This window comes from Mytilus edulis, chromosome 5 (assembly GCF_963676685.1).
Source record: "Mytilus edulis chromosome 5, xbMytEdul2.2, whole genome shotgun sequence".
Taxonomy (NCBI): Eukaryota; Metazoa; Mollusca; class Bivalvia; order Mytilida; family Mytilidae; genus Mytilus; species Mytilus edulis.
In genome coordinates, this window is record NC_092348.1 from 48,542,330 (window position 1) to 48,652,462 (window position 110,133).

General features: G+C 31.5%; 3 protein-coding genes, 1 long non-coding RNA gene and 1 pseudogene across 4 annotated transcripts in view; 1 reads left to right on the forward strand and 4 right to left on the reverse strand.

Annotated features, from left to right (window-relative positions):
* The window catches only part of LOC139523836 (uncharacterized), a 14,569-nt gene extending 4,202 nt beyond the window's left edge, over window positions 1-10,367 (reverse strand). Inside the window, exons 1-6 of the mRNA XM_071318165.1 lie at window positions 10,214-10,367; window positions 7,008-7,331; window positions 6,364-6,633; window positions 5,908-6,168; window positions 2,475-2,807; window positions 1,507-1,614 (exon numbers count right to left, since the gene is read on the reverse strand). Coding sequence (XP_071174266.1) covers window positions 1,507-1,614; window positions 2,475-2,807; window positions 5,908-6,168; window positions 6,364-6,633; window positions 7,008-7,331; window positions 10,214-10,268 — 1,351 coding nt within the window. The 5' untranslated portion in view covers window positions 10,269-10,367. The remainder of the gene's footprint in view (window positions 1-1,506; window positions 1,615-2,474; window positions 2,808-5,907; window positions 6,169-6,363; window positions 6,634-7,007; window positions 7,332-10,213) is intronic.
* A 47,856-nt stretch (window positions 10,368-58,223) lies between these two features.
* LOC139522445 (uncharacterized) lies at window positions 58,224-60,958 on the reverse strand. Its single transcript, XR_011664433.1, has 3 exons — window positions 60,848-60,958; window positions 59,254-59,374; window positions 58,224-58,505 (listed from the first exon to the last, which is right to left on the reverse strand). It is a non-coding gene; the product is annotated as an uncharacterized lncRNA (long non-coding RNA).
* A 1,693-nt stretch (window positions 60,959-62,651) lies between these two features.
* Window positions 62,652-67,654, reverse strand: LOC139525137 (uncharacterized). Its single transcript, XM_071320321.1, has 5 exons — window positions 67,581-67,654; window positions 64,898-65,209; window positions 64,299-64,420; window positions 62,863-63,037; window positions 62,652-62,671 (listed from the first exon to the last, which is right to left on the reverse strand). Exons 1-5 carry the CDS (start codon window positions 67,639-67,641, stop codon window positions 62,652-62,654), a joined length of 690 nt encoding a protein of 229 aa, XP_071176422.1. The 5' UTR covers window positions 67,642-67,654.
* Window positions 67,655-84,676: 17,022 nt separating this feature from the next.
* Window positions 84,677-87,784, reverse strand: LOC139523837 (uncharacterized protein KIAA1958-like; annotated as a pseudogene).
* A 10,513-nt stretch (window positions 87,785-98,297) lies between these two features.
* LOC139525138 (uncharacterized) lies at window positions 98,298-106,024 on the forward strand. Its single transcript, XM_071320322.1, has 3 exons — window positions 98,298-98,418; window positions 101,168-102,469; window positions 104,718-106,024. Exons 1-3 carry the CDS (start codon window positions 98,298-98,300, stop codon window positions 106,022-106,024), a joined length of 2,730 nt encoding a protein of 909 aa, XP_071176423.1.
* The last annotated feature ends 4,109 nt before the right edge of the window (window positions 106,025-110,133 follow it).

A 110,133-nucleotide genomic window follows, 5' to 3' on the forward strand; every position in this document is an offset into this window, starting at 1 on the left:
ACTGATTTTACTTGAATAATCATATTAGACTTATAACATTCTAAAACGTATATAAAAAAATCTAAAATAAACAATTTGCGATGCATGAACTCAAAATTAGCATTTTGTGAGTATTTTAGTCTAGACTTCAACTCATGAACCATCGAAGGGACCTCCCAAAGACAACTATATAACCCGTTGTAAACATAAACATAGATACGAATAGATAGCAAACTCGAGCAATTTGATTTTTTTAAGTCGGTCAATAAAATCGTTCACCCTTGTTTCACTTTCAATGGTGACATGTCAAATTATTCACTTGCAAGTGAATCATTCATTAGTGATGCTTTTTTTTTAGACCAAATTGAATGAAATCAGCTGCTAAAAGCGAATTTTTATTTCACTTTCATTAATAATTGAACTAAACAGTCCAATTTCCTTTCTTTCCTTATCTCATAACTTGTGTCCCTTTGAAATGTACCTTCAGTCTGCTTTTAGTCATATGCCTTTTTCAGGATGTGGCACGCTGTTCATACGTTAAAGTAGTTATCAAAAGTACCAGGATTATGATTTAGTACGCCAGACGCGTGTTTCGTCTAAATAAGACTCATCAGTGACGCTCATATCAAAATATTTATAAAGCCAAACAAGTACAAAGTTGAAGAGAATTGAGGATCCAGAATTCCAAAAAGTTTTGTTATCAGGAAATTTATAAAAATGACCACATTAAAGAACCATTATAACAGCTGCTTGGATGCTTCTTAAGTTGTAACATTTGTATTTGTCATTCATTTTTTCTAAAGGCAATGTCAAATCTGCCATTCACCACATTCCATCCACTTTTCTGATGTTATCTCTTTAACTAATTGTTAATTGGCGTTAGCCTGAATATGTGCATAAAATATTTGCCCCTGTGGCTACGCAAACAAAAATAAACTGTTTGATTTGATTTTATACATCTTACGGTATTATTAAGTAAAGTTCCGGTATGTCGATGTTTTTAATGTTTAAATAATTCACCAGTGTAATATACTTTCTGCCCTGATTTTTATATTACGATTGGCGAATGTATTGATCGAGATTGACAAGAAATAGATCCAATGACCAAACAATCTATGTATACTTACTCCTGCAGCTTTCATAAGTTCGGTACCCTGTCAGTGATTGTATTTGGTCATACATAAATATTGTTGTCCTTACAAAACAATGTTTTATACAAGAGATTTTTGATAGTCTTTTTATCATTGATAGTTTTGTTGATTCGTGTTATTTACGGAATAAAATATCAAATAGGAGGGTGTTGGGGGTTTTAATTACAAATGATTCCTTCTATGTGGCTTTTTGTTATAGTTTGCAGCTGTTTTGTCTCTTTAGATTAGTAGATAGAGAAAACGAAGTCAAAACCTAATGAATAAAACAGCCAGATATTTAGATAACTATGACTGATTGGGTTAAATTAAGATTAGAATCTTACAGTCGCAGCTAAATGTATCGCTTCAATGGTCACTTTTCATATGACAGATTTACCTCTTTTCCATATTACAGATGCAACAATCATTCCAACTCCAAGAACAGATAAAACTCCTAATGCTGTAAGCACTTTTTCTACGTCTAGGTATTTACTTCTAGTATTTTCTACATGAAGTAAAAATTAATAGTTTATTGGTATAAAATTTTGTTACACACGTATGTATTGACAACTATCACTTTTTCTATAAAAAAAAAGCTCTTAAAAGTATAACTTATTAAAGACTCAAAAGTAAAACTTATAAGAGAATTTCAGCCTAGATTTGTCTTCATATATCGATGTTCTTTTTGAGAAAATATGATATACGATTAGAATATCTTACTTAACAAAGGCCTGCCTTGTCTTGTGTTGAAGACCTTATGTTCTCTTTATGTGTTGCTATGATTTGTTTTTGTATGGGTATTGTTTTCTGTTTGTTTATTTGTTTTCATTCGGATGTTGTCTCATTGGTGTATACTTTTCATTTCTGTTTGCATTCATATCCATGGCATCTTCATGATGTTGTTAGATATTTTTCGTTTTCATGCGATAATACTCTATACGTATCTTTAAAACAATCTCTTTCAATACTTTTTTAAGATGATTGTAAAATTCTTTGCAATATAGATTGTGTATAGATGGAAGACAAATATTCTGTCGAATAATCATGTGAAGATGTAAAAATACAGTGGTGTGAGTAAACTGGTACACATTATTGTGTAAGGGTCAGCTGAAGTCCGCCTTCGTGTGTGGGTTTCTAGTTGCGTTGAAGACCCATTGGTGACTTGGCTGTGTTCTGCTCTTTGGTATGGTTGTTATCTGTATGACTTATTTCCTATTTCCATTCTCTATACTATTTTGCTAGTACTATTGTTTATTCTTCTGATAACCAATATTACTTAACATACTTAAATAATCATACAATTGACAAAATTAATGTTAATGACACACAAATCATCTACATGTACCGACATACTCAAAAGCATACCGTGAAGTTTGGAGTTGTCCATTCGTATATCCACTTTGATATCTCTGCATCCATATGAGTTGCAGACTGTAAGAATGTAGACTTTAAATTCTTTCCGTGTCATCAGATCTACTTGAAAATATACTTCGGAAGCGTTCAGTGTCATATTTGACCCATGTAAAATCCTCCATACTTTAACCCATCTGATTTCGATTTTTTTTATTACATTCATTCTCGATTCGATAGAAGCATTAATGTGTGTGTCATGTATATCGAAAAATACAGCTGAAATGCTTATAACTTTACCAATTTTTGCATATCGAATAATATCATCACCAATGAATACAGGTGCATCTACAATATAAATGCTGCATTTGTAGACCTGTGACGTTTGGATTGACTAGAATATGTAATAGGACATGAAAACAATATTTTATAATTTTATGCGATCTGACCAAAAAGACCTGATAAAACAACTTTATCCATCTAAGATCTGGTTTTCCTGATAGAGTGAAACCTTAGCCTCTATTTAATTGTTTTTAAATTATCAAAGGCCAAATGTGTCCTGCATATGTAGAACAATTAACTGTAAATCTAATAAGTAGGTCCTGTACAAGAGGACTTTCGGAAGAAAAGTCAGGACATTAAGACTGCCACTGAAAATGTGCGTATATTGGATATGGACAGACATTTTGCCATGCAACAGGCCACGTCCAAACCCTTCAAAGACCTGTTGCAAGGGTTCTCAACATTCAATGAGCGTAGAACTTATTCTATACACCGGTTTTGCCCGAACGTAGCTCCGTACTTTAACATTCCACAAATCCAAACATCGTCCAATGGCAAGAGTTGTTGTTGAAAAATGTTAAGCGGAAGTTTGTCATAAGATTTATTTTTTTCCCGAAAAAGTAAACGGACGTAAAATAAAAAAAAATAGATTCGTTATGTTGGTGTAATCAGTGGTGTACGGAATGCTACACCGGTGTTGTAAATACACACAACCTTTAGATGTTCCTCAGGGTGTACAAATTTTCAACACCAGTGTAAAATTATGTACACTCCTGATTACGTTTAGATACATAATACATGTATTTACGAATGCAAATGAATGACGACTTCTTATGAAATATACGTGTTAATACAGCATTATCAAACTGGTTTCCTGCATTGTTTCGTGCTTTGTGAAGTATTGTTTTTCAAATTTTGCATTGAATTTTAAACGTAACACATGCCTTTTAAGCAATAGATAAACAAAAATCAATTCACTCCATACTACCCGGGCTGCTTTAAAAAAAAAACATAGAAGTAACTCTCAAAATGTCCTTTTAAATGCAAAAATAAGAAATTTTTAAATTGTTTGTATATCTAACTTTATCGCTATTTTGTGCATCTTTCTTTTGATCTTTTGTTATGATAATTTACATATCATGCTTCTCGCTTGAGATGGAAAAAATTATCGCTAGAAACTAAGGAGGCCACGTGGCGTTGCTAACGAAATTGACATTGAAATTGACAACGTCGTCATAGGTAAAATAGCGATAAACAGATTATCATTGGTCATCTCAACTCATGATCATGATCAACGATAATTTATAAATACATAGATTCCATGTGCACATTTCCGTTGACATTTGCATTGGTATGTGTCTAAATATGGCGTTCATCTATCTCTGGAATAATGTATTGTTAGGCTAGATAAACGTTTTTAAAACGTAATATTTTTTTTTAAATTAAATCATTTCTAAAAGTCGCTGTAGAAATATTTGAAAAATACTGTTAAGAGGCCGAGGATCAAAACCTGCTCTTTTTTAACAGGATTCAACTGGGTTCGTTGATGTTGTATGTACAGTCCGATACTTCATCATTGGTTTAACAAAATATTTAGCGTTTAAACTGTTAAACGCATGTTTAGCTGAAAAATATTATAAAGAAATCAATTATATTGAAATGAAAACAAAGGAGTATTTCATTAGTTTAAAGTTTTTTGTGTGATTTTTTTAATATGTGCATGTAAGAAAGGTAACCACTTTCTCATAGTTTTTAACAAAAATAAGATCACAGAAAAATTTTGAACTGGAAACAAAAGCCATTTAAGAAAAAGATGTGGTTTTTTTATGGCCGGTATTTGTTAGTTTGGTAGTTATCTATACAGATAGTAATCTATCTATTTCCAGGACAATGCACCAATAAAATACTAGATAAACAGACCTGTCAGTAACTGCTATTAGTCCTTTGATAATTTATGTACTATTGTCATTTTGTTCATGTTGTTTAGTTTCTTTTATTACCTATTCTGACATCGGACTCGGACTTCTCTTAAACTGGGTTTTACTGTACGTATTGTTGTGTGTTTGTTTTTTCTACATTGGCTAGAGGTATAGGGTAGGTTTTTTTTGCGCCTGTCTGGAGCCTCTGGCCTTTGTTAGTCCTGTGTGATTTTTTATTTGAGTTTGTTGTGTATATCTCGGAGTTTATCATGACGTCCATTATCACTGAACTAGTATACAAATTTGTTTAGGAGCCAGATGAAGGACTCCTCAAATTACGGGAGTTTCTCGCTGCATTAAAGACCCATTGGCGGCCTTCGGCTGTTGTCTGCTCTATGATCGGGTTGTTGTCTTTTTGACACATTCCCCATTTCCATTCTCAATTTTAAAGAGAAGTATTCTACGTTTACAACTTCATTGAGTTTCATTGAAAGGAACGTGGAGTAGGTTTTGCATCTTAAAAGTGGATCATTCAATTGAATACTCACCAAGAGAACTCAAAGTAACTAACAATACATGCTATTCCAGCAAGAATCATGTTATCACCGGTTTATTACCCTTGTGAAAAAAAAACACCTCAACTTTGTTAGATTTTTCATTTTTCACATTCCAGTATAACGAAGGGTAAAGGAACGCTGACCCCAGGGTGTATGCACTTTCCACATTGGTGTTAAATTCTGGACACTCTTGATTAAAGCCAGATAACTACATATAATATTATAAAACAATACTCCTGCAGTTATTTAGTCAATTTCGTAGGTGTAAATAATTACACCAACCCGGTTCATCCGGGTTTAAAAAAATAGAATTCAAAAAACAAAACAAAAAACATGTACTTTTTTTTGGCAGAGTTCAAAGTATTTTTTTAGAAAATCAGAAGTCAACAATTTTTTATTTCCCAATTCCCAAAAATAAAGAAAACTTTAAAATATATATTAATTGACAACACCTTAATGTTGTAGTTGAAGTCCTTCATAAACATTCTTTTGCAACCCCGGAATGAATGTGAGTACATGTACATGAACGCTTTATAGGAAATGAAGTCGTTATCTCGGCGTAATCAGGTGCGTTAGGATTTTACGAAGTGGTGTATTTATTTTACATACTGCTGTTAAATTCTGTAAACACTTGATGACACCAAATAAATAAATACACTCATGATAAGTACAAGTATAAAATTTACTTACAAACAACTTGGACCATCATTGTTACATTAAAGGAGCCTAAATAATTTTCAGCAAGGAAACCATAAAGTCCATCATGTGTCCGGTTAATATGAGACCAAACCAGACAACTCCTGTTTGTTTCATGAGGTCGTAGAATTTTTTCACTAGCCATAGTCCATGTAAAATTCGATGCTGGGTTACTTTCAACTACACAACATAATTGTGCATGCCTATCTTCTATCGGCTGTTTGGGTTCTAGTGTACAAACACTAGTTGGTTTAACTAAAATATAAAAGTTGTCCCCTTTTTTATGCAGCTTTTTTATATCAAAAGTACATAATAAGATTTAATCTCTGTATTATAATCAAGCTTTTTTGATAACTGTTAAAAAAAACTAAAACAATAATTACTCAATTGACAACATATCCATTTATTTTATTGTCACTTAATTAAATAAAATACGTTCAACAAACTTACAATGAACATTTAATAGAGTTTTTTTCACCAGAGGAAACTCCATTATTTTACTATTCGCTTCACATATAACCGACGCATTGTTGTCGGACTTTTGAGGAGTAAACGTATATCTTGATCCATTTCCCCTTATCTTGTTATTTATAATCAATTTAACTTTTTCTGTTGGCCTTCCACTGTGAACCTGGCACAATATACTGATATTTTGTCCTTCGACAACTGTCAAATTTCGATTCTCATTGTCAGTGGCGATTGTCAAATTGGATGGTAATCCTGTATATTAGAAATAAAAATGTCATGTTTTTTAGTATAGCAGATATGTTTATCTTAATTTAGTTTGTTTGTTTTCGCATATTAGACATGAGCAAATAATTGTTTGTTTAATGACTTTAAGATTTATTTTTAATGTTTTCTTTTCTTGAATATGATAACATTGATGATAAATGTACTTTTCTGATAACTTAACGAAATCGCTCAAGTTATTTACATCAAGAAAAATTAACGATTTTCCATTTGATTTGATTCTGCAGTATAGTTTTAATAGCGGAGTACAAAACATTTGTAATTGCTATAATATTAAATTCAGTTCTTGTTTGTACAACTGTTATTTTTCCTATTTATACAAATGATAAAACATTGGTACTTACTTTTTATGAAAACGTTAAAAACGTGATCTTTTAACTTGACGCTCTGACATTTGTATGTACCTTCGTCAATTATAGAGAAATTATTTATTTCTAAGGAACATTTGTTAGTAATATTGCTACGAATAACGTTTATGTTTGTTTCAGTCAACTGAGGATTCAAATCACATCCATCTGTAAATGGCATTGGGTCATCTTTTCCTTTTTCGGAAGAAGTGGAATATCGATTTGGACCAACCCAAGATCCACTGTCAACCCCTATATAGGAACAATTCAAAATGACAGAGCTTCCTTCGTCTAGAAACAAATCTGTATCGATATATTCCCCTGCAAGTAAAACTCGTGGAAGATTAAATTCATATGTTCAAAGGACAAATGAGAAAATCAGTTTGTACTTTCTTTTCATCTACTTTTGATACATACAATATTATAGAAATTACACGGTACGAATTTTAATAGCCCATAACACAATATTCCAAACAAACATCAACCACCCATAGTTGAAAATTGTCTAGGAATTTAGCTGCTGTTCTAATTGGGTCACATAAGACAATGCCTTTTTAATTTTTAAAATACTCTGAGACTTACTGTGAAAGGAAGTGCTTTTCTGCTCTTATTCTCCTATTGCTTCAATCCTTAATTCTCATTTAATTTGTTAAGAAAGTAATGAAAGTATGGTAAGCAATATGTAGTATATTTTTAAGGGAACAAAGGAGCATCTATACCGCTTCCGAAAACCTGAGAAGTTTTAAAGTTTGATAACCCAACATTTGAGAAAACATAAAAACACAAAATATATTTTTAAACATTTCAAACCTCTCAAACTGTCTAAAACAACAAGATCAACCATATAAACAGTTTAAAGAGTGTCGTGAAGGAGGCTCGCGGGTATAAGATTTTCAGTAAAAAATTAAACATTTATTTTTCATTACAAATTTTATTTATCGCCTTTAGTAGTTGTTACTTTATCTTATGGTACAAAAATCATTCCCAAAAATCAATTCGTGTTGGCCCCATGTGACTTTTTAAATGAAGACACCATTTAAAAAGCTCCAAATTATCTCCCTTGGTACAAAAATTACATTTTTTTGCATTTAAATTGAAATATCTTTTTAAACTCTTCGATGATCTATATTTTTTATTGTTGTTTCCCATAAGCTGTACGTAAACCAAAGAATTGTAAAATTTAAGCGATATCTGTAATTTGCTTCTTTTTTATTTCGATATTACTGCTTTTTCTCCTATTAGTTCAACAGAAAAAAAGGAAATTAACAAAAATGTATGCTTCTTTCGAATGCAGATTGTGAGCGTAAATGAACGGTGACCCCATTTTTTATTTCATTTTTCTATTAAGTATAAGATAAAGTTAATTTATAGAAAAATATAGCGAAATCTTATACTAAATTTTAAAAAAAAATATTTAGACCCGCGAGCCTCCTTAAATGAGTGTACTGTTTTGGATTAAACAACAATATCTGAATATAAATGATAATATCATTTGTCGTTGTCGTTTATTACTGTTGATCATAAAAAAAAAACGATTGTTGTATGTTGGTTCTCTTGTTTGGATTATTTAACATTTTTTCAGGTAAAGACATTTTAAAGCTTGTTAATTCATTATCATCAGCTGATGACAAGTGCTTAAAATTCTTATCGTAATTTCCTTGATAGAGGGTTGCTGCTGAGTATTTGAAAAATGGGTGAATTCTAAATAAAACAATGAATTGTATTCAGATAAGAAAATTCGAATTGGAGTTATCTTCCTTTGTTCGTAATTGTACATAACATCATTAGTTGGACCTAATTTTTAATAATAGATTTATACGACAAATCTTTCTTGTGTAATTTTTAAATCAAAGTGGAAAATGTCAATACACATCATGTTTTAACTCTCTCATTGAACCTTTTCCCCCTGGCCATCTGTCATATTTTAATGTCTTCCTTATCTATACACTGCACATTTTTTGCATGTAAACGTATTTATGTTTTTCTATTGTATTGTTTATTTCCTCAACATATGTACCTTTTTAATATTGTATAAAGTTTATGTTCTTCTGTGTACCTTTGTATTTACAGCGGTTTTCAGAATAATATATATATAACTAATATATCTGATCAATATATATTGACATTGAATGGATAGGATTTAAAAGAATGATAACTGACTATTTTGTTAGAAATATATCAAGAGTATCGATGAACTTTGAAAAACATAGATTACAATTCAGTACCATAAGGGTTTTAATCGCATTTTATGCATTGTTTACCTGTCGATAAAACGACGAAAGGACAAACAACAACACCCAAAAAATTACGAACTAAAGGTTGATCTTCCTAATAAATTAATCAGATGTTGTATGTGTACTAATTGACATTTAAGTTTTTAGGTTTTTTATCAGGTGTTATTGGCTTTGAACTAGCTGTGTTTAGCTGCAAATATTTTCAAATCAGTGCTTTGTGTCGTTATTGTTGTGCAGGTGTATAAATACCGTGATTTTCTGCTTTGATGAATTAGGTCCTTAAATTCAATTGATGTCTGTAGGTTGTTCATATGTTTTGTTGTTTTACCAGTCCCAGGTTAGGGGATCGCTGTAGCCTTCGAAAACTTGTTCGACCTAACACTCTGTATGTGCCTGTTCTAAGTCAGGGACCTGTATTTCAGTGGTTGTAGTTTGTTTCTGTATGGCATATATGTTTTACGTTCAATTTTTTTATATGAATCAGACCTTTAGTTTTTCTTGTTTGAATCGTTATATATATGTATGGGCCTTCTAAAGATGAGACATTGGGTTTGCTAAATTTTAAATGCTGTACGGTGACCTTTTTAATTAGCTGTCATCTTCTATGTCATTTGATCTCTTATGAAGATTTGTCTCATTGGTAATCATAACCCATCATTTTTATTATATCTTTGCATACATAAATCCAGTGTTTATAAAATTTGGTGGATAATTTGTCTAATTGGCAATCATACCACATCTCCTGATTTTTATATATTCATAAAGATCAAATTTTTACATCAATTACCCTTTGTTTTGTCTAAATATTAATTGTCTGGGTTTGTTTTTTCTTTTTTTTTTTCTTTTGTGTTTTGAATTCCATGCACTTCCTACAGATTTTACTTGATAACAAGATTTATATCATCTTAATCGATTTATGGAATCTGAACATCGGTAAACTACTATTGCCTAAATAAATGATATGTTTACCTAATTGATGTCCTGAAACTACAGCGATTGTCAAAACCCAGCTCCAGTGTTTCATTTTGAACACTAATGGTCAGCATAATACCAATAACATACCCACACTGTATGCTTTATATTTATCCTGTCTGGTTTCTATAAAATACGACAAACTTTTTTCAAAGATAGCAGAAAATACTGCGTTTTTTTTTGTTGTTGTAAATAACGGTCAGTGGGATATATGTTCTCCTTCAAATGTTAAATGGAAATAGTTTTAGATCAATAATTAAAAAAAAGTTACCAATTATATCTTTATTTTACTTCTATTGTTTTTATATAAAATACTTGATGGAGTAAGTTTAAATAGTGTAACAGCCTTTCATTTAAAACAAAAACACGAGACATGTGATTATAACCTGTTTCATTTTACCATGTGACTTTTTTAATTGTCACTCTGACCAGCAACAAACTTGCACTACGTTTAAGTTTTATGACATGTGATTACTAAACTTCCTGTATACACGATTTAGCATTTTTCATTGTTCAGTTACTATGAGTAACCGTAGTAATATTTTCCACTGGACGTTACTTGTATTACACTTCTAATAATTACAAAGTAGTTTAATGCAAGATTCATAAAACAGTTTTAAAACATTGTTGAAACGAATAATACAAAGCATAGTTTTTTTTTATAGCTTCATATATTTTTGAAAAGTTTTATCTTTTTATTGATTTAGATTACTATTAGAAAAAAGCAAATTCAAAGTAGTCACATCAAATGCACTATCATCTCCATCAATTGAATTATTATTCTCATCGTCACTTTCAATTTCAATTTCAGAATCTGATTCAATATTAATATTATTTTTAGAACTTCATTATGAATAGCATTAATTTGCAAATGTCTAGATTCAATTTTGTTTTTAATATGAATTCTTGTTTTCTTTTAAATATATATAAAAAAAAAGTCCATCTTTTCATCAATCAAAGGTCTTTATTGTTATATTTTATCTAATTTCATTTTCATATCTAAAAGTCATAAGCTAAGATTCTTTTTCAAATGTATTCTGTAACAACTTAATGGTCAACAAAATAAGAGCCTCTCAATTTTGTTAATACTGTCATCATGCTTTAAGCCGGAAAAGCCTGCTTATATTATTTAAATAGATATATCTGAATATATAATCAATTAGAGTAACAAAAGTTCAGATTAGGTAAGGAATGAAAACAAAATAAAACATCTGATTTATAGTTACTCTATTCATTCTTACTCCATCAAGATTTTATATAACAAAAAATAGACCTAATTCTATTGATTATTAATCCAAAATTAGGATAATCATAGTACGAGTTCGTATGTATCATACATCAAGAAAAATATGTTTATTTGTAAAATGAATTTTTAAGAATTGTTTTCTGAAGATGGATAAAAGAAAACGGGCTTTTATAATATTCATAATAATGAAGATATTCACTCAAATTTTCAACACCATTGCAGTGACACTGTAACACTACAAACATTGAATAGAAATTAAAATTAAATTGAAAGACGCTGAACATATTTTTTCAAGTATGATAATGCTGCCAATCAAAATAACGACAACGTTTTACCAACTTTCATCATGACAATATCACTTATAACCAAAAAAAATATTACATCTCTCCGATAGAAAGAGATTTCTTATGAGCATGATTTAAAACACCTGATGCAATATACGCGTTATTTTAGAAACTGGACGGAAAATAAACAAAAACGGATGTTAGTTCACTTACCGACAAAAGAAATACATATATTTTACTGGTATTGTGTTTTACAAACTTGATTTAGAATAACTTGGTGATTATTTCGGAAAATACAAACGGATGATGTAAATTGTGTTTCCATACATGAAGTTTTATATTAAATAATCAATAAATAAAACACGGCAAAACAATTGGGTTCTGCAAAAAAAAAACGTAAGAGGATTACAGGTTGTGCTTGAGTGGAAGTAACAAGACTGATTATTTGCCCAAATCTGCAAATTTGGAGACAGATCTGCAATTTATTGGTTAGACTGTTTTATTATAGAAAGAAAACTTGATGATTTATTGTATGAACAAATTAATTAAACAAAATCTTTTTTGGTGTTAATAGATCTTTTTTTTCAAATAAACTCTTTTCGTAAAACATATAAACTGGGCTGATTGGAAAAAACTTAATTTTTAATTGTAGCAAGAAATTTTTTTTTCACCATTTTTTATTTTTATTTTTCTTAAAACATATTGTAAAACCTATCTTCCCACAATTTAGTTCTAACTTCTATCTTATAGTGGCTTTTTTGTGCACACAAATGTGTTTTTTCATGAACATTCTCACCAAATTAGGGCAACTTTCAACGACTCATAGCTTAGATATAAAGATATAATTTCACAATCCCTCACGCCTTCATGATGTCCTGAATCATATCCGATCCCCTCACGCATGAAATAATGAAAATTTGTAGTTTTTAGATTTATTAAGACGTCTATCAACTTCGAACATCGTACACGCCGCCCAAAACGACATTCATACTCATTGTTCGAAACAAAAACTTAATTTAAACTTGTAGATCTGTTGATAGAACCATTTCAAAATATAAATATCATTTTTTTCGGCATTTTCTCGTGGGGCAACTGATATAGGAGTTTAACTTAATGTACAACAGTAAATGATACATGTATCTCTTCGTTAAAGTATTCACCACAGCATAGCATTCTCCGATTTGCAATATTTTGATCAGTTGAATAAGAAAGTTGCGATTTAGAAATGTACATACCTTTTGCAGCGTTGACAATTACTCCACTCAAGCACAACCAGCAAATCCTCTCACGGTTTTCATTGTAGAAAGAATTGGTCTGCGTGTGGAGATTACCAGCCGTGTAAAGTATTTTAAAATACAAATGATATACCTTATTGCATGTTAGAGACTCCGAAGTTTCATTTGAAATGTCATGCTTAAAATTCAACTCTATCTATGAGGAAATAGCCTAGAATGACAAAAGGGTTCAATTCCGAATCATATTTTAATCATTTCTATAGATTATAATGAATTCTCGGGGGGGGGGGGTTGTTAATTGTTTTTATCAGACATAAAACAATTCGATTTCAAGAACTTCCGGAGTGAGGAAATGACGTGGTGTAATGTTTTGATAGCGTACTCCCGCAATTGAACACAAACAATTTGGGTAATCCAAAATGACATATGCAATAAATCGGATGTTGTCACAAAGCAAGATTTTTTTTATACAAATTATTGCACAAAGTACCTCCATACATATCATATGTGTTGTCCAGGAATATCTACTTTCAATGAAATATCAATTCCTCTAATGCCAACAAAATAAATTGAAAAGATATTGTTTAAGTGAATGGATTTTGTTTTAAATCAAAATTTAATTATTAGGGATAAACAAATGTTAAGGAATAAATAATTTGAAGCATAAAAATATCTTTTTTTTCGATAAAAATACAGATGGGAATGCAATTGAAAATACGAAAAAAGTATAAACGCTTAAAATTAAGAACATTAAACTTAATCAAATAAATAAAATCAGTTGATTTTATTTAGAGATGTTTTTAAAATTCCCGAAATTGACTGTTATATTTCTAAAGTAAGAATTTAAAATTTATATTTGCCCATATGTTACATGTACCGTTTTTTCTTTATCTCTATGTATATATCTATGTGTTTTTAACTGATTATTTGGAGAGAAATTCGTTATAACCAAAAGGGGGTCTGCTGTGTCACAACTCATTTGCAATAATTTTGTTTGAACTGACTATTTGACCTAAAATTGGTGCAGATTTGGGTCATAATAGCACATAGTTTCTGTATATGTGATTTTTTTTATTTTATTTTATTATTTATGTTACCCTTGTTCAAAGGAAATCTTAACCGTCATTGCATACGTGTATACAAAATGATTATTTGAACGACTTGTGGCTGTTGGACTAATGAATCAACGACGAAATACACATTTTCAAATGATTGGGAACAGACAGAAACACCAAAAAGAAAGGAAAATAGACAATAGAGACTATTATATTGATTGCCATTAATTATATTTGTTATTTATGAATTGTGAAGAGTCACAATAATATAGACACTTGTAATGGTATAAATACTTGTTTGTTTGTTTATTTTCGTATGCTAGATTGTAAATCTCGTTTCTTTTTTATGTTTTTGAGGACAGTTGTTATTATAGTTATCAAATGTACCAGGATTATAATTTAATACGCCAGACGCACGTTTCGTCTACGTAGGCTCATCAGTGACGTTCAGATAAAAAAGCTGTAACGCCAACCAAGTACAAAGTTGAAGAGCATTGAGCATCCAAAATTCAAAAAAAGTGCCAAATACGGCTAAGGTATTTTATGCCTGGGATAAGAAAATTCTTAGTTTTTTTTTTTTTTTTATTTTTATTATTTATAACTTCCAATTTACAACATAATATACACAAATATAATAGCAATATATAATATATAAATCTATAGATATTATCTAATCAATACATCTTTCTATTAGGAAGCAATTTTTTTTTTTTTAAATATACAAATATAAGATAAAGAGTAAAGCAGTTTGAACACCGGAGAGAGAGAGATAGAAAGAGAAAGAGAGTGAGAGAGAATAGTGTGGTGAGTTTTCAATATAATTCATCTAGAAATTGAATTCTATTTTAGTATAGTAAATACAGCATTTTCATTTATAACATGTATATACATTTTTGTACTTAACTAAGCATGCTAAGTAATATATCAAAAGCATTCCATTCTCTGAGAAACTGATGTTCACATTTGTTTTTCATAGCAATATTTTTGTCCATTGCATACACATATTTTATCTTTTCTTTTACTGAGTTTATTGTCAGTTTTTTTTTAAAACATCTGGAATTATAAATATATTGCTTTATGGTAAGAAAAAGAGTATTTTCTGCATTGCCTTTTGATATTTTTGCAGTGTTACCAAACAAAAAAACTTCTTTTGTAAAAAGTACACTAATTCCATTGGTTAGAAACCAATTTTCAATCTGTTCTAATAATAATTGTGTATGTTCACATTCCCAAAATAAATGTTCTAATGTTTCAATTTCTCTATTACAAAATGTACAATTTGGATTATCATTAATCTTAATTTTATGAAGAAATTTGTTTGTAGCTAAGATTCGATGATTGAATCTAAACTGTAGCCACTGTAACTTAGTATTATTTGTGACAACAAATGGCAGTTTATAAATTTTTTTCCAATGATTTTGATCAAAGCCAAAAATTTCAGTCCATCTTAACTGACTAGTGGGAACACTTCCATTTTTATTCAAAACAATATACATATCTTTAGATCCTTTTGAACTTTTAACAAGTCTTTTAATAGCAGATGGAATTAAAGGTAGTTCTAATTTGTGATTTTTTCCCACAAATGATTTTGATGCTTGATGTATAGCAGATATAATACTATTATATCTCATGAAATTCACATTTATCTGATACATTTCTTCTATCTTTTGATGAGAGAAAAAGGTCCCATCTTCATTTACAATATCATTTATAAATCTTATACCATTTTCAAACCAATCTTTATAAAAAATAGGTTTATTTGCTACCTTTATATTATTGTTAAGCCAGATTGGACTAGCAAGAAAGCATTCCCAACTGTCATATTCATCTTTTTCTCTAAGAAGTTGCCATGCTTTCAGAACATCTTGCCAAAATTTATTTTTGATATGTTGCTGTAATTTTTGGATATAAACACTTCCACAACCATAAAATTTTTCAAGTTCTACATGAACATTTGACAAAAAACATTCTGCCATTTGTTGTCTGTTTTAAATAATCTCCTTATCCATGTACACTTCAGTGCTAAAATAAATGCACTAAGATTTATCATTTTGAGTCCACCATCTTCAATATCATTTTGTAAAACATCTCTCTTAATTCTATCAATTGGTGAACTCCATATAAAATTGTACATAAGTTGAATAGCATTTTTTAAAATATCATCACTTGGATTTGGTAAGGATATAAACAAATGATTTAAAATAGGCAATATCAATGTCTTTACTACAGTAATTCTACCAATAACAGTAAGATTTCGTTTTGACCATTGTCTTATTACACATTTAATTTGTACAATTTTTTCATCATAATTAATTTTTACAATTCTATCAAGATTAACATCAAAGCTTATACCTAGTACCTTAAAACATGTTTCTCCCCATGTAAGGTTTCTATTTTGGCATAATACCTCATTACTATACTTTTTATTTCCTATCCAAATAACTTGTGTTTTAGAAAAATTAATATTTAAACCAGATATATTTCCAAACCAATCTAATTCATTTAATGCTTCATTCAGAGATTCTTCTTTACCATCTAAAATAAGAGATGTGTCATCAGCAAATTGTGAAAGTTTGTGCTCAACTTGCGTAATTGTAATACCATTTATCTTATCATTATTTCGTATTTTTAATGCTAATATCTCAGCACAGAGAATAAAAATATAAGGCGACAAGGGATCACCTTGTCTACAGCCTCGTTCTATAGAAAAAAATTCTGATAGATGTCCTCCCTGGTTTACAGCTGATTTGATATTGTTATAAAAAACTTTAACCCAATTAATTATTGATTCTCCAAAATTGAACAACTTCAAGACACTGGTTAAAAATTCCCAAGAAATCGAATCAAATGCCTTTTCGAAATCTATGAGCAGCAAAAGTCCTGGAATATCTTTTTCCTCAGTAAATTGCATAATATCATAAATTAAACGAAGGTTTTCTCCAATATATCTCCCACTAATAAATCCAGTTTGATCGAAATCTATCAGTTTATCTAAAACTGTTTTAAAGCGTTTTGCTATAACTCCAGAGCCAATTTTATATACTGTATTTAATAAAGATATAGGTCGCCAATTTTTTAAGAAATGTCTAGGCTTATTTCCCTTCGGCAGGCATGTAATGATTCCTTGTTTTTGCGTAACAGATAGTTCACCAATCTCAGTACTGTAGTTCAAGGAGTTTACAACAAAAATTTTCAAATCTTTCCAAAAAAATTTAAAGAACTCTGTGGAGAAACCATCAGATCCTGGTGTTTTATTATTTTTCATATTTTTCAATATCAAACCAGCTTCTTCAATTGTTATTTCACCTTCAAGATTTTTTTTCTCATCATCAGTTAGTTTTTTTAATTTTATATCTTTCAATCCTTCTTTAAGTTTACTGAATTTATCTCCCTTTGACTTGTCTTTATTCTTGTACAAATTTTCATAAAAAGATTTTACTTCTTTTAAAATATCTTTTTGTTTTGAAATTACAACTCCATTTTCTTTTTCTACTTTTGGTATTATCTTATTTGTAAAATTTTTTGATTCTAGCCCACAAAAATAGCTAGTAGGTTTTTCACCCTCTTCTACCCATTGTATTCTTGATCGAATTATCTTCCCTTTAATTTTTTCTTTTCTTGTATTTTCTAATTCACATTTTTCATTTTCCAAAATCTGTATTGAACCTTCATCTACCTTTTCTTCCAAAATAAGAATTTCATTTCTAAGATCTTTCTCTTGTTTTTCTTTTACCTTTTTCTTATAACTTGAATAAGATATAGTTTTACCTCTAATTTCCATCAACATTGTCTCAAGAAATAAGTGACTATTAATATTAAAATGGAGATCTTCATTATTCATGTCTTTAATTCTATCTATATCATAAATTACATATTGTTTTTTAACTTCTACTATTTTTTCTTTAACACTCTTTATATATTCTGGATCATACAATAATGAATTATTAAATTTCCACAATCCTCTACCTCGATCAAAAGGATTAAATTCTAGATTTAATACAACCATAGAATGATCAGAGCGATAGCTATGCTCGATATTACAATTTTTCAAACAGCATAGTAAATCTTCAGATAAAAGAAAAAAATCTAGCCTTGCTTGTTTAAAGGGGGTTCTTTTTCTCCATGTGAAACGCTTCAAATCTGGGTAAAGTTCACGGAAAGGGTCAATGAGACACCTTTCCTGAATGATTTCTAAAACTTTCTCCCGAGCATTTGGGTTATTTACATGTAAATAATTATAATAGTCTATATCAGGGTTGAGAACAAGATTAAAATCACCACATATCATATAGCTATCATTACCAAAATCATCTATAATTGACATAATTTGATCATAAAAAATAGGAGTATCTATATTTGGTCCATAAATAGTTACAAATGTAAAATGTAAAGTATCAACAACTAAGTCTAATACTAAATAATTACCACCAACATCTTTTTTTTCTTTTAGGACCTTAAACTCAAAGTTGTTATTAAACATAACTGCTACACCTCTTGAATTTGAGCTATAAGATGAAAAATAACTATCATATCCCCACATAGCTCTTATATTATTTTCATTTTCACATAAGAAATGAGTATCTTGTAAACAGTAAATATTGTAATTCTTTGTTCTTAAATAGTTGAAAACATCTCTTCTTTTAACACTATCTCCTAAACCTTGACAATTAACAGTTAATACCTTCAGGGCACACATGATATGATGTCAGTAAATACACTAGCACATAATATGACCTTAAAAAAAAATCTAACAGTAATATCTGATTATTCTCAATGTGTGTAAAAATACTAAAGAAAAACATTTCACCAACATAAAGATGCATAAAAATGATAAACAGGATAACTCACCATAAACTAAACCAAAACAAAATGTAATGGAATGATATTGCAGAAATGCAATAATTAATAAAAAGAATAAAGGACTGGAAAGAAAAAGAAAGAGATAAAAACAAGAATTTAGCATCAAAATGGCAGACATTTTTGATTGAATTAATGTCAAAAAAAAATTCTAGTTTTTTGCAGTATAATTGTTCTTTCAATTTTATATATCCTGTATATGATTTATCAGTTATGACATAGTCAACTATTTTACAAAGTGGAGACAACTTTTATAGTATTAAGATTTGTCCCATGAAAATAAGAATAGCACTTTTAACATGTTTAAAAAATAAATCAAAGTTCATCAAGACATAATATACATGTAACAATGAGAGTCAAGTACTCAGTTAACTACTTATTTCCTTTGTCTCAATCTAAGAAAAATGTCATCAAATATATTGAACTTCAGCTGTAGACCATCAGATATCCTTCCATATACACCACAGTTGAAGTACCATACGTCGCTGAACCATTCAGTCTCATTTAGTCTTTTCATCAGTTCAATGTTTCTTTTGGAAATGTCATCATAGAATCTTACATGGTCTTGTAAATTCTTAGTTTTTAGAAGAATTCAAAGTTTTGTAAACAGGAAATTTATGAAACGACCATATAATTGATATTCTTGTCAACACCGAAGTGCTGATGACTGGGCTGATGATATCCTCGTGAACGAAACGTCCACCAGCAGTGACATCGACCAAGTTGTGTTAATAGTTATCAAAGGTACCAGGATTATAATTTAAAACGCTAAACGCGCGTTTCGTCTACATAATACTCATCAGTGACGCTCAGATGAAAAAAGTTATAAAGCCAAACAAGTGAAAAGTTGAAGAGCATTGAGGAACCAAAATTCCAAAAAATTGTGCCAAATACGGCTAAGGTAATATATGCCTGGGATAAGAAATTTTTTTTTGTTTTCAAAAATTTTCAGGTTTGTAAACAGGAAATTTTAAAAAATGACCATACAGTTGATATTCATGTAACCCATTCCTGTCATGAGTTTGAGTTTTTGAATTAGGATTTAATTGCGGACTTTCCATTTGGAATTTCCAAGTAGTTCGGTTTTATTTCTTTTACTTTTTTAATATAGTTAAATATTAACAGAGAACTAAGATTGATTCATTAGATACTTAAATTGTTTTACAGCCATTGTTTATTTCAAACATGGTTGCAATTTTTGCTCTGTAAAAAAAGGAGTCTAGAAATAGCACACTTTTAGCACATGTTTATGGTTGTGTTGTAATCCTAAACATTCCAATGTTCAACGTGATATTCCTCTATCCTTGTTTAGTTTAACAACACATGATAATTAAAGTTGTACATAATTATCAGATTATAAACTTTCCATTTCTAAGTAGCAGCATTCCAGCAGCACCTGCATACGGGGTATATATCTCCCAATTGATACGCTTTTCCCGTGGTTGTATTATCTATCATGATTTTCTTGATAGAGGGTTGCTGCTCACAAAGAAGCTATTAAACCAAGAGTTCCAGATGGTGAAGTGGAAATCATCCCTTCGTAAATTTTACGAACGCCATCACGAGTAGGTTGACCGTTATTGAAAACCCGTTGCACAGATGATATCGGATATGTTCCCTACGTCATCACTTCAATCCCCTTCCCTCAACCAATCAATATCTTCCCGGCTTACAAATTAAAACTGTCTATATTATAAAAGAGCATGAAATAAAGCACATATTTAATTATAGTTCTTGTAATGAAGTATATGAAAATTGTAAACTAGTATATATTTAGAATCAATCAGACAGACAATGACAAGCGTGTGTCAACACTTTCTGTACAAGTAAAATTAAGGTATTTTATACATGACACTGTGCGGATTATTCAGGTTGCTAGAAACTTTTGCACACATACAGATGGTTCTTCGAATGTAATTTTAAAAGTAAAAATTTAAGGTAACGGTAAGTGGGTCATTGACTGAAAAAATGGCCCAAACCAAACGACAAATATTTACTTCAGGATGAGCGCATACTTAATGATGGAGACACAGAAATTTTACATGTTAAATATGAAGGAGGCTCAACATGTTTCAATTAATAACACAGTGGAGGGTAAACATTTTAAATGGTATTTTCTCCATTTTTATGGCTGTCTTTCTGATATTGTTTAACATCTAATCCTTCTGTTTTATTTGCTTAGTGTATTTTCAAGTGTTTTTGTAAATGTGTCCTTTGATTGCTTTTAGCCATTTCAATTGTTATTTTCAATGTGTCTTTTTATGTTGTGATGTTACACTATTGTTTCAGGTTGGATGAAGGTTGTCGCTTACTAAAACTGTTAAACCCGCTACATCTCTGTTTCGCCTGTTCAGAAACTTGATGTTCAGTGGTTATCGTTTGTTTAAGTGGTGTTTCTTGTTTTTCGCATTTATTTACATAGATTAGACCGTTGATTTTCCTGGTTTAATAGTTAACCACTAGTCATTCTGAGTCCCTTCATAGATTGCTGTTCGCTGTGTGCCACGGCTCTGTGATTATGCCGTACTTTGACCTATAATAATTAACTTTTAAAAATTGTGACTTTGATTGAGTGTTACCTGATTGGCACTTTCACCACATCTTCATATATATTTTAGGGAGGGATCACATAGATGTTTAACATGCTCTAGCAAGGTTAAACACGTTAAGAGTAGATTTTTTCCTAATTGAGCAAAGTTTTGATTATCTACACCTGAACTTTCCGTTATACGTACGCCATCAATTTCTAAGTGGTCAATAAGGAAAGCTTATGTCATCGATCTCCATAGATATATTCTTTTTACCGGGGCGGCAATTCCGTAAAATGTCCTTATTTATTCATATTTATCAGATGTAACATATCACCTGATAGTCACTGACAATGAGAACTAGACTGTGACACTTGTGTCTTGATGGTGTAGTTTTTTGTGTTTTTTTACGACTTTCCTTTGACTTTTTGTTTTAATTCACGTGATATTGTCTTTGCATTCTTCCTTAGTCTTATGGTTATTGATTTTCCCCATATTATATATTCTGCTTTTTTTCTTCATAAAAACGCCTCTTCATCAGCATGGTCATTACCAGTTTTTGTCTCTAGTTTGTTTTTAGATTTTTTGCCTGTAATAAAGAACATTTTGTGTTGACAAAAAAAAAGGGTTACCAGTCACATTTTGTTTTAACTATAAAAATCAGTTTAATTCTATTTTCCTTTGTTTTTTGCCCAATTCTAGTCCTTTAGCGAAATGTTTAGCTTAAATCATGCCTTTAACTATATGTATCAATTACAATCTACCTCATTATCACCATGATTTACTGCGGAGAGACAATACTTTAAATTTAACATGATTGTGCTTTAGTTCGAGCTTTAAGTTAATCTTTAGCCACATTTTGTTGAGGTTTTTTTTATCGAATGTAAGCAAATCATTTCATTGAACATATATAAATGGTCAAGTTCGCTTACCTTTAAAACTTGAAACCTTCCTATTTTTATGACATACGAACACCTATAAATTCTTATAAGTATTAAACAACTACAGGGAGATAACTATGTAAAATCAGCTAAACGTTTTGATAGCATTGTCTTGTAAAGGGAATATAAAGCTTGTCAATGATCAAAATTAGTGTTTGTCAAACTGTTTTATAACCAGTGTACTTTTTCTGATAAAATGGTTCGTTCAAATTTTTATATTTTTGTCAAAGATTAAAAGTAAATACTTGGCAAAACATTTTGGAATTTTGGTCCTCAATGCTCTTCAACTTCGTAGTTAACTTGACCTTTATATATATTTTTTTGGATTCGAACGAGCGTCACTGATGAGTCTTTTGTAGACGAAACGCGCGTCTTGCGTAAGTGAAAAATTAAATCCTGGTATCTATGATGATTTTTTTCATCGGTATATGACACCATGATCCTTAAACATGAAGTTGTGAGGCATCGCATTTTAGATATGATCCCTATCTTTATGTTATAGTTGAGTAGCTTACCACACAAATCATGCAAATGTTGATACAAGCATTAAACTTTGTTAGAACATGCATTTCAGTGTATTTAATCATATTTAGGGGATAGCCACGAAAAATATCTATTCGATCATGGCGGTCATTCTTTGATTTTCAAAATGGCCAGGTAAAACAAATCAAATTATTGTAATGGTATAACATAATGTTTTGAATGATAACTATGTTTATACTGGTTTTTAAATCTTTTGATCATATATACATATACATATACATATAGATATTCCAATGATGTTTAATGACTGCCATGTGCAAATACTGTTTTGAAGATTTATTCAAAAGTGCAATCAGAGAAGGCTATCAATATATGTTATATTTGCTTTGGATGAATAAAACTAATGAGGTGTTATTTTCAGGGGGTTTTTTTCACCAAAATATTACAACTACAAGAAATAAGTGTACGCAAAATTTCCTCTTAAGAAATAAAAAACTGTTTTTATACATATAAATCACGATATCATCTGCCCTTCATAAAAGACCCAGTAATGCTTATTTCTGGCAATGAAATTATATAATATTAAGTTCAGATCGACACAATTTACCTACTTTCTTGCAGTTTATTGTAGTGTACCAAACTAATTGCAGGGCATATATTTCAGTAAGGGGAAACAAATAGTGTATGTATTATTAACCGCTATTCAAGGATTGTTTATTAATTAATCATTGAACATGATGACAAAAATAGAAAAAAAATTGCAATAAATAAACGGCTGACAGTATTTTTAAAAACTTTTAATAGTTATCAAAGGTATCAGGATTATAATTTAGTACGCCAGACGCGCGTTAAAAGTTTAGACTTATTTTGTTTTATCAGTGCAATGCCAAGATACAGGCATCGACAGATTGTAGATCTATGAATGTTTATATGCATATAACAATAATATTTAGTTTACTTTTAATTTACTGACAGCAAACTCTATATTAATACCAATTAAAACAATATTCAATGATTAAATTACAGTGTTGAATTGGTAACCTTTTAGAACAATTTTATTTCAAGGATTCATAAGTTTAAATTTCCCGCCACGTAAAAATGAAGGATGTGCTATCCCATTTGAATTTAGTGTTCTGCTGGAACAAACAAAAACCAAATCTTTATATCTATGGAAGAATTAAGTAAAAGTTTTGAGTAATTTGTGGTAACAAATCAAATCAAATACTTTTTTATTGTCGTATAAACTTTACAGTTTGTGACGAACATATATTAACACAATGAACACAATAAACATATATACATACATATCAAACGTACACAATAAAAACAGCATCAAAATTAATAACAACAAACAAGCTGTTAAGAGTTCCCTGCCCTCAGTTCTAATGACTTTTTCAAGAAGGATCCTAACTTATTTGTTTGTAGAGGCGTTGATGGATTTAGTAAATAATGATTTTTTTTCTTCTTCAGTTAAATTATTATTGTTATTTTCAGTACTTATGTGTTGAACAAAGTTATTTCTTAGAGTTTAATTATAATCACAATAGAGTAAAAAATGTTTCTCATCCTCTTGTATTTTACATTTATGGCAAAGTCGTTCCTCTCTTGGGATTTTGAAATATCTCCCCTTTTCAATCAAGAGGGAGTGATCACTTATTCTAAATTTAGTGATTAATCTCCTTATCTGAAAATAAGATGTATTACGAAATCCCTGGCTTAATAATCTACCAGTAATAGAACGTAATGTTCGTTAAAATCAAAAACGTCACAACAGACAGGGGCGTAGCGAACTATTTGTGAAATATAAACACCGTAAGATGGTGCCAAATGAGCATCATCATCCAAAAAAGGAAAATTAACAATAAGGAACGATAAATCGTCCTTTCTGTCGTAAATTTTAGTGTGCAGTTTCCCGTGTAAAACCGACATATTCAAATCTAGGAAAGGTCAGTTATTATAGTTTAAATTTGATTTTTTTAAGTTCCTGTGAGTAAATTTCGGCAGTATATTTAGATTTATTTTTATTTTAACGGAAAAGTATCATCAAGATAACGGTAAATAGTTATCAAAGGTACCAGGCTTATAACATTATACGTAAGACGCGCGTTTTGTCAACACAAAACTCATCAGTGACGCTCATATCAAAATAATTTTAAAGCTAAACAAATACCAAGTTGAAGAGCATTGAGGACCCCAAAATCCAAAACGTTGTGCCAAATACGGCTAGGTAATCTATGTCTGGGATAAGAAAACAAATCATACTTTAGTAAACAGGGAAATGAATAAAAATGACCATATCATTGTTATTCATGGCAACACGGAAGTACTTACTACTGGGCTGGGTAAGTGTTGCTTAATTTATCACTTCTTACCGGAAAGGTGTCGGCGAGATAGAATTCGTATTGAAAAAAATATATATTAATAGCAGTACATTTTTGAAGATTTACATTCAAATACGTACAAATATAGACATATAAATATATAGAACGTTTTAATCTTCTTTTTTTTGTTACATTTTAAGGCTCTTATGAGTTCAATCAATTGGAAGAAATATAACTTGCCATTCTCATTGTACGTCAATAAAGGAACAAATTATGCTGAAGAGTATATATGATAAGTAGTGCATAAAAACGCCCTCAGTGTATAGTATTAAAGAACATTTAAAGAGACGACATCCACACTTTAGTTTAAGGCTGTCAGGATTACTATAATAAAATTCATGACAATTTCTACAAAAAATATTTAGTAAGGAAGCGACAGAAATTTTGACAAAAGGTTTGGACCCTAAGTTGTCATGGTTATGAAAGGAATTCAGCAAATATTTATATTACAAATGTTTTTCTTGAAGTTTGTGAACGGACAACAGTACATGAACTGCTGCTGGAATCGACAAGGGTGTACTTATACGCCGACATGTGGTACATATTTGTCCGGTAAGCATGCTATTATATTTTAGATTAGTGTATTAAAGAAAGCAACTATTATATATATATGTACAGATTGCTTTGCAAGCAAAATTTAATAAATAAAAAATGAACCATTTTTGTTTTGTTTGATTTGTGTATTAAGAAAAAAACAATTTCCGGTTTAACGCGTGTATCACATGAAACAATCTGTTTGATCCGAATAAAAATATTGACATAATATACTCAAATTGCTCCTAAAAAGAAGAAATCCTTACCAATCAGATATTTGTTTTATGTTTATCTGACCAAAACCAAAACTATAAACACTGTGAAGACACTATCCCCTTGTTATACATGTTATAAAGTCAACGAATTTGTCTTTTATGGTCACTATTTCCCCATTTATAACCTTTAAGCATAATGTAAAAAGTTAGCTTTATTTATTTTGGCTTACTAAAATACAAATTTTGTTGTAAAAAAACAGATCCAAGCAAACAAAAACAAAAAAAAATTTGAACATGCTTGGTTTTGTTTCTTAACAACACATTGTCACGTTTCGATGACGTGTTTTTGAACGAGCAATCCTATGTGAATTAACTGCGCTACCTCTTTTTACGACCTTAACATTCTTTTATTCATATTTAACTTTAGTTCAGGGTAATGGGAGTATGTTGAAATTATCAATCATATTGGGATAAAAACAAATGAAGGAAATCAAAGATGTAGTAAAGCCTGTAAGATACTTTGACTTACTTTAAGAAATTGACAATGAATATCGGTTGAGACAAAACATGATTTCAACTTACCTAATGTGAACTTTACATGCTTATGTTGTAATAAAAAAGCAGTCCCTGCATATTGAGTTTACATATTTCCCTATTCATACATAAGAGAGGAAATAGATACCAAAGGGAAATTCAATCTCACAAGTCGAAAAGAAACTGACAGCACCATTGGTCAATTAGAAAAGACCAACAGACAAACTAAAGTATACAAAACTCAACATTGAAAACAAAAGAAATGAGCCCCAACAAAAACTGTTGGAGTTCTCAGAGGCCCGTAGGGGACAACCATCATGATGCTCATATTAGTACAATTCCGGTAATAAGTCTATTTCGTTTAGTCATATTCGAGGAACGGGGCGGGACTGTAGTCCCGACATGTAAAACCAATATATTATAATTTTACAAAATATAATTTTTCCTTCCTTAAACAAGATACCAGTACTTTTTAGAAACAACGCAGGATCAATTCTTTCAATTTGGCTATTAGTTTGGAATGGGGCATACTTGTGTTCAGTGTAAGAAAAATGTTTTAAAACTTTTACAAGATGAAAGAGTCTTAGAATTGTATGTACTGTTAAAGATGCTTGGAATGTTTCAGAATCGGATTCACACCACCTGCAGAATAGGTAGATTAACCGTTATTTTAAAGCCAAGCTTTGCATGTAGACTATTTGTCTTTTTGTCATTGCTCGTTTTTTCTATGGCGTAGTCACTTTCTTTTCGACTTAGGACTTTTCACGGCATTTCCGCTTCATGTTTCCAGAATCATTCGAAAGCCAAATAATAAACGATGGTAAAAGAAGAACGAAACATACCTTAAGTCAACTGTCAAAAACTCGTTGGGAGTACTTGATAAACTGCATGCTTATATTGGTGATTTTGAATCTGTTCAAAGTTTTGATTTTTCTACCCTATATACCACATTGCCTCACATTCTCATTAAGAAAAAATTCACACACCTAATCAAATGGGCATTTAAAAAGTCAGAATGTGAATATATATATATTTTCAAACTCTTTTAGGTCATTTTTAAGTAGCAATAAACAAAAAAAACTATGTCAATTGGACATGCTTTGATACTATATCTGCCCTTGAATTTTTACTAGATAACATTTTTGTTCGCTTTGGAGATTCCGTATATCGTCAAGTTATCGAAATTCCAATGGGGACCAACTGTACACCACTTATTGCGGACCTGTTTTTGTATTGCCATGAGTTACAATTCATGACAAAAATCAGCAAAGACTCATCGAAACAACATCTGATACACAAATTTAATAATACTTTTAGATATTTGGATGATATTTTAGCTCTCAATAATAACGACTTCAGTATGTATACTAAAGAAATTTATCCTGTTGTACTTACTTTAAATAAAGCTAATACTAACAATGACCACTGCCCTTTCCTCGATCTTGATATATATATATCATTAACGGAAAGCCTAATACTAAAATGTTTGATCAAAGAGATGATTTCTCATTTCCTATCGTTAGTTATCCATTTTTAGATGGTGACGTTCCCTTGTCACCATCTTACGGTGTTTATGTATCTCAGCTTGTACGATTCGCTCGTGTATTTCACAATGTTTTAGATTTTATCGAGAGAAATTTATGTGTTACTGAAAAATTATTACACCAGGGTTTTCGATATCACAAACTAGTCAAAACATTTACTAAATTTTATCATCGGTATAAGGACATCATAAATAAAGCTCAACATGCAGACTTCTTATACGTTCAGGTATTTCACATCCAAAATATTATGGAAATATTCTTTATAAAGCACAAAAATGTCAGTATTCACCTCAGAAGCTAACAAAACCTGTAAATAGACTTATTAAGAAGGGATATAGTTACGATACTGTTGTCAGGTCATTAAAGATTGCATATTTTGGCGTTAATATTGATTCACTTATAGGGTCTTTGCATCGGAACTAAACACGTTTATTATTAATAAACCAATTGTTGGCATGACACGGGTTATGTTCTCATCATATATGTTATGATGGTATGATACTAAATCCCTCACAGGGAGGATTGTGCCTGATATTCATATGATGAAGACATAATTTTTCAATCAGTTTAATTGAAGTCCGGAGCTGGCATGTCAGTTAACTGCTAGTAGTTTGATGTTATTTATATATTATTGCCATTTTGTTTATTTTCTTTGGTTACATCTTCTGACATCAGACTCGGACTGCTCTTGAACTGAATTTTAATGTGCGTATTGTTATGCGTTTACTTTTCTGCATTGGCTAGAGGTATAGGGGAGGGTTGAGATCTCACAAATATGTTTAACCCCGCCGCATTTTTGCGCCTGTCCCAAGTCAGGAGCCTCTGGCCTTTGTTAGTCTTGTATAATTTTAACTTTTAGTTTCTTGTGTACAATTTTGAGTTTAGTATGGTGATCATTATTACTGAACCAGTATATATTTGTTTAGGGGCCAGCTGAAGGACGCATCCGGGTGCGATAATTTCTCGTTGCATTGAATACCTGTTGGTGACCTTCTGCTGTTGTCTGCTCTATGGTCGGGTTGTTGTCTCTTTCATTTGTCTTTGGCACATTCCCCATTTCCATTCTCAATTTTATTTGCTTGAGAGAATTGGAGTCAAGATTTGACACCCATTCATCACATGTAAATACACCTTCTCATTGTTAAATCCATGAAACAGATATGGAAAAAACTTAGAAAACGACAAAAAAAACAATCCCTCAGACAAAACCAACACATATCGTTTTAGTGTGGTAATAATTAAAAATGGTCTATGGAAAGAAGAAGAAATGATAGTTTACAACAAAACCAAATACACCAAAGCAATATTTTCTACGAATGAAGCATGGGCAATGAAATATAATTGTGCAAAGAAATATGTATGGAAATAAGGTTGATGTCTGGAAGATGTCTTTGAGATAATGTTTTATACTAGTGTATAATGCCAATACACTGAAAATAACTAAATACACGGTGATTTTCTTATCAAAATTAATCAAAAAGAATTATTATGCTATCAAAATGATATATTAAAAACATTTCAATATATTTTTAGATGGAATCAATCTCTGTGGCTCCGCTGTGCATAACGTTTGGTAATTGTTTTTATCTTTACCATAAGTCATTGGGTTTTCTACTGAAACCAAAGTTTTTTACCTTTGGCCTAGGAAGTTGGACATACATTATGACACACCCTTTGATAATGGCTCATATAAATGTCGAGTATAAACTTTGAAATCATAATGTTTCTCATGAGATAGAGCGGATACAACCCTATAAGTTGTGCATACGTTATGACACACGCTCTGGTATTGATGAAAATACATGTTAAGTATAAACTTTAAAATCATTAAGGTTCTCAAGATATAGTGAAGGTACGGTCTTTATCATAGGACATGGGGTTGTCAACTGAAACCAAAGTTTTAGGCCTTGACCTTTGACCTTGGAAGTTGTACAAACATTATTACACACCCGCTGGTGTTGGTTAATTAGCATGTCAAGTATGAAGAATGAACATACAACAGTTCTCTAGATACAGAGCGGACACAATTTGTTACGGACATACGGACAGACGATCGGACATACGGAATGATGGACAGACTGATCACTAAAGTGCGTCCGTAATTCATCGGGGCCTTATAAATCACAAAATAATAGTATTGTTACGCAGTGTATGCATTGTAAGTCGTTCTAATTTATTTGTTTATTATTATTTTCGCCTTTTCATTTATCATTCAGTACATTTTCGTTATTCCACAATGTAAGACGGACCAATGTCACACATATAATGTATATTAACTAATGATTGAAATTACGTTTAATCTTAAACATAAAGAGAAAAAAACAGAAATAAACATTTATACAAAGATACAAAAATGAAAATCACTTTCACTTAACTCACTGTTTTAAAAATCATTTGTGAAAAGCACATATTCATAAATTGAAATTAGAAACAGATTTAACTCCATAACATAAAATTGCAGCGGTCTTTTTAGCACGTCTATCAAACCTTTATTCTATTTCATTTTTTCTCTCGATATTTACAATTGTATCTATATAAATAAAGTCGTCATCGCTACTCGTATCACTACCGTCATTATTAAAGCTGGCACTTTGTGCAAGATCGATCTCTGAGTAGATTGTTTTGTCATTAGCGCCATGTATGATATTTAAATTGGACGAAGGTCCTGCCTCAAAGACTACTTCTGAGTAATTCAGATGCGATCCAAATAGATAACCTGTAAAACAAATTAAGTCAAATTATTTTGTGTTGGCCAACGACATTTGATGTTATATGGCGTCATAGCATATCAAAGGTGCTGATGAATGAAAGTGTTGTTAACATTTAAAGGAGACGACAACCAATGACATAAACATCATCTTACGTTCAACATCTTAGCCAGTCGCTTAGGTGTTATGGTGTGATATGTGCATTTAGAACTCTACCATTATTTTGTTAAGGAAGTGGTATTCCTTCCACCTGGATTCATTCAGACCCTTGGGTGTGTTTGTATTGTTTTTTAAATTGGCTATTTTTTTATTTTTTTTTATTTGGGTTTTTCGGTAGGGGATTTCGGAAGAATTGGATGCTTGTTTTTTCCATCTGTTCAGAAAGAGATATATTTTGGCGTAAATATAAAATTTTAATCCTGGTATCTTTGATGGGTTTATTTCCTTAAACATTCGTTTCCATTAATTCTACCGCATAATATTCAATTAATTTAATAAAAACACCACTACATCTTCTTTTAAACAAGACAAAGACCAGGTCGGGACCTTTGTCGCTGTATGAAATTGTTTGATATAAAATGTATTATGAATCAAAACTGTAAAAAAAACTTTTAACCAAACAAAACCCTGTATTATGAGTGTAGTTAGATTTTAAAATATCTGCTAGCAAGAAGTGACTGGGCAGTAGATATTTACATGGCTTACTCACAACTCAGCACTAAGAAGCTACAGACCAAATGTAAAATCATTCCGTAGTATAATAGGAGAATAGAAAAGTTCAATGACAAAAGATTTATTGCTACTATGAGTGTTTTTTTTTTTTATTTTCGAGAAACTGGCAGTTGTTGTACGGCAGATATACATGCTACCATTCAACATTTCAAGCTGCAAAGCAAATATGAAATCACTCGCTTCCAAAAAAGAAAAGTTTGACAAAAGTTTTCTGTATCAAAGATCTTTAGGACGAAAGGACGAACTTATAGACTGGCAGAAAATGACAAGAACGAGCAGTTACAAAACCTACTTTGCCGTTTGTAAAGCATATAAAATACGCCCTTGACAAATACACAAAATGGAATCATATCCTTTTATTTGGAATTGACATTTAGAACTGAAATATATATACATATTTATTATATTACTTTGATCATTCCTTGTTGCTTCAGCTTGACTACTCGATGATATTGGATGATACAAATATCCTCCATTAGCTTGTGCTTGTAATACATGGGCAGGGTTATCAGAATTCATGATCTCTCTAGACTGGTAAAGTTGATTTTCCACTGATTGACCTTTCAATTTATTAAATCATAAAAATTCAATTTTCCTTTAAAGTATTCTCAAATTCATAATATCATAGATTCAGACGGTAACGTTATGAAATATTAAAATATTTTCTATATTATGTCAGGTTTTTATTTGTAAACTGTTAGGCATGCTATTACATTTCAAGAATTTAGACGTTTTAGTATTTGATTTTAAGAAATTTCAATTGTAAGTGTAAGATACGCAATAAATGTGTTGCTTGTTTCTTTGCACTTTTGTTTATAATGACTTGTATGTTATATTATCTTATAAAGCAGAATGAAATTTACTGGATATTGTTGAAAGGTTATGATTTGTATTTATTATATGCTTTGTCTTTTTCAGACATAAATAGAAGTACGTATATGACATTTGATGCAAGGCAAGGGTACTCAATAATGTTTTTTTCTTCTGAACTACCGATTAAAACATTGGTTTTATTGCATCTTTGCAGTATATATCAGATTATCTTAACAACGTTAATGTATGTATCATTTCATTAAGCTAGACCGTACATTACAGTGTATATCTTGTTTTTAATTATAACTTCTGCCAAGTGGAGTCACGTGTGCATGCATTCGCTGTCTTCATTAAATAAGTAACATTAGTCTTTTATTTTGGTTGTAACTCCCCCGGACGAACTTGTGTTAAGACGACTTTTACTGTTATATTTCAGTCATTTAGGTTATCATGCTTTCACACATTTGATTATACGTTTAACCTTTTAAACTTGTTCATGATGGTACGTATCATAGGTTATTCTAGAATAACAAATTGTCCACTCGGAAATCAAGCAAGTGTACTGTGTGTGATAATGCAGCCGTTAGAGCAGACTTCTTTTAACCTGTTTGATCATATTGATAAATGGAATCGCACGTTTTACATCATAAATTACTATGCTGATTTCAATTGAAAAATTCAGGAAGTAGTACGTATCGAAACATTGTTAAAGACGATATTTTAAAGCATTTGAAGAGGTATTAAATTTAAGTACCTTGAGTGTCTTCCCCTAAGTCCATTGATTGACTGAAAGTAAAAACACAGCACATTAATTCCAAGGCTATTTTGGTCGTATTACATACAGCATATAGAGCATAAAATCACTGTTGAAGAATTTAACGATGCGTGAAAATGTTTATTATTCAAACACGTTAAAAATGTACATATGTCCCTCTCATTATTATTCTAATTATTTATTCCTTTTTGCTAGTTCTTTAGAATTAAAGTATGTAAAAAAAAAGTTCTTTTCTTACCTTATGGTGCTTTTATCTTTGTCATTTGCTGTAAAATTGAATTAAATTGTGACATTGAAACAGTATGCACGATACTGATATATACGTTAGCATAAACATTTAGGTATTTTTAGGACTTTCTGTTCACTGTAAGTGTAACTAATTTTTGTTTATTAATTAAGATCGCATGTAAAAGCAAAACGTGTAAAAGGGTTAAATAAAATGAATATCTGGAGCAAGGTTAACTCTGAATTATTTGAACAACGGTTGAACAAAGATGTCATTTAAAGTCATATGAAACGAGTGACTAATGAAACATAATGTTTATCAAATTCTTAAACTAATGCATGTATAAATCATAAACTTAGTCTTCTGTGCTCAATTTTTTCATTTCTTACGCAAAAATATCGTAAAATCGTCATTTTTTTTTAGTCTGTCTGTTATGATTGAACATATATGGCAGCTAATTAATTGCCGTATTTTGAATCCGTTGTTAACCAATTGGCAGTTTATAATAAACAATCATCAAAGAAGCATGGATATTGAGCACGTGTATAGCATGTACAGTAAGATAATAGTTTTTTAATGACAGATCAATGCCTATTGCGATCACCGAATTTTCACGAAAAGGGTCACGTTTAGGTTACTTGCATACGGAAAACATTTCGGCGAATTGCTTCCTGGAAGCAAGCAATTAAAAAAAGTAAACTTCTTCTAAATGTGGACAAATTAAAGAATTTTCTTCCAAAAAAAAGTATATATACATAAGTTTTATGATGAAAACTATGCATTAAGTAATAAAAAACATATGCATCATATTTTTTTTCATTATGACTTTAACATAGTTCAAACAGGTTTTACTTGCTTAATTAAAGCAAAATGGATTAGACACAAGTTAATTATACTTATGAATTATTTTCCATCATTTAACTACAATGTACATAATGAACTACAGAAAAACATAATCTGATTACATTTAAACCCATTGTTATGATATTTAAGATTTCAGCAGAGACGCAGAACAAGGTCTAAGAGTGGCACCTATTTATGTCTGTGCATGACGTACATTGTGTGAATGCGCGGACACGTTTTGTCTCATAAACTCTTGTGTCTCGAGTAAGAAGAGTGTCACACTATCTTGTATATTAAAGAATTCTTTTAAAACTCAATCAACGGTTCCTAGGTGACTTTTTGTCAATAAAATTTCTGTCCTATTTTTATATTTTAACTCTTTTACGAGAGGCAATCGAAATGCAATGCCATTCATCCCATTCTATCCACTTTTGCGACCCTACATAATGAACTTATTGTATACTATTCCTGTCCTTAATATATGTTTGAAATATTTGCTGCTAGAGTTAAAGCAAAACAAATCCAACTCCCAGTCATCTTTGACTCAACTAATGGTATTATTGGGAATGTTTCATCGCTTCAAACTTTTGAATAAATATGTTACCAATTAGATTTTTTGTTTTCCTTCTTATGTTACCGTCGCATAAACCTTTAGTCATTGGACTGATCGGAATTTGACGTGTCGATAGTAAAGGCGAGTCATCGCTATACACACAAAAGCGTCTTCAATGTTTCGTAGGCTTTACTTGGAGTCAAATAATACATAGAGACGTCGGAAAGTGACGACGTTGTGGGCCTATTGTTACGTAAAATTGCTGTAAAACGTTAACCAAATAAAGCAGTATAAAATATTAAACTGTAACTATACCGTATTCGCAACAATTGGGAAAGTTCATCGCTTCAATGATTTGAATACATATGTTACCAATTATTTAGATTTTTGTTCTTCTTTTTATGTTACCGTCGGATTTACCTGAAGTCATTGGACTGATCAGATTTAAGTAAAACGATTTTTCGGTGACTTCAAAATTTTGCATGACCCTCGGACGTATTGTTTTAGATTTCATAAGTTCGGGACCTGACCAGTGACTATATTTGGTTAAACTTGATATGATTTTTTTATAGTTTCATTTATTACTTTTGAAAAGCGGTACACTACTGTTGCCTTTATTAGTATTTTGAATTTTGATATACTCGTGTAATGTACAGATATTATTTAAATAATGCAAATAGAATTGAACAACGAATTATGGTATCTATAAGTCTAAATCTTTTTTGTTGGTTGGCCGCCACACTAATCTCTTCCAATGCATAATAAAAATTCGAAGGGCATTTTTTAAATATAAAAGTATTAAATAAAAACATAACGCTATAGTCAACTATAACTGATTGAGTAAAAACCTAGAATTTCGAACATTTAGTTAAGTAATGAAATCATAATTTCAATCAAAATCAGAACCCTATGTGTACACCTATCTTTTCATAGGCCTTTGTCATAAACAAAACTACCTCTTTTCCATATCAAATATGCAACAGCCATTCCAATTCCTAGAGCTGACAAAACTGCTAATGCTGCAATAACTATTTCTACGTCTTGGTATTTACCTCTTGGACTTCCTAAATGTAGCAAATATTTTCAAGAACTCATATACTAGTGTATACTACAAATGTTTGCCATCAACAATTACATTGTGAAACGTGAAATGAATTAACAACTATCAATATTTATTTTTTTTATTTTGGGGCGCTAGAAAGTATCACTTCTACAATGCTTATAAGGCAATTTAAACTTAACTTTGACTTTATTTATCGATGTGCTTTGGGAGAATTTGAAAGTAAATAGGAGAAGAAGATATTATTCACAAACTATTAGTAGGCCAATAATTGGTCGATTAGCAAGTAGACTGAACACATTGTGAAGACATTCGTCTATAATTGTTAATGACCTTTTATGTCTCAATGGTTGGTTTGGTTTTGATTTTGTTTTTGTTTTTGTTGTGTTTTTTATGTGACGTTGGGTTATTTTTTCATTTGCGTATACTCCACATCTATTTTTTTTCATATTCATGGCAACTGTAAATTGTTATTTATGTTTACCTTTTCAAATGCTGTTACATATCTTCTAGAAATACTCTAAACCATACCTTGTTTTTTTGATATATCAATTCGTATATTTATTTTTATATCCGTGCAACCATATATATTGCAGATTTTGAGAATATATTTAGCGAAACACTTCTTGTTCATCAGATCTAGTTGAAAAGAAACTTGGGAAGCATTCAGTGTTATATTTGAACCATGAAACAACTCCCGTACTTTAACAAAACTACTGTTTATTTTGAGACTATGAATTATTTTTCTTTTCGATTGGATAGTAGCATTAATGTGTGCTCCATGTCCATTGTAAACTACAGTTGATATGATAATAACTTCACCAATCTTGGCAAATTTGATTATATCCCCACCAAGATATACAGGTGCACCTGCAATATTTATACTTGGTGTGGTAAATGAAGCTAACATCACTGAGGTCTGATCATTCTATTAGCATATTGTTTTAATTGTATATAAAGTTGATATGTTAACTTTACTTTTGAATGTTGTAAATGTAATATAGTTTATCATAAAACTAATTATTTAAACTTCTACTTAAAACGTCCAAGACGAATCGTTCAAATTGTTAACCCATAAACATGCTCACTCTTTAAGGTTGCATTTCTATTTATATAGACAATGATATTTTCATTACGTACTCCGTTTACGGCTTCAACCATTTTTACTATGCAGTTGAGTACAATATTATATCCCACTATGGAAAGTAGATATACACTTCCTTTTTATTCACAGGTCAAAACACAGGGATGTGCGGCATTTTTGAAAAACATATATTCCTAAAATTTCAAAGACTTTAAACGTATATTGTAATTCTGCACTACCCCTAACTTTACTTTCTCAGATTCCAATGTCAATGCCTACCATGTGCATTTATACTGGTTACATTCCAAAGTTATGTCTCTATGAGATGAACAATAGAGATCATATCATGGAACCAGTACGTTAACAAAAAATGATATTAATGAATATCATATATCTCCCCAAAAGATGTGTGGTTTGTGAAACAGTTGTATTTACAAAGTGCAACCTTTAAACTTTCAAATTGAAGTATGAATTCTTGTATCCTTTAGAACTTCTTTATTCGTAGATGGCTCTTGATTGTAATTCATATCATGGTGTATCTGAGGCATAGACGTTTTTATAAAAAAAAACAATAATAATAAAATTTTAAATCAAATAATGCGTAAGTTAATAAGCATACCTTTTAATTCAACCAATATTTTTCCGGATTGAAATTTTCTTTCATTCTTGTCAGGTATACCATTTGAAACAAAACAAACATAGATTCCAGTGTCCTGTAATCCAGTGTCTTCAATTGATGTATTAAGAACAAAGCCATCATTTGAAGATTTTAAATATCGTATATGCTCATCAAACTCTGATCTTTGCTCTAATTTGTTAAACGTGTAATTGTGTGGTATCCCAAATGGATTGCAGTGAAGTATAAGTGTCCCATTTATGAACTTGTATGAAACATTGACTTTTGGAGGGTCTGAAAGATATGGAAATTAATTTATATTGTTATATTCAAAGTCTGTTTAGGTAATGTAATGCACATTAGATTTCATTCTGTTTAAAGAAATCGGAGGAAAAACCATCGCTGTCGTTATAACTTATTGGTAGATTTTTTATATTTTAAATTTGGTATTTGTTAGACACTAACAGAGGCAATGGTCAATAATGAAATGTTTGTCAAATTTCTTTCTTGGATTTAAATCAGTATAATAATCATTTCTCAGACTCATGGGTATAGCACGGAATCAGTGTCATAATCATCACATTAGCATATGCTAAAATCATTTAAGGTAGCACACTACAAAAATTTTATAACTCCAACTCCCAAGTTTTAAAATGCTGTAACTTTCTTAATAATGCTTGAAAATTTACAAAAGTGGTAGTTATGGATAGCTAACAGATTACTCTTCCAAATTAATGCAATGTTAGTATTATGCCACAATTATGTAACCAATTATAATGTTAACTGTTTCTAAAATATTTTTCACCAATTTCCACATTCAATTGAATTAGCTTCTGCATAGGTATTCCTAGAGGGTTTATTTTATTATATGTTGTTTCTATGCCGATTATCTACAAAAGGGTGTCTCAGATTTCAGATAGAATGTATGTAACAAATTTTACACCTAATTGAACATTATCTTCTTTTATGTGGTTAGGATGATAACCTAATTATCCTCATATCTGTAAAAGGATATGACAGATTTCGGATTCCGCCTCATATCTGAGTATGTTTTGAAATTTTCCTTGAAAAATAATCTTCGCATCCGTTTGATTGAAAGTAAATCTATGCAAAATCAATCACTTATTAAGATTTTAAATTTTAAAAATGTCTCCTATAACCATTTTTGTCTGCCTGATATTCTAAAAAGGATCGACTTTACTGTAGGGCTAAACTAGTTTTTCAGAAGTTTGACATTTTGTGTTGTAGTAAATCAAAACACTAATGGTATCTGATGATCTTCATTTATTATTTACGTATATGTACGTGCATAGGATCCATGAACCGTGTGCTTATTATTCAAAAGGATAAGCATTTCAAATAAAACAAGTAAAACAAATTAGAATTGCTTAATTTCGTCTTTTAATATGATACATGAATATAAAGAAATTTCCTTGAAGTATTAATGAAATTCTGTGTGCAGAATTAACATATACATAAATATTCCTTCAAACTGATGCCGATATCCAAGGGAATGGGCCAGTTGTGAGTTAGTTATTTTTCTTTTTCTACAAAATAAAATCCTTTAATTGTGGTTTTCATGTGTCTTTAACAGAAAAAACAATGAATTATCCTTTATAATACATAGTTCTACTTATCTATTTTATCTGAATTAAACGGACTTACATTGAACATTCAATAAGGTTTTTTCTACTAAAGTAGAATTCATAACATCACTAAAAGCTTCACATCTAACTGATGCATTGTGGTCAGACTGTCGTGGAGTAAAATTATACATAGCTCTTCCTGGTCCGCTTGCTTTAATCATATCATTTATAATCAATTTGAATTTAAGTTCTTCTCTTGGCCTTCCACTGTGTTCGTGACACAGCAAACTGCTATTCATTCCTGCAACTACTTTCATACTTTTATTCTCATTGGCAGTGGTGATTGTCAACCTCGACGGTAATCCTTTACATGCAAGATAACATCAAAATTCTTCAGTAAAAGAGGTTTAACGTAAAGGAAATAGGAATTTAATCAGTGCATTTATAGATTAACTTTAAATGTTTTTCTATTATTTTTTGGAAAAGTTGCACTGTCTTCAGAAGCGAAAATTGATGTTCGATTTACGCATTTGACCACTTTTCACTTTGTTTAAATTTCTATTTTTTAAAGTAAAAATAAAAAAGACTTAAAATTGTATAACAGGCAAATAAAACGACCCTAACGTCACAGCTATAACACATATACTTACTTTTAACGATCAAATTATATATATAATCTGTGAAGTTAGAAGTCTCACATTTGAAAACGTTTTCGCTACCTCTTGAAATATTTGTGACTTCTAAGTTATATACTCCAGTAGCATTATTACAAATGATTTTAATATCAGTTCCATTGTATTCAGGATTTAGATCACATCCGTCTGTTAACGGTACAAAGTTATATTCGCCTTTTGTTGAAGAAATACTATATTTACGTGCACCATACCACGTTTTTCTATTTTTACTTTCCAAGGTGCAATTTAATATAACAGAGCTCCCTACCTCCACAGAAAAATTTCTTACAATTTCATCTCCTGTAAGTAAAGGTGGTATAAGATTATGATTTTTTTTTGTAAGTCAGTTACATACCCACAGGTTGTATCTATCATTTCAATCAATGTAAATTATCAGAAAAAGATTTATCGTTATTTAAGGTTACTCTAATTATAATTATCTAATTATCAGAAACAGAATGTTGCTTCAGAGTTACTGTGAAACTTGAGGTAAAAGTAAATCAGATGAGGATGTAACAATTACAAACATATCTTCGAGTAAATACAATCAAAGTCTCTCATATCGTCCAAAAATCTAAAAACGTTTAATTGCAGTATCCTGGATACCCATGCATTCGATATTCTACATGTTCTAAACTTAATACTTTGACAGAAGTTTGAATAGAATAACAAACGGAAAAGCGAACGAACCGGCTAACAAGATAAATGTAATAGACTCATAGCTAGGAGTTGTATATTAGGAGAGACAAAGGGGAATACAATGGTGCCCCCCTAATCCTATCACAGAGATATATTTTATTCTGAGTTTTTTTTCATCTTTTTCGAAATCAATGTTATTTTGAATCTTTAGTCCACAACTTCGACAACATATTATCTATACAACGGTAATGATCCAGACCTCCTTCCTCTTCAATTTTGGCGCATTAATATAAAATTACAGCATTACAGGTTAATAATTTCCATTTGTCCAAGTTGTTACTGGCTGCATCTAATCAAAAAGCACCTTTTTCATGATCACGTCTAAATTTAGAAAATTTAAAAGAAATTTACAAAGTGCTTATGTTTTTTTTACCTCAAAAACAACAACGTTAAAGTTCAAAAATTGAGAGTCAATAGTTTCATTTCGTGTACAAATGTAGGAATGTTAACGTATAGGAATGTTAACGTATATTTTTGGTTTGTGCGTCACGATATTTGTAAATGAAGCATGATGATGTCGGAGTTTATCCACAGTTGGCCGATTATTCTTGATTATAACTTTTGGCCAAAAAAGATGATTTTAAGTACATCACTTTTTGTATATTGATATTAAATTTTTCTTAAACTTTGACTAGGTCATTTTATAAATTAAATTATTCAAACAGTACTTTACTTCAAGATATGTCCAAAAGGAGAGTTGATTGGATACCCATGACAATTTTCAACGCCTTCATAAAAAATTATTTTAAATGTATTGTTATGATGTTGATGTAAGGTTTTTTTCAAATAGACTCCTTGAACATATAATTTAGAATATAACATAAGGAATGACCGTAATATTTGTTTGTCCCTTCGAAACAATCTGAAAAATGTAAGACACAGTTTTAAATAACCCGCATATTCAGTTTGCACCACATTTTTTATGTTATATTTCCAGATAGAAACACTTTTACAGTCGTTTGACACAAGTATTTGTTCTTTCTTTCGGGATATTTGTAAATACGTAGTAGACGAATAGTACCAAAACAAAACAAAAAAGGCTAGTTTATGAATTATAAATATTCATTTTGAATGAAACTTGACTTTCTCATTTTAAAGAAAAATATAAATGGAATGGTGTATTGAAGCACGACACTTGATAAAATACTAAGCAAAGGGACAGTCCGTGTGTTTTTGTTGTTTCAATTTGAAAGATACTTTGAGGCCTTCTAATGTTTGAATATGTTAAATCTTTTGTAGTTTTTTAACATAACTTTTCTTTTTAAATAACAAGTTTTTACTCAATTATACGCTGTATAAAATTAATCTTAATCTTGAATAAACCATATTCTAAACAAAATCAAATGAAATTCAGTCTTATGAAAAACGAGCTGAGTTCATTTTTTGCCTTATTAAATGCAAACTAATTAAATTATATGCGTCTGATAGTTTGTTGTTGTCGATTAGTGAATTTATTTTTTAAAGTTCAATCTATGATAGGTGTAATAAAAATCGTCATTGTCCGCATTTTAATTTTAGAAACAAATAATAATGTGAAGTTTTATTAATGTGTCGCTTCAATACAGAGACATTATCATATTTGTGAGATGAATTCTAATGAAAAACTTTACAAAAAGTCAGATTTATCATATTCGTGTGTAAGATTTTGAAAATCTTATTGATTCACACCGAAAAGAAAATTATACTGTGACCTTCGTGTATTGATATTCGTTTTCGTGTTACATACAGAGTTATGGGGTTTGTGTTGTTTATTGTTTAGTTTTCTATTTTGTGTCATGTGTACTATTGTTTGTCTGTTTGTCCTTTTAATTTTTAGCCATGGCGTTGTCAGTTTATTTTCGATTTACGAGTTTGACTGTCCCTCTGGTATCTTTCGTCCCTCTTTTATCACGATTTCGTGCATTCTTTGTGTCAGTTCTTAACTTTTTTACTTTTATAGATACCTTTATCTCTATCAAATGATCAACTGATAAAATATTCTTATATTCCATTGAATAACATCCGCGTACCTTACAATGGGGGTCGATTTAATGGGGGGAGGGTATAGAATTATATTCTCATTATCTGTTAAAAAAATATGTTTAGTATTCAAAAGAAAATCATTCTGAATGTTTTATTCGTTCCAATCAAAATTGTTGAAAAAAAATGACTTTTCTGCGATAGAAATTTCATTACAAATAGACTAAAACAACAACAAAGCCCCCCCCCCCCCCTTTCAATAAACTAAGTTGGTACAATAAATAACTTACAAAGTGTCTTGTATTTTTCAGACACCGTTATCGGATGGTAACAATTCATTAATGTCTTACTTCTTGCAGTTGCAGTAATATTTTTATTGCGTATAGATAATAATTTCTAAGGTATAGATTATTTAGTGAGTTTTATTTCACATTCTAAATGAGCCGTAGGGCGTATTAAAACCTGAACGCATTTGAATGGAATATCCCACTCTAGTGTGGTCGGTAAAATGGAATGATAAATTTTGCAAATCTTAATAAAAAAAAAAACTTGACGGTATATAAGTCAAATAATGCATATTTTAAGGTTATTCTTTTTGTAACACACCTAGGGGTGTCATGATTACACAAGGAAAGACCTGCCTACGGTCGGTCTTTCGTTTGATCAATCCTTGGTATGCTTTACGACAAGAAAAACCTTGAAATATGCATTATCTATAAGTTAACTTAATTTCACTTTTCGCTTAATGAAAGCCTCATTTATGAACATGAAAATAATGGAAATCAGTGTAATATATCGATGTTCAAAGTTCTTAAATCAATATCAAACTGATAAAAAGGGTCGAGCGCCAAAGAACCCATCTCATGTTATGCATTTATTACCCACTTTGAAAACGCAACCTCAGGAAAAAATATAAAAATTACAATGTGTTTATTTTAGAAAAGAAACTTCATAAACATCGTGTGTTATCTGATACAGCCTGAGAAGAAACGCAGACACAAAACAAGATCTGTATATTCATTTATAATGGTTTCTGTTAGACTTATGACGATTTCAGTTGTCCTTCCTCGTATCTAAGATGTATAACAAAATATATGCACATGTTGTGTTTTTTTTAAATTGCAATTGAAATACAGTATCTTATAGAGTTTGTTTGTAAATTAATATACATATATACATATAAAATAAAATTGAGAATGGAAATGGGGAATGTGTCAAAGAGACAACAACCCGACCATAGATAAGACTACAGGTCTTCAATGCAGAATTTCCCGCACCCGGAGGCGTCCTTCAGCTGGCCCCTAAACAAATACTGAACCTCAAAAACTAACAAAACCTTTGAATAGACTTATTAAGAAGGGATATAGTTACGATACTGTTGTCAGATCATTAAAGATTGCATATTTTGGCGTTAATATTGATTCACTTATAGGGTCTTTGCATCGGAACTAAACACATTTATTCAAAAACCAGTTGTTGGCATGACATGGGTTATGTTCTTCTCATATATGTTATGATGGTATGATACTAAACCCCTAACGGGAAGGATTGTGCCTGATGTTCATATGATGAAATCATAATCTTTCAGTCATTTTAATTGAAGTCTGGAGCTGGCATGTCAGTTAACTGCTAGTAGTCTGTTGCTATTTATGTATTATTGTCATTTTGTTTATTTTCTTTGGTTACATTTTTCTGACATCAGACTCGGACTTCTCTTGAACTGAATGTGCGTATTGTTATGCGTTTACTTTTCTACATTGGCTAGAGGTATAGGGGGAGGGTTGAGATCTCATAAACAAGTTTAACCCCGCCGCATTTTTGCGCCTGTCCCAAGTCAGGAGCCTCTGGCCTTTGTTAGTCTTGTATTATTTTAATTTTAGTTTCTTGTGTACAATTTGGAAATTAGTATGGCGTTCATTATCACTGAACTAGTATATATTTGTTTAGGGGCCAGCTGAAGGACGCCTCCGGGTGCGGGAATTTTTCGCTACATTGAAGACCTGTTGGTGACCTTCTGCTGTTGTTTTTTTTTTCTATGGTCGGGTCGTTGTCTCTTTGGCACATTCCCCATTTCCATTCTCAATTTTATAGTTCAGTGATAATGAACGCCATACTAAACTCCAAATTGTACACAAGAAACTAAAATTAAAAATAATATTAAACTGATTAAAGATTATGTCTTCATCATATGAATATCAGGTACAAAAAAAGGGGGGCGAAAGATATCAAAGGGACAGTCAAACTCATAAATCTAAAACAAACTGACAACGCCATGGCTAAAAATGAAAAAGACAAACAGAAAAACAATAGTACCCATGACACAACATAGAAAACTAAAGAATAAACAACACGAACCCCACCAAAAACTAGGGGTGATCTCAGGTGCTCCGGAAGGGTAAGCAGATCCTGCTCCACATGTGGCACCCGTCGTGTTGCTTATGTGATTACAAATCCGGCAAATAGTCTAATTCGGTAGGTCACATTCATGAAAGGGAAGAGGATTGACGTAAGGAACATATCCTTCCCGTGCGGGGTTTGGTATCATACCATCATAACATAAGTCTTTTACTACTTTTACCTTTAATGTGTTTACCTAAAACAGGTCCCACTACTATATGGAAGGACGAAATAAAAAGCCAGCTCCACTTTATCATTCTGAAAAGAAGAAAACAACAGATAAATTATGTTCCTTTAACATGTTTAATATCATTTTCCGGAGTTCAAACGATGCCTGACATATATTTTTTTGCTAATTCTGCATGGTGTTTCAGTTTACTTTCGACTCCACATGGAAAAAAAGTAAAATCTATAAAACTTTGATTAGATCAAATTTTACAATTATTTGTCATCACGTCCGCATATGAAGAGAAATAAATAAAATTTATGATTACTACGAGAATAAATTACTATCCAATTGTACGTCAATTTGTAAGTCAATGACATAAATCTTTAGTGTATATATAACGTGTATGTATCTGTTGGTGTATCTATTTTTTGACGGGGCGATTGAGAGTCAAATGTTGAAATCTGTTGTTGCAGATCGTATGATAAATCTTAAGATAACTATGCGTCATTATGCAGCATTATATCAAGCACTGTCAAGTTCGATGAAACAAATGATCGAAGTTTTAAAAAAACAAATTTTCAAATAAAAAAAGCCTATCGATATGATTCAACATAATGACAACCAATTATCATGAAACATTTTGACTTCTGTTTTCTGGTGAGTAGCTTTCACAAGCTGTGTATTTGTTCAAAAATTTAGTAAATTACCCCTAGATTATGATTATCTTGCCATATTTGGTTAAACTTGTCGGACTATTTGATTTTTAAGTACCTACAGATTCATGATTAATGAAGCCTATCTGCTTTGATTCGTGCGCCATTGATGAGTCATATTTGGACAAAACGAGTGTCTGTCGTATGAAATCTTCAATCTTATTATTGCTGGTATCTAAAAATGGGTTTGTACAATCTCTAGGTTAATGCTACAGCTGATGGACGTTTCGTCCCCGAACGGTTCTTTAGCCCAAAAAAAAATAAATTGACAGGAAATATCATTGATATGTTCAATATCTATAGATTTTCTGTAAATAAGATATATAACTATAGAGATTTGACACTGTACTAAATTCTTTCAATTATATTCTTCATTTTATGCTTGGGAAAAACATGCTGCGGTTGTACATATAACTTATCAATGAAAATTAAACGCTGAATAACAAATAAGAATTTTACCTTATTTAATCTTTGGGACAAGTTCCAATTGGTTTTTCTTCTCCAAATTGTGATACTGTTTATGAATTTAATATGGACACGATGAAATCTTCCTTTTCCTGTTATTTTTTGTAATTAATTGCGAAACATTTTAGTTTTGATAACCGGAAGCAAGAACTTAACGTTATTTTTAGTGAATTTCCTCAATTGAACAAATACAATGGGAAAACCATGTTCCAAATGTCAGAGAGAACTCTGTCGGTAATTGAGACCAAATACTATCACATTTGTGATTGATTAAAAATCTAAATAGCAATACTTGAACAAGTACAGTTGTAAGTTGATAAATTCATAACTATCCCAACAAACTGCAACATGCAAATGTAAATGATGGCGCCAATACCCTACCTATGTTCAAATCTCTTCAATAAATTTGAAAGACAATTTAAGTTAATAAACAGAAACTGAGGAAATCGCACGACTCCAGAAGGATGATCGGATACGTCGACATGAACAGCGGCATCTTCTATGCATTCATCACTCATTATACGAGTTCACTCTCATTCAAAATGTCACAATTAAGAATATGATATAATTGTTCAAATTACAAATTTTACCACTAATCTAATAGAGGGGCGAAAGATACAGGGACAGTCAAACTCATGAATCGAAAATAAACTGACAACTCAATAGCAAATTATGAAAAAGACAAACAGACAAACAATAATACACATGACACAAGATATAAACCTACAGAATAAGCAACACGAACCCATCCAAAAACTGGAGGTGATATCAGGTGCTCTGGAAGGGTAAGCAGATCCTGCTCCACACGTGGCACTCGTCGTGTTACTCATGGTATAACAAATCCGGTAAATAGTATAATTTGGTACATCACATTCATGAAAGGGAAGGGGATTGTAGTAACGACGTAAGGAACATATCCGATATCATCTTATTCCATAACGGTCAACCAGCTCGTTATGGCATCCGTAAATTATACGAAGGGATGATTTCAACTTCACCATTTGGAACTCTTGGTTTAATAGATAGCTTCCTTGTGAGCACCAACCCTCCATCAAGAAACTATGATAGGAAATACAAGCACGGGAATATCATTTCAATTGGGAGATATATACCCCACATGCAGGTGCTCCTGGAATGTTGCCATTTAAACATAGAAAGTTCACAATTGGAAAGCTTAAATCATCTCTTTTGTCGTAAAGTTTTGTGTTTCAACCGACCCTCAATTTCTTGATGTAAGTCAGGATTTGAGGCCGACTTAACTGTCTCTGTCGTCTCCTTTATCTCTAGTTCGATGGGATAGATGCGTTCAACATAGTCACCAAATTTTGAACTATTTGAAAAGTTAAAGGATGTTGCTAACTTCTTATTATTCTTCCTGAGAAGTTCCTGTATGAAGTCAGCCTCATAATAATAAAGAAACAAGTCGGCAAGAAGAGGGCACAATTGGTTTCCATTGGAATGCCGACAGTCTGTTGAAAAACAGGTCCCCCGAAAGTAACAAATATGTTGTCAATCAAGAAATTTAACATCTTGACAATGTCAGTTTTAGAGATTTTTTGTTTAAATCAGAGTGATCCTTTACAAAGTAGGATTTATCCCTCCCTAAGACAAGTTACTTGTATCAACGTTGGCCATTCTTTTTATGAAACAAAACAATACCAAGTCATTCAATTTTTCTTCTAGTTTGGAATGTGGAACAATTGTGTAAAGTGTAAAAAAGTCAAGTGTTTTAATACTATTGCAAGATGAGATAGGGTTATGCTTAGGTCACACATTCACGGATTTGACGCCGGATTATCTACGGATTTGATCCGGCATCATTCTTGGCAATTTGTATTAGTCCGTAGATATCCGTATTGCTGTCGTAGTCAGCCATAGTCATACGTAGTACTACTGTTTATCCTTGACAATTTTTGAACATGCGCAAAATATGACCACGGATCAGCAACCGTAGTAACTCCTTACTAGACTATCTGATACGTTTTAGTCCCTATCAAAACCGTATTAATCCGTACTTATTCGTAGGCCAGAATGATTTTTACGGCTAATTTCTGAGAACTACGTATTAGTACGGTTGCACCACTTATTTGTAAGGATACAATACGATTTGTTACGAATGTATCCGGGTTGGCACGATTAAATTAGGTTGCAATACGGAATGCTAGGTATCAGCCAGGGTTCTGAAATTTTATTAAGGTTTACTACGTTACAACACGATTGATTCTTTTATTTTCGTTGGTACAAATATTCGTCTATTGCGGAAACCTAGCATTTTCGTGGATATTTGATTTCGTGGTTCTGTCAAAGTATGGAAACAACTTTAAAGAAACTATTGTTTTTCGTTTGAACATCTAAATTAGTGGTTCACATGTCCCCGAGAAAAACACGAAACCCACGAATATTAGTATCCAACGAATAAGAATGAATCCACAGTTACTGTAACAACGAAAAACTGATATAAGGCTCCTGCATAAATACTCCATACTTATAGGGCCCTACTTAATCTACATGTCTTAACGTTGCAGTATACATAATGATTATCCAACATGAATAATCAACAACTGTTGCTTGCAATTTATTCAACAACAACGAAAAATAATCTACGATTAACTGCCATGTAGAAATGATGAATAGCAAGTAAATTATAGAAATGTGACGGTTCGTACTATTACGTTTCTTACCGTTCTCATTCCTTCTAACCCTTATTTATACCGTAGCAAACCGCAGTACATACGTCACGACAAGTGTCGTTGCGTACTAAACCGTGTCATTTCCCTATTAAATCGTGTCTTACCGTAAGAACTCGTATCACTCATGTCGCCAAAATGAACCCCGTCCTTCATTATCCGTGGTAGTAACGTCAAAACCCGTAGTCATACCGTTGTGCATCAGTATCGGATCCGTATCAGACTACGGAAACTGCATTGCCGGGATATTCCGTGAGATTTTATCTGTAGTGGATCCGGGGAGGTGATCCGTGAATGTGTGACCTAGGCATTATATTGTATGTACTCTAAAAGATCTTTCGAATTTTTTAGTATCATCATCATAATAAACAGTTTCCCAATAACTTTGAGGCCTGGCTTTGATTGCTGATAAAAAAAGATCCTATTCTTCATTCTTGGTTGAAATTCCAAAGGAACATAGAACAGATCTATGATTATCCAGGATTTCCTCTTTGGTAAGTATCGTGATGCTATTACCAATGTTATTTCAAGTGATCGGGCGGAGCATACGTTTTAATTTAGGACAGTCTATTTGAAGATGTGTGTGAGTGTGTGATAAGAATGATTACCGTTATAATTATTATTGGTTTTCAACTATTAGTGTCATCAAAGGAATTTACAAAAGAATGACTTGATGGACTGGTTTATTATAAGCGAACCGGTTAAACCCCGCCCAGTCAAGTAAAACTAATCGAGTAATATAGGTTGAGTTTCCAAGTGAATTGTCAATACCTAACTCGTTTATAAAGCAGTTAATGTAATGAGTTTTTATACACAAAACAATGTTGTTTTGGGCTTTATCTGTGAGAACAACAGTATTTGTCATGGAGGTAGGATAAGTGTTTTGCAACATTTGAGTCTTTAAAGATTGATTTAGCATGGGCATTTATGGACCCGTTCATTTTCTTAATTCTGATTTGTATCAATGACCTCACAGCCTTAATCAATTCGATAAGAGTGTCTACGTCTTCGATCCTTCTCGCGTTTAGCCCATTACCTGGCATAATCCTCGCTGAATCCATCAAAATTTTGAAGTTGTATTTTCAATTGATGGATTTAGGCGCACAATATTTCGGACCTTTCGATAACACATTTCCATGGAAGTGTTATTGACAACGTTGAGGTGACCAGTAATAACGTGGCCAGCCGGATTGTATTGGAAACTAGCACAAGTGCAATCAGGGGGTTCAGACCTGAAGTCGTCAATATTGAGATCCTGCAAAACGTGTTTGTAATTGAAAATTTTGGTTGCAATAGGTTTGGTATATGTATAAGAAATGATTTGAACAGACTGATCTTTGAAATAAGGAGGTATTTTCGTCTGAACTAATTTAAGAGGAATGATATTGCCTAAGTTGACGCCATTGAGACCTTTGTTGGCAAAGGAAAGATTTAGAAAAGATCTTTTCTCTTTTTCATCTTTTCCAGTGCGAACTGGTTTGAAAAGTCTGTGATTTGCAATATCCGAAATAATAGCTGTAAGTTTGTATTGGTTTTTATGAGGGTTTATAACAGTGATTTCCAAACATAAATTGAACAGAGAATGAAGTTATGAATGGGGTAATGAATAAAGTTTCGTGGGAATGTGATGAATATCTAACGGCTTTTGTATAAACGGCAGCAAGCCATTAATAGACCCATCATGCAGAGTAGGTGATGTATAATGACGATAATCATGGCTGTGTCTACGTCCAGGAGTAGAGTTGAAAATGTTCATCACATTCACCGAGCTACACGAAGTTCTAAATAGAAAACCTATACCATTAATTTTGTCATTGCAACCATATGGTGTCGCGGTTCTCAATTGTCTAATTTAGTAGTCCTCTTTTTGTTCACCGACAGGCGTTGCAAGATGACGATTGTTAGTGCTGTGGTATAATTTTTCGATAATGCGAACTGTCATAGAAACGATGGTATGATCAGGCTGATTAAATTGCTGGTAAAGAATGTAGTTTGCGTTGAGGTTAATGTCTGATCTGTGACCGCACAAACGTTTGTTTAGCCTTCCTTTCGTTTCACCGACATATACCAATCCGCAAAGGTTATACTCTAATCAATAGACAACATTTATCGATTTACAATTCAGATCATCGTAACTTCTGGTAAAATATGACTTCTTAGTTAAACTGATAGTGAATTCAGCATCATTTATTTAAATTGCACAAGTTTTGCAGCCTTTGGTCTCGAAATACAACAGTGTTTTTCAGAGTCATTAAAATCCAAAATGTCTTTAATGAGACTTGAACAAGGCTATATATGTGTAATATTACTATTGTCAATAGTATAATTATCTGAATGAGTCATGTTTGAGATATTTGTCATGTCTGGTGATGAAGGGACACCTGTCGTATCCCGTATCAGACGACACCGTGTCCATGGTGACGTCTGTTTCGGACCTTTTTATACTGGGCGACGTCCCAGCCAATATCCTGTTAGATCTTCGTAAATGTAAATTCATGCTAAGACTCTTAGGGTTGATAAGTGCATATTTTCCAAGATATCAGCTTTATTGCATAATCAGCTGTCTTCTTTATAACAAAATCATATATACAAACAATTTAAACTTCTAGCAGAAAGACTCAAAGTCAAACGCAGTTTTAAAGATTGAAAGCGTGTTTTGATAGTCAGAAAATGTTCCCTCATATTCGAATAAAAATTAACAAAATGAGTTAACCCCATTTTTTTCTAATGCAACTGCTGATGACTTAAAATTAAATTTAACACTGAAATGAGTTTTAAAGAAGATTTTGACATCATCATTTTCTTATAATCATGCCTACTTTTGATCAAACAGCAAATCATACAGTTGCCCATATATCCACCATCTGCGGAAACACATCTTTTAAACATTTCTTCCTTTATAAACATTGAATAAAGTCAATATATGATTGGAGAAACAAAATAGTTAAAGGAAAAAAAATTATGCGGCCATCATGCTAACGCTGGAAATCAAGAGGATGAAACTGAAATTTAAATTGGCATTGTAACTACCAGGCCGAAATAAAATTGTCACATTGTTTGGAATGTATTATAGTCATTGACTTAGTGAACAGACTTTTATTCATATAAACATAAAAAGGAAATTAAAAATTTCGATTTTTTTTTTAATATTGAAAACAGTTGAAAATTGAAGATTCAAAGAATTTACTTACACAAAAAGAAAAGTTGTTTTCTTGGCTGCTTACATTGCAATGTTTATTTTTCAAATGCATAAAGACACTTCATTGTTACATTTGGTTGATACATTCAACAATGCCTACCGTTATAAACAGTGATTTTAACTCAAATTATCTAGTTAATTTGGAAAAACTTTTACTTTTTTGAAAGTTTATCTGTGATAATTAATATTTTTCTATTGTTATTTCTTATTTTTAATGCTCAGTATGATGATAAGTTAATCTTTTGAAATCTTTTTTAGATTTTTAGAATTTGAATTTTTGAACATTTAGACTACAATGACTTGTTTAATGAAGTCTTTTAACTTTTTGATTTTAGAAATGTTTGTACATAAGTGTCTCATAAGTTTACATAAGGCTAGATATTTAGTCTTTATATTTTATAGTTTTATTGTTGATATTCACCCACATGTACAAAGTTTGAGAATAGTCTTATTGATATACAACATATGTCTTTGTGGTCCTAAACGGAAGGAGAAGAAGTATACCTGACACCAAAATTGTTTTCATTTACCTGTGTTTAATTATATTGAAATGGCTTAATTTTGTTTTTTCAAGATTCTGAAATTGTTTTACTTTTTACAGCGGTATAACACTTTTAAATTACTTTAATTAATCAGCCTTATTTTTATTAACTTTGTATTGGCATCATATCATTTATTCGTTCAGTGTATATTGATTTGTGTTACTACATCTTTTGATTGATTTAAGTCATTTGAATTGATATTTTATAGTTGATCTTTCTATGTTGTGATTTTACACTATTTTTCCAGATAATGGTGATCTTTTGGTACCATTAAAACGTTTAAAAAGTAAAATCACAAAAATGCTGCACTCCAAGGAAAATTCAAAAAGGAAGGTCTCCAATCAAATGGCAAAGTCAAAAGTTCAAACACATCAAACGAATGAATAACAACTGTCATATTCCTGACTTGGTATTGGCCTAGTAGTCAACACTCCTGTGTTGACATGAATATCAATATTGTGGTCATTTTAATAAATTTCCTGTTACAAAACTTTTAATTTTTCGAAAAACTAAGGAATTTCCTATCCCAGGCATAGATTACCTTAGCCGTATTTGGCACAACTTTTTAGAATTTTGGATCCTCAATGCTCTTCAACTTTGTAATTGTTTGGCTTTATAAATATTTTGATATGAGCGTCACTGATGAGTCTTATGAAGACGAAACGCGCGTCTGGCGTACTAAATTGTAATCCTGGTACCTTTGATAACTATTTACACCACCGGGTCGATGCCACTGCTGGTGGACGTTTCGTCCCCGAGGGTATCACCAGCCCAGTAGTCAACACTTCGGTGTTGACATGAATATCAATAATGTGGTCATTTTGATAAATTTCCTGTTACAAAACTTTTAATTTTTCGAAAAACTAAGGATTTTCTTATCCCAGGCATAGATTACCTTAGCCGTATTTGGCACAACTTGTTGGAATTTTGGATCCTCAATGCTCTTCAACTTTGTAATTGTTTGGCTTTACAAATATTTTGATATGAGCGTCACTGATGAGTCTTATGAAGACGAAACGCGCGTCTGGCGTACTAAATTATAATCCTGGTACCTTTGATAACTATTTACACCACTGGGTCGATGCCACTTCTGGTGGACGTTTCGTCCCCGAGGGTATCACCAGCCCAGTAGTCAACACTTCGGTGTTGACATGAGTATCAATAATGTGGTCATTTTAATAAATTTCCTGTTACAAAACTTTTTATTTTTCGAAAAACTAAGGATTTTCTTATCCCAGGCATAGATTACCTTAGCCGTATTTGGCACAATTTTTTGGAATTTTGGATCCTCCATGTTCTTCAACTTTGTAATTGTTTGGCTTTATAAATATTTTGATATGAGCGTCACTGATGAGTCTTATGAAGACGAAACGCGCGTCTGGCGTACTAAATTATAATCCTGGTACCTTTGATAACTATTGGTACAGGCATTTTCTTATTTAGAAAATGGTGGATTGAACCTGGTTTTATAGCTAGCTAAACCTCTCACTTGTATGACAGTCGCATCAAATTCCCTTATATTGTCACCGATGCGTGAACAAAACAAACAGACACAATAGGTAAAAATGTCAAAATTAGGGGTACAGCATTCAATATTATTTTATCATCTTAATCACTATAAAAACAGCAAATGTAACGAAGAAGCACAAAAGGCATACATAAAAATTAACATCCTCATGATGCTTATATTATATGATTTTATTTATCTACGTAGAATGCGTCTATAAAGGATGGAAGCTTTTAAGTACTGGTGTAAATTGCGCGTTCAAAATTAGCACAGGTAGACATAAAATAATTTTGTCGTTCAAAGTATGTCGGGATACATAAATACAGTCATGTTAAATAGATTTAACAAAAACAGACTTAACAGCAAAAGTGATAATAATAAATAAAATTATAGTGTGGTTCAAGGTATGACGGGATACATAAGTACAGAGTCACGCCAAATGTATATCACAAAAGACAGACTTAACAGTAATAATATTAATAAAGAAAAAAAAAGAATAATATAACACGTTACTAAGATGATAAACAACGTCAGTACGCAAAAATCTATACTTCAAGACCATCGTGTATTAAAAGAGCTGCAATTGTTTGCAGCTGTCCTAATTCAGGAATCTGATGTTCAATAGTTGTCGTTTGTTGATGTGGTTCAAAAGTGTTTCTCGTTTTTCATATAGATTAGACCGTTGGTTTTCCCGTTTAAATGGTTTTACACTTAGTCTAGTAACTTTGTGGCCCTTTATAGCTTGCTGTTCGGTGTAAACAAGGCTCCGTGTTGAAGACCGTACTTTGCCCTATAATGGTTTACTTTTATAAATTGTGAATTGGATGGAGAGTTTTCACATTTTCACTCATACAACATCTTCTTATATCTATAAATACATTAAAAAATAAGAATTCGGTTTAAGAATTCGAAATGCTCGCAATGATTCTAGTTACAAGTAGATTTCCTGTTCCTGGTTAGTTTGAATGACTTGTTTGTTTATTCACACGAAACTAAATGCATAAAACAGCTAAGAAGCTACCATTATCTTTAAACTCCTCTTCAGACTATATAGACATGATAGATGATGTCCTCTTACTGAATTATTGAAATTTTATGACTATGTTATACGCATATATCCCATTGAAAATTGGGGGGGAAACACGACAGTATGCCACATCTCTTGACTAACATTTAGAAATTGACGATGAGGGTCGGTTGAGAAGAAAGTTTTACGACAAAAATAAGACAACAGTAGTATACCGTTGTTCAAAACTCATAAACCTATGGACAAAAAACAAAATCGGGGTAGCAAACTAAAACTGAGGGAAACGCATTAAATATTAGAGGAGAACAACGACATTAAAATGTAACACACACAGCAACGGACTAAGCATTAGACAAAATCCGATGAGAATAACCAATATAACATGAAAACCAAATACATAAATTTGAGATAGAAAAGTACCATGACACGTCTTATAGTAATGTTAATTCATACTCAAATATAGGAGAAAACAAACGACACAACGAAAACACAACGTAAAAATGTTACACAAACAGAAACGAACTATGATATAACAATGGCCATTTTCCTGACTTGGTACAGGAAATTTTTAAAGAAAAAAATGGTGGGTTGAACCTGGTTTTGTGGCATGCCAAACCTCGGACTTTTATGGCATTGTTAAAAACTTTAAAAGAAACTTGATTTAAGCTTCTCATTTCTATATAGCAACAATCCAGCAGAGTCTATATATGATGTATATATCTCCCAGTTGATACGATATTCAAGAGCTTGCATTTACTTTCATAATGTTCTTGATAAAAATGGGTTGCTGTTTAAAAGCAAAGTATTGTTTTGTTGACTGTTATGGAATATCTGATTATAGATGACGACGGATAATTTCCTATCGGAGTAACTACAATCCCCTTATTTCTTCCTGTGACCTACATAATTATACTTATCACAGGGTTGGTATTTGTATGAGCAACACCATGGATCATACTTGTGGACCAGGATCTACAAATCTTCCTGTTGCCCCTGAGTTCAGGACAAGTTTTTTATGGGATCTGGGTTGTTTAGTCTTTAGTTTTGTAAGTTGTGTTATAAATATACTGTTGTCTGTCTTTTGGTCGTTTTTACGTTTATTGTCTTAACTTTGTTAGTTGTATCAACTTTGAGTTTAAATGTCCCGTCGACACCGTCACCTTTCTTTTAGGAAAGAGTTTTTTCGATTGTGGTTAGATATAATATGATGATGAATTGGTTATATATCATCTTGAGCAAACTATCTTATTTTCGCTGATACTTGCATGTCTTATTGCGTTGCTCCTGTTTTCTCTCTTAATCGATTGACGACTTTCGAACAGCGGTATACTACTGTTGCCTTTGTTAACCTACTGTGAGGCGGTGTTTTGGCGATAGTTGTAACTGCAACTATGTGAATTTAAGGTAAAATGAAACCAAGGAGACAATCACAAACCATGAATAAAGATAACTTAGATAAAACCGTGACCAAAATAAGATAAAAGCCGAACAGACGAACAAAATACCACAAAACTCAGCACCGAAATACGAACACTACCTGAAACCGCTTATGATCTTATGAGAATAGAAAGGATATTCAACTTTTCATATATCTAATAACACAACTACTAATAATTTCGTATCACACAATTGCATATATGTTTTAAAATTTTATGCTGAAAACAAACAAAACAGCGTCATTCATATTTTGAACCTATTCATTCGAATTATTAACTAGATTAAACTTCTACCTCATTTGAAATATAGCAGTGTATTTGGAGCAACAGCAAACACTTATGAGAAGGCTGTACCAAGAACCACAGATTGATTGCATCTTAAAATTTTCTAAAAACCATACATTTGTTTGTCTTTTAAGTCAACGGATATCGATCCCATAAGATAAATTTTGATTTTAGAGCATTTTTTCTGATTTTTGTAAGATTTATTAAGAATTGCGATTTCGGGAAGTATTGCGCAACTAGCCTCTTATTTTCAGGATAATTCTATCGTACGGGAACCAGAAATGGCTTTATATTTAATAATTGTAAAATAAATGGAATTTTCTATCTTGATCGTTTACCTTGATTTAACGGAAATTGCACCGTTCGATTGGTCAAAACAGAAAGTACAGATAATAAGATTCTAAATGATATATAAAAAAAAAACAGCCGTGTGTAAGGTGGGTGTATTAAACTAAGAGGCTTTTAGAAATTTTTCACTCGCCTTGAGACTTTAATTGGTTTTATGGATAAACAACATATTTGTCGACAAATAAGATGAATGAATTCACGAATTTGGGTTCTTGAAAGGGTAAAACTTCTCCTCTACATGTGGTAGCATTTCAAACATTTATAAAAAAAAATTAAGGGAGGTCACGGTTAAATACATGTAAACCAAAGTTTCATATTCTGCTCAAAGTTCTGTTTACTTATTGCCCGAAATCTGAAAGTTTCCCTTTTTATATGCATAAAACCCAATAACCGGAAAACTAAATCCTAATTTTATACAAAATCAAAAGGGAGTTGACGTCACTTGTAATACAGCAGTCAGCACAGTTTCATGAAAACTGCTGGAAGTATTTTTGAGTAAGTGTCAGAAAATTGAAAATCAACCTTTTTTAATTAATAAAACTGAATAACTCGTAAACATAAACATCAAAAATTTATACAAATCCACAGGAAGCTCAAGTCAATTGATTAAACAATTCACAAAAGATTCATGCACATTGGTTAAATCGTGTTTTACTTATTGTCTAACGTCAGTTGACGACGGACAGATGGACTGACAGACAAAGAAATACAATAATCGTCCCGTTAATGGGCGTATCAAAGGGGTTTAAAGAATTTCACTTTTATAGTAATTTCAAGGTCAAGATTAGTGCTACACCTTCTGCGTATTCTGCTGTTGTGCGAACTCAAAAATCATTTCACAAATCTTCCAATGAGTTTTGCAATTGAAGGTCGGTAGTTTTCATCGGGCATTCCGGCTGCCTCCACCAAAACAAACTGGCCGCCACGAAATAGCCTTAAAAAGGTGCTTAAAAGTGGCGTTAAAACACAAAACTTCAAATCAAATCCAATGATCAGATTTTTTTTTAATACGCTATGTATTAGTTCTTGGTATATAAGTATTCAATAATTTCAAATTAGATATTTTATTTATTTCATGAACTTAGTTTTAAGAGATAAATCTTCGCTGAATTCATTTGAACTTTCCTTGCTGTTGGGTGTCTCCATATTTCTTTACTTCTTTCGCTTGTTTATCCTTTCAGCTGCACCACCCGTACACTCTGATACCGTCTGTCTCCTCTGCGATAACATCAAGTACCTCCTTCATCTTGAAGACTTTCGATATTTGCACTGTGGTGCAAGCATGTCAAAGAGATGTTATCTGAGCTGCGTTAGGCGAGGAGTTTATCATGCCTGTATATCTGCTTCTACTAATAAAAGTCATATAGTTATCACAATTTTTAGAAATAAATATATTAATTGTACAAAAATGGTGCTAATCCAAGAAAAACCATTTTTGTATTTACTAAGCCTTTTTTATATAAAGATTGATAATTTAAAGTATATACACGCTTTTCACAGCTTATTAAGTTAAAACAATGATATTTTTATAAAAACTAATGATAGTAAACAATGAATATAATATTCATTTATTCAAAGGTTTATATTAAAACTGATATTTAACACCAAAAAGCGAATTATTTCATAGAATACATAGTCGACGATATGTCTTTACAGATCTATACGAGGAAGACACGGATTTTAGTAAGATAATCGACTGAAGTTTACCATAAACATAAACAATAAATGTTGTTGACGTTAAGAGATTACAATACTGTAAAATTTTTCTGTCTATGAAGAAATTATCAAAAATATGGTGCACACTGAATAAACCGCGTAGCAGGTTATTTTAATGTATGCATCACATTTGTTTATGTTATTTCGAATAGGCAGAAAAAATATTAGTCATTTCTTATAATTTAATTCTTAATTCCATTTTGAACCGGAGTAAATCATGAAAAACGTTGATGACGTCACGATCACATGACAAACGACTGTCAATCAGAAGATGAGTTACATCCAAAATTAAATTATATGATGATAAACCAAGGTTGACGTGTTGTATTACGGATTCAGATTTTGTATATAAAATATGTATTTAAATAATCATTTACATACTTGCGTGATTTTCGTTTGCGTCGTTTCTTCGACCAAAACACACTCAGGATTATCACAAATGCTATAAATATCACTCCACTTAAACATATTAGAGCCAGTTTATAAGTTGTAAGATTTGTGCCTTTAAAATAATATATAAAAAATATCATAGGAAGCTCATACTTATACCTGTACTCACTAATGCATTGACAATAAACAAGAAAAAGACAGCCGAGATAACACAACACACAAATGAATACGATATAGCAATAAACGCATTCGAAATAATCAACATAAAGCACAGCGACAGAACACATTTTAAGGTGTCTTAAGAATTGTTTAAAATAAATTCCATAAAAAAACATAATTGTTTTTGTATTGCACTACAATACAATTTGTTAGAATTAAGGGACCTGGTTTTTTGTATATGATTTTGTTTATATATTTGTATTTCGATTTAACGTTTCAGACTAAAACGTGAAAAGATAAATATGCATTTTGTCAGTCTTCGCCTTTTCTCCTCCAGCTCTTTCCCCATATATAATTTCAGCCTCCGGTTGTAGACTACAATAAATACGAGTGTTCCTCGAATGCCAGATTTTACTCTACAATATGCGACATCTATAGATTTCTTTTAAACAGACTGATAACGGTTCATTCTCTTTTCCTTAAAGTTTCCTTCATAACTATCAGGTTCTAATGCATTACATATACTATCATAATCACATATTCAGTCATGAAAAGTGCTATGTAGTGATAACTAATTTGTTTAAGAATACACAGACCGTCATGTCTAACACAACCAAAAGGTGAACCAAAACAAAATATGTGAAGTAGATCACCATGATCACTGAAATTCGTTTACCTCAGAACGGTAGCATTTCGTGAATATTACAATTTCATTGCAAAAAACAAAAGTGAAATTGCAGTGAACATTACAGTACCCTAATATCATGAATATCTTGAAATGTGTTCTCAACATTTGTTGTTTCATAATTTTGAAATGTTTGTGTATCGCTAAAATCTTGAATTTGATTTTGTTTACTTATTGTAACAGCATAATGTTTACAACTATCTACAACTTTTAAGACAAACAGAGTAACTAAATGTATACATCATTTCTGAAAAAAATATAAAATGTAGTTCTTTTCATTTGGAGGGAGAGAGTTTGTAAAAAATAAACAATTTTATTTATTTTAGCCCAAATTACATGTTTTTGGTTTGTTTTTTTTTTTAGATCAAAACTAACACAAATCTGCTTCTCGTGCATTTCTAATTACAACATTATACACATCAGGTTCAAATTCATCACCTTACTTCAGAAAAAATGCTTCGATCCTAAATCTATTGGTTTTTGTAACTTGATGTCAGGCAATACTCATGAAATCATTACATATTTTTAATATATCAATTTAAAGTAAATATAACAATACACCAGTACAATCAATGTATACTTTCCCCATTTCTGGTGTTATTGAGTTTTATCCGAAAAGGTTCTGTTATTGGTTAAACAGTCGTAAATAGCAGATGTTTTAAAGTCCTAACAGAAACAACGAAAGCAGGTAGCACAAATATCTATCAGGTATATATAAATAACGAAACATAAAAATGGAACCTTTTCATGAAGACTGGACATCCGGGACATCCTGTTACTTTACGATCAGACTGCCCAACCTTTGCCAATTACCATAACCATTAACAAAACATCAACAAATAGTCTTTGTTCTACGAATTGAAGAGTAATACTATTCAGTTGAATTCCTTTATCATATAAAACAAATATTAACATGTTCGTGAAAACATATAGAATCAGTTACTTTATTCCGATTCATGGCCGTAGTGATGCTCAGAAGCTAGTCAAATCTTTAAACAGACTCATTCAAAAGGGATATAGTTACCATACTATTGTCAGATCATAAAAGATGACCTATTTTGGTATTAATATTGATTCATTCATAGAGTCTTTGCAACGGAAATAAACACATGTATTCTAAAGCCAGTTTTTGACATGATACGGGTAATTTTCTTCTAATATATTCTATGATGGTATGATACTACACACATAACGAGAGGGGTTGTGCTTGATTTTCATATGATGAAAACATACCCTTTCAATTTGTTAAATTGAATTCTGGAGCTGGCATGTCAGTAACTGCTATTAGTCCTTTGTTAATTTATGTATCATTGCCATTTATATTAGATTCTTTTGTTACCTATTCTGATTCGAACACCTTTTACACTAAGTTTTACTGTGCGTTTGGCTTTGTGTTTGTTTATTCTGCAATTGGCAAGAGGTAACGGGGAGGTTTGAGATCTCACAAAACATGTTTAACCCAGACGCATTGTTGCGCCTGTCACAGGTCAGAAGGCGCATTTGCTAGTCTTGTGTGAGTTTTGTTTATAGATTTTAGTTCATTTATATGTTATGGAGTTTAGTGACGTCCATTTTCATTGAGCTAGTACACATTTTTTTTAGGGGCCAGCTGAAGCCCGCCTTTGTTAGCGGGATTTTCTCGCTGTGTTAAAAACCCATTGGTTGACTTTTGTCTCTGCTCTTTGGTCGGGTTGTAGTCTATTTGACACATTCACCATTTCCATTCTCAATTTTTGTTTGTTTGATAATCATGGCATAAAACAGTGCATAATGTCAGCAGTGAGGTGTGGAAAAAAAATTCACCGCATTAAATCCAATTTTTACTTGTGCATTTTTATAAATCAGCGCGTAATAATATTTTTTGGAATTTCGTTTTTCATAATGAAAAGAGGTTATGTGGTGTATACGTCAAAAGGACAGCAACTCAACGAGTTCTATTTTCTCTTGAGATGTTTTATATCTTCCAGTTTCTGATAATATTCTTAATCTAAAAATGCTTTTCTTATATGACAGTTTTCAATCACACTCAGATAATTCTTTAGACCAAAAACCAAACAATTATTATTTTTTCGCAAATTGCGAAAATGGCGACCGCCAGCGGAAACCCTGATCAATACCAAATTGATTTTAGCTATTTTATTCCATGTAATATCAGCCCATTGTTAAAATCAAGCAATTGGTGTGCTCCTAACCACAGGAGGAATCAGAAGAAGATTAAGACGCAAATCTCATGTTGGTAATCCCAAGAGAGGGTTGAATAGCGGAGAAAGTCTTGAGAATGAAGACAAACATGTATTCCATTCTCTATTTTATTAAACATGCCGGAAATTTCACCACCATCATTCATATAATTCAAATTTGTCATTTGTCAAATTTTACAAAAATCTCAATATGTTACTTATTTGTGGCCTAAAATTTAACGCTTTATAAGAAAAGCTCGCAAACCTAATATTATTTCACTTTATTTTTTGAATATCTTTTCATAAACTTGAAACAGTTGACTAGATATTTGGGATTAAATCGTACCCTTACCAAACACAAATTTTTAGCCTTTACAATTAACAGCTACAAATATAAACGTACAATATTTCTTTTGTCTGTGAATAATAATCCTTTCAGGTCTTTTTTTAACATAGATTTTTGCTTTTCAAACATTTAAGTTAAATTTTAAACCTGTAAAACATGGTCAGAAACTATGGCATTTAACGAATTCAAGATTTAACATTTTCAATGATAAAACAAATGCGTGTACTTACCAGGGCATCGAATGAATGGAATTCTTTTGATGTAAGGATTAAATCTTCCAATTGTACAATTTATTTCTAATTCTATATCACATTGTTCATCAACCTCGTACACGGACGTAAACGATACTTTGTAGAAAATTCTTTCTTTAACAACACTTGTATTCTTGAACTTCAATTTCCCGGTCTGTAATAAGGAAAACAAAAATATATTTTTTCACTAAGCGTGGTGTCAGAATCTAGAGTATATTTTAACTACCATCCTTTTTTGTATATTTTGGCACTGCCTTACAAAGGAAATCTCCTACAATTAAATAAACATTCGAGGAATCAAATTTATATTGGTAAACAGTGATTAAAAATTGTGTGATAACACCATTGCTCCAGTTGAAAGGAGGTTTGGGAAGCTTACAAACACATTGAAATCGTTTCAATAAGTAAACTATGATAAAAGTCACTAAATTTTATCTTAATAACTTCCCTCTGTCACGTACCAGATTCTGCATTACCTCATACATAAAGGCAACAGTAGTATACCGCTGTTCAAAACGCATAAATCCATGGACAAAAAACAAAATCAGGGTAACAAACTAAAACTGAGGGAAACGCATTAAATATAAGAGAACAACGACACAACATTAAAATGTAACACACACACACAAATAAACGGACTAAGCATTAGACAAAATTCTTTAAGACTAACAATTGATGGTAAATTATCAGACAAATGGTTATCATCAAATTCATTTCTTTAATACATAAGGCTATTTGATGTATAGGGTAACAGCGACATAAAACTCGTTCAGAACATTTGGTATTATGTAGGGCTTCAATTTTCTCCAGTTTCCAAAGTATAATTTTGATTATTTGAATTTAGATAACACATTTTTCTTATTTTACTTGTCATAACGTTTAAACATTTTTGGTCCTCGATGATTTTCAACTTCGTACTTTTTTTGGCCTTTTTAACATTTTATTTATTAGAGCGTCACTGATGGGTCTCTTGAAGACGAAACGTACGTCTAGCGTAAACATGAGTACATATAAAACTTAATAGTCAGTAACGTCAATCCCGCCAATAACCGAGATAAACACATGTTCTCCGAAAGGGTACGCAGTGTCTGCTCTTTAAATGTAATAATAGTAAAATTCTATGATATGAGGCATTCAAATTGGGTCATCAAGCCTAAAATATTTATTTTGTATATAGCTATGTCAGGGTTAAAACAGGTTAAACTTTTACAAAATATCGTTATCGATTCTCTTTTTATTCGAAAGGCAAACCAAAACCAAAGCCAAAACAGCCCCATAATATTACTTCACTTGATATATGGTTATTAGACGAAATTATCATCTGACTAATTATTATATTATTATTTACGTTTTTCTTTCCATCAGACTTGCATGGTTTTCATCATTGTTTTTTAAATATTTTACTTTATACTAACCTTCGTGTGAGCTGAGCATTTAGGTACCGGGAAAATCTTTGTAAAATTAATCTGTATTTTTTTAAATCTGTTATTGTTGTATTTGCTGATTTCAATTAGCGTTGTATCTTCAGTTGGTTCATCTGCAATAAATGAAAATTTATGACAGATGTATACCACGGCTCTCATTTGGCATATCGAGATAGAATACTAACGATTGTCAAAATTTGCAATCGTGAAAGATCTGTAATGCAATTAAGTGTAATTCTACTTCAAAATATGTGACAATTCTTCCGTATTTTCATACGTAGCCCCAAATCAGAATTTTTTTTATGTCTGTCAAATACTGCACACTAAGTTAACGAACAAATGCCGTACTTTTTTCCATAATATATATATTTTGAAATTAAAAGGGGATTGATATCGATCTTAATTACTTTTGGAAACAATTTCATTCTTCACGGCATAACCAATAAAAGAATTGTAAAATTAAAACGAATGGAGTTCAGAAAAGAATTAAATATAGCTACAGCTGTGTTTCTTTCGTTAGGAAAAAAAATCTATCTAAATCCACATGCGAGCGCATAATTGTGTTTTACTTTTAAGTAAGTCATCCTTACATTCAAAATTCCTATCATTGATTCCTATCATCTGCTTAACAGTGGAAAATCTATATCGACATTGGTAAATACTATTCACATCTGACTCTGTAACATTAGTTATCATCAAACTGAATGTGTTTCTATTGGACAAAATTTCTTTGTATTTTCCTTTTTGTTTTATGTGTCCGTTGTAGCAGAGGAGAACTCCGTTACTCCCTTTTGAAAATTGTCTTGTAACGTCCGTATTAATCTTTGATATTCCATTGACGGTACATGTAAGGATGAGAGATTCTCCTATCTTTATTGTTTCCGTTTCAAGTGTAAGATTAACTGTAAAATAAATCAAAACATCACAGTTACAAAAAGTATTGGAAATACATTACCTTTACAATTACAGAGTCTTTTTGTATTTATACCAGTTTAACTTGACTAAAAACTGGAGTTAAAACAATTAATCCTTTTCAAATGCAAGAACAATTCTAATTTTACTGAAATTTATGTTTATATCGTTTGAGTAGATGCATCACAGATATACTGTATATTTATGCAAATTCTAACGTTGGCTCTTATTTGTAATTCCTTTGACGTTTGGTTTTGCTTGTCCTTTTGAGAATCTTTGGTTATGTTTATGTAAGATTGTGCATGTGTCAAAGAAACAAAACGCTGAACAAAGAGCAGAAATCATCCCAAGGCCACCAATAGGTCAACACAGTGAGAAAATCCTGCCCACAGAGGCGGACTACAGCTGGTCTCTAAACAAAAATGTTTACTAGTTTAGAGAAAATCGACGTCACAGTAAACTTCGAAACATATAAATGAACCACAAGTTAAAAAAAAATATCACACAAGATTAACATGTAACTGATTTTCTTTGGAATCTTACCTCGATAAATATAAATGTTTGACTTTAGACAAATATAAATTTATGACGTTTTTTGTAGCATTTAGTCAGGTATAAAGCGACAAAAATTGTAAACCTGATACATTTTACTCACGATTGCTACACACTGCACTGCATTATATCAGTATCCAACATGCTTTGGTACTGACATAATTTGTATTATACATTTTGATTTTTATATATAAGGCAATTGTCCTTAAACTAATTTAAAGGTTTTAATTCCATAAAGATAGGAAGCAAATGAATCAAGTGTTCCTAATGGTGGTGTTAATCCGTCACTTTGAGCATTTTAAGGACGCAGTCGTGATTTGTTGAACATTATATCAGTGTCAACGATGAACACGTATATGTTCTTATAGTCATTGCCACCATCATTTCTAGCTATTTTTAATACCGTTTAATCTGTTAAGTTGAAGCCCTTTTGATTTCTGAGTTCATAAACGTTAAGCCTTAGCTTCGAAATATTAAAATTCGGACCTACTTAATGAACGTCGTTTTAGAAACACTAGTCATGTTGTTTGCATTGTATTCGGTATTTCTTTTCTAACAAATGAATAAACGTATTTTACATGTTTGACCACAACATTCACAAGTGTTCAACAGACATTCGGTATTTCAATGGGTACTGATTGTGCTCCCTTACTGGCGGACTTAACTTTTGTATTCATATGATGTAGATTTCATACATATTCTTCTCAAAGACAAAGAAACAGAATCATGCAAAGTTCTAAAATGTTATCTTCAGATGTTTTGATGGTGTTTTGCCATTCAATACCCCACATTCTGAAGTTTATTTGCGTGTCATTTTTCTCTTTGAACTTACAATTTAGGATACTGATAAAACAAGAGCTTGATATTTTTCTTTTTATTGATTCAGCTGGACGACTTTAAACTGGAATCTAGGACAAATAAAGGCAACAGTAGTATACCGATGTTCAAACTCATAAATCCATGGACAAAAAACAAAATCGGGGTAACAAACTAAAACTGAGGGAAACGCATTAAATATCAGAGGAGAACAACGACACAACACTACAATGTAACACACACAGAAACGGACCAAGCAACAGACAAAATCCCACGAGAATAACAAATATAACATCAAAACCAAATACATGAATTTGGGATAGACAAGTATCGTTATGATTTTAACTTTTTATTTGTTTACCTCCAATTTGAATTTTCTCATTATCTTCCCTGTCGTATGGGATTTACAAATGTCAATTACTACGTTAATACTTGCAACATGCCGAGTGCAACACGTGAAGCAGGATCTGTTTACACATCTGGAGCATCTTTTGGTTGGTCCTGTTGCTCAATCTTTAGCTTTCCATGTTGTGTTTTGTATTCTGGTGTGTATCGTTTTGTCTTTTCTTGTCAGTTTATTTTTGACTTATGAGTATTTATGTCCCTTCGTAATCTTTTGTCTCTCTCTTACGCTTTAACATGTTCACACTATGCTTCTGACACATAAACTGCTCCAACAGAGTTATGAGGAAGAACAACTGAAATCGACACTACATACGTTTTATAGTCATCATCACTAATCGATTAACCGATATGGCGGGTCTTTATTTCAACTCTCTAGCGATGAGTTTTTTACGGTTTTATATCAAAAGATTTAGGCGAAGTCAAATTTAAATAAATTTTAGATAAACCTTTGCATAGACTGCGTCCTTACTGATGGTGACATTTTGACTGAGTTCGAATTTGTATGCGGTTGATGTACGCATAGCAGGTGATGTTTACCCTATCGATGAACCCGGATCATGTAATTGTACGTAAAATACTAAGACTTACCTGTAGGCTTTCCAATCACGTGTAATGAATGGATGGCCATCATTACAATCACGTCTCTCATTATATAAAAAATCGCCCTGAAATGTTTAATTAAAAAATATAGAAATATGGTATGATTGCAAAAGAGACAACTAGCTTAGCTGTAAATTCCAGGTTAAAAAAAAAGATAAAAACAAAATACTAATGCAATATGTGAATTTACATTAAAAAAATCAAATACTAGTAAACAAATTAAACCTCTGTATTTATTTATTCGATTTAAAGGGCTTGACCGTTAAATCGCGTTATCAGAGGAAGGCAAGACTTGCGACAGTTCATGCACAGGTCAATGTAACGCGCATGTCTTAATTCGATTACATGGCATATCAATTTTAACAGCTAAATCACTCCTCACAATATTTTGAATGCACGGTCTGCTAGGAAGTAACTGAATTCATTTAAGGTCAGATTGTTGAGTTTATTGTACGCATAATTAATGTAAACCCACCCATCCCTCCTCTTTTAGTTTTTCGATACTGCTGTTTTATGTCTTATTTTACAGATTTCTGCTTGTTTTTAACCTCAACATAGAATTCCTGTCACGGCTACTGGATTTACAACTCTTCACCAGTCTATAAACACAATTAACCACAGTATGACGTCCATCTGACGAGTGATAACGGATTAACAGTCATAGTGTACCGATAAATAATGTTATGACAGTCTTTTAGCAGAGTTCATCACTAGGTCGGACTTTATAGGCTGCACCAGTACCGATGAACTTGATTTATCACTGTATTATTATTTAATTTAGAACATTAATCCATGTAATCTTCATTTCCACCTCAAACGTAGTTTCTCATGTTGATTTTGAACATCTGTTGCCAGGGTTCAAGTCAGCACCCCATTATTTCAAAATTTCATTTCATTTTAGTTTTTTATTTGAATTTTGAATTTTATTTATCTATTTTATTTGCATCTAATTTTTATTTATCTATTTTATTTGCATCTAATTTACGGTTGCCCAAAGACCCTTTGTTTGTGGGTTGGTAACCGACAGAAGCCATGATCTTACTTCGCCAATAAAATATATTTTGATTTTTAATAACGTCTTCTCTCTTATAATAATTGAAACATCATGTAATTAGGGAATTGTTTCTCTGAAACTATCATTTTTTATATCTATTTAATAAAAGTAACCATTTTAATGATTTCAAAATTTGTGAAATCATAAAAAAATCTACAGTTAAAACATTTGTCAGTAGGAAAGCTGCTTCTCTTAAAATGATTTATTTTTTCACCATAGAATGCCCAGACCCTTGAGACTGCACGAAAACTGCCTACATTCGAAAGCAAGAGATCAGCATTCTACCGTAGCAGACAAACATTTTCACACGTTTACTAAATGCTAGACCAAGTGTATAACTTGAAGGAAAATTTCGCCAGACCACAAGTAGAGAACCGTTTTTGCAAGCTGATGCTGTTGACGTCAACATACTACTATTATTTACAACTGCTGAGAACTTACAACAACCATGCAGTCCAGACACAATATTCTGTGATGGAACTTTCTACACAGCATCACTAATGTTTGACAGTATATTCGCCATCCATGTATTTGTTTGCACAGCCATGTTGTCCATTGGTGTATTCTTTTCTACCACTTCGAGGTAACTAGTATATAATATTTTTCAATTTCATGAAAAACATCGCCAACTAACAAAACTTGTCTTTCCAAACGCAGAACTAAAAGGTTGTTTGATCCATTACGCAAAAGCAATATGGAAAAAGACGGCTTCAGACTCAATACAAAGATGTCCCAGATGTCAACAATTACGTCCGTTATGCAGCAGTCTTACAATAACTGTCCTTAGATCGCTTGAAAGACTTTTGGTTATAAACTTTGGAAAACGCACCACAGACAGATGACTGCATCAAATTAACTGACTTTTTAATTCTGACCTGGATAGATGGCAGATACCCACAACCAACCTGGAACAACCACCAAGCAGAAGGACTCAGAACAAACAATTATTTTAAGGGATCGCATATTAATCTGACAAAACAGGGTCAAAACAGCACATCAAAACATATTTGAAATCATCTAGGTGTTTAAGAAAGAGCAAGCAGCTAACGAGGTAAATAAAGTAATATATGCAGCAAGTCGACAGATGGAAAAAAGCAAAAAGGTATAGAGAAGCAGAAGAAAGATTCACAACTTTGAAAGAAACCCACAAAATTGTACTGCATTATGCATCTTTAAACTTGGTAACTAAATGCAATTTGAACATTCCATTGTGTCCATCAGTTCCTTGTTTTTTTAATAATATGAACTATTATAGTACCATTTTTTTTTTTTTTTATATTTATGGAAATAATTCTTATTTATTAGTGTTTTTTTTCTCATGTGATTATATATTGCATGTACATTTTTCTTCATCAGTATGCTAATTTACATTATTGTGCTTGTAATTCAGTGCTGATTCAGAAATAAAACATTTGTTATGATTGTACGATATTTGTTTTTATTTGATTCATTAAAATATGAAATATTCTGTATCAGTTTTGTCATATCCAATAAGACACAACCACAAAGGTGTTATTTACAAAATATATCATATTTCCAATAAGATGAGCCACTACAAGAAGACTTCTAGAAAAAAAATCTTTTAAAAGGTATTTTTATGGCAGATTTTGACATAAGACATGCACTAATAACAATTATCAACTAATTGCAATACAAAAAAACAATAACTTAATTGCAGTGTTTACACAAGTTCCTATTTCGCCTTAGTTAATACTTTTGTACCTGAAAATTTGTTCGAAGGCGAAAAGGGACTAATTTTAAATTATAATTGTTACACCTAAGGTAAAATGATTAATAGACAAAAGAAATTTATATTCTCTCAACTTGACAAATTGCTAATTAGGTTAAATGTTGAATTTAAAGGGGAATTTTATACATTTTATCGCATAAATGAGAACCATATACCTATGTTACAAAATGCTACAATAAGAAAACAATAAAACTTGAAAAATCTTATTAACAAAGAGATTAGTTTTACAATAAACAAATAAGCAAGTTATAAAATACAAGTTTTATTTATTTCAATCAAAAATTATGCATACATTGGAACTACAGTATTTTCAGTATGCATACATGTAATGTATGACCAAAGAAGGATCAACTGCAATATTGTAGGACCAATAGTGAAGTGATTACAATATAGTAATATGTGGGCCACAATTTTCCATCAATTTTTAAGCCGAACAGATGATTTAAGATGCAAATTCCAAAATATGTTGAATTGATCTCTAGCCTTTTTTAATTCCAATTCTGGACCCCTTTGCTTTATACTAGTTTTGTATAAATGTATGAATTAGTCAATTTCAAACATTTATTCATATCAATAAACTTGGAACAAATAAATGCCCAAAGAGATCTTCAAAAAAGCATTAACGTTGTTTATAATCGAAGAGGCAGTATTGGTAAATTGTTGGATTATATACTTCTTTTTATCGTGTCAATAAATATTCCAAAAAATTATAAATGGAATTTCAGTCGTTTTACATCATCCACTTTTAAACGGTGTATCTCCAAGCAATTTAGCATGATTAGAATATTACGCAATCAACAGCCAATCCTTTAACCAATCATTTTCATGGTGTTAAGAAATGAGAATACTTTCAGAATATGCTTAACAAACGTTTTCTTCTTTCACCTCATCTAACACTACATGTCATATTTGTATATCAGACAGCAAGGTATACATCTAACAAGATTTTACATCGATCATCTAAATTCCCCCGGAGGAAGGGGTGGCACTTAAGACATAAACTCGTAAAAACGTGCTATATATAATATTAGGTATATGGTGTGTTAGTGACCTTAGCTCTCACCCCATATTAAATTTACTAACCCCATATATATTTTAATATTATTAATTCGTATATTTTAACAAATCTGATTCGTTTAGGGATAGTCACATGTTAAACAATATTTTGGAAGGTAGAGAGAAAACGGCGGATAGCAAAAAGCATATTGCACAGCAAAACGCATATTGCACGGTTATTTTTAGAATATCTAAAAACCGATATACTTTTTGACGTCATGTAATGAATTTCAGGATATTGTTAACGTTTTGAAGCAAATAATATCTGTGATCGATTATTTGACGAAAAAATCTTCAAATACATAAGATGCCAAACAAACAAAAACAAGTAAATGAAATAACAACTAATATTTTGTTTTGTCAAGGAGACAATATGATATCTATATCTATTTAATGCGTTTCCCTCGGTTTTAGTTTGTTACCCTGATTTTGTTTTTTATCCATGGATTTATGAGTTTTGAACAGCGGTATACTACTGTTGCCTTTATCTATAACATTCCAACAAAATCAAATTAAGATTTTGATATAAATATGGTAGGAAATTAATAATAAAACAAATATAGCCTTTGTATGAGGTCAATATATCCTTATTTCGACCTCATACAAAGATTATATTTGTATATTAGGTCACTAGAACATCGTGTAACAAATTTATCTTACGACAATCTTCACAATGTGGATTTTGACTAGCGGCCTTTCAAAGTTATCAAGTCTTCAATACTTAGTATTAAGATCCTACTATTTATCTTTAAATTTTTTTTATGAATTTATTTCAATCGTTCATTTCATGTATCAATTACTTCGTCTGTTGAATCTTTTCAGATTTCTTTTAAGTTTTGAAAGGAAGGTAACTCCGTTATGCCAAGAATAACAAATTGCTAGCTTTAATTATGTTTTATAAACTTATTTCAACCTTTCATCATAAATTTCTTCGTCTGTTGAATCCTTTAAGATTTTCCCTCAACACCGTGTTGTTTATATAAAGGGTTGTGGCATCTTTTTTTCTTTTTTTTTAAAGGGAAGTAACTCATTATTAACCCCATATGGTAACTAACCATGTATGGTAACTAACCCTATATCTTTTATGACACCCTATATCAAAAAGTAAAATCACAAAAATACTGAACTTAGAGGAAAATTTAATCGGAAAGTCCATCATCACATGGCAAAATCAAATAACAAAACACATCAAAAACGAATGGACAAGACCTATCATATTCTTGACTTGGTACAGACATTTTCAAATGTAGAAAATGGTGGATTGAACCTGGTTTGATAGCGCTAAACCTCTCACTTTGATGACAGTCTCGTCAAATTCCATTTTATTTACAATGATGCGTTAAAGGGGAACTTCGCATTTTGTGACTTTTTTCCGCGTGACTTTTTTTCCGTTCACCGTAATATATATGCCACTGGACGTACACTAATTATCCCCAAGGATGTGAATTTTTTCCAGGAAAACTATTGAGTATCATAGATTCAAATTAATTTCAGGAATATTTTCTTTCTTGTTATTCAATAACAGAAATTTAAAGAATAAACTGCTTGTCCGCTTTAGGGGTATTCTTGCCAGTTAAAACAGACTGATAACTATATTCAAAAATAGGGAAAGATTAAACATCGTGGGTCAAATAGCCAAAGTATTATACGTTGTGAGACGAAGACTATTTTAATCAGGACATTCCCGATTATGTATAAAAAAAAAATATGTTTTTCACACTTAAATAGAATATCTGTTCGTAATTTTTCGATTCCATTCCAAGAAAATCTTTTTTTTCAAATAGCTGAAGTGTTCATGCGTTGTGAGATTTAAAATATTTTGATGAGAACATTAATTCCTTAATAGGTAAATAAAGATTGCTTTGGATGGACTTAATTATATAATTGCAATTGTTAATGATCTCTTTGAAATATTAAAGGTTGCCGATTCTAATTTAAAATAGTACCATTTTTAGTTCATACACTCGTGTTTAGAAAACTATTTTTATTTATAAATTTTTCAATTAAAATAATTCAGTACTTTATCGTTAAAAAAGTAATCAGAAGTCATAATTCATTTAAAAGTGAGCTTAGGCAAAATATAAATATACAACAGCTCTCCAGTTATTGTGCGACCTTATTACTCTCGTAATTTTTTTGTTTTTTTTACATTTCTGTGTCTAAAACTATCACTGTCTTCCGTTTATCATTCATACGAAATGTTGCTCACACCTGAAAAGGTGAACCGTGACGCCTAGATTTCACTGAATGAAGATCAAAAGATTAGAATTACATAATGCTAATCTTTTAATTACCTTGAGTTTAACTACGTATTCAACATTCACTAAGTGTCACAAAACAATACACACTTTATTTCCACAATACATGCAGAAAATATTTGCTGGAATGAAGCAAAAAGGTCAGAATACAAACATGTATTTTTAAAACACTATCGATCATATCAGTTTCATACGTTTGTTTAAAGTATTTGTAGAAAAATATATTAAAAATGTTCTATTGTATGAATTACTTTTATTACTAAAATTCGTATAAAAAATCCACACATAAATCCTACAATCTAATTTAAAAAGTTGCATGGCTATCACTTATTTTTAGTGGTTAATAGCTACAACAAAAGTCGTCGATGCGCTTTAAATAGCGTTATTAGATGGTTAAGAACAAGACTTAAAGAGATTAATTTCACTCCCGGCATGCAAAAAGACTTAAACTACGTCACATAAGTCAGGAAGTTTGAAGAAATAAAATTAATAATTCCCAATTTTCTACTTTATTAGTTTTCATATCAAAATAAAACTTGATGAATATGGTTTTTTTTTGGTTTTATGAACATAATAAGATGAAAAGAGAAAAATCGCGAATTATCCCTTTAACTAAACAGACATAATAAATAAAATAGTCAAAATATTGGTACAGCAGTCATCATCGTGTAACCATTTTAAAAAGAACAACTTAACAGAACACCGAAACATCCATCCACAAACACATACATTGACACATATATGCATAGTCACAACGTGTAGTTCTTTAACCAATCATGTCTCTATAAATCTATAGAAGGTAAGATAACTTGTAATATATACCACAGTATAATAATAGATTTAAATGCACCAAAATATTCAATGATCGTGTAATCATAACTATGAAAACATTAATTAAAAGAAGATCGAATCAGTTGACTTCAATGTCCAGTCATACAGATAGCGTTTAAACATTGCACTTTAAACATTTATACTTTTGTCTCTATGTATTATTGACATGTTCTTTAAAATCTAATGTTATTGTTCATATATTATATAGTCTCCGTTAGTATTTTTAAATGTGTCGTCAATTGGAAATAAAATTCATAATTAACATTGCTAAATATACTTATCATAACTTATATCATGATTTTTACAGCATGGAGTGTTAAATATCTGAAGGATTTTTCAATTAATTATGTTTAATAGACAAAACCCAGTTATCTTATCAGTTGAATTCAGTTTTAGTGGGGGGATTCTTTTACACTCGATTTTCTCTAAGTTATAACAGATACGAGTAAAATCTATGTAATTTTCTCCATTTTGCTTGAAACCTGGTTCAAATATAATGGACAAAAGTGGTCCTGTAAAAAGGTTTTACAATCTTTTTATTAGATAAAAAAACACAGGTTGAATGCACGAATTCTTTGGTATTAGATTATTCAATAAAATTGTGATACTCGGGGATGGAATAACAATTTGTTATCAAATACATACACAAGAATTTGAAGAAACGAATTATTTTTAAATAAACTGAAGGATATAAATGAAAACATACCTGGTACTCTTTTTGATTCTTTTCGCTGTTACACGAATCTGGGACTATTTTTAAACTATATTGTATGTTCCATTTTAACAGTTGAGTGCATTTTCATAACCAATGACACCGGTGCTATAACAATGTGATTATTTGGTAACGTGTAACTAAAGCAGACTTTGATTTTGCAGTCACTATGTTTAATCATGTAGTTTAGGTGTTCGTTCATCTTGTCTTCCTTTAATTGTATGGATTTGTTTGTTTTAACTTTTGATTATACGTATGTACTCATTAATTTTCATTTAAATAAGGGAGTTGGTTCCTGTACATAAGAACAAAAATTATCCAACTGGCTCAAAAATACACAATTATAAATAGTTTAATGTTTTGCCATTACAACTTGAGAAAACCCAATTTATTTAAAAAAAAAAATATAGTTTAAAGCAATATGGATGACATGACAATATGATTTTGAGATCTCCCCCTTCTATAATTATCACAAAAATGACAAAACATGATATATTCATTTATGTTCTAAAAATAATCTACACAACGACTTTTTAAATTTCAAGCAATGAGTGTTTCAAAGGGTTTTATAATTCGTTTCTTTAAGTAAAATTAAAACAAATATTTTCAAAGAATGATTTTTAAACTAAAACAATAGCATTTTAAGTACATGACTTATGAAAAACTTAATCAGATGCATACCTTTTCATATCAACATGAATTGATTTTATGAATGATGATAGAACTATGTATGGACGCCGCCAAACATTTAATAAAACATTTGAGCTAATATATTTATGATATGTCAAATATAGTATATGTGTGGTACTTTATCAGGAATCCGTAATTTCCCTAATATCAACAAAACAATCAAAATTGTTTTCAAAAAACAAAATGATCTGTCATACGTTTATTAATAAAGGAAGTAGTGAGTGACGTATAAAAACCAAAACACGATTTAAAAGAAGTGGGTATTTCGCTTAAAGAATTACCTAGTACTGTCCGTGTGATTACTAGCCTATGACAATTCTCAATGAAACAGAAATTAACAACTATGTTTAAAAATCTTATCGTGACAATCGAAAAATAATTACAAGGGGTTCAAAATCTTATTTTGAAAAAAAAAATATTTTTGTTATTAAAAAAATTTCAAAATGCCAGATTTCATACTATAAATATGCCAAATCTACCTAAGAAATCAGATACAAGCTATAATAACTGAAAAACCATACTATATTTAAAAACTTAACGCGTTTATTTTGTGAAGAAACTATGTATTGCTATAAACTATTCCTTTTAAGTCTCAACTTTATGAACTATCAAATATAATGCCAAATAATATCCAACTTCCTTCACTTGTATCTGAAAGTTTATAATGATAAAATGATTCTGTGAAAACTCAACTTGCCAATACATATACAGTTTTTTTTTCAATACAGATACAGGTAACCTCTCTGTAATGTAATTCATTCGGTGTATTTTTAGGATAAATTTAAAGGCCCATGTGTCATTAATCTTTTGAAGTGATCCAGAGCGAATCAAAATAAACAAACTATGCAGGGAACTTACCAGAACACGTTTAGCAGTTTTTTTTATTCTTCGTAATTTATTCATGTTGAGTGGGAGGGTGTCGGGGTTAACTCATTTATATTTTTTATAATTATACTTTCATATGGTCGGGGATAAAATATCTGAGGACAGTCGAAAATCACACATTGAAAAAGTAAAATCAACTCAAGTCAATGAACAAAACTGAGTAATAAGTAGAATCAAGCAAGTCTAAAAAAAATTCACAGAAAAGTTATGATTGAGCAACACGAACTAATTTTACAATGAGAATAGACCGTTCCAATTATTCAACATGTACTTGTGTTGCTAACAATAGATAAAAGACCTATTTCAAAAATTGACTACACCTTCATTTGACAAAGATAGCAACAGCTAAAATATAAACATCGTCTCAAAAGTAGCAATGCTCATATTTGATTGTTACTAGTAGTTTACTAACTTGGAGTAAAAACAAATGTACATTAGATTAACCACAACTTGATATTCTTCTTTAAGTTTTAAAGCACTACTCCTTGATTTCGACCTTACCAAGTCGACCTTCATTATAAAAGTAGCAAAAAATGACATTTTGTTTTAAAATTATAGTCTTTCATCACAATTAGGATATTACTAAAATTGTTACGTACCAGACATAGCTTATGACTTTTTTATGTTTTGATTATAACTACTAATTACTACGCTTTCATTCTCAAAACAACAGAATCAATTGATAGATTTAATCAAAATTTACAGAATTCCATTATTTACAGGAGGTTGATTGTTTTATTAAGCGAAGGAACTATTATTCTTGATCCGTGTTTTGTTTTATTAATACGCATTATGTATAAGCGTATAATATTCATAACATTTGGTTGAGGTAAACAAGTTAGCGAACGGAACCAAGTAATTTAGCATTTTTTCGAATTTGTAACGGGGTATGACTGTCTAAAAGTAAAACTGTAAAAGTGACGCCACACAAATTCAAACGTGATCTTCCCTTTATGGTAATAAGCTCTGTTTATAAGTTTCATAAAATATGGTTGAGGCAAACTAAGTTAGAGAACGTAAACCGAATTAGGGACGTACGGACGTACGGACGAACGGACGAACGTAAAGAATAAGAAGGGCAAAATGTAATGGTGGATTTCACCTGGTTTTATAACTAGCTAATCCTTTCACTTTTATGAAAAGTAAGACAAATGGGTGTTATGGGGCAAAATATTTTACCAAGTATCGTAGGGGAAAAACAGGATGTCCCGAACATCTGACACAAATTCCGAAACCTCATCTGAGTACATCCTTAACAACATGTTATTTTGATACAGAGTAGCAAAAATTCCTAGGATTAAACTTACCTTTCCATTGTAAAGTTGATTTGACTACTTTATTGTGACACACGGCACCAAATAATTGAACAAGAATAAGTAGATCATGTAGATTTAAACAGTCTTGCATAATTTTTAGAAATAACGTCATATTTTGTCATGAAATTGCGACATACAAGTTTATGTATATATATATATATATATATATTAACTCATTGGCGTATCAATTATTTATATAAACAAATATAAAATTAATATATACGTGTATATACACTAAACATTACAAATAAAACTACTTCTACACAAATATTAGGGAATAATATTCAACATTACTATTAAAAATAAATTCATCGAAATGAGTAGCTTAAATGTCATTCAAAACTGAAATCTTAGTCTATTATACCCATTGATTGCTCTTACATATACAATGTATGAATATTACATCCATACTGAAATGTAAGTAATAACATAGTCTAACAATTTAAGTAAAAACTGTAAGCTGCTTTTGTGATCTACTTGTGTATGTAATTGAATGATTTTCTCATCCGTGTATAGATAAAGATTTTCGTTTATTTCAAATTTCAATATATTTAATAAAATCAATAATCTATTTTAATTTCTTGTTCATAAACTTGACCTTTAAATTACGTCATAAACATAATAAGGTCGTCTCTATAGATAGACCAGCTGTCATAGTCTATATCCTAAGCGCGAAATTTTTAAAAGATAAATTTTTTTTTTTTTAAAACATGGATTAATGAAGAAACCAATTAATAAAATTGTTTACAAGTTTTATTATTACATTTTTATAATTAAATGAATGATTACAAAGGTTACTATAAAATAACAGAAAAAGGATCGTGAAACACGAAGTTCAAAGTTTAAAATCATGAATATTTCTTTATATACGAATTAACCGATCGTGCGTTTAATTTCATGTTCACCTTCACGAAAAAGAGATATGATAAAGATATGATGGATTCTAAAGTTAGGGCGAAAAATCCGATATATCCTTAGTTACAAAAGCTTCGAGAACACGACTTAGGACAAAAGCGTGCCATAAAATGGTATAAGGACACGTCCTTATCCTAAGATAGCTTCGAAAACATCAACTCGGGACAATAGAAGGACAATAGATACCTGACAATAATTGGTGATTTAAACTGTGTACCCGAGTAGATCATATCAAGAGAAACTCAACTGATTGATAATTTTATCATCATCTGAAGGGACAAAAAAAAAGTGCACTGAAAATCTTGTTCGGTTTAAATTTTCTAAAACAAACAATGCATTAATAATTTAATTATCGAGAGCATGCTATTCATAAAAACCTTTCCAGATGCGCAGGTTTTTCTGTACTTAGAGCAATTTTTAGGTAAAGGGTCAAAATGAACTTTAACGTAATACTAATAGATAGGTTCTTATAGACTATAACAATTTTAAATACATCTCATATAACAACAAAACTAAATAGTCACAACACAATTGAATCTGTAACCTATATTGATGAATATTGTGTTTAATTGGTTTATTTCTAATAAAAGTATAATATTGTAATATTGACCTTATGCCATATTTAAACTTCCCAATAAAATGACATTACTCAACATGGCCAACCTATCTGAACGTATCTCGGCCTATTGCAGTGAAGGAAGACATAGGGGAGCAAATACTGCATGAATTTTTGGTTCGTTGAATATATATACTTTGTTGGAATATATATTATCTAAAAATTAGCACAAACTACTATTTTAATTATTTTCCTTTTTTGCTATTTGATTTTGTTGATTTCTTTCAGAAACTTTAAAAGAAATATAAAATACAGTTACCGGTAATTAAATGCACCGATAATTACTTCGTCATTCCACTTGACGCATATAATAATCTCCCAAACGATAAATGATTAACGCTACTAAATCAAAATCAAGTTTGAAAAAAGAAATCAAGAGAATCTGAAGCGAGATGATATTCTCATTTTTGATTTGAAAGTTTTGAGATTAAATATAAACCAGAGATTCAAAGGCATGGAAGTAAAAGGTGTACACGACTTTCTTCTTTTTTTTTTTGCATACTTTTACATTTTATTTCAAGATACTTTTGCCAACAGTAAAAATTTCAGATCACTGATGCATCTTTCTGATAGTACTTTGTGACCTTTCAGTAGAATTTTATCAAATGGAATGTACCAGCGCATCTTCAATGAAAAAATTGATAACACTTTACTTTTGTATCATGTCTTTAAAGATAATGATGCATGGATTTAAAAAAGAGCCCGTACCGTACACACGTATGCATATTTTAACGTCATTGCTCTGAAACTGTATCTTCTAAATTGTTTGGCGTTTAGCTTATAAAAATACTATGAAAAACGGACATTGACGGAATATTTGCTTGAAGTTATGTTTAGCAGGATGCAATATTTAGTCTTATGATTACGATAGTAAACGAATATTATATTAACTAGATGGTGCATACGTTCGTTCTTCCGTTCTATTCAAAATAGAAAACGTTTAGAATTAAAAACCAAATTAAAGTTTGACCTGGATTACGTGGTACACTGAACCTGAAAATACGATCATGTAAAAAGGGACAGTGTGTTTTATGCCATACTTTCTTGTTGCAATGTTTTAATTAATACACGTACATGTATATACTAGTATATGTATCTTCCATATTCATGTTTGTCTCTGTTGACGTGACGTCCACCAACAGTGGCATCAACCCAGTGGTGTAAATAGTTATCAAAGGTACCAGACTTATGATTCAATAAGCCAGACGCGCGTTTCGTCTACATAAGACTCATCAGTGACGCTCAGTTCAGAATAGTTAGAAAGGCAGACAAGTACAAAGATATATGTCTTTTTGTAGATAAGATTCTTTTTTTAACAAATAATAAATAGAATAAAAATGTTAATTTTGAAGCAGAATTAATAAAATCTCCCTTTTTATACTTAGTGTAAAGAAATATTTTGCCAGAAATGCAGTAATACTGAGATATGGAGTTATTTTTTCTTAATGAAAAGTCTTAAAATTGGCAAACAATCATTTTAAATTCTTCACAAACTGATTTTAACTTGCGTATCTGAAAATTAAACTTCGTTTTATGGTAAAAGATATAAGCATATTAACTTACCTCTTATAAGACATTTTACAAAGAAAAATGGATCTTTTTATTGATGCGTAAATAATTTTTTAAATCTTGATCGTTGAGACAATTTTTGAAATAGTCAATTTCATGAAAGTTTCAACTGTTACAATCTACAGATTTTGACTCTGACCGTGAAGTTAATCCAAGATTAATTGCCCTTAGCTTTTCTCCATATAGTTCTCTGTACAGAGATTTGAATGTTAACAGTAATTATCCAATGACCACAATTGGTTCAATGAATGGAATGTATCAGGAAATTTGCGGTATTCGATAAGTTTCCGATGATCATGTAATGTAAGGTGGTATGCATTGTTTAAAATTTAGTATTGAAAAAACAAAGACAAATATCTTAATAATTTAAAAGTGAAGACCATCCTGTTCGCATTACATTATTTAGGTAAAATGACTCTTAAAAGTCTATTCAAAGAACATATCCACATATCTTTTTGTAAATTGAATGCAATTGAAATATCTCAAGTTACGTTTAATCATTTGCGAACTGTATAATCATCTGTAAAATATGCTACAAGGAATAACATACTGACCTGTGTAAGGTCATTATTTTCCATGATAAAAACGCAAACCATAATTTACTTCAAAATTATATATAGTTTTTTGTTGCCGATTTGGTAATTTATTTTTTAAAGTTCAATCTTTAATAGGTGTAAAAAAAAAATCGTCATTGCCCGCATTTTAATTTTAGAAACAAATGATGTAAAGTTTTGTTAATTTATCGCTACAATACGGGAACATTATCATATATGTGAGATCAATTTGAATATAAAACTTTCCATAACACTATTTAAAAAAGACAGATTTAACATATTCGTGTGTGAGATTTTGAAAATCTTATTGTTGCACACTGAATAGAAAATTATTCTGTGATCTACATGTACTGGTATTTGATTTCGTGTAATATGTACGTGTATCACGATTTTGTGCTCCCTTCGTGCCAGTTCTTAACTTGTTTACATGTATGTATACCTTTTACTTTATCAATTGATCAACTAATAAAATATTCGTATACTCTATTGAATAACAAGCACGCACTTCACAAGGGGGTTGGTTAGGGGTATAGAATTAAATCCTGATTATCTGTTAAATATGTATTGCTATTCTAAAGACAATTATTCTGAAAAATTCATTCTATTCTATAAAAATTGTTGAAAAATTGTCACTTTTCCGCGATAAAAATGTCATTACAAATAGAAAAAAAACATGAACCCCCCTTTCCATATAAAACTAAGTATGTACAATAAATTTATTACAAAGTGACTTGTATTTTTCATTCACCGTTATTGGATGGTTACAATTTATTTGTGTCTTACTTCATGCAGTTACAGTAATTATATATATTTAGTATATTTTTTTTAAGGTTTATATCTAGATCAATTAGTGAGATTAATTTCCTAAATTATGAAATGAGCCGTATGGCGTATTAAAACCTGAACGCATTAGAAAGGAATGTCTTACTTAATAGGGAGGTCGGTAAAATAGGATGCAAAATTTTGCAAATCTTTATAAAAAAGAATTGACGGTATGTAAGACGGATAATAAATATTTCAAGGTTTTTCTTGTCACCTTCGGTATGTTCTTCGACAAAAACAACCTTCAAATATGCATTATCTATAACATAAACAACAGAGCATAATGTAAGTTCTGTATAACAAACAGACATTAACTTATATCTGAAAATCCATCCCTGTTATCTGAAAAACAATACTAGAATACGACCATGCCCCTTTTATGAAATTTAACAACGAAGAAGGGGCAATTTTACACAAACATTTACCCTTTGGGTATATCAAAACTGTTTACAAAATCAACGTTTAACGCAGGATAAAATTTGGATTTTATCGATGAAAAACTCATCATAGATGCCAAGATTGGAATTGTGTATTAGCTCGAAATATTTATAAAATCTATATTTATCTTAAAAACATTTTCTTATTAAAATGTTTGAAAATTTCAATAACTTCCAGATTGTGTATGCTTATTCAAGATAAATTGGCCTCACCTCATGTAAAACTTCATGCTGCTAAATATTTGGCTTTTTGTGGTGATTTTTTTTCTGTGAGTATTCATTGTTGATTTGAATGATAACAAATTATCCGTTTGAATGGTTGCGGTTCTCTGACAGGTTTCCAATAACAATAAAATTCAAGTAGGTCCGCATTGCTTTTATTTTTCTTTAAAAACTGTTGTAAACTTATTGTTAACAAATGTGTAAATAATGTATAAGGAACGACCAACCGTTTCGAGTTTGATTATTCAGATAAAAATACAGATTAAAGTCTAATTCACATAAATTTAAGAGATTGAGTACTATCTCTAAATTATTTGTGAATTATATAACCATTATCGAAAGCACAGATGTGTTTGGAACAGAGAGCATCTCAAAATTATTTTGAAATGAAATCTGAATAAAAAAAAATGGCAATGTTTCTGATAATTTTTTTCAAACACTTTATGCATCACTGTGTAAAACAATTTTCATATACATTGATTAAATTAAAAACTTCGATTCATTTGCAATTAGAGATCATTTACTCTTGTTTAATAATGAAATTTAATGGACGTATATATTTTCATATTTTACCATTCGTCAATGCTATAGTTATTACCTTGAATTCAGAGAAAAAAACGTATACCAATTGCAGCATTTATCCTTTAAAGGCATTGGTATTATGTTTTTTATGTAATGAAATTGTATTTACGATTGCGTACTTGTTGAAAAATTAAGAATATCATCATATCAATTTTAAACTCCCTTCAGTATAAGTTCGATCTTTGGTAGCAAGTTGAGACACTGAGGTCGTGTCAATGAAGATGTACTAGGACCAAGACGTGTCTAAGAAGGGTCTAAGGACACGCGTGATTCCTACGTTAGATTAACGAAAGTCTTTTGAGATAAGATATGTCAAACAATTGTCCTAAAAGTAGGGTATTTACATTGGTGTCTTAGGATGTCCTAAGTCGAAATAAAACCACAAATATTGCATAAACAGAATTATTAAAATACTTATAAATACAATATTATGCCAATACACTATTATACTGTTATTAGAATTCAAATAATTAAACAAAATATTTTTCAATATTAGTCAAAGATTAAATTATTTCACATTATTTTAAATTTGTAACATAAATTGGATGTTTTCCTTTGATGTTTTAATGAAATAATTTGCTTAAAAAGTGTGTCGAGGGAAAACCATGGTATAATATATGCAAATGTATGTTGTACCATACTTGCTAATTAAATATGCAGCTCAACTAGAATCCAAAGGAATAAAGGCGGAGCTTAGCTATGGTACAACATATTCATGTTCATGTTATTCCATGGCTGAAGCTCCACCCCATTTTTTGCAAGATATCCGCCTCTGAAATATTTTGGAAACAGAAAAAAAAGTGAAAGGTCATGAACATTTATTTGTTTCATTTGTAACACAAAGCAATGAGTCAATTGTAACACAACACATCGCAAGAAACATGTTTTAAACTCAAAACAAAAATTGCTTTTCACTAGCTCCCGTAAGTTGAAAAAAGATTCGAAAAGTTCCTTCTTTCAGTTTTGAAAAAAATAATAAAAAAATTGTTCCATTGCGAAAATTCCAATTAACTTTCTTTTAACAAATGTTTAAGTGAAAGAAAAATTGCAGTTGTTAAAATTTACAGTTCCACTTGTGTTAGTATCATTCAAACATTTTAGGCGCGTTGAAATGTCACGACAATTTGCGGAATTTTCAGTGTTGACTGGTTCCAGTTTTGTACACTTGAAAGGTGGCTCCTCAACTTCCAATTCATTATGGGTAACAGAAACTGTATCAATACTTGGTGGATTTAACACAGAAGACACTTTTTGCTCTATTTCATCGGTTTTTGATTTGTATGCCCTTACAGCTGACGACCTGTGTCCAGTACGATCCATTATTGTTTGTTCATCTAATCCTGCTTTGTACAATGCTGTTGCGCACGTCCTCTTTCCAGAATGATTTGTGTAATTTCCAGTTAAGCCCGCTTTTTGACACATCTCTTTCATTAACCCTTCTAGTTTATTTACACCAAGCGGCTGCTTTCCATACCGGATTGTATTTCCGAACATAGCCAAAGGTTTTCGATAAAAGCATCCATCATTACCAAGCATGTTGAGATATGTCTCAAAAATGTTGTACATACACCTAGGTCCTGAAAATGAATTATAAAACTAAAAATAATACAAATATTGTATATATGGCGATTTTAATAAATAATCAGTTACCGTAGGTAAACTTAGTACATGTATAACGGAGGTGTACCTCGATTTGCACAATTTCGAAAAGTGATAAAAATATACATCTTCAGCAGTTACATTGTTAGACCGAATAATCTGTCTCTTGTGTGGGTACATTTGTCATTTCATATTTTCTTTTCATCATTTGGCTATTTATTATTATTATTTTTTTTTGTGTCCAAATGGTGGATTAAACCTGGTTCTATAGCGCTAACCCTCTCACTTTAATGACACTCTCATCAATTTCCGATATTTTTACATACCTCTATCTCTTTTACAACATGTTTTTGGACAGCTGAATTCTGGTGGAAGAAGAAAAGCTGCATCATGATGTCTTTTGCCTTCGTGTGGACACAAAAAAAAAATAATAATAAATAGCCAAATGATGAAAAGAAAATATGAAATGACAAATGTACCCACACAAGAGACAGATTATTCGGTCTATTACATTGTCTTTTATTTATGAGTATTTTGCAATTTGAGAGTTAAACTATAAAACCAGGTTTAATCCACCATTTTCTACATACAAAAATTCTTGTATCAAGTCTTGAATATGACAGAAGTGTTCGATTCGGTTGATTTTGTCACTTTAAATACGGTAACGGGCTTTGCGCTTTACATTTTCAATTTTAAAACTTACGGTGGATGGGAGATAACTCTTGTAAAGAATGCAGTTTTTCGTCAGTCGTGATAGACAGAGCAAACACAAAAAATCGTAAAAAACATGAATTTGTTAGTGATCAAATAGATGGAACTTCACTGTACACTTCTCACGCTCCCTAATTACTATTTTACTGTTTAGTGTTTGGTAATATAAGCCTTAAAAATATGATTCATCAATGAATAATTAAATAATTAAATAAAGTTTCAAATTCATTAAATAACGAGTTAAAGCAGTTTGCCAAGAAATTCTTAATTGTACATGTTTTAGCATTTTTAATGAAAGGAACAACATGCAAAATAATTATATTTACAGTACGATATCTTGATTATTAACAATAAAACAAAACTTACCGTCATTAGAATAATGTTTTATATCCTTGTTGCTAATTTTCATATGAGCCAGACCACCGTTGAAAGTTTTGTTGTTACGGCCAATAAATCTAATGTATTTCCCCTTTCCGTCTTCTCCAAGTTCAAACTGAGAACATTGCAAATTCCTATGTTCATCCCTACCCCTCAAGCCAAACATTTTACAGGCATAATAAAAAACAGTATACTGAAGTGTTGTTGAATTTGATTGTCCAAAAACACCAGATGACCACAACATTTCCTCATCTTCCTCCGATATTGCGTTTAGTCATTTTTGTTTAGTCCCCAGTCCTTTCGCCAGCAAATATTTCATTCTTGCATCAAGCACTTTGCGAAATTGTGCAAATGTGCCGTCTTTTTCATCAAAGAAGTTAACATGAAATAATTTGTTGTCCTTGCAATGTCTCATTAAACCACAGACGATGTAATACAACGACTTCGGAGGATATTCGTCTCCCGTTTTTTTTCGAGCCTCCAAAACAAATCTCTGTAGCCAATAATCCATCGTATTAACATCCATTGTTAACAAATCTGTTATTTCAACACCGTTTTGTCTTCTAGCTGCCCGCCATTCATTAAACACCTTTATAGCCCACTTTGTGTTCTTTTGTGTATTCGGGTTGGTTTGCGAAGTTATTAGTTTATCGATCTCGTCAGCAGAAACACATGTAGAAAAACGATTAATCCCTGTGTTCATGGGGTTTTCGACTCCGCTGGTATTTGGTTCCCGGGCCAAATAACCAAGTTCAAATGTTCCCAAGTCAAAATTTTCTTCGCCCTCAACATCGTATACGTTCATTGCTTGTGAAATTGTCAAATTGACATCCATTATATTTGCTGCCTGAGAAATAGCCAGATCGTCAAAATAGTCGGCCTCAATCTCTTGAGAACAGACTGCCAACTTGATATCATCTTCAATTTCGGTCGCGACTTCAGATAATTGAATATCTTCCTCTATTTCGGCCGCAATTTGTGATAAATGAACATCGTCTTCCATTTCAGCTGCCATTATAATGAGTTCGCTTTCCTCAAAATCCAATAAATCGGGAAGTTCTGCCATTTTTTTCTCTTTCTGCAAATTGTGCGGCGGGCTTTCTAAATGAAACACGCAGATTATACACGAGGCGCAAAAGTGATTTGCGCGAGCTTACTTTTCATTGGATAAAACTGTAACGTGACCAATTTCCAATATTAGTTCAAGGTCTTCAAAGCTGTCAATCATTTTATTTATATTACAAATTTTATATACCATGTGTTTTACTCATTAACATATTTAAACAAACTCATCCTTCGGATTCGTTTGTTTAGATATGTTAACTCGTAAGAACCATGGTATATATAGTACATGTAACCTGATACGCATAAGATATTCCGAAGGCATTTGCTGAAGTGCTTTAATAAATAATGTTTTGAATGGGCATCAATCGTAGCTCTCCAGAAAGTACAAGTGACAGTGTCATATAATTAGATAATTCGTGCCGCCTTTTTATAAAGATTAAAATAATATCATCATTAACAAAATGTTTGCACCTAACCTAATAATTTGAATGTGGGAAACATTTGAATTTCGGATTCGGACAAAATTGGACTTCTTTTTTTTTTTTTTTAACTAAGACTGATTCAATACATGTAATGAAATCGAGCAAACATAATGACAAAACTAGTTTATATTTCTAAAATGATAGCACAAATATCGCACAAATTGTTGTGACTATTCAGTTTTGTTGTCGTATGAAATTCATTTATTTTTTCTAATATTATAATGATATAGGGTTATTGCATGAATATTCCCCAATATTCATGCAATAGCCCTTTTATTGTGTAGCAATATAATATTTGAAAATAGAAATTGGTTTAAACTAAGATTTTGTCGTTGATGATTTATTGCACTAGTGTACTATTGGAATGTATTGCACGCTCAATTTTGGTTACTTTCTGCTATGCAATAATAACGTATATATTGCTACTACCTTAAACATTTTCTTTCAATGTAATTTGCCAATGCCTGCTAGTGATATAGGACATGAACTACATAGTCCATTCTGATACCGAGGCCCCTAATCCATGGTCTAAACAATATTACAAAATAAATGTTCGATATGGCGTAAAATGTGTCTGACATATGATAGATAATTGATCTTTCTCCATATTATGGTTTTAATCTTTTTAATATAAATAGAGGTGCAGTGTATGTAAAGTGCGGATCCTAAAATATCATTTTCACTGTATATGCCAGACATTTTTTATGTAGAATGATAAATAAACAGACGACTTTTTTTTATTTTTGAAGAAAATGAAGAAAATTAGTTAAAAAGTATATGTTAAGAAACACATAATACTAATAAAACAAAGTAAGAGATGCGAACGGGTTTTTTTTCGCGCCTAAATCCAAATAGCTGTGAAATATATACCAAAGTAGGTGAATATTTAGGACATTTCACGAACAGATCGTGCAGGTGTTTCATAACTAACAGGTAAGATGTTGTTGCAGAAAAAAATATTCATTTCAACACAATTATTAAAGTTGTATAACGTAGAATAGGTTTTGTCATTCAGTTTCTTCGTATTGAACTGAATTCCACTATAATGCTTTCTTTATGCGAGTCATGTTTACCGTCGAATAATGATTCTATTCATTCATTTTCACTGTAGAGCGATTCATTAGTATTGTATATGCGGCGCATTTTCACTGTATGATATATTTATTTTTTTTTATCTATTACAGCGTATTTTTTTAAGCATGTAAAGCAAGACTTTAGTTAGCGTGCTTGCTTTGGTTTTTTTTTTTGTACAATCATTATGATAACACCCAATTTAATTCAAATATAATAATTATATAAATACAGGTTAAACTATGCCGATACATATTGTTTTAAGATGTCAATCTTATTTACAAAGTTTGTATTAACAATTATGCAAACTAAGCAATCAAGTCAACAAAAGTTTTGCTTTACATGCATTAGGAAATTAGCTGTAAAGCCTTAATTTAGCCGACTTGCTCAAACAATAGATAAAGTAAGAGACGGATTTGATAAAATTTAACTTACGGAGGAAAGTTTGGTTTTAAAACACTCTAAATAAATTCAATAGAAATAACATTTATTTCAAATGTATTCCATTTTTTAAATTTCTTATGAATGGTATAGGGATCTTTATCCTTGTTTTTTTTTTATCCATTTCCATATCCTTGTTTTTTTATCCATTTCTATGACATTTCACCACTAATTACGTACATCTTGATAAAGATTGAATCGTTGGTTTTCCCGTTTAAAAGGTTTTACACTGGGGCCCTTTATAACTTGCTGTTCTTCTCCATATTGAAGACCGTATTTTGACGTATAAAGGTATACTTTTATAAATTGTGACTCGTTTTGAGAGTTGTCTCATTGTCACATATGACATCTTATCTATCTGTGGCTCAACCCGAAACGAAACGGGATAAAAAGGGATAAATAACACACTTTTTTAATATATTTATAATGGGCTTAATATGAGTCAGAAAAGAGTAGAATAGTGGGTCGCGTTGGGGTATAAGCGTGACGCGGAATTGCCGATTTTTGTGTAAGCGTGACACGTGATAGTCAAATGATTGTGTCGTGAAAACGAGAAATAAAGTATAGCGGGACACGGAAAATTTGAAAAAATGAGAACTGCATAGTATAAGCGGGATACGGGAATCTGATAAAGCAGTAAGCGGGATCAGGGAGCAGACCCCCCCCCCAATGAGACCCCAGAATAAGATATTTTTTTTATCTTTATCCTATTGTTACAGTCATGCCTTCAATAACAAATGTATCCCATGCATGCATTTTTCTAGACAAAAGACCTTGTGGATATTTGGGGTTCTTTGACATGCTGAATTTGATATTGTATCCAGTTTGGGGATTTTTACCAAGTTACCGAAATAGCCCACATAGAGGCCCAAAGGGTCTAAGATCATCAAACATGAATTGTAGCATGCATGTTGTGTACAATTACCCAAATGTGCATTGTTTGACCTCTGTGGTAGTATCCACTCGCGGATCTAGAAATTTTTGTAAGTAGGGGTCCAATTACTACCTAAGAGGGGGCCCGCTCCAGTGATTTCATATAAAATTAACCAAATGTTTTCCCAAAAAGGGGGCAACCCCCTGTCCCCCTAAATCCTCCTCTGGTATCGAGCTGTTCATTACGGATACATTTTTTTGTATCAAGGGTGCTCTACTTCACGTACCAATGCAAACAAAAAAGTTCGCCCACACCTTACATTTCATGTTTTAATGACTGTGGATAATTTATGTCACATACCGTTTCACCTTATACAGTTAAAATCATGCAAGCAACAATCGAGTCAAGAACATTTGTTCTACCAAAACTGTATTTTTCAGAATATGGAAATTGAAGCAGTTGAGGGTACAACTGGGGAAAGTTAATCTTTTATAAGCTTTTCTGTCACCATTGCGTTTCAAGATGCATATTTCTCTGTTCTCAAGTGTATTTATTGCGTGGAAGATAACGTCCTCAAATGTACTCGTCTGTATTTTACACAGAATGCACTTAAACTCCGCAATGTCAATCTCTGACTTCAAAAAAATACAGAAATATCTTTTAATTTTTTTTTAAATCAAGGAAAAACGTAATTTGAAGAATACAATATGACATTTTGAGAAGCGTTTTTGTTACAAGTTTGAAAAGCTATATATTTGGTAAAGAATGAATGAGGAGTTTGTCTTTCAATTTGAAAATACATTTATCATAAATTATAAAGTCATCAACTAAGTTTTTTCATTTGTTTCAAGTGCATTTATCACATAATTCTACAATAAAAATTCCTCGCATCTTCGAAAATTCCACATCAGAAATGACTGCACTAACAGTGATAATTCATCGCATCTATAGTTAAAATGGATCGCTTTCAAAAATCGATATGCTATATTATGCTGCTTTTATGACACTTATTTGAACTGTAATGCTATGTTTGTACATAATAAAGACATATCACAATGAAAATATGTAAAAACTTTCCTTCAAATCAATTAATTTGGTATTTTCAAAACGTAAACAAATACAGTTTTCCCATGATCCTTTATTCTACAATAGACATACCCGCATATGACAGTGAAAATGAACTAGCTGGATTCCACTTTATATACACTGTAAATGTCTAAAACCTAAATTACAAGTTACGCTCAAATTTTCCTTATCTTGATATTCTATACCCTCACAACCGAATAAAGTTCATGTGCATTAAAGATAAAATATTCAAAGTAGACCGACTTTTTGCAAAATTGATTTGTTGTGGAAAGCATAATAGGAAGTAAGATACACATTAAATCCATCGAAATTTTATTGGAGGATAAATACACGTAAAAGTATTGATTAAAACATGTAATATTCTTTTGGCGTGGCTTGGTACTTATACATCCCGCCTTTTTTTATTGTGCTATGGTAAATTTTTTGTATTCTAATTCTCGTCTTTCATTTTTGCGTATGTGCTTTGTCTATATGTCATTTAAGTTTGGGTTTTTGTGACATATTTGCTTGTTTTCTAGTGATTAAGATTATAACATAATGAAGACCGCTGTACCCAATTTATGACATTTTTACCAACTATGTATGTTTGTTGTGTTCATACAGTGTCAGATAAACTCATCATAGATACCAGGATCAAAATTGTTAAAAAGACCAAATAAAGTACGATGTTGAATAGCATTGAGGACCGAAAATTCCTAAAAGTTTTGCCAAATACAAGCTAAGGTAATCTATTCCTGATGTAGAAAAGCCTTAGTATATCAAAAATTCAAAGTTTTGTTAACAGTTAATTTATAAGTATGAACAAATCAGTGATAACTCAAGTCAACACAGAAGTGCTGACTACTGAGCTTAGAGATTTAGCTAGCATTAAAACCAGGTACAATCCGGTAATTTAATATAGTCCTTGTAATGTATTTTCTTAACATTATCGTATAGTGGACGAATTGGCTAACCATAAAACTCACCATTTTGTCTTAAAATGCCAAGTGTCTAGTCAGAAACAGTGCAGTTGTTATCAAATAGTCTGTTTCTATGAATGCTGGCGTCTGTTTTTGTAAAATTAATGTTACTGTTGTTCTGTTGTTTTACTCTTAGAATTGATGTGTTTCCAATTTATTTAGTTTATGAGCCTCATTAGTTTCACTTAAATCGATTTATGACTATTGAACAGCAGTCTACTACTGTTGCCTTTATTAATTCATCATTTTTTCACATAAGTAAATGACTGTTCCAAGTCAGGAATGTGACCGTTGTTTTACATTCGTTTGATGTATTTGAGTTTTTTAATTTTGCCATTTAATAAGAGACTACCCAGTTTGAATTTTCATTGGAGTTTGGTACTTTTGTTATTTTACTTTATCTATATTCTTGATATTAGATGGTCTAAAATAGATATCATAGGTACCAGGATTATAATTTAGTAAAGTTTTACTAGTTTTGTAAAAGGAAATTTATAAAAATGACCACATTATTGATATTCATGTCAACACCGAAGTGTTGACAACTGGGATGGTGATACCCTCGGGGACAATACGTCCACCAGCAGTGGCATCCACCCAGTGGTGTAAAACTTATTATATATAGATTGAAACATACACGAACTCTGAGTTATTCTATTTACAAATTCAAGACTACCAGAATAAATACTATGTGTTCATATTCATTTTAAAGAATTGATGATTCTACTATTATAGTAATTGTTAGCAAAGGTACCAGGATAATAATTTAGTTCGCCAGACACGCGTATCGTCTACATAAGACTCATCAGTGACAATCAGATCAAAATAGTCATAAAGCCAAAATAAGCACAAAGTTGCAGAGCATTGAGGACCAAGTTTGTAATGTATCAAATACAAGAAAATTCACATCTTGTGAATTGTTACTAATATTCTTATTTTTAATTTTTTAAATTACAACCTAAGGCAAACAAACACTATTATGACCTGATTATAATCGTGAATACTTACGCTTATGCATGAATGACAAGCAAATTTTACCAATAAAATCAATGACGTGAAATTTTTTTTTTATTTTTAATAGAAAAACTGAGCGTTGTTCTAATTAATGAAATTCAAAAACAACAGGAATGCATTCATTGGTGGGGGGATATACATTTTAAGGACTTTAATTATCGATATACACATCTACTTCTAACAAATTGGTATCATATGATATTACGAGGGATGGGGATTAGCGCAAGAACTTGAGAAGCAACAAATATATATATATCTATTTTTGATTTTTCAAAAAGAATAAACAAAGTAGAGTAATTAACTTGAAACTAAGCACTTATATTCATTTTTCTCTTATAATATTACGTTCCCCCTTTTCGTTTATGTTGACTCTGTTCTTTGTATGATTGCACACATGTTAAAAAAGAAATTCAAGCTTTGGGCTAAGATTGAATCATTGATAGAAACTCGTTGTTTTTTCAACGATACCAATAAAACAAGCAAATTAACAAAATAGATACAAAGGTCAATATTTTTCAAAATAAGGAATTATAACTTATTAACTTCCCTGTAAGAAGAGAATCAAGAAAGGAATCAAAAACCTTGTTATATCGTAACAACACCAAAATATTTTATCTCAAGTTTGTGACCATCTAAATATTTAGCTAAATTTTAGTACGGTTCTTTTTTGTTTTTTGTTTCTTTTTTTTTGTAAAGCTTGCTTCTAATACATGTATACACCTATGTATTTGATTTTAAGCTGCTAAGTCTGTCCGAATATCTATCTACAAATGTGATAATGCTACAACAAGGGATGATATTCCGGTTTTATCCATAATACAACTAGCAACTATATTTTGACTGTTCTGTTTATGACCGTTTCTTTTTATATGTTTTAATAACTTGTCGGTTTTTGTTTGCAAGCGTACACGTTGAAGGTTAATCCAGAAACACTTAAAACTGGTTCCCTTTCCCTGACATAGCTGTACCAGATAAGAGGCCCTATACAAGGGTGTCTCAAATACCCGTGTTTTGAAGGATCGAGAACCAACCAAGAAACAATTAATACATTTATACAAACTATCTAGTGATTTTGAAATAAGTAATTAGAATATAAAATATGGTGCGGTTTTATATATATTATTTGTAACAAAATTCATTAAAATATGGTACTTTTATACAAACAACGGAATGTTAAAGAGTTTGTTTGCCGGAAATAATTAGACATTGATTACCTGATTGGTGGTCATATTGTATAAATTAAGGAAGTTCGCTGCTCAGTTTCAAAATAAATTGCTTTCCTTAACACTAGTATATATTGATAGGGGATTAATTGAGGAATCAAAAAAGCAAAAAAGTATAGGGGTCAATGTTCTCTCTTGATTTTTCATAGCTTTTTCATTGACCAGTTAAAGTTCTCAAAAACTATTAAAAAATAAATAAGACTTTATAAGACTTTTACAAATGGATTATAATTATACTTGTAAAAGTTTTATAAAAAAGAAAAATGGGAGTCAATGGGCAAATTTTGTTAGGGCATTCAAATGGATAAAACCAGAGGATTTCAATAATATGACAAAAATTCCAAAATATGACAAACAAACCTCTACTTTTTTTTCTATTTATGTAAATATATTAATTTGTATATATCGATCTGAATGTCTTTCCATAGTACAGATGTAAATAAGTTCGAGACAGAAGTTACGTTTGTCGAAATTCCAGAATTGTGTGATTGGTGACACAGAAAGATATCATATCTATAACTTATTTTATTAAACAAAGTTTATATCTTCTTTGCATATTTATGATAGCTATTACTTTGAGCCTGGTGTTTTATATGATTTTTTTTTCAACAATGGCCACAAAAGCAGGTAAGGAATTTTGCAAGTCAAAAATACAAAATATATAATAATGAAATGTGTAAGGATACTGTACGAACAATTTATAAAACTGTTTTACTTGTCTATGTTAATCACATATATTCTTTCCAATTGAACTTTAATGTTTTGTGGATTTATAAAAGTCAGAATGTCCTGTTGTCCATCAAAATGAATTTATCTTGATGGTTTCTCATTCAGAGATCTTTATTGTTTAATCAGAGTGTTTTGGTTTTTTAAATTTAATTTGACATTAATTTAAGGCTTTCTTTTGGGATTTAGCGTTTCTGGCAAAGATAAAACCACCGAACGATCAGATACACGAAACTTGAGAATGGAAGTGGGGAATGTGTCAGAAACACAACAACCCGATCAAAGAGCAGAAAGCATTCTCAATTTTATGCAATAAGGAATAATTAAAAAAAAAATATCCCAATGATCCATAACTACAAGTTTAAAGGGTGCTGTGAAAGTAATTGTACTTTACTCAAGAAGATATAACAATGAATATAGTGTACTGAAAAGCATACAAGTACGTTCAAGATGTAATACTTTAATAAAAAAAAAATCGAATACTTATACATCTGTTTACATGGAATACATTTCAAACTCCTATTAAATTATAGTTTATAGTTTATCTTTTGAATGATTTTCTTCTTCTTCTGTCATTTAGCATTCTGATTCTATTCCACTAAACATTGCTAAAGACGCGGTTTATCTTAAAGAATCATCGTTTTCTCGAACTATATTTATCAAAATATTTTAGCATTCGTTGTTTTCGATTTTTTAACAAACACCAAAATCAATGATAAATTCCTACAATGCCCTTCCTTTTAAGGATCACGAAATACAAAATCAGTTTTGCTAATAGTAACTCACGCTAACCCTGAGTCCAGCTTTACGGGACTAAATTCATGTCAAGACATTATTTGGTTATATAACTGTATTTATTTAAGCAGGTGAATGTAGCACCTTGTGACCCGTTTTGCGTTATATCAACCTAACGATCCAATTGTTATAGATAACGATTAAATAACGTCAATAAGAAAATTTACGAATGTTTGTTTAGTCTATCTTTATATAATAAATTATTAAATTAAATATATATTTTGTCCATGACGATCCCGGAATTTGATAGTAACCCAATTCAAATCATGTTTAAACATTCAATTGTGTTGATAATCAAAACAAATAATAAGATTTTACGAAAACATTCTTTATTTCAATGACCGGCCATAAAAGTGTTAAGAGTAAATTTAAAATAAATTGTGCATAGATTATTGTAATAGCTGCCACTGGGTGTAATTTGTGATAAAACGCGGCAGATAGAGGGTGCATCAATTATTCTAAAAGCTGCTACAGAACAAGTGAACAAAGTCAAACTATCAAATCTTCGATCGTACGTCTGTTTAAATTATGTTGCAAACACTATATTTAAAATAAGTAATATCTGAATATCGATCAGCACACTTCACACGAGTCATTATATATTGTAAAAATAAAATCCCTCTCACACTTTCAAATCTACGATCTGAATCAGGACTTGAACACTAGTACATGTTCGTGTGAGATGGTGTAAGACTTTTCTTGTTGTCATTTTCTAATCGCTTTCTGTCTTCGTTTTCGTTTTGTTTTTAATCAAACTTGAAAATGAATTTTCTATAATTTTTATGTTTTTTACGAAACTATGCAAAGAGTTTCCTATCCGCAGTTTCGAAACCCCGAAATCGCTTTTTTTAAGGAGCTAATGCAATACAGTTTTTGAGTCATGGGGTTGTATTTTACCGTGATTGAGAACAGAAGTATTGCAGTCCGTTAAACGCTCAATACCTTACTAACACGTCATTTGCACACTTTTGACGGTTGTCCCTAGACATCGGAAAGTTCGTGGGGACCTGATTTCGGAAACTAAAAGGCAACTCAATGACTTTGAATTCCCTTTTTGTCACGGGTGTTCGAATTGATCACAAACGCCTTCAGTCTGTTCATTGTTTATGGAGGCAAGTCGTCTGTACAGCCAACGATGGCTAACAATCCGTTCAAGACATTTTCCAAGTGTTTTCCAAACCTGGGAAGATCAACCGATTTGTTGATCACGCAACCTCTTTCTATGAGATCTTCCGGGCAGACATGTTTTATGATCCTCTCTGTCATTTTTGGGTCAGAGTTATCTTCCTGTTACGTATCCTCCAATTTGTAGTCCTAATCCATTTTCTCGTTACAAGTCGTAACTATAATAGGAGTATCGAGTCATCTGACTGGCAGTTTGGAAGACATAAGGTCGCAATCACACATTGCGTCTAACTGTAAAAGCATTTATCTATTTGTCATCAATTTCAACAAGTCTGGCACAATAAGATACGTTAGTAAGGACATTTATCGTACTAGCCTTTTCATTGCTTTTTTTTTTTTACCTTCAATAGAAGTCTCATTACCACAATGTGAATGTGAGTGGCCTTTACTGTCTCACAGTCTGTCTTCAACTATTTCCGGGCCATATACACAAAGTTCCTCTTTTCATGTTGCAATATGACAACAAAATTATTTAGGGCAATCGTTATCTAAATGGCTAAATGCAATAGCCAATATCGTGGCCAATATCATTACATTTATAGCAATAGCCAAGAGAGTGACCAATAGCATTACATATATGACGAGATCGAAGATAGTATAGGACGTCATTATGTTTACGCGTGTTATTGAACTTCCACATAAAAAAAACTAATGGAAATGTCTTTATTGAATAACATGTATTACACACTTTTGATTCCGAAACACAATACATGCAGTCCTTTTCCGTAACATTTAATCTTTATCGAACCAATCTTTTTTGTAAAAGAGGGACGAAAGATAACAGAGGGATAGTCAGACTCATAGATTGAAAATAAACTGACAACGCAATGGCTAAAAATAAAAAGATAAACAGACAAATAATGGTACAGAAGACACAACATAGAAAACTAAAGACTAAGCAACACGAACCACACCAAAAACTGAGGATGATGTCAGGTGTTCCGAAGGGTAAACAGATCCTGCTCCATATGTGGCACCCGTCGACAATTTGAAAACCTATAACTGGTTAAGTTGCATCGAATGTAACCTCTTTGAAATCTTTGCTGTAAAATTGGCTGGTTATCATCGACAATTTCAGTAATGGGAATTCAATCTCAAAGCAGGACATATAAAAAAAGTCGAATTACTATATACTGTAAGTTTCAAAATATATTCTCTTAAACAGCAAAGGTATGATTATCTTGAAATTATTGGCATCAAGCACAACCAAAATAGTTTTTTTTATATAAAAAAAGATGCATTTGATTGCAACTGAATCAACTCTCCATCAGAGACTAAATAACATAAAAGCTTACTATATGTCAATGTTCGGCTTCTAACAAACGAGCAAAGTTAATACAGCGTTGTAACCTATAAAAAAAAAACGAAATGACAAATGTAAATCAATTAAAACGATAAAACCTACGACCTGGTTTACGTACAAAACAATGAACAAAGAACAAATATGATAGGTAGAAAACCAACCAGAAGCACTGAATTACAGCCTCCTGACTTGAGACAGGCATATATATATAAGGTGGCGGGTATAAAAATTGCTGAAGACGCAAACTCTCCATTAGCATGTGACACTGGGGCAACAAAACAACAAAAGAGCAAACCATACAAACAATAAACAAAACACAATATAAGAAATAACAATAAACAACTCCTGACCCATGTTTATATACGTCAAACCCTTCCCTCGACCAGTTAAATTAGGTATGACTCATCAGACCGATAAAATGCACAGAAAACAACTAACACAAACGCAAACGAATCAAAGTGCATATCTGAAAGTACCCAGTAGTTCAAATTTACATGTACAGATCATATGTATTGTCTGAAAAGCTACTGAAAATTACTAAAAGCAAATTGTTTCACAAGTGCTGAATGGACCGTTGTCAATAAACCAGAAAACTGATTGAATTACTGAAAATTACTAAGCAATGTATTGTTCTGACCTGTCAGAAGATTTAAAGATCAGAATAACCGTTTTAAACTAAATGTTTACCAGTGTATACAGTGTATAGATACAAAATAAAATATGACTGCTAACAATATGTTTTTAACTCAACTTTCAATTATTGGAAACTACTGTAATGCACGTTGGTTCCTACAATCCCCTTCCCTTTCGTGAATGTGACCTACCGAATTAGACTATTTGCCGGATTTGTTATCACATAAGCAACACGACGGGGGCCACATGCAGTATCTGCTTACCCTTCCGGAGCACCTGAGATCACCCCTAGTTTTTGGTGGTGTTCGTGTTGTTTATTCTTTAGTTTTCTATGTTGTGTCATGTGTACTATTGTTTGTCTGTTTGTCTTTTTCATTTTTATCCATGGCGTTGTCAGTTTATTTTCGATTTATGAGTTCGACTGTCCCTTTGGTATCTTTCGTCCCTCTTTGGTAAAGAGAAGGTAGAATGATGATATTACTTTTCCCAAGATAAAGAAGCCTTTAATCTGAATACACTGTGCAAAATGATATCTCAACAGTTAAAGTTCATGGCAAATCAAAAGAGCATTGCTGATAAATAGATTAATATGATTGAAGCCTTTCTTGTGAATAAAATGGCAATGATTCTAATGTAAACCGCATACGAAATTATTGAAAATGACAAAATACAAACTTTATGTGCCGTATTTGTATAACAATATCTTGCAAATAATGTTCACACAAACGCAAACTGTGATTAAACATGTTAAAAGCAGACACGCCAATATAATTTAAATTTTCCATAACATCTTCGCCCCTATTTAACCTATAAATGTATACCTCAATTTGTTGAAATTTTGAATTTAAACCAATATTTTCTCTCTTTGAACAACTTTTACATTCAACGCGTATTTTATTTCAGTGTTCCGTATGTTTTGTTTACCTTTCGTCGTATATCCCTTTACTTTGGTGTTGTCTATTTTTCTTCAATTTATGATATTCTATTGTCCCTTTTTGTATATTCTGTCTTTTTTTCTAAAACTCCATTTTCAACGAAAGGAACCTCATACTAAAATTTTAAAATCTGGTTGCAACAGACCCTATAACTAATGACTACATACATTACTAATTTGTATTTTTGTTTTAATCTTTTAAAAAAAACTTCCATGCAATTTTCCAAATACAGACCGATATTTTGTTAAACCTGAATAACCCAATTGATTATCTTGCTGCATAAAATTCATTGGATAATGTATTTGTATAACGAGGACAAAAATAGATCATGGAATAAAGAAAAATGTAGGGTCTAAACATGTAGGAGATGAAAAGCGCGAATTTGGTTTTAATTTTGATAAATATTGACTGACGTTCGAATGAAATTAATCTTGATACCTTGAACTTTGTTCTATTTTTTTATTATTTCAACGTTGCTCCTGAGTTTTTCCACTTTCCTGTATTTACAACCATACATTTGGTTTTTTTTAACTTCAAAATGTTTTTTTCTCTTAAATAGGTTTTATACATCATAATATCTGTTGTTGAGTGAAATTTACGGCATAGTTTCAATGTTTTGGAAATACATCGTTGAAGACGATAGCGAGGGGTTCTAGTAACGTTAGTCGCCACTCTTACTTATACTTTTTCTCCTACAAATTATCTAAATCAATATGAAACAATGGATATTAACATTGTTCCTCTGCTCTCTCTATCATGGTATTATTAATCTATGTTTATGCAACGTTACCTTTTTAAATTAGTTACTGTTGTGTTTTTGTTTTAGGCTTCCCCGCAATAATAAAAGAGTTAATTACCATGCTTCCTGATGGTACTACCATCCGAGGATATTTAGAGAGTGCTTCAATGTCCTTCGCCGATATTCGTTCAAGTAGACTAAAGATGGAAATAGAAAATTTTGCGTCGACTACGTTAGAAATCAGGAAATCTTATAAAGATGAGTTTAACTCTAATATGTCATCTGGTATCAAATTAGTGCGAGGTGCATTTGTGATATTGTCCTCTTTAAAAGGTGCAAGCCTATTCGCAATGGGTGCTTATTGTATTCTAAGTATTGGTATGGCCGTTTTTAATTTGAAAGAGGAAAACAACATAGAATGTGTTGTTAGGGGCATACTCGAGGAAAAACTAGACCAAGATATGGTCAACGAATGTGAAGGAGCAAAGCTAGTCTTTGTCAATTCAACGAAATTTTTATGCGGCATCGGAGTTAGGAAACTAGCCCCGCATGAAACTTCGTCTCTTTCAGCACACGTTTCTATAGAAGCAGGAGTTAATCTTCTCGGAAAATTGTCTTCCATAATAAAAGATTTGCAAATTAAGACTTGTCAAAACTATCTTGATAGGAGAAAAAAGTCACAATTTGATAGGCTGATGAAATATGTTCATATGTATTGTTGCTTGGCAATATTACGCAAAGGCGTTTTGCTACATTTGTATGCACTTTTGCATTTATCTGACAACTCCCCTGGAATCGCAAATGGAGTAAAGGCAGTTTTAGATGAACAAAATGCACAAGACATGTCGGTGCTGGAATTCTTAACCAAACCAAATAAAGAAAATGTTATTTTGAGTTTCCTTTTTGATCCAATTCAACACGAAATAGTAGAGAAGTTTTTAGGTCTTCGTGAGATGAAAGTTAAAGAACTACAACATTTGACGGATGGGCAATTTGCTATCAGACCTTTAGCTCACCCAAAAAAACGTTTGTTCATGGCAAATACTGTTAAATCGTGGATCCGAATAGACGAAAGGCCAGAAACTTCTCAGACAATATTCAAATTTCATGCAAAAAATGATTACACTTTCATAATATCCTCATTAAGGTGGCCCGATTATTTCATCCGAATGGAAATGGGCGGATTATGGGTGGCAGGAAAAAAAGGTAGTCCCGATGATCAAGCCGGTTTCAGAATAGTCCAAATAGAAGAGGAATGCAAAGGAGAAATATTGTATTTATTAGCTCCCAATGCTATGAAAACTAAACTTCTCTATGCCGCATCGTTAGGCCGCGTTTGCGGTGAAAGTTGTAAACCAAACGAAAATCACTTTTGGATGATTCAAAAAGGTAGAGTATATTATATACGTTATATACATTTTTTCTTGTATCTTGTACGAAAAAGCAACAATAGTGTTGTTCAAAATTAAGATTTGTTTTTCGAAACAAAGCCATACGCATTTCTTACTGGTGCACTTTTACGATTTCCCCTTGCGCACGATTTTATGTAGCCGTTTGTTTACCTTGACGGGCATCCTTAAGGTACCAATATATTTCATTAAGTATGTCGAAGTGAGAGACACAACAGGGGCTATGTAAGTACTTCACATGTGTCTTATACTTATACTTTTTATACGTTGCAGTATTCCTATTATATTTCATACTTAACCCGCTTTTTATTAGTGTGTGCCTATTTAAAAAACTTGATCCTTTCATTTTGACAATATACTAAAAGGTAAAATAACAAAAATACAGAACTCCAAGGATATTTAAAAATTGAAAGTCCCTTATCAAATGACAAAACCAAGTATTACGTATAAACAATACAATTATATAGAAACATAGGGTCTTTTCCGTGGCTTTGAATTTAGAAACTTTGAATTTAGAAACTGAGGTCAATGTGAATCTAATTATAAACCGTAATGGACCATGTGATAACCGGAGTAGCTATTTTTGCATTTTCTTCGTGTAAATGTACATAACCACCAAATACCATTGGGATAGCTGTGATGTGATCTTTCCTACAAAACTGGAACTATTACAAACCGGGAGTATTATATTATCTCTCTTATTTTAAGAATCAGTACATATAAGCCATGTCTTTTGTTAGCATTGTATAGTACGATCATAGTACTTGTAACAATAACTATAATATATTTTATCTTAATATACTAGTATACGATAGATAGTTAGCTAACGTGCAATCAATTCCATCATGTTTGAGCTTTTTATTTTGCCATTTGATTATGGACTTTCCCTTTCGAATTTTCCACGGAGTTAAGTATTTTTGTGATTTTACTTTTTAATCAAATTCAAACAAATCAAAACAACATCTAACAAAAACACAATCTGATTTTTACGTCTCTAACAACGAAAAAACGCAAGTTACATATCTGAGGGCACTCGCGGTTATTGACGGCTAGTTCAAAGCCAATAACAATTAATAAAAATAAAAGGCATGTATCTTAAACTAAAATATCAATCAATGTACATTCAACATCCAATCGACATAGCGAAAAGACGTCATTAACAGAGAAAAACACGACCTTGTGCAATGCCTTGGATATCGACAGATTGTAGTGCCATGAAAGTGGATATGTGTATAACAATTATATTCAGTATGGTGTTGATTTACTGATAACAAAATCAATATTTATACTAGAAAAAAAAATGGGTAAGGGTTCCATGGAACCCAGTGTCTCGTCTACTTTTGCTGTTTATCGCAGGCTCAACAAAAACAAGGAAACAATTCAATAAAAATATCCCTCTTGATACTGTCTTTTGATTGTAAGAAGCTTCTGTCCAAGTTTGGTAAAAATCCAGGATAGTTTATGAATCAAATAAATGTTTTGAAAACTTTAACTGCAGACTGTGTGTAATGTTAGCTGGAAAAAAACTAAGTCCATTTATAAGTAAAATACAGATACACAGGTACCAAATTTTAACAAAATTTCCTTCTAGATACTAGCTTTTGATCATAAACAAGCTTCTGTCCAAGTTTGGTACAAATCCAAAATAGTACAAGAAAGTTATTAAAATTTTAAAAAGTTCAACCACAGAGTGATTGTGTTGTTTCCTGGCAGAAACTCTAAGTCCATTTAAAAGTAAAATACGGAAAAAAATGGATTTATTTGTTTACAAAATTTACTTCTGGATAATATCTAATGATCATAAACAAGCTTCTGTACAAGTTTGGCACAAACCCAGGATAGTTTAAGTAAGTCATTAAAATTTTAAAACTTAACCAGAGTGAATGTAATGTTTCCCGGCAGAAAAACTAAGTCCATTTATATGTAAAATACGGATTAAATGGAATTTATTTTTACAAAATTTACTTAATCTTATGATCATAAACAAGCTTCTGTCCAAGTCTGGTAGAAATCCATTATACTTTAAGAACGTTATTAAAATTTCAAAAAACTTTAACCACAGAGTGAATTTGTGGACTCCTCCGATGACGCAGACGCCGACGGAATGTAGGATCGCTATGTCTCGCTTTTTCGACTAAAGTCGAAGGCTCGACAAAAATATTCAAAGATCTAATTACAGTGTTGATTTGTTGAAAAGATCACGAAACTTGTTCTTGTTTTTGTTTTAGGCGTGTCTAATGTTATAACAGAGATGATATCCTTGCTTCCTGGAGATGAGTCTATCCGAGAACGTTTTAAAAAGGCTTCAATGGATTTAGATGACTTAACTTGCAGCGAACTAAAGAAAGAAGTAGAAAATTTTGCATCGTCTGCGTTAGATATTAAAGAAATAAATCCCTTTAGTTTTAAGGAAAATATGTTAATTGGCATCAAATTAATGAGGAGTGCATTAAATATATGTTCCTTAGTAAACGACACACACCTAGTAGCATCGTCTGCTTACTTAATTCTAAGTATTGGTGTCACCGCTTTTAATATAAATGTAGAATCAAACATTGATTTTGTTGTTCAAGAAATACTCGATAAACAACAAGACGACGACCTGACCAACGCTTGCAAAAACGCACAGGTGGATTTTGGAAATGCTTCTAATTTTTTATGCGGTATAGGATTTCGAAAAATGGTCGATCATGATATCTCTTCTCTAGAATCACATGTACCTATAGACGCAGGAGTTGATCTTCTCGGCAACTTGGTGTTGATTATACAGGACAGACAAAACAAGACTTGTCAAAGTTTTATAGACAGATCAAAATGTTCACAATTTGATAGACTAATGAAATATGTAAATATGTATTGTTGCTTGGTCACAATACGCAAAGGCGTTTTGCTACATTTGTATGCACTTTTGCATATATCCGACAGTATCCCTCAACTGGAAAACAGGGTCAAAGCTGTTTTGGATGAACAACATGCACAAGACAAATCCTTGTTGGAATTTTTTATCAAACCAAATAAGGAAAATGTTATCCTGAATTTCCTCATGGATCCAAATCAACACGAAATAGTGGAGAAGTTTTTAGATCTTCGTGAGGTGAAGGTTAATGAATTAAAACATTTGACGGAAGGCGAATTTATCATCAGACCATTAGCTTATCCTACAAAACGTTTGTACATGGCAGACGTTTTTGGTAAATGGATCCGAATATCTGAAAATGCAGAAACATCTCAGACAAAATTCACATTCCATTCAAAAGACTATAACACTTTTACTATATCCTCTATAAAGTGGCCCGAATATTTTATTCGAATGGAAATGGGTGGAGTATGGGTCGCTGGGAAAAAGGGGTGTCCTGATGGCCAAGCAGACTTCAAAATAGTTCAAATTGACGAGGTAAATCAAGGAGAACCTTGCTATTTATTAGCACCCACAGTAATGAAAACAAAACTTCTTTATGCCGCTTCAAAAGGACGCGTTTGCGGTGAAAGTTGCATACCAAACACTAACCATTTTTGGATGATCGAAAAATGTTGAATGCATATGTTGTTTGCTCTAGAACTTGTTTTCACTCAAGTCTTAGTATCAATAAATGTTTTACTGTTACGCTTTCATTAAGATTGTAGGATTGCAAAATGAAGAGCTTCAAAAGCCAATTTTCATGAAATCAAGGATTTTTTCAGCAGTTTTTTCGACTAAATCTACAAAGTCAGTACCGTTAATGTTTTTACAAGTGTTCTACAAACATACTTATATTACTTAGTCCGTCAAGTGCTTTACAGAACCCCTTTCCAAACCAAACCTTAGCTGTATTTGTCAATTTTTAGAAAAAAACTTTTCGTCCTCAATGCTCTTCAACTTCGTCCTATATTTGACCTTTTTAATTTTTGATTCAAGCATCAGTGATGAGTCTTTTGTAGACGAAACGTGCGTCTGGCGTAAATACAAAATTTTATCCTGGTACCTATGATGAGTTTATTGCGAAACAATAAAATCAATTTCATTGACATATGGAAAGGATTTTTTTGTCAAAGATATCACATTGATTACGGTTTTTCTAATTGGATTTACCGGTATCTCCCAAAATCCTCATTTTCTGATACTCTTTTTGTCTATTACTGTAGGAGTGTCGACAAAAATTGTGCATTTAAACTGTGGTTCAGTCGATTTCGATACATCTAATTTTCAAATTAGTCGTCGTTAAAACTTTTCTGTATAGATTACCGGTATTTCTCATAATTGTTTCTTAAGAAGTTAAAAGTTGCCGTTCAACTTGTCCTAGTCCTCCGTAGACTGCGCCAAGTTGTCTTTAAGGTTGTCAGAGTTGTTTTGGTCCAACTTGTCTTTTATAGTCCGAGTTGTCATGTATTTAAGGTACTTTATGGTCACATAGCTCAACTGTTCCGGTTTTTATACATTCTTGGCTTAATGTCAGGTCATTAAAGCTTGCATATTTTGGCGTTAATATTGATTCACTTATAGGGTCTTTGCATCGGAACTAAACGCATTTATTCAAAAACCAGTTGTTGGCATGACACGGGTTATGTTATTCTCATATATGTTATGATGGTATGATACTAAACCCCTAACGGGAAGGATTGTGCCTGATGTTCATATGATGAAATCATAATCTTTCAGTCAGTTTAATCGAAGTCTGGAGCTGGCATGTCAGTTAACTGCTAGTAGTCTGTTGTTATTTATGTATTATTGTCATTTTGTTTATTTTCTTTGGTTACATCTTCTGACATTAGACTCGGACTTCTCTTGAACTGAATTTTAATGTGCGTATTGTTATGCGTTTACTTTTCTACATTGGCTAGAGATATAGGGGGAGGGTTGAGATCTCACAAACATGTTTAACCCCGCCGCATTTTTGCGCCTGTCCCAAGTCAGGCCTTTGTTAGTCTTGTATTATTTTAATTTTAGTTTCTTGTGTACAATTTGGAAATTAGTATGGCGTTCATTATCACTGAACTAGTATATCTTTGTTTAGGGGCCAGCTGAAGGACGCCTCCGGGTGCGGGAATGTCTCGCTACATTGAAGACCTGTTGGTGACCTTCTCCTTTGTTTTTTTCTATGGTCGGGTTGTTGTCTCTTTGGCACATTCCCCATTTCTATTCTCAATTTTATTTCAAATATTCGGCATTGAGTGTTCCTGTTGAAGGTAAATACAGAAAGTGCGTTGGACACATGAAATTTATAAAGTATTGTTTTCATTTTTGCATGGTTTTCTTAAGTGTAATTTAAAATAATGTGCTCGAGTAGACTTTCTGTGGACTATTACAATTTGAACTTCATATTCCATTCTTAACATAATTTAAAACAAGAATATGTCCACAGTACATGGATGCCCCATCCGCACTATCATTTTCTATGATCAGTCGACCGTGAAAATGGGTTAAAATCTCTAATTTGGCATTTAACGAACGGAAGGACGCACAGACCAGAAAACATAATGCCCATAAAAGGGGCATAAAAATCCTTCCTTTCTCACAGTATAATATGAATTCATCAGGCTTCTATCCTCTGAATTTTAAGCTTTATATGAAATAGTTGGAAGAAATACCACCACAAAATGAGCATCTCTATGTCTATGCTAAATTCTACAACTTTTCTTGCAGACAAGACAGTAAGTCTGTCAAAAATGTGCACAATTCAAGCCATGAAAATCTTTGTTCAGTAACTAGTGCAATTGTACCATATGTGTATACACTCATATGGTTCCGGTATTTAATACAATGAATGTTGCAGAAGTTATTTCCCTTCAGCACTACTTAATTAAGAGTTTCTAAGATAAATGGGACTTATATAATCAAATGGTAATACTTGTTGCATGATTCATGAAATAAATGTGAATTCAAATAACAAGTAAAAATATAAGAAAAAGATTTTTTACAAGGCAATTATTTGTTTTTCTTTATGAAACACAATATGACACCTTAAACTTTGGAATAGAACTTCAAGAAATATATTAATGGACCAAAGAGACAACTCTCCATAGAAGTCACAATTTCTAAAAGAGAAACCATTGGAGGTCAAAGTATGGTCTTCAACACAAAGCCTTGGCTAACACTGTACACCATACTCCTTTTCATAAGATTTTACAATGCCCAGTAGTTTATATATGCTTTTTCTATATTCAAATGTGTCTTATGTATAAATTTCTGTTACTGTAAGATTGAATAGGAGTAAGAACAGTTCCACACAGGCTAGTGGTGTCACTTACATACTACAAAATCGACAGGATAAAGGCGTAATAAATTGACTACACTGAAGGCCATATCATAGATACTCTTAGATTCGGACAACTTGTCAAAGATAAAGGATTTCAGCAAGTAACTGATGACAATTTTGGCTAAGAAAACATGTAGTGTGCTTGTGTGAAGGAAGTGAGAATTAATGAGAGAAATCCCTCTATGGTATAAATAATCACACTGTATCCCATGTTAATAAACAAACTAGAATATACTCATATGGTCCAACCAAACAAGTATATGCATATGGTCCAACCAAACAAATATATGAATATGGTCCAACCAAACAAGTATATGCATATGGTCCAATCAAACAAGTATATGCATATGGTCATAACAATACTCATATGGTTACAAAACCAAGAAATAAGCTTTCCTATGAAATGCTAGTTCTCCTCAAGAAAATTAGTACCCATGAAAATAAATGAATTCACAGTATACAGTTAACTCATTCACCCCAACAGTATATTTACACTGCAACAGTGATGAGCCAGTATCAGTAATCAGGCTGTGCCCCAGAGCATTTTTATCTAATTAACTTTTCTACTATGAGACGTGCACATGCATGATATTTACCTTGATTGCTCAGTAATTATCCAACATTAATCCATAAAAATCTCAGTGAATAAAGAAAAAAAAATTGTCTTTCCACACATATTTATCCAGGTAAGTAAAAATATTCCAAAAATATTCCAAAAAATATATGTATCTCCATGAATATATCCTCTATTTACAAGAACTGTGGGAATAACTTCCTGTGATATGGCCTAAAACATTCTATCAACAAATTTACATTAGACTGAGCACACCCATGTTTGGGTTCCTTTCTAATTTTATTTTGTGACCACAATTTGCATGTCTTCTTCTTTTGCATATTTTCGATCCAATGATTACATGGTTGGAGTACTGGTCTTGGATCGACTGACTGTTTCCTTTTCCCATGGAATTGTCCTAGCATTTGGTGAGCTAGTTTCATTCTAAACTCTAGCTGAGTCATTTGAAGTGGCCTGTTCTTTTTTTTGTTGCTATTTGGTGATTGACAGACTCCTTCATAAGAAGGTATGCGTTGACAATACTGATGTCCACAAGGAAGTTGAAGAGGTATTTTGACCATTTCAAGCACTTTCTGGAGATGTTGTAGGTAGACCTCAACTGATCTGCATGGTCAACCCCATTCATGAGCATGTTATAATGTTATAATGTTTGACTGACAGAGGACAAGGTTCCTATTTGATGGTACCATCTTTTTGCTTACGATTGACTTTGTCGGGTTCACAGTTTGTTGATAAGTTAATGTTTTCTATTGGACAGTATTCTTTAAATTCTGGAATTCCCCTAAGAAAAAAACAATCGAAGCAGTTCTTTCAGAGTGGTGTTGACCATGAGTACAG

What these genes read in the sequence shown, in the direction of transcription:
- LOC139525137 (XM_071320321.1), bottom strand. Translation starts at nt 67,641, where the DNA reads ATGAGAGACGTGATTGTAATGATGGCCATCCATTCATTACACGTGATT. An exon ending in CAATGATAGGAATTTTGAAT is followed by an intron (nt 64,421 to 64,897) that starts GTAAGGATGACT and finishes CATTTATTGCAG; the next exon opens with ATGAACCAACTGAAGATACA. An exon ending in AATGCTCAGCTCACACGAAG is followed by an intron (nt 63,038 to 64,298) that starts GTTAGTATAAAG and finishes TCCTTATTACAG; the next exon opens with ACCGGGAAATTGAAGTTCAA.
- LOC139525138 (XM_071320322.1), top strand. Translation starts at nt 98,298, where the DNA reads ATGGCTAAAAATAAAAAGATAAACAGACAAATAATGGTACAGAAGACA. An exon ending in GATGTCAGGTGTTCCGAAGG is followed by an intron (nt 98,419 to 101,167) that starts GTAAACAGATCC and finishes TTTTTGTTTTAG; the next exon opens with GCTTCCCCGCAATAATAAAA. An exon ending in CTTTTGGATGATTCAAAAAG is followed by an intron (nt 102,470 to 104,717) that starts GTAGAGTATATT and finishes TTTTTGTTTTAG; the next exon opens with GCGTGTCTAATGTTATAACA.